Raw genomic sequence first — 144,179 nt, forward strand, 5'->3', positions numbered from 1 at the left:
GGGGCGTGTGGGAAGTTTGGTTTGACTTAATTTAAGTTAAAACCATTTGTTTCAGTACGGTGTGCCTTCAGGGCTTCCATCAGTGTGGCATCGCAGCTTAACGTAGCCCTGGTTGGAACACCAGCTGTTGCTGTCAACAAGGCTATTGAATGATTTTTGGGATATGCCGTCGAAGTATTACTTCATTGTATCACCGGGTAGGTAAACTGTTAGATAATACTTCATTGCATTATCGGGTGGGTAGCTGTAAGATAACCTTGTTAAATTGAGGTCGTAACTTTTTGTTTGCTGTTTTTAAGGTCCTTTTTGGATGTTAAGGCGGGCTGAGTGAGAGCAGTCGCCTTAAAACAGCTCTCTCCCCACCCCTCGCTCTTTGAGCCATGCTGCTGCTTTTGGCGTCCAGTTACGTCTGTGTTAAACATGCCTAAGCGGGCTTGAAGGTTTATTTATTTTTGCTGTTAGTACTTTTTTATTTTTGTTTTCATAGACTTGTTTTGTAGTTATTATTTGATTCTGACTGTCTGGGTCTGACTAAAACGATCTCCAGGTGTATTGCAGTTAGCTTGGTGTTTGGTGTGAGTTTCTGCATTTGTGACAGTGCATTTCTTTATTTTTTCTTTAATTTGTGTTTGCAGTATGCATACTTTGTTTATTTTGAGTATATTGTAAATTACTTTTTTTCATATTGGTTATGTTTAATTTAGTAAATTGACTTTGAATGTGTTCTCTTTATTTGCTTTTGTTTATTTAAATTTGTTTTATTTATTAAGTTTCTGACTCTTTACTTTTTCATTTCTTTTAGGAGCTGAGGGCTTCCTGGAGTGGGCTGGTTGTCTGCTGCATTACTGGCTTTGCTTCACCAAGGGTGTCATTATTGCGGTGTCATTATTGCCGTGTCACTTCTTTTGTGTCATTTGCAGTGAATTTGGTGGGTGTGATTTGGATTGGTGTGGTTTCTACTGTAGACCTGCTTATTTTTTGATTAAAAGTTCCATTTAACATTTGCCGGATACCGCTTTCTTCATCCCTGAGTCTTGAACTTTGTTATAGAGGCGTTAGGAAAGATTGTGGTGTTTAAAATGCAGCAGTGTTGAGTCTCTTGTCATTCTAAACTGAACATTGCAGCATCTCTCCTATATAGAAGAAGGATTGAACAAACGGTCTTTAGGCCTGATAGAGCTGAAATCTACACTCACATGTAGCATGTCTCCAGGGTCATGACTAGAAGCTCAATAGTAATCACACCAGTCGTCCATTCCCATCTGGAACATTTCTCTAGTGGGCATCATTACAGGCCCCACGCTGCCATTCATTTATCCTGTCCTGAGGGAGATCATGTTACTTTAGGTTCAACAAGCTCGAACAAAAAAAACATTTAAATCGCTCTCAAAATCCAGAACTGCAGAGCCAGACAAATGTCGTTTTAGACAGCCAAACGTGCACACAAATAACACTGTAGTTGTTATAACTCTAAGACGTATATTTTTTTTTCTCACGTTTCAGAAGACACCGGATATCTCATTGTGCTCACTTTGAAGATCCTAATATGAAACATATCTATACTATACATTTCCTGTTTGTCAAATTAATTATTTTTTGCCAAATTAACTTGAGAACATAGCATATTTCTTAGAACTCTCGACAGAACTAAAAACACTGAACAAATGGGCATTTGATAATATTAAATAATCTATTTGTGCTATTTATGAGCATCATAAAATGTACATTGGCCAAACCATTAATAATGAATTCTGCATGGTTTTACACTTCTGTCATTAATAGACTAAATATTTCATTAAACATTTTCTCAAATTTATTAAAAAGGCTGCAAGTGTCATTGAGGCAGTGTTCTAATTATCTTCACGGATGGCTCCGGGGACAAGGCCTGGTTGTATGAGAACACAGAGCAACTGAACTTGTAACTTGGCTGCAAATCAAAGCATCAGGGTCCCAAGGTTCAGGCAACAGGAACAGTGTGCATTTCTAAAATTAAAGCTGATAATATAGCAGTCACAAACTGCCCTGAGACTTTGTTTGAAGATCCAAATGCAGCTTTAATAGGGAAATCCAGAATCATAATCCATAAAACAGGTGATTGGTCAAACAAACAGGCAAACAGTCCAAACATAAAACAAGGTCTAAGAAACAGGCAAAGGAAACACGGGAAACCAGGCAGAAAGTCAAAACACGGGCAAACAGAGGGAGAGTGCTCAGATATGCAGTGTGACACTAAACAAATCTTCTCAATGAGTGAATGAACACAAAGGGGCTGAATATGAAATCGCCCCCATACCCTCGATTAGGGCATTATTTGAAGGGACAGCCATTTGTGGAGGTGCCCGGTTGTTGCTCCACCACCCCGTCTCCACACACTCACTTGGTTACTTTCCTAACCAGAAATACGGGTGGAGTACTCTGAGTTCGGGCCAAAATACCGAGCTCGGAGCCCTCTCCTCGGACAGCTCGCCAATACGCGTATGTAAGGACCATCCATTGGCCCAACGACGGAATCCAACGGCCTGGCGAAGGTTTAATACGTGTATGTCTCCAGTGAAGTTCACTTAATTTATTGGAATTTAGTTGTAGTATAACTTTAGCTCTATGCGTAATCTGACTCCAATTTCAAATGATAATCAAATTTAGATCATATTTCTGATTAGAAAATAATCATAAATATTGATTATGAATTAATTTAGATCTTTGATTATTCTGAGTATCCCATACTTTCAGTTATTAATTCATTATGGACCCAATGCCGCATAGAGATCACGTCGGCCAGATTGTGTTTCTCACGGACACAAACTTGTTCATTCTGATTTTAGTCAGTGAATGTAGGGTTTGCTAATACCTCTAAAGTCGGTTGCCTACTGCTCACTCGAACAAGAGAGTGTAGTTTAATTTAGCCATTTCCATACAACTTGCTAAATCAGTGATAGACAGAAATCAAAAGGTCTTCAGATGACGTGCCTACTGCTCCGTTCATACATGCGCCTTTAGTTTGACCTACCTTAACTAAGATTTACGGTAGCACCAGCCTCCTTAATATATTAAAATAATGATTTCAGAATACTTCAGAATAAATCAAGGTAAAAATGTATCATGCCAATTACAGAAGTAAATAATTAAAAGTCAATTCAGAAAATACATGCCATCATTTACTCATAGATGACTCTAAAAGTAAGCAATGTTTTCCTGACAGAGACACACAGTAATGTGTCAGGGCTTTCCAACAGGAAAATACTGACATACATTACTGCATGGGGGATGCCTGGTAAAGAGTCCCAATGACTGCTCTGTTACCTCGCCTTAAGTACCTTACCAGAACAAAAGGGGTTATACAAATGTTGTTTAGAGTTGTTTGGGCCAATCCATGTACCCCAGGGGGGTAGCATCTGGTTTCAGGAGATATTGTAAAGAGATATCAGCCAGAGAGGAGAAACAGGATTATCCAAGTTCTCAATCTTTCTCATTAGACCAATGACTGCAATGAAATTAAGACAATTTTACCAATCACACTGAGACACTTAAAATGATACCAAACATGAAAAGAAAAAAACAACATATTCACAAGATACACCATATGCGATATAGACATTCTTAATGAACTTTCAGTGCCTTGAGGAGGGAGAAGAGGAGGGAGAGGGGGGATGAGTTGAAGTCAAACAAGGGGACAAGGAGATAAGTTTGGGCAGGACAAGGTTCTGTGCTCTGTCTTTGCTATCTGCTGTCCAGGGTGCATTTTATGGCTTTACTGCAGGGTGCATTTTGTTTTCGCAGGAAAATCAGTTCTTACACGTACTACTTTACTCTGATTACATTGGGATAACAAGTTCGGTTTCCCTTATCCAAATGTGTGCTAACATCTGTGGTTATCAAGGATAACAGTGGCCGAACACACTACAAGGAGGAACCTCCTTTATTTTGGCCTGTGAGAGTAAAATAAATTTAATAGCGAAGTCTAAAAGAAATTAATTTTGCCTGTTTCAAAAGATGCATAAGTCTAATAATATGGAAGGTAAATGTAAAGTAAACAAAAACAAACTAGCTGTGGAATCCACTTCACTATTTTCTGTACATCAGCCTTGTTGCTTTGGGGCATTTTGCATCAACGATATGTTAAATGACAACATCACTGAGGAAACGTCAATGCTTTGCATTCTGGTGACTGAAATGAGCTGATTGTGTGAGAGAGAGTCCTGGCCGGGCTCTTGGATGTAAGCCAGGCTATTTGAGATGCACACTGAGCTCTGACTGCTTGTTTTGGCAGGCAGAACTGTTGCAGCCAGCACCAGACAATATATTGCACACACAAGCTCAAAAATAAACATGTGCTTGCTATTTAATCGAGGAAGAGAGCATCAAAATTACCTTGAAATGCAAAATGGAGGTGCATTCTCCAATGCAGTGCACCTCCACAGCAGCTCAATGACGTGAAGCTTCATCAGTGTGTGCTGATACTACTCCCGGCACTAGAGGCATTATGGATAAGCTCACTTGCTTTATTTCACAGAGCCACCGCTGTGTTCCCAGCTGGTCCTCTGAGGGTAGGCAGGAATTTGTGAAGATCATGTGTGAACTAATTTGAGCTGATGTGCTGCCAAAAATAAATGCACTTGATTCCCTAGTACTAGGACAAACTAGCTTTATGTGCTTGCGTGCAAAGCTTGGTACCACAATGTTTGGATGATGTTAGGTTTGTAGGTTGATTAGTTTACCTATACTATATATAGTATATTCTCATATACTGTATATTATGTGTGTGTGTGTGTGTGCGTGCGTGCGTGCGTGCGTGTGTGTGTGTGTGTGTGTGTGTGTGTGTGTGTGTGTGTGTGTGTGTGCATACAGTGGGTTGGTAAGAGTTTTTTTTTTTTATATTTTTGAAAGAAGTATCTTATGCTTACCAAAGGCTGCATTTATGTTATCAAATACACAGTAAAAACAACAATATTAAGAATATTATAAGAGTTTACTGTTTGAATGTATTTTAAAATTTGTAGATAGTATTTTCTATTGTTTGTCTTTTCAATACACTGAAAAGCTTCAGTGTCACATGATCCTTTAGAAATCATTATAATATGATGATTTGATGCTCAAAAACATTTCATATTATTATCAATGTTGAGAACAATTGTGCTGATTAATATTTTTGTGTTAAAGGTATATCGGAGGATGTTTTACTTCCTGGTGGGTAACCTATACTATTGGTCCTCCTAATTGTCAATCATTCTGGTGAATCAATCAAACTTTAAAAAAGTGGAGAGGGCGGGTCTTATCTAAAATTTGGAAAGATCCTCCGCTATACCTTTAAAGAGACTTTTCTTTCTTCAGGTTTTTTCGATGAATAGAAAGTTAAAAATATATATTTTTAACATTATAAATGTTTTCACTGTTATTTGATCAATGTAATACATACTTAAATGCAATACGATAAATAAAAGTATTAATTTCATTAAAAAAAAAAATGGTAGTGCTATATATTTCCCTATTTTAGTCTTCCACTTGTAAATTATAGACATCCAGAGGGGGCAGCACTGAGCTTGGACTAGTCTGCATTTCATTTCATGTAAAATAAATGATGCCATCATTATATGATATATCAGGTCTCTGATGTCATAAATTAACACAATTAGACAAACGGTACACTGGAAGAACACAAAGGGGTCGTAGTGTCTCCACAAGCATTTGCCCCAGCTGCTCTTACTGGCACAGTTCCGCCCCCAGCCCTCCCTATTCATAATGTGAGCATCTGTCCATAAGGCTTACATACTGTGATATTGCTGCCCACTGCTCAAAACTGAGCGAGCTGTTCCTCGACAATTTGTCTCTCAATCTGTTTTATTCAGCAGAGGTTTTCCTGTGGAGTGGGTTAAACATCACATCTAATTACTCAATTGCTTAATTGTTGTTAAACAGCCCATCTTTTTATTACAATTAATTTGTTTGCCTAAAAATCTATTCTTTAAAATCTTATTAATCACACTTAGCAGCTGTTCATTACTAATACAGCAAGAAAACTTTTGAAATCAAATGTGCTTACATGATAGCAAATTGCACCCAAGGGACAATGCAAGATTATTTAAAGGCCTCCTGAAATCAGAATGTAGGTTTTTAGCTTTTAGTATGAATATGTTAGCCTTTAGGTTATGAATAAGCTGGTATGTTCCAAAACAATGACAAAATTCGTATTTAAGAGATATAAGCATTCAAAACTTACAGTCTCTCACTTCTGCGCTATAAATGCTATAAATGCTATAAATCTATGCTATAAATACCACCTGACCAAAGTGACCTTTGACACGTCACGGAGCAATATGGGTTGGAGATGTGTGTTTAGATGCTCGAAGTTGTATTGTTTTAATATGCTCTCGTTTATATATATATATATACATATATATATATATATATATATATATATATATGCAACAAATCTGAATTGTCTTTAAATTGAATAAGTTTAAGTTTAAGTTATATTTTTTTTATTTTTAATGGACATGGGCAATTATCATTAGACGTATCTATCAGACACAAAAAGTATAACGTATCACAATACAATACAATGCAATACAATGCAATACAATACAATACAGTACAATTCAATGAATGAATTGTTTACTAACCAAATACTTTTACAGTTAAGCCTTTATATAATTTAATTTTAAAATGAATAGTCAATAATTACGCCAATTATAAATGAGAATTTCTCAGCATAATCAGACGGTTCTGACTACAGTATCCCAGATACTCAGAAATAAAGTCCCCAAAGGTCTTCCATAGTGCTGCAGAACCTTGTGAACAAGTTGTTTACTCTCTATTTAATTGCAAGGCAAAAATAAACAGTTTTTAATTTACGTCCTTTGAAAGATGTCAACAGTGAAAAATTGAGTTTTTAAATGAAGAATGTACAGCAAGTATAAATGCTGACTGAATCACAATACACTATTGATGTTGCTTTTCCTGTAGTCAACTCTCTCTGTGCCAGTAATTGAGATATTTCTCCTTGACTTTGTCCTTGTGTTGGTTGCAAATGTATGTGAGCAGACATGGCTTAAGATGAGGAACAGATTGTAATGATTGTGAGCGCTAGACAAAACTTCCACTGCTATTCTATTAAATGTCTTTTTTTTTGCAAATCTGCCGTATTTAACTCGATAATTTTCATTTTTTTCCCATTGCTAATATTTGTCATCTCACTTTGCCATCTGCCAGCCCACTGTTTCACTGCAAATTAATGGTTGACATTTGCTGAAGTGAATCCATATGTTTTGGAGGTCTTTGGTAATAGCAGCACTCTGTGTCTTATTCAAATGCCACCAGGAATTTAGCAGAATGCTACAAAAAAGAAGAAGAAGAAAAAAAAAAAGAAAAAAACACACACACACACACACAAGAAGGAGAAACAATGGGCTGTATATGAATCATCAATGACCTTTCAGGCATTTCTTATGCTTTCTCTTGCTGGCCAGCATTGCGGAAATAACATGAGAACAGAGGCAAAGATGAAGGAAGGAGAGCTAATTAAACCAAACCACAGAGCAAGCGATCTCCATGTTCAGTAATTATCTGCAAGTCCTTTTTTTCAGGAGGTCAGGGTGTGGAAGAGGTAGATGGCTAATAGCAGCCTGGAATGAGATAGAGCTTGGTTGCAAAAAAGTGATTTAGATGAATCCGTAAAGCAGTGCAGTAATTAGAACCTGGTAATTAAGGTAAAATGCAAACACAGCTACCCAAGCTATTGTCAATATCTGATTCCTGACAAAATTTGACTGTTTGTCAATTTGAAAATCCTGACTGAGTCCTGATTCTCACAAAACCTGTCAAGAGCTTGTCTGGGCTATATTTCAACCTGAAAAAAGAGACATATGATATGTTATTGTACTGCAAGAAAATGATGCAGATAATAACATGAAATGTTATAATATTGAAATGTGAAGAAAATTATCCATTTGTATTTCTGTGTGCACTCTTAGTCTAAATAGTTTGTTCATTTATTTGATAGGGACAATGTATGTTAATGAATATTCAACAAAAAGTGAGTACATCTAATGGGCAAAAAGCTCAATGAGGATGCTTAACCACAAAAAATTGCAAATAGGAAGGGAAAGCTTGCACAACACAGCTCCAAAAGTAGATTTTTTTAAATTTATTTATTTCATGTTCTCTCCACAGTTAATTGATGTAGATTTTTATTTTTATTTGTGTGATGTGGGTGATCATGTGATGTAGTCGTGGCACAAGCCTATGCCAGAACTTATAAATGAAATATTCAAACTTTGGCCCTTCTCCTTTTCCTCAAGCCTCATCTTTTTGGCTGGGGTCATGGATTCTTGGCGGGGTTCCGATGCTTGAGTAGACTCTAGGCTGGACTCACAGAAATGATGGAAGGGTCCGCAACTTTAGCTGTTAGGTCAGCACTGTTAGAAACTGCCTCCCAAGCCCGAGGGAAGACTGGAGCAACAATAGAGATGGTCCTGGTGATAAGGTATGTAGAGCGCGCAGGCTTAAGGTGAGCTGGAGTGCTCACACACTTTCGGGTAGGGACTGGATGATGATAGTAATTGTCCTCATTAACAGCATCAGCTACAAAATCATCCAGTGGTACACGGCCTTTATCATGAGGAAGATGTGATATAATTCATCATCCAGACCCTCCCAAAAACAGGCATTGAGCATTTGATCACTTGTAATCACAAACCTCACAACGAAGATGATGAATATCTCCACAAATGAATCCACAAGGAAATACTCAGGACACAAGGATAAATCTCAACCACTTCAGCCTAAACATAAACAAGAACTGACAAAGGAATAGACAGAAACTCAAGGTATAAATAGTGTAAGTAACAAGTTTGGTATACAACCAAACTAAACGCTGAACAACTTAACTGAATGAATCAAGCCATGTGCAACCTTGATAACTTGGTAACAAGACTTGAGCCCCCGACCTATGATCTTTGGCCATCCATGAAAATGTTTTTACTGCATTCAGCAAATTAGTAGAATTGTATGTTGTGTTGGCTACTATTTTGAAAACAGTGTGTAATGACATAATGTGTGGGAGAACATAAGTGAAGAGTTGATGAGAAATGAAGTTTGCAACTGTCTCATGTGTTTTAGTGCTGCTTACCAACTACTGACAGACACACAATTCTATCCTTAAGTTGTTATTTCCCTTTTCACATTCACTTTTTATTTTTTCGCATGCATGCATCTGATGCCAGAATGTGAGGTTGTTTCAGAAGTCACAAAAAGTGCAAACTTCAAAACCAAAGAGGATTAGTGTTACAGAGCATGCTGGCCAAGTAAAAATAGAGAGGGAGAAAGAGAGAAGATTACAAGATTTTTTTCTCTTTTTTTCTTTTGGACTGAAGCAACAGGCTATAGCAAAAAGCTCTCAATCACTCAGATATCTTTCCTTACACAACAATACCAGCAAAGAGGTACACCTGCCTCTCAGCAAGCTGGAATTGTCAGATCAGCACCTTGCTTTGATATGTGCCAATCACTCAGTAGGGTTTAAGGTAATCTCTGCTACAGACTACACAACTGGCAATTCAGCACCACAGACAGCGGCTCCATACCTACATTGAGCTGATGCATGAACAAAACGTTCAGCAGCACTGCTATAGTCTGTCTAAAAGGGTCCAGAGAGCTTTATAAGGAAACTACATGGCTGTGTTAACTGTAAATTAACTGTGAATGTCTATCTATCTATCTATCTATCTATCTATCTATCTATCTATCTATCTATCTATCTATCTATCTATCTATCTATCTATCTATCTATCTATCTATCTATCTATCTATCTATCTATCTATCTATCTATCTACAGTATCTATCTATGTGCAAAATATCATTCTGTAAATCTGATGGGTCCAAAATCACACAGACATAAATTAAAGTATTTTATATTTTAAATTATGTTCAACCACTCTGTGTCCCTGTCATTCCTATTGTGGGGGTAAATATGTTCACTTGAATAATGTACAAGGCCCAGAGGACACTACATTACAACTAGTGCTTAAAATCAAACAAACAATCTCTCAGACGTTCCAATTTCAACCACATCACTTCTTTCATTTGCTAACTGCTTGCTGATGAATAAAATATATGGTACCGAATTTAGTCATATGTTGATTTGTTGGTGCATATTACATTTTCTTCTTTTGTTTTAGATGGTAGAATTTCAATTCAGACATGAAAGCTGGCAGTGGCTCAACAATTAAAGATGTAAAAAAAAGTTATATGTTATTCAAATAGAACAAAGGGTTTAAAGTGAGGTGCAAGAAAGTAAATGTTTCTCTTTGTTGCATGTGCAACATGTGCAAGTGTGTGTGTGTGTATATATATATATATATATGGTGGCCAAAAGTGATGTCTGACCTATGAAAATTGTCTTCCCACTTAATCCAACTTTTTATGAAATATTTATTCATTATTGCCTGTAGTGTAAAACCAATGTGTGCATTCCACGTTTCAACTGTATCATTTGCCATGATGCAATGAAACATACCGAATTGTGTTTACTTCATTTTTGGCCAACTGGTCACACTAAGCTCATTATTCCATCTATAATTCAATAAATCACTATGTCAAGTCAAGTCAAGTCAAGTCAAGTGTATTTATATAGCACTTTTCACAATACAGATTGTATCAAAGCAGCTTCACAGTATTAAATTTAAATAATACATCAATGTTTGTTTCTAGTGGAAAGCGTCCACGTTTGGTAATGCTGATCAATAGTATTGTTGATTGATTAAATTAAAATTAAATTAAAGGTGCTGTAAGCGATCCCGGGAGACGTTACTTCTTGTTGACATTCGAATTTTTGTCAAACAAAACGGAGGCTAGCTAGACCCTCCCTCCTCCTCATCCCGTCTCCTCCCTCCTCCCCTCCCTTCCGACATAAAGGAAAGTCAAAATAGTCACTACAAACAAAGAACTGAAATGAACTGATACTTCATTCAATGAGTAATGTCGCCAAGTTAGATAAATGCTTTTGTATATTGCAGAACAGAATGCAGAAAAAGAGAAACATTATCTTAAAATCGTCTCGCCACCTGAGGTTATAAATAGCTCCCATAAAAGGACGCAATAATAGCATGATAACGTTCGCGTTTCCCAGTGAGCATAAACAACGGCGGCGGCGTAAACAAATTTAGTCAAAGTTGTCAATAGCCTATAAATGAACATTCAAATTCATAACAAACAGTGGATGAAAACAATCATTCACACAAATTGTTGCCCTACTGTGAATTTGCTTGATCATTTACAATAGAGATTGATTGCTGCTAGAAACATACATGTTGTATTCACCAAAGTTAACGCTGACTGCATAGATCTAGCTAATTACATCCTTGTGTTGGTTTAGCGAACATGAACGTCAGTTTAGAAAGAAAAATGGATTTACCTGTTCTGCAAAAATAGAGCAACTATGTCGGATTGGAAGCCCTTCTGCCGGCGGAGTTCTCGCCACCTTTTAAAGGTTTTTCCGATGTAAATTCGGGACTTCGTGCGTTCCTTATCCTTGTCCCTTTTCTTTGCAATTTGTTCATCGGAACGTCGTCTCTTTGGTCGTGTGTCGGCCATAATTCAAACTTCCCTCTTCATGCTTCTCTGTTCTCTCTCCTCCACACCCCCTTCAAGTGCACGTGCACTAACCCTCCAAACCCCACCCTCCAATACTTCTTGTCGGTTATTGGCTGGAACTCTGTTTATTATGTTTCGTGGTGCTGGTGAGCCCAGTTTGTTTTTGTTGCCGTTTGTGGAGCCTGTGGTGTCTAGAGAGACCGCGTTTTTTTACAGTGTGTTCAGGGGACACGCGTCGCATCACTTACAGCACCTTTAAATATCCCCAAATATCCCCAACTGAGCAAGCCAAAGGCAACAGTGGCAAGGAACCGAAAAAACTCCATCAGGTGACCTGATGGAGAAAAAAAAAAAAACCTTGGGAGAACCCAGGCTCAGTTGGGGGCCAGTTCTCCTCTGGCGTTTATAAACTAGAGGTCGGATTTAACTGTAAGATTAAAAGTATTATATGAATGCCTGGCTGAAAAAATGCATCTTTAATCTAGTTTTAAACTGGGAGAGCAAATCTGAGCAACAAACAGTATCAGGAAGACTATTCCAGAGTTTCGGAGCTAAATGTGAAAATGCTCTCCCTCCTTTGGTGGACCTAGATATCCTTGGTATGACCAAAAGCCTTGAATTTAGTGATCTTAAAGAGCGCGATGGATTGTAGGGCGATAGAAGATCCGTTAAATAGACTGGAGCTAAGCCATTTAGGGCTTTATAAGTCAGTAGCAATACCTTGTAATTAATACGGAACTTTATAGGTAACCAATGCAGTGATGATAAAATTGGTGTTATATGATCATATTTTCTTGATCTAGTAAGAACTCTAGCCGCGGCATTTTGGACTAACTGTAGCTTGTTTATTAAGGATGCAGGACAACTGGCTAATAAAGCATTACAGTAATCTAGTCTCAAGGTCATGAATGCATGAACTAACTTTTCTGCATCAGAAACTGATAGCATGTTACGTAGCTTAGCAATTTTTCTAAGGTGGAAAAAGACAGTTCTTGTAACATATGAAATATGATTTTCAAAAGACAGGTTGCAGTCTAATATAACACCCAGGTCTTTTACTGTAGAGGATAAAGTAACAGGACATCCTACTATGTTAAAGTTGTAGTGTGAGAGGTTTTGTGGGCGGTTTTTTGAACCAATGATTAGTACCTCTGTCTTGTCTGGATTTAATAAAAGAAAATTGCACGTCATCCAATATTTTATATCTTTAACACACTCTGTCAATTTGGATAGTTTAGCGTTTTCATCTGGCCGTGATGAAATATAGATCTGAGTGTCATCAGCATAACAATGGAAACTAATTCCATGTTTCCTTATAATATTTCCAAGTGGCAACATATATATTGAGAATAATAGAGGGCCTAACACAGATCCTTGCGGCACTCCATAGTTTACTGGAGTTATGATCAATTTTTCTTCATTTAAATAGACAAAATGGTAGTGGTCAGATAAGTATGATTTGAACCAGCTTAATGCTTGTCCTTGAACACCAGTATAATTTTGTAGTCGATCTAAGAGTATTGTGTGATCTATAGTATCGAACGCAGCACTAAGATCAAGTAAAACTAATATTGAGATACAGGCTTGGCCAGAAGCTAATAGTAAATCATTTGTGATTTTAATGAGCGCAGTTTCAGTGCTATGATGCGGTCTGAATCCAGACTGAAACTTTTCATAGATGTCATTTTCTTGCAAGAAAGAGCCCAGTTGGGCGAATACAACTTTTTCTAGTATTTTAGACATAAAAGGAAGATTTGAAATGGGTCTATAATTTGCTAGATTATGTGGGTCTAATTGTGGTTTCTTAATGAGAGGTTTTATAACTGCCAGTTTAAATGTTCTTGGAACATGACCTAAAGATAAAGATGAGTTAATATTATTGAGGAGAGGCTCTTCCACTATAGGTAACACTTCTTTCAGTAGTGTAGTTGGTATAGGATCTAATAAACATGTTGTTGTTTTAGATGAAGTGATAAGTTTATTCAACTCTTTTTGTTCTATAGTTGTAAAGCACTGTAATTGTTCTTGTGGGGTGATAATTGAGGCTGAATTATAAGGCGCGATTGAGGATTAAACGTTTACAATTGTGGTTCTGATGTTTTCTATTTTCTCAGTGAAGAACTTCATGAAATCATTACTACTAAACTGTAACGGAATATTTTGTTCAGGTGACATCTGTTTATTTGTTAGTCTTGCCACAGTGTTAAATAAAAACCTAGGATTGTTTTGGTTGTTTTCTATTAGTTTGTGGAGGTGCTCAGCCCTGGCTGCTTTTAGGGCCTTTTTATAACATGACATACTGTATTTCCATGCGATTCTAAAGACCTCTAAATTAGTTTGTTTCCATTTACGCTCTAAATGACGGGTTTCTCTCTTTAGAACATGCATAGTATTGTTGTACCATGGTGCTTTACTTTTCTCTCTGACCTTTTTTAATCTAGTGGGTGCAACAATATCCAATTTTCCAGAGAGAATGGTGCTCATAGTGCTAGTTAATTCCTCTAGTTCATCTGTTTGTTTGGGTTCACTGAGCAGCTGAGACAGATCAGATAAGCAATTTGAAAAATTATCTATGGTGGATGGAAGGATTGTTCTGCCTGATCGATAACGCGGCGCAGCATGATATATTACAGGAGTACGTAATATGCCACAGCTGGAGCTGTGGCAGCGAACAGGACAGCAGCCTATTGAGGAAGAGATCCTCCAAAGACGCTGGAGATGGGTTGGCCATACCCTTCGCAAGCCTGCATCAAGCACAGCAAGACACGCCCTCTTTTGGAACCCACAAGGGAAAAGGAAGAGAGGCAGGCCAAGGAACAGCTGGCGCCGCGATCTGGATGCAGATGTGAAGAGGTCTGGCCACACATGGGGACAGTTAGAGAAGTTGGCCCAGGACCGGGACGACTGGAGAGCCCTTGTTCGTGGCCTATGCCCAAAGTTGGGCGGTAGGCGTAAGTAAGTAAGGAAGTAAGTACGTAATATGCAAGTTACCATGTAATGGTCAGTGACATCATCACTTTGTGGAATGATATCTATATCGGTTGGATCGGTTCCATGTGATATAATTAAATCGAGTGTATGATTAAAACGATGAGTTGGTCCGGTAACGTTTTGCTTGACCCCAAAGGAGTCTAATAAATCTGTAAACGCCGCCCCTAACGCATCATTTGGATTATCTACGTGTATGTTAAAATCTCCAACAATTAATGCTTTATCGACATTGACTAATAGGTCTGAGAGAAAATCTGCAAACTCTTTTAGGAAATCAGCGTAAGGCCCAGGCGGTCAATATACGGTAGCCAAGGCTAGAGATAATAGGGATGTTTTTCTTACACCTGAGAGCGTAACATTTAGTACAAGTACTTCAAACGAAATAAACTTATAACCCGTTTTCTGAGTAACATTGAGAATATCTCTATAGATTGGTGCAACACCGCCGCCACGACCAATCAGACGGGGCTCATGCTTATAGGAGTAGCTTGATGGAGTAGACTCATTTAGACCGAAATAATCATTTGGTTTAAGCCAGGTTTCAGTAAGGCAAAGTACAACGAAGCTATTATCTGTGACTATTTCATTTACAATAACTGCCTTAGGTGTGAGTGATCTAATGTTTAGAAGACCTAGCTTTAGAAATAGTTTTTGTTTACTAATAGCAACATTTTCTGTTTTAATAACAATTAGATTTTTCCTAGATCCTGCAGTAGATTTATTATTTGATCTCACTAAACAAGGAATAGACACAGTTTCTATGCAATGTTCTACACTAGCATTTATATCAGTTAAATTGGTCCAGCAGAGACTATGATTTGGACTTTTGGTTACTAGTCAAAAGGTATTTAACATTTTGGAGATGTTATCCGACAGAAGATCCGCTCTGAATCTGCTTGGGTGTAAGCCATCAGCACGGAAAAGCCTAGGACGCTCCCAAAACAGATTCCAATTATTTACAAAGAGCAGTTTCTGCTCATTGCACCATGACATTAACCATTCATTTAGCACAAATAATCTACTAAACTTTCCATGACCTAGTCGGTACGTGGGAAGCGGTCCTGACACAATGATCGTTGTTTCAGGCGATGTGCTGCGTACCGTATCGATCAGATTCCTGAAGTCTTTCTTCAGAACCTCCGTCTGGCGCAGCCTGATGTTGTTCACTCCCGCGTGCAGGACCACAGTTCCGACGCGCTCGTCACCGTTCAGAATCTCGGGAACGCGAGCAGCGATTTCAGAAACACGAGCACCAGGAAAGCAGTGACTGTGCACCTCACTTTTACCTAACGTAGCGTGTACGTGCCGGACGATGGAATCGCCGATGATCACAGCATCGCGTTCTGTTTCGCGAAGAGGGGAGAAGCGGTTTTGGGTGGATATCTCGAAAACCGGGAGGGTCGGAGAGAGTCTTAGTCTAGACCTGACTCGCGTCTTCCGCTGCGGAACCATCCAGGCTTCGTGGTGGCGTGTTGGAGACGGAGTGAACGAGACCATGGCTGATCGCGACCTCGGCGCGAGGGGCCGATGCTGAGAAACGCACGGAGTAGACGAGGTCGGAGTCAGCGGGTTAGTAACGTTAACCACTGATTTGTGTGCATCGGCGCGTGATGTTTCAAGAGCTAAACGCCGGTCTCTCAGCTCGGCTTGTCTCACTAAAAGGTCGTGGATCTGTTTCTCAAAAGCTTCCAGCTCAGACTGCAGTGCGTGCAGCTCAAATGTGTCCTCACCTGCACCAAAAGGTAGACTACTTACAGTACTTCTGATATATTCGCCATTTTAAAAGATGGACAGTAAGTTAGCAACGACACTACCAGTGATGCTATCAATATTAATACTAATTTATGACTGAAGTCTTGGATATAATCTGTCTTTTTAGTGGCACGGGTGTAGAGTAGACGCACGATAGGTGAAAAAAATGTTTGTTTGTAAGTGAGTGTGGAGAAGACGCGTTCAGCCGTGATCCACAGGAGTAACCTATAAGAGTATCCGATTTTGGATCACTAATAGGCTTGAGACGCGTCTGCTCAACAGTCCGCATTGTAACTATGAGGTGAGGAAAAGTAGAAAATGTCCATTGTAAGTGAATTTAAAGAGAAAAATCAAGAATTATAAATCAAATCGATGGAGATCTAAAGACAACAACGCGTTCAGACGCAACGCATGCGCATGCGCACTATGGGGCCGTTTACACTTGGCCACTTCATGCGTTTTCTCAGATCGGATACATATCCGATCGTGAAAAGACCAGGTGTAAATGCCCTCCGAAACGCATTCGAGACGGATTTGAATCCGATCGCTCAAACCACTTCAGCAGGTGGTCTGGGCCGCATTCCAGACGAAACTGGACAAGTGTAAATGCATCTGGTTGTTGAAACCACATATGTAAATTGTACTCCTCCCAAAAATGCTAAAAAATAAACGTGTGAGAGCGTGTTATAGGCTATATCTAATGTTATAGCCAGATATGACGACACTACTGGAACACGCATCGCCGCAGATGAGAAGCTGAGCATCTATTCATTAAACCAACGTGCAAACTATCGCAAATCAAAGTGAAAGTAAGTCGCAGACGCTTAATACACAATCATCATCATTAAAGTAGAGAAACCAATGATCTTACCAGGGCTGATTGCCGCTCTCTCTTATTGCGGTCTTTGATTTAGAAATTTTTGCTGATGATCAATAAAATGCAGCTCATATCTGTTGCTTTCGGTGACGTGCATGCAGGAATTTAAGATCGGATTTAAATCCGTTTCGCAAAAACACATTTATGTGACCAGGTGTAAATGGATTCGTTTTGATAAATCAGATAGCTATCCGATCTGAGAAAATGCATGAAGTGGCCAAGTGTAAACAGCCCCTATATGGAAGGTATTAGCTATATTATTTTATGTTATTTTGTGGATTTTAAAAATGGCCAAATGGAAGAATTTGCTCTCTGCAATCAAGGAGGATATTGTAAAAATGGATAAATCTGGTCAATTGGTTTTGGATATCGCTGATGTGAATGGTCACAATGTCCACTGAATTATTTTAAAGCAAAGTGAGAGATAACTACCGCAAAGATTGTAAATTGATGTGGCTGGTCAAGGAAGACTACTGCGCATTTTGACAGGAGGATGAAAATCACCTGAATGTGGGACAACCTCAAAACTGCTTGTAAAGACCTGGATGAAAAACTCCAACCTCCAGTTTCATCTTGAACTTTAGGCCAACAGCTATAAGAGGTTGGATTGAGTACCAGTAAATAAAAAATAAAATAAAAAAGGATTTTAGATAGATTGGAGCCTCATTCTGCAGTCTGACAAGTCAATTTTTAACAACCTAGCATTGGATGGTGTCAAGTATGTTAGTAGGAGACATCTGGAGTGTTTTAATACCAAATGCATATGTGGTGCCACTAAGCACGGCAGAGGAAACATAATGGTATTTGGCAGGGGCGGTTTTAGGGTCAGTATATATTTGGGGATTTATCCCATACTAAAATTGGGTAATTGGGATAAGTAGTTTTATTTCAATTAATTAATTCATTAAAGTTGTCATAAGTCTAGTCTGTGTTTCTGTCTTGTTTCATGTTTTAAAGCTCCCAGTTATGTTTATTAGTCTTCCCAGGTGCTTCCTATTAGTCACACCCCTTGTTATCTTGTTTAGCTTGTTTGCCCTTGTATTTAAGCCTGTGTGTCTTGTTCAGTCTTTGTCAATCCTTAATGTTTGTTTGCTGGTTGTTCTGTTCCCGCGCCTTGTTTCCTGAGTCTGAGTTTATGTTTGTGTAGTTTGAGTAATAAAGAAATACTGCAAATGGATCCTACTTCCTTGTCTGCTTCAACCACCCGTGACAAAAGTATTAAAAGCGATTTAAGGGAATAAATAAATCAAAAGGTCTTATTGCATTTGTGGAGTAATCAATTTAAACCATTTGTAAGTAATGCTTTTTTTTTTGAAGTATGTAACAGTGTCAGAATGTCTGGTAAAATGTAAATAGATAAACAATTAGTATTTGACAACAGTTTACGATAGACATGTTCAACTGCCAACAATATACAGTGATGCAAATTACGCAACTTTTTTTTTTTTCTCTACCAAAATATGCTATAATTTCCATGATTCAAGTTCACAGAATGTGATGATGCAGGAAAGGTTTTGGATTTTTGACATTTAGGTTGCGTCACGATTTCAGACGATTACTTTTGAGGCATTTTTTTCTAGCGAGAAATTGCTATTGAAGTAATTAAATATTTGCTTAGTGATCACCAAAGCTCTCTCTATTTTGATTTAGATCATTAAACTGTTATGATTTTATAATGGCATCAAAAGTGGAAAACTTTGGTCAAAAATATACATTTACACACAAACCGACCACCAACTGCAACTTTCAGGTGGCATCTTTCTTTTCTAGCTTAACTGTCACGGAATGGAACGCACAGGATTGTGGGATATCAAAGGCAGCAAAGGATATATCTATGCTTCCTTCAACAATCGATCAGATTAAGGTATCTCAGGAGGCAGAAAGTGAATCTAACACTGGATTCGGACATGCCTTGATGCCTTCCTACCTTGCAATGCATTCTCCGAAGGCAGCATTTATAAGATTTTGCAAGCAGCCGTAGATTAAGAGTGAAGCCCCGTTTTGACATTGACAAGCACTGTGTTAGACTGCTGAACTTTTAGTCATCCCAATGACAAATGGAGATGCTGCAAAAGCAAGTTATAAGTACCTTTAATGTCAAATGAGAAAATATAAACATATGCTGTAATATGCCCTTATTAACATGTAATATTTGTATTCATAATTATTTTTCTGATTAATTGTTAAGCTCTATGAGAAAGGCAAGGTAACAAAACATGCAGGGCTTTAATAAACACATTCAGGGCTTGAGATTGTGCCGCCCCTGGTATTGGGGACACATGTCTGCAGCAGGTGTTGGAAAGATCTACAAAGTTGCTGGCACTTTGAAAATGGACCAATACTTGGGAATCCTGCTGAACACAATATAGTTGGCTATGGAGGATCTATTTGGAGATCTAGTGTGAATTTAATCCTCAGTCCCCTGTCCCATTGAAAACCCTTTGGGGAATTATTGTGATAATTCATCCAGGTCTTCCAATGAACCTCAGCTTTGGGATAAACTTGAGGATTGTAAAGAAGTTAAGCATGACACATGTGCAAAGTTTAGTGAATCAATGCCCAGGAGAATGGCTGCTGTAATCAAAAACAAGAGAGGGCTGGTTACATTGTAGTCAATGTATGCTTTATTTTGCTGTTGTTTGTTTTTCTATGACTTTTTTGCATAATACAATAAAACCCATATTTTGCCTTTCTTGGAAAATCATTTTGTCATTTTAATAGCTGAGTGTAGTGTAGTCTTCCTCCTAACATAACATACATACTACTCATATTCTGATTATTTAATAGAACCTGAAGTGTCATTAAAATCAAATATTGTGCAAATACTCCCTCTGGACATAACTCTTGGCCACTAATGTATATTTGCTTTTAATGACACGTCAGGTCAGGTTCATATGTACACAGTAGCCTACACACGCCATTTGATAAGCAACGTTTAATTTACATATCAATGTCTCAGTATATAGAGGTCAGATTTGGCCGACTGTACAAGACGAGTAACAGAGATATTTGGGTCAGCTCAGAAAGCTAAACTTAGCCTAAAATTAATAAGAAAGAGCATAGGGTTTTTAATGACCACTGAGATAAATTAACATCTGTTTCATGTGTCCGCTGAACAAAAGCAGTTCTCTGGATTGCACATGACTGTACTATCAAAAGTACATTAGTTATATGTAAAAAAGTTTTCAGCAAATATAAGATCAGATCACCACTGACACAAACATAAGTCATTCATGTTCCAACCTTTTCATCTGATGCATATATTATTAGCAATTGTTCAATCAGAATCCATTTCCCAAATCATATTTACTCCTTCCCTATCACCATAAAGTGTGCAAATAGTTAGATCATACCAAAATGCCACAAAAAGCATGGTAAATCAATGAGAGTGTGGATTTTGTGAGTAATATGCTGCAATTTTAAATTAATCATTCATGATAAGACCATTTGCGCACAATTTGCTTCATAATTCCATACTTCACTCAGTATTTTACTGAGGACAAGGACAAAGGACACAATGTAACATGGATAGTGATATAAAGTTATTGGTAACACTTTACGGTATGGGTACATGAATTATCATGAATTCATGTATAAATTCATGCATGAAATATGCATTCATTCATGCATTAATATCTCATGAATCATCAGGAACTAACACGAGTTCAACGTTTTTCATTCATGACTTCATGGATGAACAACACCTTAATTAAAACATTAACTAAGATGAGTACATCATCGTGAATTATGATTTATTACGCATGATCATGATGTTTTCTTTGTTCACACACACACAAAAATTGGTCTTTACCACCCATTGTGATAAAGCTATGGTTATGGTACATGAATCATCATGAATTCATGCATAAAAAAGTATTAATTCATGCATGCAAAACTACTCTTCGAATTATTAAAGGAATGTACAAAAATCCACATTATTCTATATATGCATACAGGCTAGAACAGTATATCAATTAATGTGAGAACTTTTTTTCTGAATTATGATCAGAGTTTCCAAGCATGTTCATGTCTTCTTCATAGCCTGCAGGTAAATGGACAGACCCCAAAATTGGCCAATCACAGCACATAACATACGAATTCTGTTGGCATTCAAATACAGTATAGTCATCATTAACTAAGCATTATCTATCAATGACTTCATCATGTGTGTGGCCCCTCAACTAAAGTGGTGACTTGGTGCTTTGAAACACTGATGAACAATGTGGCATAACTGTGAAATGACATGAATATGAACATGAAAGTTCAAGCCTTTGCAAACAATGTACTGTGGACACAAATGGACTTTGATCTTAACTTGCAACGTGATCTCATGAGAATACGTGTGTATTTAGGGGGAGTGGGGGAATCATGTGTTTCAGATTAAGTAAAAGAGTATGCATATTTGGTGTGCTGTCCAAGAAAAGGGGTCCAAGCTCGGAATTTGGCCCGAGCCTATAGTACTCCCCCCGTATCCCTGGCTGGGATAGGAACCCAGCCGATAGTGATTTGGGGTGGTGGAGGGATGCAGAAAACTATTGAGGAACATAGGTGAGTCAGCTACGAATACGTATCCTCTGGATGTCTGAATCATCACAATTTCATGAATTCTCAAAGTACTACAGTACATGGAAATGAAAAGTCCAGAGAAAGGAAAATCTAAGAGCAATGCTGTCCTCACAATAAAGCAATCTATTTTTTCAGTGTTTTGGTTTTGAACAACAGGCTGTTGCATATTTTGATAAAACAGATGAATATGTCAGAGCAGATCTAACAAGCACTCTCACTTCTTGTTTGCGTATAGAAAAATTGGCTCTTTGGAGATCTCTGGCCTTTGGCTGATCCAAATACATCTCATATTGATCAAAGCCACAGCTAATTCCATTACCCAATACACTGAGTCATGCATGCCTCGACAGAGCAAATTATTATACTTGCCTAAATGCTCCATTAAATCTGTTGGACTAACACTTCATAAGTATGAAGCTTCCTTCTAATAAATAAATATCATAATGTCATCTAGTCCTTTGTCAGTCCTGCACTACACAGTATGCAACCTTTCTTCATGAAATACCCAGATGAACTATTACATTTGCCAAAATTTCGACAGTATACAATAAGAGCGCAGAATGTAATGTGATAGACTTGGCCTTCCATTTACAGTGTGATGAATTCACAGGAAACAATGTCGTTTGTAAGTTTTACCACATTTTCCAACTCACGGCCACAAAAACTATATTTAATCACCACTTGCTAATTTAGAAGGGTATTCTAGTGCTGCATTCAACTTAGTTAAAAATGTTGGGGTCATTAAGATTTTTTTAATGTTTTTGAAAGAAGTAAAAAATACAGTAAAAACAGTCATATTTAAATTGTGAAGAATTTATGTGTTTTTTTTATTTATTTTTATTTTATTATTCTAGTTTTTAATAAAAAAAGAATGCCAGGATTATTTTCATCACATTCAAGAAGATGTTTAAAATCATATCTAAATACTTCTGGTTTATCTGTTAATCTGTCATCTCAGTCCTCTGGAAGTAGAAGGTCATGTCAAGCCCATTGTAAAAGAGTATGTGAAAAGAGTCTAGACTAAAAACACAATTCTTTGGCCTAGTATACACATGACACATTATAGACTTCTATAATTCAATGTTAGGCTGCATAGATTAGGTCATCCGGAACCCAGGAACACTTCCCATAAATCCTGGTGTACTTGTTACATCACAAGAAGGATGGCGTCTACGCTAACATTAGTCTCTCTGTTTATCCAGAGGTTTACTGCAGTCCGCCAAAATCCAGGGTGTATCCAGATCTGATGAAGGACTTGTGCCTGGACATGACAACAACGCAGTCCTGAAGTGTCTACTAGGCTCTCCCCTGTGAAGGTCTCCTTCCCTTCCCTTTACCTCACCACGTGGCTATGCTAAAAAATTCTGTATTATACATTTTTAAGGCCAGACAAGTAGTTTGTTGAGGGTTGATTTGTAAAGGACTACACGCCAGCGCACATATATATTCAAACGTGCATACCTATGGACTGAACAGGTGATGCGCATGTGCCTGTGTCTGTGTTTGCGCAGAGGTTTGCGCTGAGATAACTGATAACCGTTTGCACCTTGGAACCTATTTCCGGGAGTGCGTTCTCGAGCCACCAGGCACTGTTTTGTGCGGATGGGCGGCCGGGAGCACGTTGAGGGTTTTCTGTTAGAACGGTGTCGTGTTAGCGGCCCCTAAGTTAACAACTAATGCTCTTTGCCTATATATATATATATATATATATATATATATATATATATATATATATATATATATATATATATATATATATATATATAACATTACTGGTGTGCATCTTAAAGGTGGGGTAAGTCATTTTTGAAATATGCTACTTGGAAGTTAGTTGGACCGACACAACAACAAATGTGTAGCCAATCAGCATTCGGGGGCGTATGACGGTGGAAGAGAGAGAATGATCAAGAGGGAGATTTGAACTGAAGAAAGACTGCAGAAATAGAGATAAAAAACACTATACAAAAGAGAAAAACTCTGAAGAAATCACTGGAATATAAAGGGTTATGTCTGGGCAAGAGCTTTGTCTGTGAAACTGGGGGGTAGTGTTCATTTAAATAGGCACATCAAATTTGACAATACATGAAAAAAATTTAAAAAAATGTTTTCCTTTTATCTGAAGAACGTCTAGGTTACTTATGTAACCCCCATTCCCTGAAGGAGGGAACAGAGACGTTACGTCAGTGGATGACAAATTGGGATCTCGTCTGAGATAAAAGGCGACAGGACGTAACGTCTCCATTCCCTCCTTCAGAGAACGGGGGTTACATTAGTAATCTAGATGTTCCCTATCAGACAGTTACATTCAATGTTACGCCAGTGACTGACGAATTGGGATCCCTAATAAAAATGCCACAATCTTCCCAGCACCCCATGTAAGCCGCTTAATCCCCCCACAGCTGCTGGGGTGGAAGAAAGGACAGGGCTTTACCTATAGAATGTCAATCAACGCTGTTCCTCTTACCCCACACAGTGAGACTTTTTGGATAACACTGTGGAAGAATGCCTATTCCAAACGGAAAGGGAAACTACGGAGGCCACATCCTGCTCCTAGGGAAGTAACGTGGAGTTACACATATGGACTGACCATTAGGGCAGTGCTACATATGGAAGGTCTCTGTAGTAGATCCTGGTCTCTATGGTAGCTAGGTTGAAGTACAGAGATGGCAGAGCAGACTCTGCCAAGGGAAAGGCATGGGTTCGCCAACAGGGAAGCCATACTGTGGAAGAACACACATATGGTATCACAACATATGGGCATTTAGTCTAGCATAAGGGCTGACCTACTGGACATACAGACAGGCGCTAGACCTAGAGTCATATGCCTCCACCACGTCTGATTCCTGAAGGGTGCTGGAGGAACTCCATCCAGGTTTCACCAGGCAGGGAACTCACCTGGGGAGCAAGATAGGCGCTTACATCCCATCCTCAGAGGGGAAAGGCACTGCAAGCGAGACACTGAGCCAGTTCCCTTGCCTATTAGATGTTTGTAGATGATGTCACATGCATCACACATGACCAGCGTCAGCCAAAAGTAAGCCTACGTGTGACGTACAACACAGACGTGCTACACAGTTACACTACGTGAAAAAACTCGAGGCCCAGAGAGAAGGAAATGAATAATGGAATAAAGTCATTCTTTTTGTTTGTTTTTGCGCACAAAAAGTATTCTTGTCACTTTATAAACTTAAGATTGAGCCACTGTAGTCACTTGGACTATATTAACAATGTCTTTAATGCATTTTATGGGCCAGCAAGTTATAATGTCTTAGAAGCCTATGGAGGAGTGTGCCAGCTCTCAGATTTAATCAAAAATATCTTAATTTGTGTTCCGAAGATGAACGAAGGTCTTACGGGGTTGGAACAACATAAGGGTGAGTAATTACTGACAGAATTTTCATTTTTGGGTGAACTAACCCTTTAAGCTCAACTGACTGTAGTGGCTCAAAGGGTGCTCTCTGCAAGGCTGACAAGACCAAGGATAGGTTCCAAGAGGGAATGAGGCGAGGGCGGGGAGGGTTCAACCTCCTAACGTCTCTCAGGAACCTGATGATTGGGCCATGCTTTCCCACAGTCTACAGCATTGTTATGTGTGGTGATAGTGGCAACATACACTTTCAGGGTGGAGGGACACTGAGATAGCACTGAGGTGGAGGAAGCACAACTCTGAATGCGCATTTACGAGGGCTTTCTCTGTGAGGAAAACACCACTCAAAGAACAGTAGGCAAGGTCAGTCACAGTGCACAGTTCCTGCATCAACCGCATCTCAGAACTTCTCTTGTGAATAATAAGTGCTTTGGCCTGGTGGATTTGCAGGGTGGCCATCAAATGCAGGGTGAGGCGGCCTGTCCAGCAGCACTGTAAGCCTTAGCAGCCAGAGCTGCTGTTGCCTCACAGGCGCTGGATCAATGTTGCGAATGACCCCACCAGGTGGTAGCATTTTGCGGGCATAAATGCTCTGCATCTGCACACTCAATCTAGGGAATCCCCACAAACCCCCTGACAACCCCACCATTGAGGGTAGTACAGAAAAACTTTTGAAGCAGATTTTGGCACAAATTTGCTCTCCATACTGGAACTAATTTGCCTCCATACTGCCACAGTTCTTCATGCACCTCGGGGAGGAAGGGCACAGGGACTGGGCAAGGCGATTTCCGTGTCGGGCTCCATCCCCCGAAACCAATCATCCAGCCTCAATCACTCAGTCCGATCGAGTCTGAGCTCTCAGCAACCCAGCCAAGCATTGCTGTCAACTTGATTCCAATTCAAGCTCAGCGTCATCTTCCTTTTCAGAGGACAATAGCCCTCTCTCTGCGCTGCACTGGGTTGCCATGATAACCCGTACTGCCACCCAGCAGCTCGACGGCACACAGCACTCTGAGCAGCAAGAGGTCCGCTGGGATTTACCTGGCGGAAGAGCTCCTGCTGTAATCCTCGTTCTCCCAATTTGTTAAGCAGACTCGCGGCTGTGCTTTTACACACACACAGCAGCTGGGCAAAAGCTAAGAGTACTCAAGCCTTTACAAGAAAGGCGAGTCGCGACCAGCGTGCCAACGTGGTAATGTTCTCATGCCGAGAACATGAATCACCCACGAATGCCGTCTCCGCTAGAGTCCTGCACGGGTTCGGGTTCAAATTTTCCTCAAATGGGTGAAAAATATCCAACTGTGTCGGATACGGGTTGGGGTCGGGTTGGACACGGGGGAAACACAGGTCTAAACACGGGTTTAAAACAATCACATGCAAACGTAAAAATATATGCATATTTTTAGAAACACATCTACAAAAATATGCCTGTATTTCAAGTTGATAAAATAATTTAAAATCCACATCAGTTTATTTGTGCCCACGTGCCACGCCCTCCTAGGATCTATAACGTTACCTATAGGCTACTTTAAGTTTTAAAAATTCATTATAACTGCGCGCGCAATCTGCTTGCAGTCGTCGAGATGGATGCTGAGGAGTTGAAGAAAAGAATAGCTAGTGGAGATTGTAAAGTTGTCGACAATATGTCATCAAAAGTCCAGTGTGTGGGAGAAATTTGGAGTTATCTGAAGAAAATATTGTGAAAGGCTTTGCTGCATGCATTTTCGTGTTGGATAGCCGCAAATGTGGAACTTCATCGCTGAGGAAGCAGGCAGGAACTGTGGCAACAAACCAAGCAGTTCTATCTAACAGTATTTTTCAAATTTAACACTGTTAAGTATGTGTGGTGTGCAGGGCGTGTTTGAACCCAAAATTGTCAAATGTAGGCTAAACGAAATTGCGTGTTGTAGCCACGTCTGTTCGATTGGTAAAATGTTAAGGCTACTCAGTTTTGTGGTAACGTTAGCCATGTTCTTCATGTACCGGCCTTTTGACAGCTTCGGCTGAAGTTGTCCTTGTGTTAATTGTCGTGTAATAACTTCTGTAGGACCTGGCAATAAACATTTTTGTAAGTGTGTCTATAATGTGATTGGCTAAACTGATTTTATTTCGGGTGCGGGTCGGGTGTCGGTTCTATTTTAAGTGGGTCGGGTGCGGATTTTAATTAGTGCTGCTGTCGGAAAACGGGTCAGATGCGGTTTTAAGCACTGCGGGTACGGGCGGGTGCGGATTTACAAAATCGGACCCGTGCAGGACTCTGGTCTCTGCATGCTTATGCCCAGGCATGTGAGACAGCGATCGTGGTCGTCAGATGAGGACAGGAAACGATCGCATCCAGAAATGCACGGACAGAGAAACGTCTTTAAAACGTTTTTTAGGAAAAAACTCTTTTAAGTGCTGAAGCACACAGGGGAAAAGTTTATACAAGGCTGCACAGAGTGCACAATGCTCTTTTAGAAAGCTGCACAGTGTGCAAAGCTCTCTCAGGAAGGAGACCACTGCTGACACATTGTCACACTAACATTTTGTGTGAAACTTCTCTCTGGTTTTGTGTACTAAACGAACGATGATTGTAGAGAAGAATCAGTTCAGAAACGCTCGGCTCCGAAGCGAAAGCTTAACCCATTTAATCCCACCGGTCACAATAGTGACCGTAAAAAAATGTTTCCTTTCTAAGGCTATAAAAATGTTACTGAATGATCTATCAATGCATTTCCAGCAGATATTGAAATAATAAAGGGTCTCAATGAAATATGTGCAGTGTCGCATGTTTACTGTAAATTGTCACATGACCAGAGCTGTTTACTTCCTGTTTGCGCCAAGAGAAGAGGATGGCAGCAAGAAAGCTCCCAAAGAAAAGGTTATTAAAGTATGTTAACATAAAGATAGGACATCATGGTACACATCATGTTTAAGGTGTCTAGTATTGATATATGCATTTGCAATTACTCAACTTTGTTTAATGTGGTCATAGAACTCACAAACATGTCAACGGCAACAATAGTGACCGGTGGGATAACCCATTGTATCTACATGCTAATACACATAGGCTAACTGTTCTACCTTACTTTCTGCTGCTACCTAACTTTCTACCTAATTTTACACACAGACACTATCCCGTGGCCTCGAGACACTATACCGTGGCCTCCAGACACTATACCGTGGCCTCGAGACACTATCCCGTGGCCCGAGACACTATCCCGTGGCCCGAGACACTATCCCGTGGCCTCCAGACACTATCCCGTGGCCTCCAGACACTATCCCGAGGCCTCCAGACACTATCCCGTGGCCTCCAGACACTATCCCGTGGCCTCGATACACTATCCTGTGGCCTCGATACACTATCCCGTGGCTTCCAGACACTATCCCGTGGCCTCCAGACACTATCCCGTGGCCTGCAGACACTATCCCGTGGCCTGCAGACACTATCCCGTGGCCTCCAGACACTATCCCGTGGCCTCCAGACACTATCCCGTGGCCTCCAGACACTATCCCGTGGCCTGCAGACGCCTGCAGACACTATCCCGTGGCCTGCAGACACTATCCCGTGGCCTCCAGACACTATCCCGTGGCCTCCAGACACTATCCCGTGGCCTCCAGACACTATCCCGTGGCCTGCAGACGCCTGCAGACACTATCCCGTGGCCTCCAGACACTATCCCGAGGCCTCCAGACACTATCCCGTGGCCTGCAGACACTATCCCGTGGCCTGCAGACACTATCCCGTGGCCTCCAGACACTATCCCGTGGCCTGCAGACGCCTGCAGACACTATCCCATGGCCTCCAGACACTATCCCGTGGCCTCCAGACACTATCCCGTGGCCTGCAGACGCCTGCAGACACTATCCCGTGGCCTCCAGACACTGTCCCGTGGCCTCCAGACACTATCCCGTGGTCTCCAGACACTATCCCGTGGCCTCCAGACACTATCCCGTGGCCTGCAAACGCCTGCAGACACTATCCCGTGGCCTCCAGACACTATCCCGTGGCCTCCAGACACTATCCCGTGGCCTCCAGACACTATCCCCTGGCCTCCAGACACTATCCCGTGGCCTGCAGACACTATCCCGTGGCCTGCAGACACTATCCCGTGGCCTGCAGACGCCTGCAGACACTATCCCGTGGCCTCCAGACACTATCCCGTGGCCTCCAGACACTATCCCGAGGCCTCCAGACACTATCCCGTGGCCTCCAGACACTATCCCGTGGCCTCGATACACTATCCTGTGGCCTCGATACACTATCCCGTGGCTTCCAGACACTATCCCGTGGCCTCCAGACACTATCCCGTGGCCTCGAGACACATCCCGTGGCCTCCAGACACTATCCCGTGGCCTCGAGATACTATCCCGTGGCCTCGAGATACTATCCCGTGGCCTCGAGATACTATCCCGTGGCCTCGAGATACCATCTCGTGACCTCAAGATACAATCCCGTGGCCTCAAGATACTATCCCGTGGCCTCGAGATAGTATCCCGTGGCCTCCAGATAGTATCCCGTGGCCTCAAGATACCATCTCGTGACCTCAAGATACAATCCCGTGGCCTCGAGATACTATCCTGTGGCCTCGAGATAGTATCCCTTGGCCTCCAGATAGTATCCCGTGGCCTCCAGATAGTATCCCGTGGCCTCAAGATACCAACTCGTGACCTCAAGATACTATCCCGTGGCCTCAAGGATTTTATAAAGATTTTATACACTCTTATGCACGCGCGCGCACACACAAACACACACACACACACACACACACACACACACACACACACACACACAAAAACACACACAAAAACACACACACACACACACACACACACACACACACACACACACACACACACAAACACACTGCACAGGTCAAATAGACCTATATTCACTCTGTCCAATGGTTGATACAACACAGTATCCCACCGGTCACAATTGTGACCGATCATAAAACACACTTTTTCACACACTTTTCCATGAAAATTTAAAAAAATTATGATTGATTGTTTCAAAGGGATACTAATGACACATGATTTGGATATTTTTGTGTCTGAGAAAAATTTGGGATTAAATGTTTGAGTGTTTGATGTGCATGCTGCCTTTATACCCGTGAATACAGGGAGTGGTTTGCAATACAAAATCTCACTTGCCAGTGTCCATTGGCTTGTTTTGTTACCACTCAAAGGTGATTAGTCAAACATGATTGACTGATAGGGAACCAATTCAATCCTGATATCAGAAGCACCAGTGCAATTTTAATTTTCTCAATCATGGAACAAAATGTCTCCTATGAATAAAACTATAATCTTAGCCACCTGATACATCAGACTACCATTCATGTCTGGAAAAACATCATCTCCCAGAAGCCGATGACTGGCATGTGGCTGGATGCTGCCAGCACATCTCCATAAGGCAAAGGTGATGTTTTATGAGCAGTCTTTCATTTGCCTCTCTATTCAAAGCCAAATAGTACTTAAACACATGCAAATAACCCAGCGTCAGTGGTAGACTGCATGGCTTTTTGCCAGTTCAGCTGTAGTTAAAGACTCCCCAATGACACCCAAATTACCTTAACCTCACTCACTGGATGGCGTGACCTCCCTTTAACCGCACCGCCAAAATACGGATTGATATTCTGACTCAATTACACCTGAAACAAAATAAACGTGAATGTTTACAGATCCATTAGCTAAACTGAACTCAGCACAAGAAGAGTCAGAAACATTGTTTTCAATAGCTGCACACGTGGTTTCCAAACAGACGTTTGAGTTGGCCAGATTTTGCCAAGTAACACATTTTCCTGGATAAACATATTTGATCGATCCTGAAACAACATTCCTGTCCGAAAATTTTGTCCTAACCCTAAACCTAGGTTTTTTTTAACCAATTTACGAACTTTTTTTTTTAAACAACTTACAAACTATGTTTAAATAATGTTTTTGTGCTAGCGTTTTGAGAACATTATTAAAGACCAGATAACTGAACATACATTCCATTACCGTTACTGGTACAATGCTTGTTCATAAGTTTGAGAGAACCTTTCCAGAACGTCCTGAGAACGTTCCCTGTTAGCTGGGATTAAGATGCTTTGATAGGTAGTAAGAGTAAGAGTAGTGTCTGGAATATGTGCGCCAAAATTTTAGCAGCTATTTTAATGCCAATCTTATGGTCGTGTCTTCAATATTTTATCAATTAAATAGTTTGCTTCAGTATTTACACATTTGCTGTGGCTTGATTTAATTGGGCTAGTCTACTTGTGTGCCTCCACGTTCCCTTTTTAATTTCCTACATATCTAATGAGCAAAGCTGCCGTCATTTACTTTCAGACATCAATGATCCTTTCATTTTTAAACACAAACAATCTCAAACAACAAATCTAATCTATGTTCTGAGAAACATGTTTCATGCAACACTGATAATGGGTAAAAAAAAAAAAAAAAAAAAAAAAAAACAATATCCTATAAAAAAAATTAAACAAACTAAATCCTACAATAGGTAATTGTTTTGTTCACATAGATTACACAATACTAATTCTTCAGATTTTAAAGTCCTGATTTTTTTTTTTATATATATATATTTTCCTAGAGGTTTTAATGTGGACAAGAATTTAAGTGACTGTTTGTTTGTAAAATCAGAACACCGATCCATTCCTCCTCTGGACCTTCAGCTTGAGGTTAGTCCAGCCGAGAACGGACCACCTGGGTGCTAGGAGGAGGTTCACTAGGGGATGCACAGTGTCTCCTTAGACCATTTTGAGGCCCACTCAGGAACCGAAACCCACTCAGGCCCACTCTGAAATCAAATTTGATGATGGATTCAAATTTCACTTCACAGGTCCGAAGCTTAAAAACTGTTTAGACCTGGATAAAGGGGAAAATGAAATAAAGCGAGAATCCGGCAAGAACCTGTCGCTCTATAAATTGTCTTGATTGGCTGTAGAATTCTCCTGATGAATGTTGCCCCATTAAAACATTCATATTTAAAGTTTATGGACATTGCAATCTGCTCAAATGATGGTAACACTGATTGCTCACCTGTGACACACCTTGCGGCTCTATGAGGACAGCAGATGTGCGTGTTAATTAAAACATTTAACATTGGCCTCATGCGTTAGATGCCCATCCACAGTAGCGGTTGACTTTGCACAACACTCTCTTAACTGACACTCTGAGTGCCATTATGTCAGGTGCTGTGCTTCACTTATTAATGAAATGGGTCTCTTGGCATACCCTGTGATTTAAACTGCCAACTGGAATCCCATTCAATCTCAGGGACTGTTGTGGAGCGAAAACAGCCATTTCAGACAAAACTGCATATATCAGTTGGTTGGTCATGGATGGTTGCACTGCGGGAACAGTAGTCTTTCAGCAAAATTATTGTAGAAGGTGTTTGAAGAATGTCATGGAATTTTTACATATATGAGCTATAACCAGGGTTGCACATACCATTTTTGGTCTGGTTCTCAAGGGAGCACCTGGAGATAATGCTTTGTACTCACACTTTACGCGGCACACTTACCCTACAAGCTGTCGTGTCACTTTTCTCCTGACTGCTCTCCTCACCATCTTTTTTTTTTTTTTTTTTTTTTAACATGGTACAGGAATATTAGGCTGCTGTCACTTTAAGACTGCATGCACAAAACACACATCCTTTTGACATAACCGAGAGAATACTTGCAAGATGAGTATTTTGACATAATTTTGTGTGTCCGTTTAAAGGAGAACTCCGGTCAATTTTAACATTGAGCTCATTTTTTTGTACATTTGGAGTGCTGTCAATACAGAGAACAACGACAAAAATCGGTGTTGCCTACACTGAGTTATTCTATTTTTAAAATTTGCACCCTATTGACTTCAATGGGGCAAGTAGTAAGCCTGCTTTTTAGCCTCTTAACATCCTTGATGTGTCATTACAAGTGCACAGAAAATGTGAGTGATTCCTTCCGAGTGAACACGGGTGAATCTGACTGCAGTAGATGTTAGAGATATTAATAAAAATGAAGTTAATTCAGCCAGCGCTCATACCTCTGTTTACATCCTGTTTTCGGTGGAAGGCCATAGTAATCGATTGTCGAGTTCACGCGCGTGATCATAGGCACTAAACCTATGCGCGTGAACTCGACAATCGATTACTATGGCCTTCCACCGAAAACAGGATGTAAACAGAGGTATGAGCGCTGGCTGAATTAACTTCATTTTTATTAATATCTCTAACATCTACTGCAGTCAGATTCACCCGTGTTCACTCGGAAGGAATCACTCACATTTTCTGTGCACTTGTAATGACACATCAAGGATGTTAAGAGGCTAAAAAGCAGGCTTACTACTTGCCCCATTGAAGTCAATAGGGTGCAAATTTTAAAAATAGAATAACTCAGTGTAGGCAACACCGATTTTTGTCGTTGTTCTCTGTATTGACAGCACTCCAAATGTACAAAAAAATGAGCTCAATGTTAAAATTGACCGGAGTTCTCCTTTAAGCGCAAGTAAATGCGAAAGAGGAATCAATTTGGTGTTCTAGTGCTGTCTGAAACACGCACCCCTCTCTCTCTCTCTCTCTCTCTCTCTCTCTCTCTCTCTCTGCGTGCATGTGCTTCGGGTGTGTGTGGCTGTGCGCACATAACAGCGCAAGTCCCTATTGGTGCCTCTTCTTCCACATTTAAAATTGTTTGAATGTATGGAAGCTTGTTTCCGCCACAGAATAAAACATTTTAAGAGATAATTGCAACTTTTCATCTCACAATTGCAAGTTTACATCTCGCAATTCTGAGTTTATTTCTCAGAATTTTTAGATATAAAGTCAGAATTGCGTGAAATAAAGTCGCAATTGCGTGTTATAAAGTCAGAATTGCGTGAAATAAAGTCGCAATTGCATGTTATAAAGTCAGAATTGCGAGATATAAAGTCAGAATTGCGTGAAATAAAGTCGCAATCGCGTCTTGTAAAAAGTCAAGTCAAGTGTATTTGTATAGCGCTTTTCACAATACAGATTGTATCAAAGCAGCTTCACAGTATTAAATTAAAATAATACAACAAGGTTTGTTTCTAATGGAATTTATTGATTGATAAAATTAAAATTAAATATCCCCAAAATGTCCCCAACTGAGCAAGCCAAAGGCAACAGTGGCAAGGAAAAACTCCATCAGGTGACCTAATGGAGAAAAAAAAAAAAAAAACCTTGGGAGAACCCAGGCTCAGTCAAGGGCCAGTTCTCCTCTGGCGTTTATAAACTAGAGGTCGGATTTAACTGTAAGATTAAAAGTATTATATGAATGCCTGGCTGAAGAGATCCGTCTTTAATCTAGTTTTAAACTGGGAGAGCGAGTCTGAGCAACGAACAGTATCAGGAAGGCTATTCCAGAGTTTTGGAGCTAAATGTGAAAATGCTCTCCATCCTTTGGTGGATCTGGATATCCTAGGTATGACCAAACGCCTTGAATTTAGTGATCTTAAAGAGCGCGATGGATTGTAGGGCGATAGAAGATCCGTTAAATAGACTGGAGCTAAGCCGTTTAGGGCTTAATAAGTCAGTAGCAATACCTTGTAGTTAATACGGGACTTTATAGGTAACCAATGTAGTGATATTAAAATCGGTGTTATATGATCATATTTTCTTGATCTAGTAAGAACTCTAGCGGCTGCATTTTGGACTAACTGTAGCTTGTTTATTGAGGATGCAATCAGCATATAAAGCATTACAGTAATCTAGTCTCGAGGTCATGAATGCATGAACTAACTTTTCTGCATCAGAAACTGATAGCATATTACGTAGCTTAGCAATGTTTCTAAGGTGGAAGAATGCTGTTTTTGTAACATATGAAATATGATTTTCAAAAGACAGGTTGCAATCTAATATAACACCCAGGTATTTTACTGTAGAGGATAAAGTAGCAGGACATCTTACTATGTTAAAATTGTATTGTGAGAGGTTTTGTGGGCGGTTTTTTTGAACCGATAAGTAGTACCTCTGTCTTGTCTGGATTTAATAAAAGAAAATTAGTTATGATCGATTTTTCTCCATTTAAATAGACAAAATGTTAACGGTCAGATAAGTACAGTATGATCTCAACCAGCTTAATGCTTGTCCTTGAACACCATTATAGTTTTGTAGTCGATCTAAGAGTATTGTGTGATCTATAGTATCGAACGCAGCACTAAGATCAAGTAAAACTAATATTGAGATACAGCCTTGGTCAGAAGCTAAAAGTAAATCATTTGTGATTTTAACGAGCGCAGTTTCAGTGCTATGGTGCGGCCTAAAACCAGACTGAAACTTTTCATAGATGTCATTTTCTTGCAAGAAAGAGCCCAGTTGAGCGGACACAACTTTTTCTAATATTTTAGACGTAAATGGAAGATTTGAAATTGGTCTATAATTTGCTAGGTTATTATGATCTAATTGTGGTTTCTTAATGAGTGGTTTTATAACTGCCAATTTAAATGTTCTTGGAACATAACCTAAAGATAAAGATGAGTTAATTATATTGAGGAGAGCCTCTTCCACTATAGGTATCACTTCTTTCAGTAATTTAGTTGGTATAGGATCTAATAAACATGTTGTTGTTTTAGAGGAAGTGATAAGTTTATTTAGCTCTTTTTGTTCTATAGTTGTAAAGCACTGTAATTGTTTTTGCGGGGTGATAATTGAGGCTGAATTATAAGGCGCGATTGAAGATTGAACGTTTACAATTGTGGTTCTGATGCTTTCTCTCAGTGAAGAAGTTCATGAAATCATTACTACTAAACTGTAACGGGATATTTTGTTCCGGCGACGCTTGTTTATTTGTTAGTCTAGCCACGGTGTTAAATTAAAACCTTGGATTGTTTTGGTTATTTTCTATTAGTTTGCGGAGGTGCTCAGCCCTGGCCGCTTTTAGGGCCTTTTTATAACGTGACATACTGTCTTTCCACGCGATTCTAAAGACCTCTAAATTAGTTTGTTTCCATTTACGCTCTAAATTATGGGTTTCTCTCTTTAGAACCTGCGTAGTATTGTTGTACCATGGTGCTTTAATTTTCTCTCTGACCTTTTTTAATTTAACGGGTGCAACAATATCCAATGTTCTGGAGAGAATGGTGCTCATAGTGCTGGTTAGTTCTTCTAGTTCATCTGTTTGTTTGGGTTCACTGAGCCTGAGACAGATCAGATAAGCAATTTGAAAAATTATCTATGGTGGACGGAAGGATTGATCTGCCTGGTCGATAACGTGGCGCTGTCATGAAAACTAAAGAAAACTAAGGGAAAGGACTCAATTGCAGAAAAATAATTTATTAACAAACTGAAACAAATCAAAACCAAAACCCACAATGGGGAAAACAAGAACTCAACAAAACAATAACTTTAGAAACAACACATACCAGGGTTACACATGAAGCGGGAGACGTAAACCAGACAACGATCCGACAAAGACTGCAAACACAAAGGAGCTTATAAAAGGGAACCAATCAGGCAGGATAATGAAGGAACAGGTGGGACAAATGAAACCAATAATGAGATAACAAGGAGGGTGGGGTCAAAACAGTGACAGGAACACAAACACCACATGTGCTACACGAGACAGGACAGGCATGTGACATTACCCCCTCCTTAAGGAGCGGCTACCAGACGCTCCACTAGGGCGGGAGGGACAGACCATGGCGGGACGGGAGGGACAGACCATGGCGGGACGGGAGGGACAGACCAGGGCGGGACGGGAGGGACAGACCAGGGCGGGACGGGAGGGACAGACCAGGGTGAAACAGGGGGAACAGGAAGGACAGACCAGGGTGGGGCAGGAAAAAAAAAAAAAAAAAAAAAAAAAAAAAAGGACCGTTCGGGCGGCCAGGGCGGAGACCTTCCCTCGGGCGGCCAGGGCGGAGACCTTCCCTCGGGCGGCCAGGGCGGAGACCTTCCCTCGGGCGGCCAGGGCGGAGACCTTCCCTCGGGCGGCCAGGGCGGAGACCTTCCCTCGGGCGGCCAGGGCGGAGACCTTCCCTCGGGCGGCCAGGGCGGAGACCTTCCCTCGGGCGGCCAGGGCGGAGACCTTCCCTCGGGCGGCCAGGGCGGAGACCTTCCCTCGGGCGGCCAGGGCGGAGACCTTCCCTCGGGCGGCCAGGGCGGAGACCTTCCCTCGGGCGGCCACGGCGGAGACCTTCCCTCGGGCGGCCACGGCGGAGACGACCCCTCAGACGGTGGAACTGGCACCACCGGCTCAGGCACTGGAACTGGCACCAACGGCTCAGGCACTGGAACTGGCACCATCGGCTCAGGCACTGGAACTGGCACCACCGGCTCGGGCACCATCGGCTCAGGCACTGGAACTGGCACCACCGACTCGGGCACCATCGGCTCAGGCACTGGAACTGGCACCACCGACTCGGGCACCATCGGCTCAGGCGCTGGAACTGGCACCACCGGCTCAGGCACTGGAACTGGCACCAACGGCTCAGGCACTGGAACTGGCACCAACGGCTCGGGCACCATCGGCTCAGGCACTGGAACTGGCACCACCGACTCGGGCACCATCGGCTCAGGCACTGGAACTGGCACCAACGGCTCAGGCACTGGAACTGGCACCAACGGCTCAGGCACTGGAACTGGCACCACCGGCTCAGGCACTGGAACTGGCACCACCGACTCGGGCACCATCGGCTCAGGCACTGGAACTGGCACCAACGGCTCAGGCACTGGAACTGGCACCACCAGCTCAGGCACTGGAACTGGCACCACCGACTCGGGCACCAACGGCTCAGGCACTGGAACTGGAACTGGCACCATCGGCTCGGGCTCCGGCTCAGGAACAGGCACTGGAACTGGAACTGGCACCATCGGCTCGGGCTCCGGCTCAGGAACAGGCACTGGAACTGGAACTGGCACCATCGGCTCGGGCTCCGGCTCAGGAACAGGCACTGGAACTGGAACTGGCACCATCGGCTCGGGCTCCGGCTCAGGAACAGGCACTGGAACTGGAACTGGCACCATCGGCTCGGGCTCCGGCTCAGGAACAGGCACTGGAACTGGAACTGGCACCATCGGCTCGGGCTCCGGCTCAGGAACAGGCACTGGAACTGGAACTGGCACCATCGGCTCGGGCTCCGGCTCAGGAACAGGCACTGGAACTGGAACTGGCACCATCGGCTCGGGCTCCGGCTCAGGAACAGGCACTGGAACTGGAACTGGCACCATCGGCTCGGGCTCCGGCTCAGGAACAGACACTGGCTCCGGCTCAGGAACAGACACTGGCTCCGGCTCAGGAACAGACACTGGCTCCGGCTCAGGAACAGACACTGGCTCCGGCTCAGGAACAGACACTGGCTCCGGCTCAGGAACAGACACTGGCTCCGGCTCAGGAACAGACACTGGCTCCGGCTCAGGAACAGACACTGGCTCCGGCTCAGGAACAGACACTGGCTCCGGCTCAGGAACAGACACTGGCTCCGGCTCAGGAACAGACACTGGCTCCGGCTCAGGAACAGACACTGGCTCCGGCTCAGGAACAGACACTGGCTCCGGCTCAGGAACAGACACTGGCTCCGGCTCAGGAACAGACACTGGCTCCGGCTCAGGAACAGACACTGGCTCCGGCTCAGGAACAGACACTGGCTCCGGCTCAGGAACAGACACTGGCTCCGGCTCAGGAACAGACACCTGCTCGACGGCGGCCATCTTGTCAGGGGACACAGGCTCGGCAGGCATGACTTGAAAAGGCTCGGCGGCGGCCATCTTGTCCGAAGACACAGGCTCGGCAGACGTGATGTGAACACTCTCGGCGGCAGCCATCTTGTCCAAAGACCCAGGCTCGGCAGGCGTGACGTGAACAGGCTCGGCGGCAGGCACCTCCGGGATGGTCTCCGTGTTAGGAGCCACCGGATTCAGCATCACCGGACTCGGGACCACCAGACTCAGGACCACCGGAACAGTTACAGAGGGAGCCTTTCTCCTCCTCCTGTGTTTCGAGACCACCGGAACTGGGACCAACGGAACTGGGACCACCGGACTCGGGACCACCCCACTCAGGACCACCGGAACTGGGATCACCGGATTTGGGACCAACGGAACTGGGACCACCGGACTCGGGACCACCCCACTCGGGACCACCGGAACTGGGACCACCGGAACTGGGACCACCTTCCTGGCCTCCCGCTCCTGAAAGCGAGCGAGACCCTCCACCATAGCCTCGAAGGTACACCCATCATACGCCCTCCTGAGAACCCAGTCCATGGGCTCATTAAGAGCGTAAAAAAAAAGGTCCTTAAGAGGCCCATCATTAAGTCTTAAACCCTCCGCCGCTCTAAGGAATTCCCTAGCGAACTTCCTCAGGTCAGTTCCTTGTTGGCGGAGAGCACTTAATGACTGGAAACGTACAATGCGTTGGTAGTGGGGGCACGAGACAGGAGGGCCTGGTGGGTGACGTGACTCTTTCTGCTGAATCCTAGACATGGTCGGATCGTTCTGTCATGAAAACTAAAGAAAACTAAGGGAAAGGACTCAATTGCAGAAAAATAATTTATTAACAAACTGAAACAAAAATCAAAACCAAAACCCACAATGGGGAAAACAAGAACTCAACAAAACAATAACTTTAGAAACAACACATACCAGGGTTACACATGAAGCGGGAGACGTAAACCAGACAACGATCCAACAAAGACTGCAAACACAAAGGAGCTTATAAAAGGGAACCAATCAGGCAGGATAATGAAGGAACAGGTGGGACAAATGAAACCAATAATGAGATAACAAGGAGGGTGGGGTCAAAACAGTGACAGGAACACAAACACCACATGTGCTACACGAGACAGGACAGGCATGTGACAGGCGCAGCATGACATATTACAGCAGTACGTAATATGCAAGTTACCATGTAATGGTCAGTAACATTATCACTTTGCGGTATAATATCTATATCGGTTGGATCGGTTCCATGTGATATAATTAAATCGAGTGTATGATTAAGACGATGAGTGGGACCAGTGACGTTTTGCTTGACCCCAAAGGAGTTTAATAAATCTGTAAACGCAGTACCTAACGCATCATTTGAATTATCTACGTGTATGTTAAAATCTCCAACAATTAATTCTTTATCAACATTGACCAATAGATCTGAGAGAAAATCTGCAAACTCTTTTAGGAAATCAGCGTAAGGCCCTGGCGGTCTATATACGGTAGCCAAAGCTAAAGATAATAGGGTAATTTTTTTCTTACATCTGAGAGCGTAACATTTAGTACAAGTACTTCAAACAAATTAAACTTGTCACCTGTTTTCTGGGTAACATTAAGAATATCTCTATAAATTGTTGCAACACCACCGCCACGACCAATCAGACGGGGATCATGCTTATAACAGTATCCAGGAGGAGTAGACTCATTAAGATCGAAATAATCATTTGGTTTAAGCCAGGTTTCAGTAAGGCAAAGTACATCGATGCTATTGTCTGTGACTATTTAATTTACAATAACTGCCTTAGGTGTGAGTGATCTAATGTTTAGAAGACCTAGCTTTAGAAATTGTTTTTGTTCACTAATAGCGAGATTTTCTGTTTCAACAACAATTAGATTTTTCCTAGATCCTGCAGTAGATTTATTTGATCTCACTAAACGAGGAATAGACACAGTTTCTATGCAATGTTCTACACTAGTATTTATATCAATTAAGTTGGTGCAGCAGAGACTGTAATTTGGACTTTTGGTTACTAGTCAAACGGTATTTAACGACTTGGAGATGTTATCAGACAGAAGATCTGCTCCGATTCTACTTGAGTGTAAGCCATCAGCGCGGAAGAGCCTAGGACGTTCCCAAAACAGATTCCAATTATTTACAAAGAGCAGTTTCTGCGGGTTAGTAACGTTAATCACTGATTTGTGTGCATCGGCGCGTGATGTTTCTAGAGCTAAACGCCGGTCTATCAGCTCGCTTGTCTCACTAAAAGGTCGTGGATCTGTTTCTCAACAGCTTCCAGCTCAGACTGCAGTGCGTGCAGATCAAATGTGTCCTCACCTGCACCAAAAGGTAGACTACTTACGGTACATCTGATATATTCGCCATTTTAACAGATGGACAGTAAGTTAGCAACGACGCTACCAGTGATGCTATCAATATTAATACTAATTTATGACTGAAGTCTTGGATATAATCCGTCTTTTTGTGGCATGGGTGTAGAGTAGACGCACAATAGGCGAGAAAATGTTTGTTTGTAAGTGAGTGTGGAGAAGACGCGTTTATCTGTGATCCACAGGAGTAACCTATAAGAGTATCCGATGTTGGATCACTAATAGGCTTGAGACGCGTCTGCTCAACAGTCCGCGTTGTAACTGAGGTGAGGAAAAGTAGAAAATGTTCGTTGTAAGTGAGTTTAAAGAGAAAATCAAGAATTATAAATCAATCGATGGAGCTCCAAAAGACAGCGCGTTCAGACACGTCCAGAATTCTGACTTGTTTTCTCGCAGTTGCGACTTTATATCTCGCAATTCTGACTTTATAATACGCAATTGGGAGATATAAAGTCAGAATTGCATGATATAAAGTCGCAATTGCGTGTTATAAAGTCAGAATTGTGAGATAAACTATTCTGAGGTAAAAAAAAAAGTCTGTCTTTTCCCCCCCTTAGAATTGGACTTTATATCTCACAATTCTGAGAAAATATGTCAGAATTGCGAGATATAAACTCGCAATTGCGTGTTATAAAGTCAGAATTGCGTGATATAAAGTAGCAATTGCGAGAAAAAAAGTCAGAATTCTGACTTTATAACACGCAATTGCGACTTTATATCTCACAATTCTGACTTTATAACACGCAATTGTGACTTTATTTCACGCAATTCTGACTTTATATCTCGCAATTCTGACTTTATATCTCGCAATTCTGACTTTATAACACGCAATTGTGACTTTATTTCACACAATTCTGACTTTATATCGCGCAATTCTGACTTTATAACATGCAATTGCGACTTTATTTCATGCAATTCTGACTTTGTATCTCGCAATTCTGAGAAAAAAAGTCAGAATTGCGAGATGTAAACTCGCAATTGTGAGATAAAAAATAAATAAATATTTTTTTTTTTTTTTGTGGTGGAAACAAGCTTCCATATGAATGTGTAAATTGCCAGACAAAACACTTCCAAATAATAAACTTTCACTCTTTGATGGTTAAACTTAGCAGTTAATCCGCAAATCACATGCATGCTGAACCAGGGGGCCTGGTCCGTAAGGATCACGGATCAGCTGCGATTCGTTGCACCCTTAAAGGAGAACTCCGGTCAATTTTAACATTGAGCTCATTTTTTTGTCAATTTGGAGTGCTGTCAATACAGAGAACAACGACAAAAATCGGTGTTGCCTACACCGTGTTATCCTCTTTTTAAAATTTGCACCCTATTGACTTCAATGGGGCAATATTTAAACCTGCTTTTAGCCTCTTAACATCCTTGATGTGTCATTACAAGTGCACAGGTCATGTGAGTGATTCCTTCAGAGTGAACACGAGTGAATCTGACTGCAGTAGATGTGAAAGAAATGGAGAAAAATTATGTTATTTAAGCCAGCGCAAATACCTGTGTTTACATCCTGTTTTCGGTTGAAGTCCAAAGTAGTCGATTGCCGAGTTCACGCGCGTGCTCATAGGTACTAAACCAATGCGCGTGAACTCGACAATCGATTACTTTGGACTTCAACCGAAAACAGGATGTAAATACAGGTATTTGCGCTGGTTTAAATAACATCATTTTTATCCATTTCTTTCTCCAAATTGACAAAAAAATGAGCTCAATGTTAAAATTGACCGGAGTTCTCCTTTAATAATTAATGAACACACTTATCATTATGATTTCTATCTTACCAGAGATGGAGAAAAATCCTACTCCAGTAAGTAAGCAGTCCCTGTCCCCAAAAATGTATCCCTCCATGTTTTCTGGTGCATCATTTATTTTTATCACCCATGCGCACCAGCTATGTGCACCCCTGGCAATAACTTCATTATATTTATATAATTATTTAATTTTAGAAATATTTATTATATTTTATTATGATCATTTTTTTTTTCAAAATATTTTTATACATTTTATAAAAAATATAGACGTGCAGAGGGTCATACACACAAAGACAAAATGACATCATTGTAACACGTGCCACTAAAATTATGCAATAAACATTAACTAAATAACAGAAATTGTAACACAATGTATTTTTTTACCATAAATTGTATACAAACATTTTACACAGTGTCGCTGTCTCCAAAATATTGAAAGTTACAACATAATTTTTCTGAGTATCAGAAAGTGGAAAGTTGTTCTTTTGGACATTAAAACCGATTTTAAATAATTACAGATTCAAATCCCTAATCTTGTAAAATATGTAGTTGAAAGCTGCTGTTCATCATTGTGTTTTCAACTCTAGTTTGTTAGTCGTATTTAGTGCACATTTATCTTTTAAAGTGTTCACCCTAATCAAGATTGCCTATTCAATTAATGGCGTGCTACATAAATACTGCTCAAATTCCAGTTATATTATCTGATTATATTAAATTACAAATGTAGCCAAACTAGCGTTTCAAAATAGCTGAAGCATGATTCTTGTAGTCTGAAATAGAGATTAACACTGTGGGGTATCAATGAAGAAATTATAGCAGAACCAACTCTGTAAATGAGTAACATCTGTTTTGAAATGTAAAGGTTCACACAGTGCTATGTCTAAAATAAATAACCTGACTGTGAGCCCATTTATGTGGCCTCAGGAGACCGTCAAAGACATAGAGTTTTCCAAATCAACACTCACCAGGGCAAAATCGAAACTAAAAGCAGATAAAATCACAACAAAATGAATGTGGAGGGTCAAACAGAGATGCCACATCAATACAACGTTTTATCTTTGAGACCTACAGAGAAATACTTATATTTATAAATAACACCCTTTGAAAATGTAGTGAATTCTTTCAATAGTGACAAATGCCTTCATTTCGGAAAGATATTTTAAAGATAGATTGGCAAAATTGTTTATGTATAAAGTGAGAAAAATGTTTTATTTAAAAAAATAATAGGGATGTGCATCTTTGTGCATCTTTTGTGTTCCTATTTTTCAGAACCTCAAGCCATTTGTGCGAAACCGAAATGGTCCAAAATCCCCGTTCCACATAAGTGTACATTAAACAACATATATGTCCCGATTGCCTGTCGGGCAGCATTTTTGCATCAAATTTCTATTTGTCATTGCAAACTACAAATCAGTATGCGAGCAACACAGGTGACTCAAGCACACACAATGTATTTTAAACATTGTTTACCTACTGTACACATTCATACCCAAACAGGAATGAAAGTCAAATCAGACTGAACAGTTTCAGTTAGACTCAACAAACATGCACACGTACACACACCTGTCATAGCCAGTGTGAACTGAAGCATAAGCAGCTGCAATTACCAGGTACCGGCCCCCTCTGCCCCCTGTCGGCAGTGGCCAGCCGTAATTGGCGTACGAGTGAAGGGAAAATTGTGTGGGCGCGCCGCGGTGTCACCAAGTGTCACGTGGTGAAATGACTCGTGAGCAACTGCTCAGACGGCCTGTTATTGGGCCTGTCAGCAATTTAGTGTTGCTTTAAGACTGACAATACAACAGTGTGTGTGTGTGTGTGGTGTGTGCTGACATAAACTGAAATAGAAAAGCGTGCATCTTAAAACATTTGTATTAGCTTCATTGCTATCAAAATAGCATATTGGAAAACTATTAGTCTTGCAGCTTTATTTGACAATGTCTGACTAAAAACAAGCTTCATTATAAGTTTGTTTTATTTTAGGAAACTTTGGGGACAATTTTATTTATTTATTCTATAAATCATATTTGAACATGTCGCCTTTTTACTGTGAGACAATATAATGCCCTGATTTTTTTAATTATTGTTTCAACAAATTAATTGTTAACGCTTGTGCGTCAATTGGGAGCACAGACTTAAGATTTGTCTCATTGTCTCAAGACCCCTTGGCAGATTATTGTCGAAGTAAAAAAATAAATAAATAAATAAAGAAAAAAGTTTAAAAAGTGAAACTTCTTCTTTACTACGTATTTTATTTTAGATAGTTGCCATGGCAACGTTTCTAATTTTCAGTTTTTTTTAAGTTTACGTTTTTCATCAAAAATATCCGTGTTTTATTCTATTTTCAGCTTTACTTCAATTAACAAAAAACTAATGTTAGTACAGTAGGTTTCATTTTAGTTAATGATAACAACACTGTGTGAAACAAACAGTTGTTACATTAACAGATAAAAGCTTATTGTTAATTCATGTTAGCCAATGCGTTAACAACTGTAACCTTATGTAAGTCTCACCACTGGAATTATTGTGCTATTCAACACTACGTTAGGCCACATTTCCAGATTTCTTAAAATTGCATGATTACACTGACCACACATTATTCTTCATCATGATAATGTAGTTATATATATATTTTTTTTTTAATTCCAAGTGAAAACCTCACACCAACTGCCTAACAGTAGGAACCTCTGAGAAAAAACAAAGTTTGAGTATTCTGGTTATTTCAATGTTTTCTTTGTGGTTTTGTCCCCAGTTAATGTTTTCTCTAATGTATTCCAGCATGCAGATACAGCTAACACTCAGAATCACATGTTGATGCTTTGAAGTCACTTGAGTGTACGTTTCATCTTTCATGTTGTATTTTTGTTGTCCTTTTAATACATGAGTACTCTAACAAAACAGGCTTTGTTTGGAGGGTTGGTTAAATCAAGACAACCTTCTCTTGTCTGTTTTTGATTTATCTGAATCAGATTGATTGTTTTAATGCACCTGCATTTTGACTGATGTCTGGTGTGCCTGTATGCAGCAAACAAACAAAAGAAAGCGTGTTCAGAGATTAAAGTAAATATCGCCATAAAATCAACCAGTCAAATAAGTCACAACCCTCCTGAGGTTTAAATCACTTTATTGTGTTTTAAAAATCTTTCTTCATGTTACAGATGTGTGATTATTTCATACGTCTCTTAATGGACGGCAAGGAATTCTACATTTCCTCATGAACGAATACAAAAGGAATGTTGCTATTTTTCTTGTAAAAAAACAACAACAAGAATACAGATACAAAACAGAATACAGGACCGCTGGATAAACACCTTTCACGTAATAGAAAACCCACATAATTACAGTCTCAGTCAGAACGGCTTCATCCTGTTTCACACTTAGATAAAAAAAAAAAAAGTTCTCAATTATCATTGTTTTTAGGCTAGAGTCTAAATATCGAAGGCACACCCTGAACGCCCCCTTCCCCGCGGCGTCCATGTTTCCAGCTCGAGATGATTGCCAATTAGAGCAGAAATCAATTTATAGTCTCCATTGCTTAATTGATATCATTATGTTTACTGTAGAATGAATAATCGAATATTGTATCATTACATCAAAATGAAGTCGTGCATGAAGCGGGCCCGGCAGGTAGCCGCCGCTCAGAGGTTTCTCGTTAAAAAGAAGTGATTGCTGATAATTAAGGGTTATCATTATATTCCCACTTCCCCAAATGCCGGCATTAGAAATTCAGCCTTCCAAGTTCAGCCTAAAAAAACAACAACAACTAAAAACGAATAGTTTTTAACATGAGATCCAAATCAAAACGACATCAACGTATCTTTCAGAACAAAGCATTTATTTGATAAGAAATCATTTCAGATTTGAAATATTTACCACAAAAAGCTCTTAGCGGGAAATGTTAAATAAATTACTCGTTGACTAAACAGTCATAAATAATCATGCGCGCCTGCAGGCTAAAGCCCGTCTCCTTAGACTTGTGTTCATGTCTCATCTTTCCTCCAGGTGATTGTGAAAGACTTTTCAATGGTGTGAGATTGTGGTCCTGCGTTAATCAGCAACTCCTGATTCTGAAGGAGAGAAAGAGAGACTTATTCGAACAGAAAAATGGAACGAAGGAGTTTGTGATGTAACTTTCCAGATGAAATGGTCAAGAGTTACTGCACAAATTCTCTTTAGGAGCTTAAACTCGTGTTTGATTGCAGGCTGGTTCCGTCAGTGACCTCATAATGGCGTGATGAAGAAAAATAAATGGTGTTTCGAGCGAATCGTTGGAAAACGCCACCTCTGATCTGACATACGCTGCTGAGGGCAAACGCACGCATGGAGACAGATGGAGCTGCCTCGCCTCTTTCAGACTTATTATGCAGTCGGGAAATACTAAGAAAGATAAATGATTTGGTGTGGGCTGGAACACTAGTTATTCAGATGCGCACAGTTTCTTTGTCATTTCCCCCCCTTCGATTCTTCTCATGGCTGGTATAAATCTCAGTCTCTGGAGCTCATGCCTGCATTCTTATTAATAGAAACGGTCGATGCGCACACAACTTTTAAAAGGCATCTCTTTTTTTTTGTCAGAATGTAAACTCCTCTCTGTATTTCATCAAGCTCACTGTACAGGGTGAAGATATAGAGGACTAGGAGAGACACTTACAAAATACAAGGAGGAATCAATTTGCTGAATGCATTCAGATGTTTAGCTTTTAAAGTATTCTTATATATTTTAGTGATTCTCATTACTGTCATAATTTTTTTTTTTTTTTATCGATCTCAGCATCATTTAAAGGCGGCAAACACATACTTCCATTATGCATAAAAAAATCATGGATTACAAATAATTTGAATTATTATAAAATTATTATAAACAATATAAATAATTAAATTGTCATGAAAATGATATCACTTATGAATATTAAAATTAAAATCTCTTTAAAAATGTTCAAATATTTTTAAATAAAATATAATTTTGTCTTTCTTTGTATTGATTTTGGGGTGAAATACGATCGGGATCAATAAAAGGCAGCAAAATACTTCCATGACGTACACATAATTTTCAATTTAAATAATATAATCATTTAGAATATCCTCAAAAGTCATGAAAATAATATATCTTGAAATATTAAAACTAAAATATTAATATTTTAAATAAAATATATTTTCATATTTCTTTGTATTGATTTTGGGGTGAATTTTGATTCACCCAATTATGAAAGTAAATTTCAAAATGAAACCTTGAAAATCATTCACTTTATAATTTGGCAAACACAAAGATTATTTATTTTTTTTTTTCATTTTAAAAATTCCATATAAAAATAATTATATGTATTAAATAATTCTTAAATATAATTGTTATACTTAAATTACAGTTTACATTTTTAAACATTGTGATATATATATATATATTTTTAAATGAATAAACAGAATACAAATTAAATAGATTATTTTTTAAGCAGCACCTCTTGCCCTCCTAATTGTATCAGTGATTCTGACTATATGGCTGAAGTATATGTTTGCATGAAGCATCTCACCTCCGTGTTGTAAGTAAAGGCCAAGTTGGCATCAGGCTTCCCAGGTACACTCATGATAACCACAGTGATGTGCTCGTTTACACCCCACACCTTCACATTACCCAGGGTTAACCTATCAACCTCGGCCAAACCATCATTGAGAACCGTGTTAGTAAGAACACCCTATAAATATAAAAACACAGCACAGCTGTTACACAAGATACACACACATGCATATTTAAAGTTAGAGCAAAAATGCTAATGCAAATGATAATTGCTGAAAGTAAAACATCTGGATACACTATATTAATGCATATTTGTGGGGGAAATTATGTACTTAATTATCACAAATAATCGCAAAAACTCTGATAAAAAATAAATATATATATATGACCCGTTACTTGAGATTCACTCATTTCACTGAAATTGTGTTGTTTCAGTATTAATGTAACATCTGTGCCGAGACAACTCAAACTAGCTGAGTTTGACCTCGTTTTTACAAACAGTTCTCAACTCCATAGGGCCTTGTTTTTTCCCAACGCTCAAAAAATCTCCCCACATATGACATCAAACCCACAGAAGGTCCTGAGAGCTCTGACCTGGGCCAAGCGGCCTTGAGCTGCTACAGCATGAAATAGTTTTGGATCTTGATTTTGTTTCTAAATTGAGAGTGGCCACAGATGTTTGGCTTCAAGTGAGATGGACAATCTTGAAGTCCCTAGAGGTTTTTAATGGTAACTGTGCATGACCACAATCCAAATAAATCTGAAAGAACTGCACACATAGCGTTCTGAACATATGAACATACCAAAGACGCGTCGAAATTTATCAAGAGGGAACCGTTGTTCTGAACAGTATCTGTAAGGAGAAAGACGGGAAAAAAAAGAAGACAATTAAGAGAAGTACAGGAAAGGGCCATTTAAAAAAAAAAAAAAAACTGATACAATTATTATGATTTTAGAAAAAAAATACACACACTTATAAAGAAACATGTTAAGAACATTTTATTTTATTGCGTGTAATGCTGATGAGACCTATCCTTAAAATAAAATATGTTATCAGTAATAGTATTAACTATGTGGAAAAAGTTATAAATCTAACATAGGTTAATCGGAAATACATGCATCTACTGTGCTAACATTTCTTGCAAATCTCCAAAAACAAATCTATATTTTGAAATGAACACCTGGGGAAAGCAAAACACCAACTTGTAATCCTTTTCACACAAATTATGATTACAGGGACATATTATCAATTAATAAAAACTTACTTTCGAGTGGTTCCTTGCACACTATTATGTTATGATTACCTCAAAATGCTTTGTGCATGATTTGATATGAGCGTGATATGACTTTTCTGATGTAGTAAACTTGTCTGTTAACTCGCCTTATTGCACTTGCAGTGCAGAGTAAAAATGTGTTTTTTATCTCACGTTTGCTTTTGTTAAAACTATTGTTAGGTTTAAGGCCCTATCATACATCCGGCACAATGCAGCGGCTGGCGCGAGGCAAGTCTTTTGCGCTAGTTTCAGCCTGACGCAGTTATCATTTTCACGTCCTGTGCCATGTTGTTTAAATGGCAAAAGCATTTGCGCTCATTTGTGCTCTCATGGGCGTGCTGGTCTGAAAACGATTTAGCTAATTTGAGGCAACTGAAATAGACTGTGCCTTTGACCAACAAAAACAAAGATATGGTGGAATCCAGCTTGTCCCGTGCTTACGTGCTTTAACCTCACGGCTCACGCACGAAAGATCCATTTCCTCTCTGGAGAAGCGTTCAGTCTTTCCGATTGCAAATTCCGCCATGTAAATAGCGAATCTGACATGGCGCGAGCACAACTTGCTTTTAAAGGGAATGGGAAATGAGACTCTGATTGGTTTATTGCACGTTACGCCCAAAACACACCCATTACTCATTAAGAGAATAGGGACAACCCTTTTAGACCGGGCCTGCAGACCAGTTTTCCCGTCGTTAAACTAGCAAAAGTGGATTCGGACTTGTGCACTAAGTGCACTTGCACCGTGCGCTTTAGACCTTTTGCTTAGATCGTTAAAATGGAGCCCTTAAGGTCGGGTTTAGTATGGATGGTACGTTATTTTCGAACATGATGGAGAATTAACCTTGTAGTACCACTCACTGAACATTACATTTCTGAACTACTGCAATACGTACAACAACCACTGAACTTAATGTGTTTTTAGAGTCACTCACTGGACATTTCAATTTGAAGAGAAACGGTGCAAGAAGCAACGTAATATCGTTTTGTAGAAATGTTGAGTCTGGGTTGAAGAAATCATCAATGGAACTATGGGTGTTTCTCAAAACCAAGAATGCAAAGAACGGACTTGTGTTCTTGGGGAGAACGCTCTTGCTAGTTGTTCTTGGAAGAATGAACTCACAAGGTGACGAGCACACAGAACGCTGCTGACAGTTTGAGACGATGTGTTCTTGCTGGTATTGCGCAATAACACCCCCGCACAGACGCCGTCTGCAGTGCCCAAACATAACGAGAATTATTGATGATAACAGCCAGGCTTTATTGCCCACCCCTCAGCTCAAGGGATTACTCTACAACTGTACACTATGTAATGTATATTCATAACAATAAAGCTACCTACGCTGGAGATTCTCACTTCCGAAAATGTTTGAGCGCATTTTCGAAAAATGCCAATATTTGAAATCTACACAGTTGATTTCTCGCATCAAATGTTCTCAGAAGTGAATTTAGTGATGAAATAGCGTACGAATTTGTAGAAAAACGACTTGCTGTATTGACCTCTCGTTCCTCGAATGCCGAAATGAATGCTGGGATATTTCTGCCGTCAAGTTCACACAAGTTACCAACCTATGCATCCTCGGTAAAATGGGCGTGTCAAGAACACTTCCGGGATTTTTAACCGTTCTTGCCAAAATGCGAACTTGTGTATTGGGACGGTACTTGGGCAGCGACTGATGACGTTTCACAAGTCCACAAGAAAGCAAGTACAGACAAGAACGCATATTGAGAAACGGCCTATAATTACCCCCCCCCCCCCAATACTCACACATACAGTATACACACACACACACACACACACACACACACATAACCAAACAATACCCACCAATTCCCTCTCCATCATCCCAGAACAGGGATCCATGTGCTGAATCTGCATCATCGAGAGCAACAAGCAGACCCAGAGGATTCTTACGACTACAAGAAAAAACACAAAACAAAATTGTGAACACAACATTCATGTTACGACATCACAACCATGAACACCCACATTTACATGTTAATCTTGAATCAGAATCTTGATCATCTTGATAAACAACAGTGTGAAGTCAAGTCACAGAGAGAGGGTGGGAAATGGACAAATAAAAGAAAATTGACTGTTTGTGTTGTACGATACTTTTTGAAAGTGAAAAAAATAAATAAAAAATACTATGAAGCTATAGAAACATGGCCCAATTATACATTAAACAAATCTAAATAAAGATGCAGGGTAGTTTCTTCACCTGTAGTGTGTGTTGTTCTCTGGTTTCTGCCAGGGAAGGATGTAGCCTCCTCTCACGTGCAGGTTAATTTTCTCTAATGGTGTATCCATATCCACAAACTGTCCTCGCACTCCAACATCTTTGCCCTGGATGATAAACCGCAAACAAGCAGATAAGAGACCCCAACATATAGAGGACAAAATACCACAGGTTGAAATTGTTGCTGAAAGCCATTTGCATTATGACTGGTTGTTTCATTCACATGCTAACTAAATCTTGCTAATAAAGATTTGCATGCTTGCTAATAAAATGTTTTCTTGCATGCCGATAGAATGCTTACCGTGTGGTAATCGTAAAAGCGGGCATCTGGCACGTAGCCCTTGACCACAGTGGCGCCCTTCACAAAAAAAAAAAAAAAATCAATGAGAACAAAATAATAAATAACAACAACATCATAATCTCTCTTTACTGATTGAATATAATGCTATGTGACAGTGTGTGACTTGTGATTTGCTTATAGCACGAATATAGCGAAGGTGTTTTTGTGAGGATACCTTGTCCAAAGCAGGTGTGATTAGAAGGGCGGGACCCCAGAGGAACTGCCTGTCGATTTCCCATGTGTTTTCATCATTGACAAACCTACATTACAGGACACAGCGCTGAGAACATTATTTATACAACACAGTGCATGCAGATCGTAATGGAAAAGCAGAAAAAGTGAGGAAAAGAGAAGGAGGATAAAAAAAAAACATGAGATGCAGAAAAAAAAATAGAACAGAACATTCAGTCCAATAGTTCAGGCTGCTAAAAACAGAGTGGAAAGGAAGGTTACACAGGACAACAGGAAAGTGAAAAGCATTGATATCAAAGCAGGCTGAAAAAAAATCATTAGATGGAACATAAGAACATAAGAGTTCTGATTAGTCATCCCTATGATTGAGATGTAATTGATAGAAAGGATGGACTGAAAATAGTGTCTAGAAAATATGGTGTAATGAAGATGTATTTGGAGGGAAATTGAGGAGCAGAAGGTCTTAAAGGGATGGTTCACACAAAAAAATGGAAGTTTTGTCATCATTTCGTCACAGGCACTGTTACATTTACTTGTATTGCATGGAAAAAGAATAGCATGAACATTCTGGTAAACATCATGGTTTTGAAATAGTATGAGGGCGAGCAAATGGAAGACAAAATGATTTTCATTTTTGGGTGAACTACTTAGAAACAGGGATACTGGTAAACACTCACTCGTGCAGCATGGGTCTGACCACAGTTTTTCCGTTAACGTGAGCTTCATACATCAGTGTGTACAAATACGGCAGGAGGGTATAGCGAATATTCAACACATCACGGGACATATTAGCAAACTCTGGGCCCCAGGCCACGGGATCCTGCCTCTGTGAAAGATTACAAAAATCTCATCAGATTAGAAATATCCAACACTACTTCTGAACACAACGTGAATGGATTCTCCCGGCATCACTTCAACAAAAACATTTCTGGAACTTTTCTTTCTTAAGAGTTTTCATTGGAATGTACATGTTTTTGCTTATCTATTGGTGACATCTTTTATAAATGTTTTCCTGACAAGTTTTGTCTTAAGCTTGCTCAGTAATTGTATTGCACTATTTTATGTAAAGCTGCTTAGCAACCATGTTTATTATAACAACATGTTGACACTAAATCTATCTGTACAGACCAAACTTCTACTGCATGTTCACTTCAGAATGAAAATTCAGTTGTTTCAAACCTGTATGAATTTCTTAATTCTGCTGAACACAAAAGAAGATATTTTGAAGAATGTAGGAATAACCAGACAGTTGATGTACCCCATTGACTTCCATAGTATTTTTCCCTACTATGGAAGTCAGTGGGGTCCATCAACTGTCTGGTTACCGACATTCTTCAAAATATCTTCTTTTGTGTTCAGCTGAAGAAAGAAATTCATACAGGTTTCAAACAACTTGAGGGTGAGTAAATGATGACAGAATTTTCATTTTGAAGTGAACTATTCCTTTAATATCAAATTTTCAGTAAAGATTTGTTTTCTCTCTATAATTAATTAATTTATGATCCAGTTCCAAACAAATCAAACTGGAACAACACCACATATCCTGCATTATCCATTATGAGATCATGGGAATAAATACTTTAGCCCAGAACTATATTTGCATGATCCAAATCTGTACAGCTGTGTCCTGCTGAATCCAGATGTAACCGTACACCACAGTGAGCATGTGTGTGTGTGTGTGTGAGAATCTGACTCCATATACAGGCAGAATGTTAATTGTCTGCCAGACAGAGAATCAGTTTGCCCCCTCGGTGGCACAATGAGTGGTGTTAAGAGCGGTGGGTGTGAGTTAATGTGCTCACAGATATAAAGGTGAACCATATCTGATAATTATTTCTCAAGTACCACACGTCTGACCGCTAATGCGTGCATGCTAACACTTAATTTTTTTTTTAACACCGAATTTTCCGTCATTTATATGCAACATTTCCCCGCCATTGACGAAATATGTACCGGTGCTGTAGTCTCCAGTATAGGTAGGTTTAGGATTAGCTGTGGGGTTAGGATTAGGGGGGTGGGGTTTGAATTAGCCAATCAGGTAATGGCTTCATTTAAGGGGGTAATAATTTGGCAGTGAGTCGAAATTTGGCACAACAGTGGAAATCCATGTTTTTCACTAGGGGGCGCTATTACGCATCTTCTGAAATAATACAGAATATCTGGATCCGAAAACAAGTGAAGAAGAAGCAAAAACAAGCTATAGAAGCATTGCTAATGCACATGTAAGACGACGTGATTATCAAATGTATAACGGTATATAAATCAAAACTGCCTAATGTAACCGAATGATTGAAATGTCGAACCCAAGAAGACGTATGACTGTGCAATCTTTAAGTGTGTTAATATTAGACAAAATACTAGGTCTACTAGATCGGTCCGAATCCAATCCGGACAAAGTCTTTGACAAAAACACAATTTTCTCAGCTTTTTGTTCAAAATGTTGCTTTACTTTTTTATTGTTTTATTATTGATTGATTGCTGGCAATAATAACAAAAATTTTATTGCGGGGAAGGAGTTAAACATGAACTAAACACTTTATGAAGTGAGAACTCCTCACAATTTCTGTATGTTATGCCAAGGCTAAAAACGGCTGTTCATGTCTTGTAAACGTCCTTTAAACATGACATATTTATCTGACACGCAAAACTGTGTGAGATATTAAGGCTTGTTTTCAGAGAATGTATATTGAATATTAGTGTAGTTTGTCTTGTTATACTGACAGATTTGTCTTCCAACTGCTCATGTTTAAAATAAGTGAAAAAAAAGCCATTCCATCAAGACAAAAAAACTTTATATTAAAGATAAATTATCTGAAAACGAGCCTTAATATATTATGCAGTTTGACTTTAAGATAAATTTATCTAAGTCTATTTTTAAACAACACAAAATAATATTTAAGGAAATGATTTGTGCATATGAACATGATATTGTCAAGTTGTTTTTCAGGTTGAATATACAATTATAATATAATATATATATATATATATATATATATATATATATATATATATATATATATATATATATATATATATATATATATATATATATATATATATATATATATATATATATATACAGTGAGGAAAATAAGTATTTGAACACCCTGCTATTTTGCAAGTTCTCCCACTTAGAAATCATGGAGGGTTCTGAAATTGTCATCGTAGGTGAAATTGTCATCGTTTGAGCTCCCTCCAAAGATTCTCTATTGGGTTTAGGTCTGGAGACTGGCTAGGCCACGCCAGAACCTTGATATGCTTCTTACAGAGCCACTCCTTGGTTATCCTGGCTGTGTGCTTCGGGTCATTGTCATGTTGGAAGACCCAGCCTCGACCCATCTTCAATGCTCTAACTGAGGGAAGGAGGTTGTTCCCCAAAATCTCGCAATACATGGCCCCAGTCATCCTCTCCTTAATACAGTGCAGTCGCCCTGTCCCATGTGCAGAAAAACACCCCCAAAGCATGATGCTACCACCCCCATGCTTCACAGTAGGGATGGTGTTCTTGGGATGGTACTCATCATTCTTCTTCCTCCAAACACGTTTAGTGGAATTATGACCAAAAAGTTCTATTTTGGTCTCATCTGACCACATGACTTTCTCCCATGACTCCTCTGGATCATCCAAATGGTCATTGGCAAACTTAAGACGGGCCTTGACATGTGCTGGTTTAAGCAGGGGAACCTTCCGTGCCATGCATGATTTCAAACCATGACGTCTTAGTGTATTACCAACAGTAACCTTGGAAACGGTGGTCCCAGCTCTTTTCAGGTCATTGACCAGCTCCTCCCGTGTAGTTCTGGGCTGATTTCTCACCTTTCTTAGGATCATTGAGACCCCACGAGGTGAGATCTTGCATGGAGCCCCAGTCCGAGGGAGATTGACAGTCATGTTTAGCTTCTTCCATTTTCTAATGATTGCTCCAACAGTGGACCTTTTTTCACCAAGCTGCTTGCCAATTTCCCCGTAGCCCTTTCCAGCCTTGTGGAGGTGTACACAATTTTGTCTCTAGTGTCTTTGGACAGCTCTTTGGTCTTGGCCATGTTAGTAGTTGGATTCTCACTGATTGTATGGGGTGGACAGGTGTCTTTATGCAGCTAACAACCTCAAACAGGTGCATCTAATTTAGGATAATAAATGGAGTGGAGGTGGACATTTTAAAGGCAGACTAACAGGTCTTTGAGGATCAGAATTCTAGCTGATAGACAGGTGTTCAAATACTTATTTGCAGCTGTATCATACAAATAAATAGTTAAAAAATCATATTTTGTGATTTCTGGATTTTTTTTTTTAGATTATGTCTCTCACAGTGGACATGCACCTACAATGACAATTTCAGACCCCTCCATGATTTCCAAGTGGGAGAACTTGCAAAATAGCAGGGTGTTCAAATACTTATTTTCCTCACTATATATATGTGACCAGTCACGGAAAGTAGGGACACATGTCGGTTCTGGGGCATTTTGAGTTATTCACAGATTATGAAAGTGTAGTCTCCAAGCTTTCCAACGATGTGTAACACAAGGAAATCTGATAATATTTGGAGAAGTTATGGCCATTTAAAGGTAGGCACTCAAAAACGCACAAAGGGGAGAAAACAGCGTCTGAAGATTCTCACCTTTATCCTGCTGGGAATGACAATAGGGCTCATTTACATCTCATTTAGATAAGCCATACCCCCCTGTAAAGCTGTAAGCATGGGGGGAGCAGAAAGGCCAGGAAAATGTGCCATCAAATAAAAAATAAAAAATAAAGTTTGCAGGTAATATATAAATAAATGTCTCTTAGCATCTACCGATAAAACTGTATAGGCAACTCTTGTGTACACTGAATTAAAAATAAGATAAACTCTAGACAATGTTCAAATCAAAAACAGGATGTGCTATGTGATATATATAGTATGAGTACGCTATTAGTAGGCTATAGCATACATTTCGTTCGTTTTTTAAATAAGATACTAGCTGAAATGTGTTTTTTAAATCAAGTGATCAAAGTGCTCGTTGCCGCGGCGATCAGTGGCGCAGATGCAGTGTTTTCTCGTGTGGCTCGCGCACACACCCCATTGTTTTCACTCGACGCGCGCTTCAATCCGTTGCGTATACTCTCTATTCGTTCTGTTTAATATCACAAAACATAATGCAAACGTTTGCGTGTCCCAGCTTGATATACAACCACTGCTGAACATAATCGTTTTGATGAGAGAAAAAAAACTACGAAAAAAAAAAAAAAAACTATACAAGGGCGGGTTCGAACTTAGACCCTCTGACAAGGCTGGCGAAAGCTCTACCACTGGACCATTAAGATACACATTAGATAAGTTGGCGGATCTATATATTGGCACTGACAACATGTATTTAGGCTACAAATTAAACCCCATGTAACCTACTATTTAAATCGATTGCTGGACATCGTAATGTTATTGGCGTCCATCTTCATTGAATTTTGAAATCAGATAGCGCCGGCCAGAGCGCTGCATAATAAGTAGCCAGTATGGAAATACACACCGACAATGACACGCCCCTACTGCGTGCTAGAATCTCCGAAAAACAAGCCGATTTCAAAATCAAAATGTATGCTTTTAAATATACCAATACTGCTATCTCAAACATGCAGAGGCTTCTTCGTGATCTCAACTAACAGATTCTGCAAAAAAACGAAAATCGCAAATTTTGAAAAAAAAAAGCTTCTTTCTCATTTTGCTCGAAAGTTGAGCTGCCGACTTGTGTCACTGGTTTCCGTGACGGGTCACATATATATATATATATATATATATATATATATATATATATATATATATATATATATATATATATATATATATATATATATATTAGTAAAATTATGTTAAATATAAAAGAATATAAAGTTATTTTTTATTTTTTTAAATATGACTCAATGTCAAAATGTAATTTTTTGATCAAAAAACACAAATGTGGAATTTGTAGGACAGGGGGTTATTGAAACTAAAACAATAAAGAACATTTTTACATTGATATACAACAAATGTTAACTGAAATAAGTAAAAAAAAAAAAATAAGAAATATAATTTATATATAAAACATATATATATATATATATATATATATATATATATATATCATCTAAATTACTGATAAAAGTTACAATAGTATCTCAATTATACAAAAATAACACTGTGTGGGACAACTAAATTTAATTTGTTCAAAAGTTGTTTTTTTTTTTTTTTTACAATTGTAAAATAATAATAGTGATGCCAGCCTTAGTAAACACACTGAATTATTTGGATTTTTAATGTTTCTAATGATTGTAATGCCCTTTTGACCTGTAGAACCTCTAGTATTTTCTCCTCTCTCCCGCACAGAGCGAAAACTCCTTCTCCTAATGTAATGGGAAAAGCTAATATCTCTGTGTTAATGTGTTTGAATGAACTAGACCTTCCTCCTGTTAGAGCTAACTGCTGCTCGCAGACAAAAAAGCCAAATTATTCCAAATGTACTGCCCTCTGACTCCATTAGCATGTGACTCAGCGTGATGGAGAGACAGCCGAACTTGGAAGCCTTGGCAGGAGCCTAAGAATTATGACCCTTGCTGCAGAAGCTGGTCTATCTCTCTCTTTCTCTGGCAGCTGCCATCACAGGGAACATTTGCACAGGCAACTGACTTTGCAAGATATTATGAGTAAATAAGATGGTCTTTTCAAACTTATTTCGGCATCTGTTCATCTGTTAACTCCCTCTTTTGCTTTTTGCCTTATGTGGGATTTATGTTTGCTCCCATTGTGCTTTTTAGGATTAGCCTGAGCAAACAAAGTTTTTAATTTTTTTTAAATAGCTAGTAAGCTTTAGTTTATGTCGTAGCCATGAACAATTTTTGTTATCATCTGACAAATATGTGGTCGTTAATATTAGTCAATTTCCTGCAAAAGAAAAACTTTAAATGATTATGTGTGCTATAAGTGAATTTATTCAGCTTTCAAGAGTAACAACTCCCTTTCAACTCCCTTTTTTTGATTTCATTAAGTGTCTCTGTATCTTATTCAATATCCAACATGTCTTTCTCTCTATCACTTTGTAATTCAGGCCACCTCAACGCCCTCCATCCTTTGCCATTTGTCTCTGGATGACCTTCCATTTGCCTCCGTAGCCACATTAAAGCTAATGACATCTTGGAGGGGTAATTACGGCACCAAGGGGACGTGCAGGGATAAACACGTCCGGGCGCAGGGGTAGAGGCAAGCTGAGGACAGTCTCTTATTGGAACTGTCATTGAGACACGCAGAGGGCACATCCACACCGGTGCAAGTGAATGACTCGGCAGTATAAAAGCGGAAAAAAATATGCAGACATGCTGTCTTGCAAGCGCTACTGTGCACTTTTGTTTTAATAAAGCCCTCTAAATTCCCTGGTCACTGTCAGAGCTTGTCAAACACTGGAATTAATACACATCATGCCATTTTAAAAGTGTTTTTGTTAGCATTTTTACTTTTGTGTTTTTTATTTTTCATTCTCCAGCCAAAATCCCAAAAGACTTTACACATAGAATATTGCACGAATGCTTTTATTTTTCTTATGCCTTTTTGTCATTTTTACTGCATCATTTTTTATTTTCAGTCTCTCTGAAAAGCATGCGTTAAACTGATTCTTGTTTAAAATCGAATCAGCAGTAAAATGAAATGAACAGTGTCTCACTGACGTGATCTGGAACTTTAAATATAAAGTTCATCCACGCTGTCGTAATGTTAGGAGGATCACATGGAAGATAATGTTTTTCCAAAACGCCTTGCAATCCTATATGGTTTAGTTACTGAAAAAACCTTGTGTGTATTTTCTAATACATGGCATGCGAGAATCGCTGGGCAAGGCTAAAGAGGTAAGGATGTAGAAGTAGGTGTTGGTCTTTCATCGCACTATGACATCATAATGAGAGAAAATCTGGAACGAATCATTTTGTCAGCTTGGATTAAAAAAAAAAAAACTATTGGACTAGCGATATCAAAAACATAGGGAGTAGATAGCAAACGCTATGTCTCCAACTCCCCAATTTATATCATAATTTGGAACAAATCCTAAAGGATTCTAATCTGAATTCATATACTGTATGATTCCAGCATAACACAAAGCAAAAACTTGATCTTCAGTTCCCCATATCCTGTTTCCAAAAGGTCTATAATTACCAAAAAGATAAAAAGATGTTGTTTGATAGCACAAGAAAATGTAAAGAAAATACTTTTTAGATTTTAAAAATCCCACAGCTTCCCTACAGATTTCCTTTAATAAAGACATTATTTCAGTAGCAAGACATTATTCCAATAATATATATAATTTTCTGGTTAATAAAAATCGATATATATACAGTATATATAATCGAAATATAACTTAAAATATAATATACAAAATAATAGAACAATATACAGAAAATATTTAACTACAACAATCAAAATAAGATCCACAGGGGTTTTCTATTTAAGTAATAGAATGGTGTTTGATTCCCATTAGGATTACATTTACATTTATTCATTTTGACTGACCATTTGTGTCCCATGTCCTACCACCTGAGCTACAGGATCCTTAGGGCATTATGTGCACAATCCTTTAGGATTGTTAGACTACAATTCCACTCCAAACTCTATTTCTGTTTGTATGTCCTTTGTTTAATCACCCATTCGCAAAGTCATTTTTAAATGATTGAAGCCCAGAAGGGTTCTGGATAACTTTGAGCATTTAATTATATCCCCCAAATGTAGCGGTTAGCAACAAAGCTGCCACGTCCACTCACTGAAGAATTTTCCCCACGCCATATCGATCCCACTCACTCCCCAGGCTTATTGGATTTTTGTGACAGGTCCCAGCACTTGCAAAGGTCACATTTTAAACAAGTACCAGAGTGAATACCTGACAGCCCACCTGTCTACGGATCTCAGATATTAGTCAGCAGCCTGTGCGGGGGGCCCTTTTCAAGTGCCACCGTGTGTTTTGAGGCTTTGTGATGGACTACTGTCTGTCTCAGGGATTCAGAGATCATTTTCATACGTCCTAAGGGTGTCACACAGACAAGCGTTCATGTAGCATGTTGTCATGGCTGTCCGTACAGTAATATTATCTTGTTTCACGCTCTATTTTGATGCCTGTCACTCAGTGTCAGTGATTATCAGGATTAAGACCATACAAGTCTCAATTAAGGGTCCGTTTCACGCTGTCTGCTGAACAATGGTCCCTCACGTCCATTGCCACATGTCCATCAATTTTCTGTCAGACCAAATTTCTAGATGTGCACGATTAATCAAAATAAAACCAAAATCCGGATTGTTGATGGTTAATGACAATTAACAAATAGTAAAGGCTGCAGTTTAATTAAATAAGACAGCCATAAATATTAGTATAATAGTTAGTATAGTAAAAGTTGTACGATAAAAGTATTATTATTATTTCTCTTAAGTAGACTCTTTTAGTAGAAGTAGAAGTAGAAGTCTTTACAGTGAAATATTACGATATTAGCATTTCTTATTTTGTTTAATATAATAATAATAATAATAATAATAATAATAATAATAATAATAATAATAATAATAATAACTAATATTAATAAATATTTAATTTAATTTTATTTATTTTTATTGTCATATTGATATATAACAATTGTTTTGGCCAAAATATGAAGCCCTGCAAACAAGCACAGCAAACCTTGGATTTAAAAAAAAATATATATATGCATTTGTAAACTGCAATTTTGTATCATAAAAATCACAACGATATTTTCCATGAAATTGTGCAGCCTTACAAATATTTGTCCAATGTTCAGATCCCATTCCCATGTTTAGATCCAAACATAGGAATTCCCATGTTAAGACTCAAACATTATTATAACGTGATGAAAAACATGAATGTTTAAAAGGAAAAAGGGGTCTGAAACAATTTGACTGAGTAAACTCATACTAACCTCATATCTAAGCTTAGAATAAGATATTTGCTTTGGTTAACACTGCTTAGAAAATCTTAAATCTGTCCATAAAAAGGTGCTGTGTGTGTTCTTACTGGCATGTTAATGGTGTTGTGGTTTCTGGAGAATGGGTAGAAAGCTCCAAGCTGCATCCAACGCAAGCACATCTCGTATTCGGCAGGGTTAAAGAAGCCACAGATATCAGCACCGGTCTGGAACACAAGCGGAAAGTGAGAACGAGAAGGGAAAAGAGACATAGAGAGAGTAACACAATTATGGATCTCTGTAAAAACAGGGCCAACTCCAAAACATTAATAAATAAACTCTAGAGTCAGTGTAATGGCTGCATGCTAGTGTAATGCACCTAAATGAACTAAAACATTGTTTGATAGGAAATAAAGCACAAATGAAAAATCAATAGCAAGTGCTGCGGTAGGACGAGAGAGGCACTTACGTAAGAGATGCCAAATATGCTGAACTCCATCATGCCTGAAAGACAGAAAGAGAGAGAATGGGAGGAGGGTGTTCAGTTTCAGTACAGTAGACCTTGTTCAAAACTTTCGTCCAACAAAAAACATTGGAGGTTTAATGGAGACAAAACAGATGTTTACATATTAAAATGTAATTTATTCCTGTGATGGCAAAGCTGAATTTTAAGCATCATCACTCCAGTCTTTAGTGTCTCATTATCCATCAGGAACCATTCTATCATGCAGATTTGCTGCTCAAGAAACATTTCGTATTACTGATATCATTGTGATGCTTAAGTTTTAGTAGAAACTGTGATACTTCTGTGATTCTTTGTTGATTAAAAAGTTTAAAAGAACAGCATCTTCCCAAGAACTAGAAATAAATAAACTCATACCAATGATGGACTTCAGAAGCTGGTCCCAGGCAGAGTAGTTGTCTCCAAGCCAATGTCCTGCCCATCGACCACTAGATGGGTACGTTGAACGGGTAATTACTACACCTCTCTTGCCAGTGGTATCAAGCAAAGCTCTGTGACATACACATAAACACACACACGCAGAAGTTAAAAGTCATTTCAGAACAACCAAGAAATAAATGCATTAGTGAATATGGATGAACAGAAAACTCACTTATAAGTGGGTTCCGTGTGAGACCAGCCGTACAAGTTGTGGACATCATAATGTTTGACATGTTTGCCATCAGCAAGGATCTGCTCGCTGTTCATGCATAAAGTCTTATGGTTCAGACCCATATGCATGGACTCCAGTGCTGGGAATAAGTATTAATATGAGCAGATTCATTTCAGATGCACAGTGCTAAATACATGTGTTGACCATCTGTGTTGTAAAATCTGTTTAGCCATGTATACATGTCGGGGCGCACACATTGGAACTTACGGGGCATATATGGTGGATTTTCTAAATTGGGATCCCCTAGACATTTTCCTCCAACGGTGCCATGCACAAAACTGGCTGGCTCATTCATGTCCTTCAGAAAGGAAATAACAATGACAATGAAGGCAAAGGATAAAAACATTGATTATATGCATATGTGCATAGGCAGTGGGTGTGGCTATTCTAAACCTTCACTCATTGCATGCTTACCATGACTTTCTCAAATAGGACGTTTTTTTCTGAATCAACACCCTTGTTTCAACACAATTCTTAAAAATGTAATATTTCACATTTGATTTTATAGGTATTTAATGGTTATGGTTAGGGTTATGTTGTTTCAAGAGCAACAAATGTTGTTGTGTAATGGTACTATATGCATGGGCAGTGAACACAGATGTCCTCAAATAACGTCTTGCACAATTGTAATTATTGAAATTGCTTTACTTTGCATTCCAACATTAAATATGAAAATGACAAAGCACTCACAATCCAAAGTCCGTCAAACTTCATGATGTTGTTGTAAAAGTCTTTAATCTGATCCTGCCACCACTGTGATGTGCTGCTTTTGAAGAAATCAGGGAATGCCACAAAAGATCTGAATAGCTGAAAGTTGATGAAATGAAAAAGACATTTTAATAACTGTGCTTTAATTATTACTACACTTCGGCAAAGTGCTTTAACCATTGCTATAGTCTGTGCTTCAGTAATTGGATATTACAGTAGTGCAACTAAAATATGCTAATTTGTTTAAATAATGTGCTGATTCACTTTTATAGGAGTGGGTCTGTTATGTTCTGAATCTGATTGGCTGCAATGACTTTGTTTACTACATGCTGATTGGCTGATATACTAGTGGGTGATATACTATAATACTAGTAGTCTGGTACAATGTGCTCATTGGCAGATAACGTGTCTTCAACATGCCGATTGGCTGATAGTATTCTTAGATGTCACACTCATCTCTCTTGACTGCATGTGCAATTATAGTCCATTGTACTGATGATTTCAGTATGAATAGAGTTGCATATGCGGGAACAAGAGAAAAATATATCTTATTCTCTGATTAAAGGGAGAAAGGGAGAAAGGGAGAAAGGGAGAAAGGGAGGGAGGGGCAGATACCTCTACTTGAGTATCCCAATCCAAAGAATTGTCCACAGTGACATCGGGAAAGTCAGGCCACACCTATGACAGACACAAACAACAGCTAAAATCCATGTTTCAGGTTAGTCTAAACTAGAAGGATCATTTCTTCTTGCAGTACATGTCATCATACTAGATCATCATACTATGTCTTAAAACATTAAATAAACAGGTTCACTAAAATCAAAATGTTTCAAAGAAATCAATATTTCTTGGGAATATTGTTTTATTCTGTGATTAAGTTATACTTTTTTTCCCTGAAGTGTCTTCATTATCACTTTTTTTATTTTTTTTTTATTTTTTATTTTTATCCTGATAGTCTTCTGTGAAATCCCTTTAAAAAATGTCGCGTTCCAGATGAATTTGGAATTCCCGTTCAGCAACTCTGAACTCCCAATTCTTCCAGCAACACTTGAAAATAATCAACGGAATTCTGCTTCAGTCAACACCATTTTAATGACATTGATTAAAATATATCACTTATGTAGGGGGTTCATTAATTTGAGGTGTTATTCCAGTGGTTATTTCCAATTAGGAGTTTGGAAAAGGAGTTGGGAAAATTAATGTTTAGGCTGGCGAATGCAGCATAACAAAACATAATGACATTGTCCTCTAGAAAGTTACATTTTTGGAAAGAAAACAACAACACAAACATCAGTAAGGAATAGCAATGATTTTTATGAATTTGTTGTGGTATTATGTGGTATGTTTCACTCTAAACATCCATCCTGTTTGAGAAAATTGGTATTATCTAAAAATAATTTTCATGTAAGCTAATTGTCAAACTCTCCCTGAGCAATGGCGAACTTTGGGGTATTGACTCAGAATCAATACATTTTGCTCTTCCTCTTTTCGATTGTCATACCTTTCCCCACACAATGTCTCTGCTGAGCTCAGAAGGCCATTTGATGAAAACGTCTTGTTCCATCCCAAGTCGGAACGCAGGGTAGTCTTGCGTCTCATTGGCCGCTATAGCCGGGTCCTGAAGGACACAAACAAATAAAGCATGTAGTTCTGACAAGGTACAGAATACACCTCACTGCCAGAATAAGACCAGACTCATTTCAAGACTACATAAATTCATATTTATGAACTCGGCTCTCATTACAGTTAAACGTCCATTACCACTTTATGATAACAACTTTGTTTTTCCAGTAATTGAGAACTGTTTGTACCAAAATGAAGATGAAACGCATCCCCTCAGCCCTCATGTTGTCCACCAGAGCAGGCAGTCCATTGAAGTTCTTTTGGTCCAGCGTAAAGTCCATCTGCCTCTCCATGTAGTCAATGTCCGCATATTGCACATCCTTTAAGGTAAAATATTATGATCATTAAACTTGAATGTGAAGTTCCAAGTTAATTATTGAACAATTTTGTGCAAAATTAGCAATGCTTTGATTTGAAACATAACTTGGTATGCAGATGATACTGTAGGTGGCTACTTAATGAAGTTCCAAACATAGGTTTGGGAGGAGCCTAAACATTCAGTCCTGTCAATCATTATTACTAGTGTATATAAACAGCAGTCATTGCACCATCCCAGGGACATTCCTCCTCCTCCCCATCTCAACTTTTATTTATTTTATTCTTCCTCTGCGCAGTAATGTTATAGTAGAGGCTTAGCTCAGAGCGCAAGCCGAGTCTCGGGTTCGAGCCTCCTTCAAGGACAGCAAGCCAAGTTTGTTTACCATTAATTATTAAGACTGAACGGGCAGGCGAACTTGTGAACTGGCCCATGTCAACAATCTATTAGAAAATGTTAACAATTGTATCATATGCCTTGCAAAAATTGCCTTGTAGAAGCAACAGCAGACTTCTAAACAAGCCGGACATTTGAAGTATTATTCATTATCAGTGACACAAATGGAGCAGGAAAAGCTACATGATGAACTTTAATACATGGTGTTAGGAGTTCATTCAAATCCTTCTAGTGATGCTTGTCTTAGAAAGAACTGCCAATAAAAGATTTTTGTGAAACGATGCACTTTTATGAGTCACTAACTCACTCCTGGTACCACTTTTAGGGCCAAAATTTGGAGCAAATTAGCATGAGAGCGCAATTCCACATATGCGCCGATGGGAGTGGCAAGTTTTGCGTGTGATCTACTGCTGACGCACAAACTAAAGAACTCAGACGCAGTCAAATCATTTACATAATTACCATAATTATCTACTAAGAGCAGCGCAAATTAGTGTTGCGACCACTGATAATGCAGGTGAAAATGTGGACTGTAAAATACCAGCTAAAGAAGCAACGGTACGTTGAAAAGAGCCATAGGTAAAAAAATTAAGGGTTGCAAGAAGTTTTGATGCACCAGGTATTGCGTGACTCCTTGTAGTTGACGGTTCCAAGTCGTCTTTTATTTCCTGCAGCTAATTAAAAATAACATGGCTTGACAAACGATATGTTCGAATTATGTCTTCTTCTGGCATTCCAGAGAAAGAAATGAATACGAGTATATATGAGAATACGAACTCTGTTCTCTGCGGGGGCTCCTCTTAGTAGCCACAATTGCAGCCTCTTCGCAAAATGGGTTAGGACATGTTTTTTTTTTTTGGGGGGGGGGGTGTTAAATAATGGCGCAAAAACCAGTAAATTGACTAGCAAACATTAGTAAACTGCATTGTGTGATTCATTTAAATACTCTACTCCCATAAATTTTGCGTCTGAACGGGAAAGTCCTACAAATGCATATGCAATAAGGTCAGCCTCAAAAACAACTCAGTCCACAGCTTTTCAGCGCTAATTTTGCCCTGCATCCAGACAGTCATTTTTTTATGGCCAAAAGAGGGTTTGCGCTGGCGCAAGCTGTTAGTAAATCTGGCCCTAAGTCTTAATATGGTCACAGATTGCTCTGTGTTGCCATTCAAGTTGCACATTACAGCCAAATAACTGGTTGAGATATTTACAGCAAGAAATTTAATATTCCTGAAGTTCTAATGAACGTTTTGAAAGTCGGCGAGAGTTACATAACCATGCTTATTGTTGCGTTCAGGGGGATAAATCAAAGACACACATGCACACACTAAAAGATGAGATTGCTTACATAAGGAATTGCAGCAGCTTTCATGTCATTGTAAAGATCTGCAATCTCCTTATCATTGGCATAGCCATAGCGACAAAGCTGGAATCCAAGTGACCAATAGGCTGGAAGAACCGGGCGGCCAATCATCTGTCAGACAAAATGCACAAAACGAGAGAAAAATGTTTTACATTTTATGCAAATACATTTTAGAACATAAATATGCAAGTGGTTTAAGAGAATCTAATGGCCCCCTCTGTCTATGTGACAAGCAAGCTTCTTTTAGATAAATATTTATGTATTTCATTTATGCATGTGAGTTTTTCGGATGTTATTTTGTGTGTGTGTTTAGATTGAGTACACTGTGGGCAATGAGGCATGGAGACTCCAGCTGCTAAACCTCATAAAGCCAGGAAGAACACACACACACACACACACACACACACACACACACACACACACACACACACACACACACACACACACACACACACACACACACACACACACACACACACCTCAGTGTACTGCTGAACCACATCTTCTGGAGTAGGTCCTATCACCATGTAGAAGTCCAAGATACCTCCAATGGTGCGATAGGTCAGAGCTGGAGTAGACTGGAAGGTCACATCTAAGAGCAAAACAAGCAACACCTTTTTTACCCACCTACACTTGCAATCTCTCAACGGCAATAGTTGGTGGATTCCTTTTAACAGTTTTATACCAGACCAATCACAGTAAATCACAGAACACATTGAAAACAGTATATTATAATGTTTTGTGGTTTTAAAGGCATAGTTCAGCCAAAAAATTACAATTCTATCATCACTCACCCTCAAGTTGTTCCAAACCTATATGAATTTCTTCTCCTGAACACAAAAGACAATATTTTGAAGAATATGGGTAACCAAACAGTTGATGGGCCCCATTGACTTCCATCGTATTTTTTCTTCCATACTATGAAAATTCAATGGGGCTCATTGGCTTTTTGGTTACCCATATTCTTCAAAATATCTGCTTATGTGTTCAGCAGAAGAAAGAAATTCATACAGGTTTGAAACAACTTGAGGGTGAGTAGGTGATGACAGAATTTTCATTTTTGGGTGAACTATCCATATAAGTTCTTGTCAATTTGGGTTGATCTTATTAAAACATGTCTAGGTCACAATTCACCCCCAAATCTAAATATAAAAATATACAATTATATTTTGGTTAAAGAAAAGTAGTAAAGTTTGTAACACATTTCTCCTGTAATGTGTTACAGAAGAAAACTATGTTTAAATTATTTTCTTTCTAACCACAAATTAGTTGTAAATTAACTGGCTTTATGTTATTCATTTTAAAAGTGTTTTCATTGCTTTTGTCCATGCACAAGCTGCTAAGTCAAGTCAAGTCACCTTCATTTATATAGCGCATTTAACAATATGGATTGTTTCAAAGCAGCTTTACAGTGATAATAGGAAATTACCGTAACAGATTGTTTAGGATTTACAACATCTCTAGGATAAAGTTATTGTCCAGCTAAAGTTAGTTTTGATTGACTGATTCACTTCCGTTGCAAAGATCATTAGTTATTAACTTAGGGGCCGCTAACACAACACCGTTCTAACAGGAACACCCTTAACACGCTCCGGCCGCCCATTTGCACAAAACAGTGCCTGATGTCTCGAGAACGCACTCCCTGAAATAGGTTCGAAGATGCAAACGATTATCCGTTATCTCTGCGCAAATCTCAAAAACGCAAACCCGCGAAACGCAGTTGTCGCGCACATGCACATTACATGTCCAGTCCAAAGGTATGCACGTTTGCATATATATGTGCGCAGGCGAGTAGTCCTTCTTTACAAATCAACCCTCAATAAACTTTTTGTCTGGCCTTAAAAATGTAAACAAACTAAACACTATTGGCAATATTAAAAATTATTAAATATGTACATTCCAGATTTCCTTTTCTGGTGAACTTGATTTCACCAAGTACAACATGTTCCTGGATCAACATCTTTTCTGATCCTGGAATAACATTCCAATCAACCAATCAGATCTGAGGGACAACTTTACAGTTTATGTCAAGTTTACTATCCATTTCTGCGTTATTATGTATGCAGTGAGGTATTAAACATCTGCATTCAAATTAAATGGCACTTCTTTGAACTTCTCTGGGTAAAGTGAAAAGCATCAAAGCTATTCTCCTGCTGCGCTTTTCAGGATGCTCATTTACTGCCTGTGCGTGTGCGTTTATGTAAGAATTAAAACATGTGTGTGAGCACTTGTGAGACAGCAGTTGAATGCAGAACACTTTCTGAGAGCACAACTCGGTTAAAAGCCACACTGCAGCACCACCATTTTGTGAAAGCAGCTCAAGAGAAAGTCCTGCAATAAGCATAACTGTTTCTCACACAAAAGCTCTGATAAATAGCACCTGCTCTGCTGAAAAACTCCCGTCAGTGTTGGAGCCAGTGGTGAGCGACAAATTTATTTGCTCCAATACTAAAGATGCAGCTAGTGGTTGACTGGCCAAGTTTAGACTCATAAATAGACAATAAAAACAATGTTCCCAGACATTGTGTAATGCTCTTTACATAAAAATAAATTTGAAGGGCACATAAAATGATAAAATGATGTTTTCTACAATTGCAGTGGTTAATACATTAAGAACAACTTAATTAGGAACTTTGTGATTTTTCTCTCGATTCATCCCAATGCATTGTGGGATTGTCTTCTCAATGAGGTATATTACAGCATCATAATGATGCGGACGATTATTTGAAAGAAATTTGACAAGTTCACATAATAATTAGATCGAGAAAAAGAGTGTGTGTATTTCGCGTGCTGTCCGGGGGAGGGCTCCGAGCTCGGATTGTGGCCCGAACCCAGAATACTCAGAATACCCAGAATACCCAGAATACCCAGAATATGAGGGGTGATATCTATATATAGGCGTCCAGTCGTACTGATTGGTTAGATCATTTAAACATGTTACTCCCGAACTTTGTTAATAAAACATGATTTAGTACTAGGAGCGTGTCTATGATGCCTTAATATTCTGAACACTAGGTGGAGGAACAGAGTTTATATATTTATATATCTATCTATCCATCTTTCTAATTTTAACCTAAAAAAAATATATCTTAAACTTTAAATAGGAACAACTAGTCAACTTTAAACTAGCAAACCATTTTAGGCCATCTTACAAAAAAATTGGTTCCAAGTGGACACAAATGTTTAGTATATGTGGTTGTACTCACCCATGGCATTGCTGTTGAGCAGGAGGACACCATGTGCATGTTTTGATTTCTCCAGACCCATGTAGAAGGGATGGACACCATAACTGTTCAGCTTAAACTACAGATGAGGAGAAAGAGATTAGAGTTTGTGATGAGATTTCAGTTGTTCTCAGTGTTAAACAGACAATTAAGTGTCAATGATAGATTTTTATTTGGCTTAAAGGAATGAACCTTGCAAATCCCATCTCTCTGTTTTCATTAACCTAATTGCATCTCTCTCTCTTCATTCATGTAGCTTTCTCTTTTGCCTGTCTTTCTCTGGGCACTGTGTCATGAAGTGAGTCAGAGAATAAGGCTGTTAGCGTGTCCAGTATGGATTAATGACAACCAATAACTGTCACGTTCTGTAGTGAGGCTTTCCAACACGCTCTACTCAGCCAATGAATACAAATAGCCTTTAATAAACAAGGAGAATACAAATACGAGAACCGACAAACACAACTGAAAACACAGGACTATATATACAAAGTATGCTCACGCCCTGTCGTAATTACCGTAGGATTTAGATGACAACATGTGACATTCTATTCGGAGCTATTCACTTCACATCCTCGGACTGGAAATTATCCATTTCTATGGCGACACTATCAATGGCTAAATTAATCTACAGTGGTCAAGTAGGAGCTCTCAGAAAAGTCCCAATTTACAAGCTGTAATTATGAGCTATACAAGAAGTGAACACTTTTTACAAGTTGAAACCTCGAAATTACGGTAATTTCAACATGGCATGAATGCACCGCAAGAACAAAGGAAAACATCGTGTTCGAAAAACAGCAGGTGAGAAGTCCCCGGATGACCAACTACTTCTGCCAAGATTCTGAAGTACACATTCGATGGACACTTTACTATCCCATGAGGCTACAGGAGAGATTTATGAATGGAAGTGATGCTTCGCAACTGGCGCTGGTAGGTCACATAACGGTAACAACATGGCGGATCTAGTACATCCAAATTTCATTCATACTACCTATATCCATATATAGAGCATACTTTTTTAACAACTGCAAAGTAAACTCAAATTCAAATAAAGCTGGGACCGAGATGGGTCGTGCACATGTTGCCCAGTTGGGTCCCACCTAGTGGCAAGTGGAATCCTATATGAAATCCATATAGACAATTAACATGGAACACGCAGGCAACCCTATATGAGGCCCACATTTCACAGTACGCGATTTCGGACACAGCAAATGAGACAACTAAACCAAACATAACCCTGACAATAACAGGGCGGTTAGTATGACTCAGCCGAGAGATGGAAGAACGTCACTGCAATGGAGTAAATCATTTGTTTGTCACTTTTTAAAACCTACTCATATGAGTCAAATGCAATTCCTTTAAGATCACTCTTGGGAGCAGAGATACTGCTTATCAAAGGGCAGATCCATTTCTTCAGTATAATATAAAATGCAGTCGAAACAGTATATATACACATGTATGTATATAGCTGAAATTTACATTACTCTGGTCTTCAGTGTCACATGATCCTTCAGAAATCATCCTAATATGCTGATTGCAAAATATACACTGCTGATCAAAAGTTAGGGGTCAAATATTTCATTCTAATATGCTGATTTGATGTTCACGAAGCATTTCTTCTTATTATCAATGTTGAAAACAGATGTGCCACTTGAAAAAATTGATAGAAACAGTATTAGGCTTTTTGAAATAGTAACATTATAAATTCACTTTTGATACATCCTTGCAGAATAAAAGTATTTTTACAGGTTAACATTATACACACACATACTGTAAGTACCCTTGACGACATAAAATTTATTTTGTATCAATTGTATTAGTTTACATTTTCCCCCTTTTTTCTCTGCAATGTCACACATTCTATGCAGCAATTAAAGAACAGGTATTAATAATAATTGACACAATCAGTTGTGCAAACAGACAACTAACATACGAATTTAACATGAGTCGTTTCCACTCTAATAATCTCTCAGATCCATTCAGAGCATTTGATCTTGATAAAAGCTTGACCCACATATTAAAACAATTCTGTCTGAGCAAAGTAGATTCCATTACTATATAAATACAATCATCTACATTTATTCTATTGGATACATCTACTGATGCTAACTAACACAGTCACTGACTGTGCATGACTGTAGCTTTCAGCCAGGAGAAGATGTCGTCAGGTGGGTCCAACTTTCACGGGGTGTTTCGACCCTGAACCACAACACCCTCCAGTTGGCGGGTCGGCAGTGGTGGCCAGTCACTGCCCACCTCCTCCTGGCCCCCAGCTCAACTCCTCCCTCCTACTCCAGAGCCAACAAGACGCTCTTTCTGCTGCCTCACCCAACCTACGGACAGCTGCCTTCCTCTCCCTTCCTGCCATACCCAGAGCTGTGAGTGTCTTCCACACAGACTGCGCCGGGAAACCCCTACACCCGACCTCAACCGGGAATAGCCAGGCCTGCCACCCTTTGGCCCTGCACTGCTCAACAAGGTCCTGATACTTGGTGGCTTTCCGCTCATAGGCCTCCTCGCACCCGTCCTCCCACGGGACCGTCAGTTCAATCAAGATTATCTTCCTTGACTCCTCAGACCACAAGACCATGTCCGGCCTCAGCGGTGTTTGCACAACCTGGGGGAAGACTAGTTTCCTTCCCAGGTCCACCCTCATCTCCCAGGATTGTGCTGCTTGCAAGAGGCTCTTTTTTGTCTTCTTGGGGGCTGGTGGTTTCTCCCCTTCTCTGATGAACTGGATGGATATCGCCGGCCTTCTACTGGTCTGGCGCTTTTTCTGCCTCTCCCGCTCCAAGATGTCAGCCAGTGCACTGAGAACCTTGTCATGGCGCCACCTGTATCTTCCTTGGCTAAGAGATGTTTTGCATCCTGCCAGTATGTGCGCCATTGTTCCCCTCCCTCCGCATAGCCTACACAAAGGGTCCTCCCTCATTCCCCATCTGTGGAGGTTTGTTGGTGATGGAAGGGTGTCGTACACTGAACGGAGCAGGAAAGAGATGCGAAAGGGCTCCAGTCTCCAGATCTCAGGCCACGTGATCTTCCGCTTTGGCAGATCCCACTTTGTCCAGGCACCTTGTACTCCAAGTTCGACGGCCCTAGACCTGCGCCTTTCTTCCTCCAGGTGTCGGACCTCGGCTTGAATCATGTCCCTCCTCTGCCTTGGGTCTGCTTTTCCCCACTGCTGGAAGTGGGTGGATCCGAGTCCTTGCCTCCCTACGCATGGGTTTCCGATGATGTCCTTCAACTTCAATGCGCTTTCAGCTTGCGCCACTGATGTGTCAGCCGCCCATTTGCGTCCTGATCTCGTAATGACGCCTGCTCTTCTGACTTTTTCATCAGTGGAGTCTTGGTACATCATCACAACCCGGCACTTTGCCACCTTGAACTCTTCCACCACTGACGATAGGGGTAGTTGTACCTGGCCAGACCTGGTATATAGCCCTACTGACGTGAAGCTTGGTGGGATTCCGAGCCACTTGCGAAGGTGTTTGTTTACTCGCCTCTCGACTCCTTCCACTGCTGTCATAGATACTTCATAAATTGTCAGTAGCCACATGAGTCGTGGTAGCAGGCCGTGCTGGAAGAGCCAGGCCTTAAACTTTCCTGGCAGCCCTGACCCCTCGATCTTACTTAGCCATGCATCTGCCTGTTTCTCTGTCCTGGAAACGTTGCATCTGTCGGTCAGGGATGCGTCGTACCATTTCCCTAGGCACTTAATTGGGTTTTCCTCAATTGATGGTATCGTCTCCCCCTGTACTCGCAACTGGAACTTGCTGGTCACTTTCCCACTTCTGATCACCATACTTCTTGATTTCCTTGATTTGAACTTCATCCGAGCCCATGTTGCCACGTCATCAAGAGCCTTCAGGATCCATCTTGCCTGCACATGGGTTGAAGTTGTTATGGTAAGGTCATCCATAAAGCCTCTTATAGGAGGTTGGCGGGTGCCAGACTCCATTGATGGCCCTCTGGATTCCTTTCCTGCAGCTGTTATGAGCAGGTTCATTCCCATGACAAACAATAGATATATTAATCTATATGCAAATTATATATATTTTTCTTTTATTATTGGGTTTAATATGATTGGCCTTAAACCAGGCCCAAGCTATAAACTCGTGTCAGCTGAGTAAAGTAATGTGTGAAGTGTGGATGACATATCAATGCAGGAAGGCTTGTAAAACATCACCAGTAGTTCTGACACTCACCCCTGGAGGCTGGTCTTTCGCAAACAGGCCATATTTTTGAAAGTTAAGGTCATGTTTGTAGCTGGGGTGCTCTGTTTCACCAAAACCATAGACATAGTTTGAGGGGAGGAGTGTGGAGATCTGAAGGAGCTGGTCGGAGAATATTAACCCTGGCACAGCAGAGTTCCATCTAGCGAGAGAATGAGATTTAACAAAAAATTGAGAACACTCAAGATGATTTCTGCCTTCTGAAAAACAAGTTCCTTTCATTAAGAAAGCAAACTGTGCATTTATAGTCCTAAAACTCCCAGAAAACCATAAAAAAGTGCATCATCAGCACTGCTATTTCTGCACTAAACTCCTGTGCTCATCTACAAAACTGCTTCTTTGTTGCTTTCTCCAATTAATTTGCAGCTGCAATACCTTTGGGAACTTTGACAAGCTAATCTCATTCTAAAATGATTTTAAATAGCATTTAGCTAATATTTTTGTATGCATGATTTTAAAATAAATATAAATAATATAAATATATATTTTGTATCATTCAATGCATTTTATTTAATATATCAAGATATATAAAACCATGTAATTTATTTGACTCAAACAGTGGGCTAGCAAAACCAAGGTTGTGAATTAATTTGATGATATATTGACAAAAAGTATACCCTGAATACTATGCAAGTCATTTTGGATGAAGGTGTCTGCCAAATGCATACATATAAATGCAAAACGTATACATATAAATGTATTACATTTATATGTATACATTAAAGTGACATCCAATCAGATAAAATATAACTTTCCCCTATCTATTTATACATTTTAAACTAAAATGTTGATGTTGATTTACAATTCAGAACCTCTCTGGACTCCATGTTACCATAGTAATTCAGGGATATTACTCACATAGTTTCTCCTGAGCTTTTTCTGATCACTTGGATCCCAAATGGGTTGTTAGAAAGTTGGACCCTATACATTCTCTTGGACTCGTCTGTCTCTGGTGTAGCTGGTAGATTGAGGGGAATAGGGACCTCGTAGCGTGTATTGGCTGGGTCATAGATCTACATGAACAGGACCAAAATCAATCTTAGTCTTTATCTTAATCTTAAATATATGCATTTATTTTCTTAACAGTTAAAAAAAAAAAAAATCCTATAGCTCAAACAATAGAGCGTGGTTACACCAAGTTTATTCGTTCAATACCCGAGGGAACGCATGCACAAAGTACAGTGTATCTTGATTGCAATGTAAGTTGTTTGGATAATAAAGTCTGCCAAATGCATGCATTTAAATAGGATGTTCAGACATTGTCTTTGTCTTAATCTTAAAATTGAAAAATATACCTTCCAACGTAGGCTGTGTTCACTAAGGTATGTGATTTCCACACGGAGCTTGGTGATGTCTCGAGATAGAGAACGCTGACTTGAGAAAGCACCATTGATGTCAAGATCTAGAATGATGCCATTGTCTGACTCAGAAAAAACGTTGGATGTGTAGCCGTGTGTCTCGGCGAAATAACACTTGGGAAAATTTAAAGGCTACAAAAGAGAGTAAAAACATATGGAGTAATTACGTTACAGAAAATGCAGAAAAAGTACAATAACAAGAAATACAATAGCCTTTCTGTATATAGACTTCAGACCAATCAGTCTCTTTGAAAACAATAGGCTTAAATATTAAATATCATCTCTCTCTCTGACCTGCCAGATGCAGTTGCGGGCTTGGCATTTAGACTCATCGACGCCAAATTCGGGGTGGCAGTCGAAATTTCCAGCGGATGTGAACTCCCAGCTGACTGTATAGCTCTTCCCAAGCTCCAGCTCCAGATTCCTCAAATGCATCACCTAGCAGACCACAAACACCCAATGATTTTTATCACACTAAGACAGCAGGAGTATTTACATCAGAACCCTAGTCGGTGCCAATCTCTAGTTAAAGGATGCGAATGACAAATACTGTTTCACTAAGTCTCTTTGTGTTACTTTGTAAATATGCCATAAATTATTATTAATGTGTTATGTAGTTTAAGACTGAAGTCCACACATCCTCGTGTTGTCATTCCAAGACCTAGAGCTCTGGGAGAAAGCAATGCCCTTCATCATAGCCTAATATGTATGTGCTTTTGAGAGCCCTGACAAATTCAATCACTGGTCCGAGAGCATACCTGGACACTCACTTGGAATGACAGGGTCTCTCCTGGTACCCTAGGGAATCCTGCTCCATATTAAACACAAGTCAGTCTCTGTTTTGTGGACATGGTTTGTTGGACTGGCTCACAGTCCAAATTACTGTATGTTATGTCAGCAGTGAATTGTTTTTTAATTTATTTGTTCATTTGCATTTTTTACTTCATTTAGAGATATTTTAAGAATGTCAAATTAGCTAATACATTTCTGAGCATTATGTGATGCCCTTTGAAGGACAGCTATTTTCAGAGGTCTTTTTATTAAGAAAACATTGGCTTTTAATGGAAGTATATATATTGTATATTATATTGAACAGGAAACGCATGGATGTTAAAACTATATGATTACCTGTTTGGTAGAATCATAGTGAACCTGGGACGACAACAGAGGGTTACTAGTGGAACCGTCTGTCACAAGCACGACAACAGGAGCAGTAGTCACTCCCATCACAGTGATGTTCTCAAACTTCAAGTTGTTTGGATCCATGTATCCATTGTGGGCAACGTGCATTGACAAGACATTCTGATCCAGCAGAAAAATATCAGATATTAATACTGATTACAATTTTACAATATGTAATAAAAAAAAGACTTAAATGTTACTGTTTGGACATACTGTACACTATAATGCCATCTAAAAGAACAACAACAACAACAACAAAAGTGACAGTAGGATGACGTACTTTATCCACTGAAAACTGGTAGTGAATGTGGGAGCCGGATGGAACAGTATCTAAGAAAGAGAAGTTATGAGAGACAAATACAAGAGGGTTTTTTTTTTTTTTTTTTTTTTTCAAGAAGCATTAGTGTAGATCTAATAATTTAGCTTAAACAAAAGATTATTATAGGGCTCAACAATAAGGATAAACCTGTGTTCAATTTGAATTCGTTTTAGGCCAGTGTTGCCTTTTCACTACATCTTAAGTTTGTTGCTCATATTCATGTTTTTTTATGCCTTGCAAACTCTAACATTTGTTTTTCTCTGCACTGTTAATTTATTGAACATTTGGATGTTGCAAATTCTGCTTGCAAACCGAGAAGGTTTTCTCAAACGTGCAAGTCTTGGATGAATCCAAGCAAACTGTGTGTTTACTGTATGAATTTATATTTGCCATGGGGTTAAATTGTAACTGTCCTTGCGAAGTAAAAATCTAGCTTTTAATGAAATATAAATACATTTTGTTCTGTTAAAGAAAAAATGTAGCTAAGAATAAAATAATTTTTAAGTGAAAACCCTGGAAGTATAAGTAAAAATCTGAAATTCTGGCTTAACCGGGCTTGCAGAAAATCATCCGTATTATTGAGCCCTCTGTAAGGTAGATTTTTGTTTCTGACGGTGAACTGTCATAGAGAAAAAAACAACAACTTCTAATTAATAGCAAGTCCCTCAAAAATACCTCGAGAGTCTCCGTCATCCCAAAATAGCTCGCCTGACGCAGCCTGGTTGTCATCGAGAGCGATGATCAGTCCCATGGGATGACGTCGGCTGAGGGAACACATAACTTTCATCACACAAACGTACAACTTTTTTTACCAGAAATTGAAAAGCAGATAGAAAACGGATCCTTTGAAGTTCAGATGGGATTCTTGTTTGTGAATAACATGTCACAGACACCGGGCAAAGCGGGATGAATTTTAAATAAGTTGTACTGCACCTTGTATTTGTGAGGCATTTGTGTCACCCCTATTTTTTGTGCAAGCACACCCCCAAAAGAGACTTTGAAAGACAAAGAACATTTCCATGTCTATTGTTGAAGGTGTAATATATTCAGAGGGATAAAAGCACTATAAAATAAAAAGCTATTGAGAGAAATCATTGTACTGCTAATCATATTATGGTGATATTGTGAATCATGTTACAACCAGTGCAAAATGATGATCATATTCACATGCTAAGGTAACTCTAAGAATATTATTGTTGTGTAATGGTAAATGTACAAAACACCATGAAAAAAAAAAACATGGACACTATTGTACTGGGCATCAGATGTGTTTGATGAAAGCGGGCGGGGCTAAAAGACTCCCTGAAAGCCAATTGGCTGTATTTTCATGGATAGAGTTTAGTTACAGTGGTTTAATATGAGTATTTTTTTTTTTTTTTTTAGGTACCCGTCATTACCTGTATGTGGTAGTAACATCTGGTCTTTGAACAGGTAGAATGGCTCCACCTCTCAGGTGTAAACCGAGTTTATCTTCGGGCAGGTGCATGTTAACTTTCACTTTGCGTTCTGTAATCTTTGTCTCCTAAAAAACAAATAAAAACATTACACTGTAAATATAACAGTATATGTAATATTAAATATAATGTGAATACAAAAGTAATACATTTTAAGTTACATCAAGATATATTTATTAATTTCAGGTATCAATTAAAATATGGATTTATTTAGAATCAGCAAATTAGATTTAGGATCAGAGTCATAGTTTATAGATAACTTGGTATTCACCATCACTTTCATAAAAAGACAAAGATAATCTGAAACCATATTTTAATTCATTATCGATTTTACAGTAATAACAATAAATGTAATCACTATAATATTACAGCAGAAACTGAGCTTAAGCTTATTTTCAGCATGGTTTTCATTGTTAATTCGTCTCACACTGGCTGAGTTCCCCATCTCTTGCACAATACCCCTCACCCCTCTCTCCGACTGTGCGACTAGGTCAATGCCGAGACAGACATTGAGTCTCCGCTCTATCCATAAGTCATTTCAGATCCAATCAGATTCTCCGTGTAGCTCCTCTCCATCAAACTTTCTCTTCCTCTGCCAGGGTCATTTAAGACCTGCTTTGCCAATCACGTCTTATGTAATCGACCCGTTCTGGGACGCACAACACATAAACGCAATGGACCAATCCTATCAGTGATCTGATCGCTGGTAGTTTATCTGGATAGAGCACTAACCACACTCTTAAACGAAAACCTCTAGAGGAAGTTTCAAGCACAGATTTTACTGGAATAATTCACACAAACATGTACAATTTTGATGATGGTCTTACCGTCTCAAAGTCATACCAGATGGCATCTGGGATATAGGCCTCCACAGTTGTAACACCCTATAACAGAAGAACCAGCCGTGTTAAAGACATAAAGACGTGTGAAAGCATATGTGCATGTTGAACATAATGACAGAAATTATTTAAATGGTTTAATAATGAGCATGATTCATTAAACTAATGGGCAGGCCCTCAGGGACGGTGGTTTTTTTTGAGAGAGAGAGATTTGGTCCTCCTGTCATGGTTTTTCAAGCTTCAGAAAGAGAGAATACGAGCGATATATTGGAGAGTAAGAAGCTGACAGAAAGAGGAGCAGCAAACGAACCAAAAGATAAGATGATTCATGCCTTTGCCTAAGGGAAACCCAACTGTACATTACTGATGGTGGCACTCTAATATATTCATACCAAGCTGAAAGCAATCTGAACTGAGGAACTGGGTGACTTTAAGACAGGAACAGTGTTTCTTAAAACGAGAGATAGTCCAAATAATGATTAACCTGAGCCACGTTTGACGCCACTGTAAATGTAAACACTTGGGAAACATAAACAGCCTACAGTTAGTAACTAAACTAATCAGCAGAAGGTCCATGGAAATTGTGTTTTATTTTATTTAGTCATTTTTAACTTAATCCTAAACCCTAGGGTTAACTACAAAACAACTCAAACACACAAGCAAGCAAACAAACAAACGAATGAATGAATGAATGAATGAATGAATGAATGAATGAATGAATGAATGAATGAATGAATGAATGAATGAATGAATGAATGAATGAATAAATAAAAAGTTTGGACTGTAAGATTGTTTTATGTTTTTGAAATAAGTCCCTTCTGCTCACCAAGGCTGCATTTATTTGACAAAAAATACAGTAAAAACAGTAATAATGTGAGATATGATTGCAGTTTAAAATAACAGTTCTAGTTGAATATAGTTTAAAATGTAATTTATTCCTGTGATGGCAAAAACTAATTTTGTGAAATATTATGCAATATATTTTAAAATGTAATTTATTCATGCAGTGATGCATATATATATATATATATATATATATATATTTTTTTTTTTTTTTTTTTTTTTTCTGACCCCCACACAGCGGTGGCTTCTCCCTCTTTGAAGCTCACCAACATTCTTGACTCTTTAATTGAGAGCGAAGATGAGCGAGAACATCTTAGCACTTAAAAAAGATGGCTAAGATGACAAAATCTCTGAAGGTGGGAATAGATTTCCCTAGTCAAAACCCATGTTGAGAAGATCAAAGTTCAACTGATCTGCAAGTTAGATGTCGGGTGTCATTAAATTAATGCTTGCGAGAGGAAAAACAACAGCAGTTTTTCTTCCCTGCAACTTGTTTTAGCACCTAACAACTTTTTTTTCAGACCACATGGTCCAGTAATTATCATTTTCATGCATCTGATGCATATGGATTTTGCTGCTGATTGAAGTGTTTACATCACATGCACTCCCTAAAGATTTTGAATAAACCCAACACTCTCGTCTCTTGACGTATGCGCATCAAACTTTCTCAAAACGGGCCTTTTGCCATGTTCTCGTGGGAAGCTCTTTGAACATGAAGGGTTTCAGTCATATTCTTGATAAAATTCACGAAGTCTGTTCAAACAATTCATCACCCATTTTCACATGGCCGCAATCTATATTCAGTTCTAATTTCTTCATAATGAGGTCGACAAACTCATTAGAAAGAGAGAAAAGGAGGAGATGGAAATGAAAAGAGTGAGAAAAAAGTCCCATCTTCCTCGCATTTGTCCCAGAGGAGGTCATCTGCATGAGCACACAGGAAGTCATACAACACAGTGTGTGTGTGTGTGTGTGTGTGTGTGTGTGTGTGTATGTTCACTCACAGGATCCAACACAGGTGTGATGAGAAGGTGTGCTCCCCACAAGAACTGCTTGTGCACCGCCCAGGTTTCACTGTCAGAATAGAACCTGCACAGCGACAAAACTATCTTATAAAGCAGTTTGTAGTTTGTTCCTGGATGCTGTCTGGTTAATACAACTTTACATACATCCATACACACATACATACATAAAGTTGAAGCCCAAAGTAGTCGATTGCCGAGTTCAAGCGCATGAACTCGGCAATCGACTACTTTGGACTTCAACCGAAAACAGGATGTAAACACAGGTATGAGCGCTGGCTTAAATAACATCATTTTTATACAAATCTTTCACATCTACTGCAGTCAGATTCACTCGTGATCACTCTGAAGGAATCACTCACATTTTCTGTGCACTTGTAATGACACATCAAGGATGTTAAGAGGCTAAAAGCAGGTTTAGTACTTGCCCCATTGAAGTCAACAGGGTGCAAATTTTAAAAATAGAATAACTCGGTGTAGGCAACACCGATTTTTGTCGTTGTTCTCTGTATTGACATCACTCCAAATGTACAAAAAAATGAGCTCAATGTTAAAATTGACCGGAGTTCTCCTTTAATAAACACAAAACAAATGTTTGTTGTTGAGGATGACACTGTTTGCACATGCTTACGAACTCACTCATGCATCAAGGGACGCACTACGGTCTCTCCATTAACGTTGGCCTTGTAGAACAGTGTGTAGAGGTACGGTAGAAGGTTGTATCGGATGTTAAGGTAATGCCTGGAGGAGTTCACCAAGAGGGAGTCAAGACCGTATGCTGCAGGGTCCTGGTCCTGTTAGAAAAGGGATATCAAACTAGTCATGGAGAGTAAGCTGAAGAGCAAAGAGAGACCGAGAGGTAAATGGATTTTACTGTGGCTACTGATAATATGTTCATCATGGTGGAGAGCCATCGGTCCCAGAGACAGCCGAGGAATGATTACTCTCTGACTAAAAGGTCAAATCTTATTCATCTAATTTCACCAAGAATATCATTTTCCATTCATCCTCATTCGCCCTCTCAAACTCTCGCTCCGGAGGTCTGATTGCTTCTCTCACGCCAATCTCACAATGATGATTAGAGAAATAAATCTTCTACAAATAGCATTTAAAGAGAGAGGACATGTTTGTAATTCCGTGCATTGCCGTTGGGCTAGTAACACATAGCAGAGATGTTAGAAGAGGAAGACGCTTTGTACACTTAGACTGAATGTTTGTTGGTATTTAGAGGTCGGGACGTACACTGTAACCTTGTGCGTTGTGGTTACGGCAGAAGGGGTAGAACGCGCCGACTTGCATCCAACGTCTGCAAAGCTCCTCTGTTGAGTTGTCGAAGAACCCACAAATGTCCACTCCGTTCTGCCGAATAAAATCATGAGATTCAGTATATTATTATAAAATTTGTGACTTATTTGTGTTTATTTTTGACTGGCTTATGGACTTTTCAGAGAGGCAGATCCTTAAAATAAGTTACTTAACCCCTTCAAGATCACAGATGTTTTTTTTTTTTGTTTAACGATATTATTGTTGTTCAATATTCACTACCCGTTAAAACATCACACTCTTACTTGATCTAGACAAACTGAGCATCATTAGAAAGATTTAAGACTTCGATATTTGACCACTGTTTATGATAAATCTGGTTTGCAGTGACATTAATTTCTTAATTTATGCCAGGAGTGCAAAATTATTCATATGTAACATTGAATATTTTGAATAGGAATCATCACTTCAATCACTTTTTCTCCGGTTTATTTGTGTTCACATACATGCAAAATATCTCCTGATCTTTGAAAGAAAAATTCAATCTCAGTTGAGATTAAGTGGAGAGTTTTGCTGAAGTCTCCTATTTCTTAGATGTGTCTACTGAGAAAAAGACTCATGATTCTTCATAAGATATCTTAACAACTGTGCTCAGATTTGCAAGGGCACCAAAGTCTGATATCAAAAATGAGAAATGTCTCAATATTTGATCAAATATTTATTATCAAGCTCAACTGATCTGAGATGCTCTCCACGTTAATTTTTCAGCTTTAAAAGCTATTAGCAACTCAGATTATACTCTTATACTTTACAATCATACTGTATGTCATTTATGGCTAATTTTAGTAACCAAGTTTAGTTTAGTTGGAATTTGTTGAGAAACATCTGAGACAATGTAGATAATTAAATAAGAATGCAATACTGTAATACACTGCATTTTATTTGAGAACTCACAAGCTATGAAATATCAAACTCTGGCCAATATGGGACAGTTATACAGTATACTGTTATAATGATAATAAAATAAGAAGTTTAAAAACGATATACCTCAAAGTACAAATCACGGTACGTTTGGTGATCAGATAATATTGTGCAAGGCCTGCTTTTAAACGCAGCAATAACAAGAGATGTTTACATCGTCTGTCCAATGATGAATTCATTGGATCTGACTGTTGAGTCAGCCAGTCAATGTTAACTCAATTCAACCTGAACACTGAGTCCAAACGCCCATTCAATTTCTCATTGGGTTTCATGGAAACATAATCAAAACCAAAAGCTTTTTCTAAATGTTTTCCATGTCTCTCAGTGGGGCTGTTGCGTTTTGAAGAAAGACTGGTGTCTACAATCGATTACCAATGTTTTGAAAAGTCATTTTATTTGGACACATAAACTGAATGAAACCACTTACGTAAGGGATTCCGAAAAGGTTAAACTCCAGCATGCCTGGTATGGCCCACTTAATGTCATTCCAGTTGGCACCGTTGTCGCCCAACCAGTGCCCAGCGTATTTGCCCACCCCGGGGAAGGAAGAGCGGGTAAAGACCATGGAACGGCTGTTCCCAAACACTGCTTTCGCCGCCCTGGAAGCAAAAACACAATTTTAGAGCTAACAGGAGTGTTGGCACCAGAATAAAAAGAAATAAAGGAGGGCATTTAAAAGACACAACGCCAAGTAGGGTGGCCCAGGAAACCATAAGAGATGAAAAGACATACAAGCAGGAGTTAAGTGGGAGTTAAGCTGAATGAGAGAGGAGGCGTAAAGGAACGAGAGTGGAACAAATCAATGATGTAGAAATTACAAGATGAGTAGAACAGATTTCCTGCTGAAAATAAAAGGAGCAAGCATGTTACAACTCAACTCTCTTCACCCCCCTTTGAGGAAAACATCCTGCCATATGACAGGAAAACAATGAGTCACGCGTGATGCTACTTGAGTCACTACTGCTGACTCAGAGCTGTCGTGTGCCGTCCTACATTCTTCAAATAAATCATTTCAAAACTGATCCCACCACCACCCCCCCCACACACACACACATGCATTCACTTTTTCTCTTAATTCTCTATTGAAAAAAAAAAACTTACATTTACTTGCATTTGTATACACTATGAACAAAATAAATGGTTCAGTTTTCTTGTCTTAATTGGACATCCTAAAACATTTTTTAGCAAATATTTTGGAAATAAATTAAAGTTTTTGCTGAAAAACACAAAAAATATTATTCCTTTATTATCATTTAACTTTGTCATTTAAATGTAAAGTAAATACTAAAATAGTAGGTAAATATATTTACCAATGAATAATACAATAACAAATAACAACAATATTGCATAACTCTGATATTCTCTATAGCAGGGAACGACAACTGGCGGCCCGCGGGCCAAAAGTGGCCCGCCAACAATATTTTCTGGCCTGCCAGATTATTTTGGAAGTCCTAAATCCTGCACAAAACTCTTCCTACTTGAGAAAAGCCGTAGTCGCGCGGCGATTTCCCCGTGCATACTGTGTGAAACGCCCATAGGGAATCATGCGGTGCGGGATTACATTTAACTGTGCGTTCACACCGGACGCGAATATCGCGTCAAATTCGCGTCTGCCGCGTCTACGCTTGACCACTTTGTGTCCATTTGCGCGTCAAAAGACGGTAGCGGTCAGAACTCTGGTGTAGCCTACTTTGGACGGAGCGGGCGGTCTGACTGACAATAGCCCACTCCCGACATCTTTTGACAGCGTATCCGCACTTAATTCTGACCTACACCTCTGAGGAGCTGTTTGGTAGGCTACTGAAACCATTGTCAGTCAACAACATTCTTTTTTTGCAAGATGTTTGAAATAGTTCGGCAGAAAATAGCCTAGCCTACTTCATTTGTCAGTAGGGCAATATGATTTTCGTTTATGTTGCTTAGAAATTTGAGTGATATGCTTTGTCCTATATAATTTATGTTAGACTATTTCATTTATTTTATCATTTTTTTCTGTGGCATTTTTTTCTCTGCTGACAGTAGGCTACAATGTTAAAATAGCCTAATATTTAGGCTATATTGGTACGAACACAATTTTTGTATAGCATTTATAATTATTATAGGCTACTTAATCTCCTTCTTTCCGTTAGAGACATTTGAATGTGAGATTATGGAAACGAGATCTAAATTTTGCGGACCCGTCAGGTCGGGAAATAAAGCGGGTGAACACCGAGTGTATTTTAAGCGGTTGCTGAATAGAACCTTGTGGGAGCGGGACGGAAAAAAACAGTCCCGCGCAGACCTCCTTAAACCAGGTGTGTATGTGTGTGTCCCGGATAAATAATAAAAAAAGGAATAAAGTTCAAAAGTCGGACTGTAAGCGAATGAGGCATGATTGCTATTCACAAAATGGCTGTAATCTGTTACCACAATAGTAGGCCTACTTGATTTCCTTGATATATAAGGTGTTAAATTAAAAATTAAAAATTAAAAATCTAAATTAAAATTTGTCTAATCCAGTAGGCTAATTATTTTTTTCTATTTTTGATCTGAGCAAAATCAGAAAACCCGTCGTTATTCTTTTTTTTTTTTTTTTTTTAGTTCAGGAAATAAATAATGGAAAAACAAGTCATTTTTCATCTTTTTATTTTTGGTTTTAATAAAAAAAAAAAAAAAAATGATTGAACGAATGATCCACGGACGGTGACGGACCCATCATTTTCCGCGATTATAGGCCTATATAAGAGTATTTAATTTGTATCCATAGGCCTACTCTGTGTAGCTGGCCCGCCGCCATCTACTGGCTAAAAAAAATATTGGCCCGCGGCCAAAGTTACTTGCCGACCCCTGCTCTATAGCATCTGCATTCATTGCATCCATATCCACATAATTCATATCTATTCCACTGTCACACAATTTTTAAGAGAACAAACACATTTAAGCAATTCCCCAAAATGCACAAATAATTTATATGACTCCAGCAGTTTTAAAATGTTTACTCGCAAACAAAAAATATAATCATATTTCTGAAGTCAGTTCTCCAGAGCTGCAAAAATATGCATCCTCCACAATGTCTCATGCCAGAAAAAAAAAAAAAAGATCTTAAAATGACATCAAGGGTATATGATCAAGAAAGTCCCTGCATCTTATTTCCAACTTTAAAAACATGCTTGCAAAATTAAGAAAATTAGTTTGTTATAGAGAGGCAACATTGTGCAATAGATGGTTAAAGTAATTTTGGTAACACTTTAGTTTAGGGTCCAACTCTCTCTATTAAAGTTGCTTATTAGCATATAGAGTGTGGAAAAAAACAAAACTTACTTCTCAGTGGCCAGGACCATAGAGTACCCATAGAGACTGTGGACATCATAGTGGTTCCCCCATTTATGTTTAGCATCCATACATAAGGTCTTACTGTACATCAGGTCATCAAGGACATCTTTAGAGCCGAATGGAAATAAAGAGTACGGATGTTTACAGATGGCGAGGAAATGCTTAGCTGATATGCATCTGCTATGAATAAATCTAACTGTAGATGCATTTCAGACTCACGTGGGGTGAATGGAGGATAGTTGAGTTTGTTTTCAGAGCAGCCTTTAATGCCTCCCTTCACAAAATTGGCCACCTCATTCATGTCCTTAGAAATAAAACAGCAATTAGTTCAGCGCTCCCTAATTCAGGCAGCAAATTATCTCGAGATTAAAGCATCACCCTTTAGGGAGGCTTTAAAGTCAACATGAAATGGCATTCGGAACCATTACTTTCAGAATGCAAGTCAGAATATTTCGGGAGAAAAAAACAAGATGGGCAGAACTTGATTTTATCAACCAGGAATTGATTGGATGGAGTAAGTTTTTAGATTTTAATATTTTAGAAAATGCATTTTCTATAAAGCGGCTTTGAAATGATATGTACAAATAAACTATACAAATAAACATTAATTGAAATTTTGATATCATGTTGACTTTAAAGCTTTTATACTGTTCTGTACAGATCAGATGTAGTTTAAAATCCTACAGCGATGTTTATAGAGCTTTGCTGTGTTCGAATATCATGATTAATACATATTGAGTCAGTGACATATCATATTGATTCGGAGACTGTAGGAAGTTGGAGATACGAATCAGAACATTTTTCATGACCTTTCATGGCCTTTCTACCAAGTCGTAAAATGATCAAGTTCAATATTTGGTCACGGGTAATGATCTCTGTGGGTTACTTACAATCCAGAGAGCATCATGCTTGACTTCTTTGTGGAATCGCGAAATTTCATCAACCCACCAATCAATGCAAGCCTCGTTTGTGTAGTCAGGAAACACGGTTTCCCCTGGCCAGACCTGTGACATGAGAGAGAGGGGAGGAGGAAATATGCTTAACTGTCATTATAGAGTAAATAAATAAATATGCATTTATTAAAAGTAGCCTATATACTATTTCTTTTTATTATTTGGGTAAAATTCCCATGTTTTATGAGATTCAATCACAAACATCACAATCTTTCACAGATAGCACTGTCACTTTCATTTTATTTATGTCTTTATGTTTTTAAGCCATGGGCGTTTCCATTTCCTCTTGTGTTCTTTTCTTTTCCTCATCTCACATGGCTCTGAGGTGCATGAAAGCGTGATATTAAGCTCTAATGTAAAATCAATGCACACACTGACCTGAAATAAAACTATAGAAAAGCAATTAGCATCTGCCTCTGCCTAACCGGCTAAATAATCACAAGTGATATTGTCATGTGATATGTGTCTTGTTGCCTTGAGGGGTGGTTAATAAATGATCTAACTCAAGGTTACAGATGTTAAATTAATGGCCTCTCTCATGGCTATCACATGGCAACTCCACTTTCTCGATGTTTCTTTACTTATTCTACTTCTTTATACATTCCTATTCTAATTTTTACAAGGTTCAATTTTGTTTTTACAGTTTTGCATGACACCACAAGGTTAATTCTCAAACTAAGTCAGTAAATACAATATAATTGTTTCTTAAAATAGAATTATGTTCATGTTTAATGGGTTAAAAGGTGGATGGTAAGTTTTTCCTTTACGTTTATCGCGTACAAACGACAATCAAAATGTTTCCCGTTCACACGGATTAAAAATGTTGTTGGCGATGTCACTTTGTAAAGAAAAACTATGTGCCTAAAGATTAAACATGCATAATACACATGCGCATGACATCAAAGTTTTACAAATTCAAACTTTTGTAGTTTACACAGAGACAATAATGATTTTCAGTCCCCCAAAATGCCATAAAAAGTTTTCAGTTTTTTGTTGAAAACAGTGTTGTGTAAACGGCCCCACATTCAACTTGACGATTACAGGCTTTTAGTTATTTTAACTAAGCACTGTTGTACAATCCTCCACCACACAACTGTAACATAAACAGTTAATAATTATACTTATTAATATATAAAGAGAAAGAAGATAGAAGTCTATTAAGCTCATCAATGCTGCATTTATTTGATTAAAAATACAGTCAAATCAGTCATTTGTGAAACATTATTACAATTAAAAATAATTTAAAATGTCATATATTCCTGTGATGCAAAGCTGAATTTTCAGCATCATTACTCCAGCGTCACATGGTCCTTTAGAAATTATGAATTATATAATATATTTACAATACAAATTGTGAATTGTACTAAAACGAGAGAACAAATTCTTAATTTGTGGGAACGAGTTTCTAATTCATGCATGGTCATGATAATTTTTATTTTATTTTTTAATAGAAAAAAAAAATAATATTTTAATGAAAACATTTTAATCAATACACCAAAATTTAGTCCCAGATCAGACTACTCTGGTTACGCTGTATGTTATCTGTCCCCCCATCTGTAAAAATGCAGATGTCCAACAACAGTTACTAAAACCAAACATTGTGAAAACCATTCAGTTCAGTAAGTTTTATAAATAAGAGCCGGTTTTCAATTCCAACCCTAGTAATTAAGCAACAAAATACCACGATCAGGAGTATCTTTGGAGGATCTTACCTCTCCCAGTAAAGGTGTTTCACCATCTGATTCAGTGACCCAAACTTTAGCAGCATGTCCTCTCTCAAGTGTTTCATAGGGTCCATTTATCTTTGAACTTGTGGACACAGCAGGATCCTACCAAAAGGGTACTTTTAAACACTCTCAAAAAACACTGAAAAAACACTGAAAACACTGAAATATATGACTCAAAACTTGCTATTGCCTACAGTCCAAAAATCTGAAATAACTTGCCAACCTATAAAACTCTAAACCTTAGCATAAATATAACTTCGATATCAATGGCTTACCAGTATGACGATGTATTTCTGCCCTTTATCATGCATGTAGTCAGCAAACTGAGGCAAATCCTTAAATGTATCCATATCATAGGTGAAGATCTTTTTGTTCTCCATGTAGTCAATATCAGTGATCTGGGCGTCCTGAAACACAAAACATGTGGACATAAATAATGGTCTGGCGTTGAGTCCCTTAAAATCAAAGTTTTCTTCTCTCACTGAACATCCTGTTTCACTTCAGCATCAAATCATGGAAGTTAAATAGGTTGTTAATGTTAATATTTGTATCAGGCTATTCTCGCTGAAGTCTCGTCCATAACTAATCCTTTATGCCTCTTTTGCATGCCAACATTGTCCATTTTGATTTTTGAAGGCTTGACTTCCATCGAACATCAGCAGATGGTGAGATTCTCCTGCCAGTAATTTGCTCATGCTAATCAGATGGAGATGCTATCCTGACATGCTAATGCCCTCTTTGTTCGAATTACATCAAACATTGAGCTTCAATACATCTTTCGCCAATTAAAACCCTACCATAAGGTGCTAAACGTTTCTAACTGCGTATACAGGTGAAATTCACATATGTAAAGTTATTATTAATAAAGCTTTGTTCCGTGCTCCCGATCGTGGCTTTGAAGTGCAGGATGGAATCAAATTTTGTAGAACAAAGTGAGGAACCCTCCTTCTGTTCCTGGCACTTACATACGGAAGGCCGGCCTGTCGGTTCCTCTCCACGACTGTCTTCACATTGTCTAGGCTGCCGTAGTCCCAGCGAGAGATCTGGAAGCCCAGAGACCAGTATGGAGGGATGAAAGGCCTGCCAATCAGCTGGAGACACATAAAGCAATGTTAAACACGCAGAACATCACAGGACTCCCTCAGGCGAAAGGTTCATCTGGGCCTATATGATTTTACTTCAACCTTCAGAACGAGATGACATCAGTTAGCAAGGATGAAGTTTTGGTAAGAATTGATGGCGTTCTCCTGATCACCCTGTCAAAGTTTATTTTGCAATAACTTATTATGGCTGCTTACCAAACATTTTTTATAAATAAATGGACAGGTGTTATTTTGGTATAATTCTGTTTTAGTTTTTATTATTATATTTTTCATTTTATTTTAGTTAAAGTTTTAGTGATTTTGTTGTGTGTTTTTATCATTATTATTAGTATTATTATTTATATATATGACTATATAGGTCTTATGCATTTTTATTTCAGATTGAGTCTTGGCAGCTAGCTTAAAAAAAAAAAAAGTAAAAAAAAAAAGTATATATAATGTATAATATATATATATATATATATATATATATATATATATATATATATATATATATATATATATATATATAATATATAATGTATAAAAAATACATTTATATATATATAATGTATAAAAAATGTATGTATATATTAGTGGTGGGCCGTTATCGGCGTTAACGCGCTGCGTTAACGCGAGACTCTTATTGCGCGATAAAAAAAATATCGCCGTTAATCTATTCTCCAAGTTGGGTTGGGAGCTGGCTCAAGCTACAAAAGCTATGATGACGCAATCTACCCGCGGCCGCGAGGTACACCCGGCTGCAACGCATCATATTCGTCGTCATCTTAAGTAAACACGGCTGAAAGTGCTGGTGTAAAAGATCGGTGCAACATCTATTATTTGGACTTGGTTCGGATTTAAGCCGTCCGACGTAGACTGTGTGGTGTAACAGTTCGGTAAGTTAACACACGACTAATCCATTCTACCACCTCAAATTCAAAACGAAACATATCACTGAATACCAGCGCGCGCGTATTATTCCCAATATATCTGAGTGGTGTAGAACATAATCTCTGTCTGCGCCCGATTTAAAGAATCGTTGTTGTGTTTCTTTTTAACTGAAAAGACATCAGTTAAAATATTCTAATTTTAAATTTGGGGTTTTATAAGCTCTAAGCCATAATAAACATTAGACCTACTTAAGTCTCTGCAGCTAGTGTAGGCTACTTAAATTTTATTTATCTGCAAAATTATGTTGTATACTTACAGTTTTGCACAATATATGTTCTCAAAACTACATGCACCCTTTAAAAAAAAAACATTTAGCAGTTGTTTAGCAGGGTCTGTGTAACCTGTTCTGAAATGGTTTTATTATAATATCGTTATCGCAAGAGGCTGCAATGTATATCACAATATGGATTTTAGGCCATATCGCCCATCCCTAATTGATAGCCTATAGTAGCTGATAATAACATAGGCCTACCTAATGTTGCCTACGGACGGTAACAGTACAGTAGTAACCTTTTACAGTGAGTAGAACAGCTTTCTCAAGCAGTTTGTGATGCATTGTGGAAACAGGAGATGAGCCCCTGGTCTAATGCGCCACCTGGCTTGAGAAACCCGTTCTCAAAGACTTACTTTTATAGTCATTATTTGGGTAGCACACATATTCTGAATGCCTTCGGCAGAATTCAAATGAGCCATTTTAATCTAGATTAATCTAGATTAATTTCAAAATTAATCTAGATTAATCTAGATTAAAAAAAATAATCTATGCCCACCTCTAGTATATATATATATATATTTTTAATTTTTTTTAGCTAGCTGCCAAGACATAATTTTTCATTTTCATTTTTCATTTTTTCATATATATATATATATATATATATATATATATATATATTATATTCAATAGTTTTAGTTTATTTTTGTGTTAATGATAACCTTGAAATGGTCATGAAATATCAATGTGATCTTAAATAGCTGTATTGTGTGATCAAAAAGAGAGTGTGGAGAAATAGGGAGGACAACAAATTATAATATTGCTATGTATATTTCAATACATATATACATAAATACATTTTTTTTGTTGTAAATTTAATTGAAAATATTCATAATATGTTTTTATAATGTTTATAATTGATAATATAGTGGTTTAGCTGTCATTTTCTAAAAAGTAAATAAATAAATAATAGACTGCAGAATACTATAACTGACCAATCTGTATTTTTGCATAATACATTTTAGTATTTTGTTTAAAATATTTCCACAGTAAAAATATGTAACAATTCATAAATATGAATGAATAAACAATCTATAAAATGTATTATACAAGATTTGATGCATTCAACTTCTGACTCTGTTACAATATGAAATGTTTCAAATGTAAAGCAACTTTAGACATTTTACTAACTATAAATAACTTTGCAACTGCATCTCAACTAACTCTGATTAGAGTATTAGACAGTTAAGTTAGGGTTAGGCTTAGTAGAATAAGTTGTACTTGCAAAATTTCTAAGTCAGTGTCTGTTAGGGGACCATCAAAATAAAGTGTTAGCAGATACTAAGCATACAGTCTACTAATACCTAATGACTGCTAATTTGCATGCAGTTGCAAAGTTACTTATAGTTAGTAGAATGTTTAAGTGGACTATCAAAATAAAGTTTTACAACTTTCTCTTTTTTGCTTTCAGATCGGACTCGGGTTGCCCACATACTTCCATGTGAAGTGTGTACTGCCCACCTCGCCATGTCTCTATCTAACATGTAAAAGCATTTCTAAAATGCAGACACTTTTGTCAACAAGTGTTGTTAGTGTTTCTATTTATATGCGACAGCAACGCTCACCTTTGTGAACTCGCCCACCACTGCCTCCGGTGTGTCTCCAACCAGGATGTAGAAGTCCAAAACTCCTCCAATAGTTCGGAAGGTTACAGCCGGAGCAGGCTGGATAGTCACCTCTGCACACAGACATTAAAAAAATGAAATTACCCTAATTTGCTAACCTTAAGCAAAAGCAGCCATTCCAAACAAACAAGCACATCAAGACGCACTATATATGCTGTGCACAGACATTACAAATCATGTTGTTAAAGATTATGACTTTAGCCCACGGCAAAGCTCATTTTTGTTACTGTGAATGCAAAAAAAAAATGGCAATGACAAAATAAAACAACTGTTTACCCATAGCATTGCTGTTCATGAGGAAAACTCCAATGGATTGACCGCTCTCATCTTCCAGACATGTGAAATAGGGGTAGTGTCCGTACAGGTTGTGTGTGCCCTGGGGTAGGGAAAGGCATTAATGTTTGTGATGGCAAATTTCAGCCTTTTATCAATTAATGAGACAATTTAGAACATTTATGTTGCATTGTCTTGAACACAAATGCCAGGGCTAATCCCACACAGAAGTTTTGTTAAGTAACCTAAACAATGTGCTTCATGGTAAATATTTAAATTAATTGTTTTATTCATGTTAATATGGCAAAATTAACCTGATTACATTGGGTTATTCCAACAAAAGTAATTTATATATAGAGTAAGATAAGTTATAAATAGCTCATTAAGGGTAAAGTTAACCAAAAAAAACGACAATTCTGCCATCATTTAGTCATCCTCATTTCTTCTCTGGAACACAATATATAACTAATGCAGTATATTTTAAGTCCTCTGATATCATGCAATAATTTGTAAGTTGTAACTAACTGAAAATCTTGATATCTGCCTTAGATCTCGGAAAAATAGCTATGTTGTTCAGACTGATTCATTTCTTACATTCAACGCTGACTCACTGATCCGATTGCAGCAATTATCAGTGAACAATGAAAATTTTATTTCAGTCATATGACTTCAGAATATTTGGAATATGTTGCATGATGTGTATGAACTACTTCTATGATTATTTTATGATGCTTTTGCATCCTTTTTGAAGCTTGACATCCTTTAGTCCTTCATTCCAGAATGGCCAGGATATCCCTCAAAAACTTGCCTAAAACGTTGTATTCCAGTGAATAAAGTAAGTCATACTGGTTTGGAATAGTGAAAATATTGTGACTCACGCCATTGGGAAAAGCATCTCTTGTGAAGATAGGCCAGGTCCTCCAGTTGGTGTCATGGCGGAAGGTCTGATGGACATGCTCTCCAAGTCCATAAATATTGTGAGAGGGGAGTTTAGCTGAGAGCTGAAGGTACTGATCAGCAAAAACCAGCGGCCCAAGGGTTGTGTCAAACCTGATGGAGCAAGAGGTTTAGAAATGTTGTAAATAGTAAGTTTATAATTCATTTTGTGGGTGAATGTCATGAAACCCTTAAATAACATGTGTACAGATTCACCGTTCCAGCATGTCATCAAGAGGGGTCCGAAAACACTGAAACTGCACATCCAAACTACATAAAAACACAACTATCGACATAGGATCAGAAGGATCATCTTCTGTAACGTAAGGAAAATGACTGCCTATTCCCAAAACCAAATCTAAACTGACTGCTAAGAATCTTTCTGTGACAAACACATCTTCTTATCTAAACTTTTACTTGGAGTATAAAAAATAATATCACCAAAGATAAGGTAATCAGCATATTACGCAACTACACTTCTTATGAAATACCAAATATGCTGAAACCTCTATATGAACCATGCATTTCTATGATTAAAGCCATTATTGTTAGGCTTTAAAGTAATACAATTCAGGAGATAAAAGATTACTGATCCATTTATTGTTTTGCAACATGCATACAGACAACATGAAAATGGTCACGTAAAGGGAAATGTGGCTTTTATTGACTGTGGTTCCCTATTCTTTGGAAATAAGGCCCATTTCTCAATGGGCAATCCTGCTATTGAAAGTTTTAATACAGAAAGACGCATTTAATTTGGATCATTTGATGTACGTATAAAGTCTGTTTCACACTTATTGCATCTGCAGTGTTTGAGCATTGCAACAGCGGTCACAGATTGAGCTTTCACAGCTTAAAACAGAAATGTAGCTTTGTAATGGAAATAAATTATGTCTTGCTTGCTACACTGATAATGTCCTTAATTAATGCCACAAATTATGAAATGGTTGTCAGTTTGAAAACTAATACACTTTGTTTGTAAACTTTAATTTTTAAATGTTTAAATTGCTTAAGCATCATGTATTGAATGTCTGTACTGCAGAAATATATTGACAACAAAGTTTAAATGGCATTCTCACTCAGTTTTAGTATACAGTGTGCACTAAAAGTTTGCCCATGCCTTGCTGCTTCTGCTATGCTCTCTTATTTAATATGAATGAGTTCTGTTTTAAAAAGGCCCCCAAACTGAATGTAGATTGCTTATGTGACAGATGCAACATCCATAAAGCTGGCCTGATACAATCAAACAATCAAATTCGACTTGAACATGTGTAAGAACTAGGAATCAGAACTGGCCATTTTCCTGCCTTTCATTTTCAACAGTGTAAAAAAAAAATAAAAAAAAATGCACAGATGGCGGCAGACAATAACAAAAGGAAACAAAACAATTTCCATCTACAGCATGTAGACAGCGAGACGAAGACCAGCTCCTTTACAAAAAGCTTGTTTGCATTGCTTCAGGCTTCTTTCAGACCTATTCGGATTCCCTCATTCTATTCATGCTTCTAGTTTCTGTCTTTTTTGGTGTTATTGTGATTGCTCTTTATATAGTCAAAGAAACATTTTAAAATGATTATGTGCTGTATAGTTAACGATGCACTGAGCTCACAAAGAGTCAACATATAATCCATCTGTGAAAATGAAGAGAAAAGAAAAAAAGCTCCCAAGTGGACGCCACTTACAGGAGTTTTTCGGGAGATGTTCTCCAAACTTTCAGTCCAAAGGGCTTATGGATCAGCTCCATTCTGTATTTTAGGGTGCCGGTGGGAGGACTGGAAGGGAGATTCTGCACATGCTCGTGAGGAACCTCATACCTGGTTTGCTTTGGATCAGTGATCTGGTAACAAAGAGAACATTGCACGCCATTATAAACATGTTTACACTGACATGATGTCGTGGATATTTGTGTCAGTTCATCAACAGACCTTAAATCGAAAGCGGTTTTCTGTCTGCATTTCAGCGTAGAAGGTCAACTCTTTAATATCAGCTCCAAATAGAGATGGAGCATCCATCCTTGTCAGCTTGGCCTCAATATCTACAGCAAAACATTTTCCAAAGAGGTCTTGGTGAATTGTCTGCTTTACTTACTACATGGTTAAATACAAACTTTTCAAAGTTCACACTGATTGTTTGGTAATGGGAAAGAAACACATTAAACCATTACAATTTTGAAGTAGAAAAACTGAAATAATATTTTCGATAACACTTGTGACCCTGGATCACAAAAAACAGTCATAAGTTGCACGGGTATATTTGTGGCAATAGCCAAAAATACATTGTATGGGTCAAAATTATCGATTTTTCTTTTATGCCAAAAACCATTAGGATATTAAGTAAAGATCATGTTCCATGAAGATATTTTGTAAATTTCCTACCGTAAGTATATAAAATTTATTTTTGTGAGTGAATGCAGCACAATCACAAACATAAATGGACAACTTTAAAGGCGATTTTCTCAATGTTTAGATTTTTTGCACCCTCAGATTCCAGATTTTCAAATAGTTGTATATCGGCCAAATATTGTCCTATCCTAACACACCATACATCAATGGAAAGCTTATTTGTTCAGCTTCCAGATGATGTATAAATCTCAATAATAAAAAAATGTGACTGGTTTTGTGGATGTAAGGTCTCATTTGTTAGCATTAGTTAATGTATTAACTAACATGAACTAACAGTGAGCATTATTATTATTCTTTTTTTTTTTTTTACAATTTAAAAAAGAAAAAAGAAAGAAATCTGTGAGCAATGGAAATTTTGTACATTTTTTTGAAGGAAATGTAAGTTGTGTGGCTCAAGTCCTTCTTTCAATGTCAATGTAATTTTATATGAGGTATCACTTATGTCCATAGTACAAATGTTTACAAGTTGTATAACGTTTATCTTAAACCCATATTATGATCAACAGTCATGGTAAGCAAACACTGCTAATTAAAAAAGACTTCTTTTAAGCCTTGAAATATCTCAATAATCTTTATTTATCACCACAAGACCATGGGTCAGTTGAATTTGATTCACACGATATCGGCAATTATAGAATAATAAAAAGAGACTGTTCCACCTGATATAACCTTGATCAAGGGTACGATGGTGATATCTCATGGTGACATCCACTATTCCACACCACTCCAAAGTTTTAAATATTCTCTGTATAATTGGTTTGTGATAAAAGAGGTATTACAAAGACTTATCTTAAACCCAATGATACGTGTAATATTGTTTTATTACAGCAAGTACGTCTCGTTTCAGGCTGAACTCACGTGTGCTGTCAGGCTTGTTTTCACTGACCACGCTGTAGCCGTGGTTTTTGGAGAAGAAGCACCAGGGGACGTTAGTCTCATTCAGGGGGCTCCAACAGCATGCTCTTTCTGAACATTTTAGCTGTAAGGACACACAGGAAGATTCAGAAAAGCATGCTGGAAGTTTTTACGGAATGTAGTAGGCCATGTCCACTGCAGTTTTACCTGGGAAGCACCGCCATCTGGAAAACAGTCCACTCTCTCTCCATCTGGAATTTTGGGACATTCCGGGACAATGTCTGATCCTGAATCTGAATCTGAAATAGCAATTAACCATCATGATATACTTTAACAGATTTTAAGCAACATACAGTGAAAACAGTAATATCGTGCAATATTATTACAATTTAAAATAACTGTTTTCTATTTTAGTTTATTTTAAAATGTAATTTATTCCTGTGATGCAAAATTCAACATCAGTTGAATTTGATGTTAATTCCACAAAACAACATCCTTTATCTGTTTTAACACAAATGTCTTTTAACCCCTTCCTTAAAACGTAACTGTTGCAAAATCACTAGTAACCAAACTCTGGCTTATTGCCGTACAACATAAATTTACAAGGTCAGAATTCTTCAAACGTGCATAGTACATAACCCAACAGATGTTATTTTGTAATCATTGACCAGTATGCAATCTGATATAATCATAAATCAAACACCACATTTATCTAAATTACCTGCTACATGTGATGTTTTCCAAAAATATGTGTGTGCGTGTGTATATATATATATATATATATATATATATATACTGTATATATTGCTTTTGTAACCTGATCTCCATCAGTACCCTGTACCCCTAAAACAAGGTCATATGCATGAAACCATAGAGACTCCCCCCACCCATCCATCTGTCTGAGGCTCAATTTGTTCCCTTTAAATATAAACCACTTGACCAACATCAGGGCGGTAAATTGAAATTGAGAGTGACAGCTGTCATAATAACCCTGTCTGTGCGTGCTTGAGTCCTCGTCCCCATGTGAGCCATTCCCCAATGTCTCTGTATAGTCTCTGCTTTTTGTTTTTTCACTGCTGGGTGTCCTTGATAACAATCAGGGTTGACATGTGTTTGCCCTCAGTCCACAATGCTTTTTTGTGGTAATAATTTGTGTCTAATATCTCTGTTAAACATCACAGTACTACACTGAATTAAATATTCAACTTGTAAACAAGGAAATCATATTGGTTATTTATTTTGTCACAATAGCACAAATAATTGAACATAGGGTGAACTTATTTTTTTATTTTTTTTACATCCAGTTTATACACGTGCGCTCATGTCTCTGCATGTCGTCATTCAAAGAGATAATACTGGCATCTCATCACCTACCTTCTCTCATCGACCCTGGTTCCCCAGTGGCCAGTAAAACAACCAATGCGACAGCGACCACCAGCACCAATGAAAACAACACCATCAGGGTCACCTCCAACCCTGAGAAGTGGCGCTTTCCCATCTGATTAACACACACACACAAAGTATAATCAAACAGCATCCTGTAATTCATCTTCCTGCACGTCTTTGACATATGCAGTACATGTCCTTGAGTCTGTGTATGAAATGCAGAGAATAATATTCAAAAGGTTTTTCACTGTCTTTTGCCATATTTTGTTTCTTTGTCACTAAGTTTAAAGTTACTGCTTTTTGAGATGTATTCTTGTACATGAAAGGGTTAAAGATGTGAAACATCCAACAATAACAACAGGACAAAACATTCAGAAACATCTGGAACACACACACTGTTTTTTTCTGTCAATTCTGTATTAAGTCTGTTAATGTTGTCCAAATGGTGTTTAGCATGTTTAGTTTCTTCTCTATTTTCTGCTTTGTTTCGTTCAAGAAGATAAACTTCATGCTGCATCAGTAACAATCTATTTTCAGTTTGATACTGTACCATCTACACTTTGTATTGTCTTCCATCTTTTATTTGAACCCAACTCAATTTTTCAGTATTTAAAAAAATATTGTTGACTTGAATCGATTCACATGTCAAAAAATAATAGTGACCTAATTGTTCTTATGGATCAAACAGTCTCGATTTAATTTCAGTACTTCAAAGTTGAATTGATTGTGTTTTTCATTTTCACAGCAGCTTGTGGTTTGAAACAATCCTATCAAGATAACATTTTTGGAAAGCATTCTTGTCTAGCTAAACAACTGAACATTTGTGCATGCAGCAAATGGCCTATAAAGCGTCATAAACGTCAAGATAACAAAAATCATCTTTCGACAGCTATGTATTTCAGCTGAATTTATACATGGACGTCTTATATTAGTTGATAATTTTTACAAATCATTTCATTTAAATATATTCTATTTACCTTCACTGTTCACCGTTGTTAATTCCTTCTTTTCCAGTCTTGTGTGTAGTTGAAGTCGGAGCACACTAAAGAAGAGCAGAGCTGGAATGTCTGCTTTATGTTGCAAAAGAATGAAATTAAAATCCTGGGTGGGTGTGTTTGTGTTTTACAGCTTTACAACCATGATTTGTTTTGCAAGATGGGTCTCTACCAAAGGTCGTGGTTATAAAGTAGTGCCCCTTGAGACAAAGTGTATTTGTATCCATTCTAGAATCATTCACAGACAATGGCTTAACCATTTGTTCCTCACGTTGTGCTGTTAGTTTATGTAAGCATAACAAAACATTTCTTCTTTATTGCTGATGTTTATGTTATCTCATTCACCTGAAATTATATTAATGGGTACTTTATCATTATAGTATTGTTTATCAGTACATTTTACAAATCCCCATGCTGAATTCAGCTGTCAAATGAACGAGCTGTTACGGAAAGTCTTTAGCACCACATCTGTGTTGAATAAAAATCATTTTGCAAGATATTTTCCGTTCCAAAAATATTACATGATCTCTTTCAAACTGCTTCAAAGAAGCAATTAGACAAGACTGGCTTCATGAGACATTCAGATTTAAGCTCGAAATGTGCGATTTCCTTTCAGTGATGTGTTGAATGAGAGCTTAGAGACATACAATTATTCTCAGACTAATAAGTATATTTTAATGAAGCAATTACATGTGGCGTTTATGGGCTTCTTTTAGACTTTATTAATACTAGAAGTGCCAGAATTCCATAACTACTAGAACTGCCGCAAGTGGTCATTTTGACCGCTAGATTCCAAACTCTATATCTTTAACGATAAATACCCAATTGAGAGATGAATGCATTTATTGTATTAGGATCTTTTAAAAACAAAACAACACCAAACTGTACATTTAAACAAGTTTAATTATACATTTAGAAACAATAATATCATTAGTAGCCTACCGTAATTATCGCATATTCACAACAGATAGGCTATATTTCCATATCCATTCAACATAACTCAAAACAAAATAATAACAACTAAAAGTATCTTATTTAATTATAAAACATTTTATTTTAATATAGTAACAGAGAAAATAGGCTAATAGAAAAAGCTAGAAACGAGCTGATCTAAAACAAAACAAAGAAGAACCAAGAAGAAAGCGTAGGCTACAGAAACATAAAAATACTAGCCTATTACAAATTGTATGTTAACTATTTACATCAATATAGTGCTTGGCTATTTAAGCTTCACAGTCAAGGCAAGTGACCTCTCTTCTCGCACAATTTCCACACACGGGTTTGCGGCATTTGCAGCAGGTGTCGTGGGTTTTGTTTGACTGCAGCTTCTCCGAACCTGGCACTGCCTTCGCTTTGGTGTCTGCTGCAGTGGTTGCTTCTGCTGCTGACTGCAACCTTGTGCCAACTGCCATACTGCTCTTTTCTCCTCCATGAACTGTGCTCTCAGCTCATCTGCAAGTTGCTGAGAGACAAAGGTCAACCGCGGGAAATATAACAAAAGACTGCCGCGAAATTCAGTGCGGTCTATATGACCGTCTATGGCCGAAATAGGTAAATATCTTCATTTGGGGTTTTTTGCCTTGTGTAATTTATATGAAAAACATTTTAAATGAAAATACAGACACTTTTAGGAAAAGTCAGGTACCAACAGGATTTTATTTATTTTTTCAACAAAGTTATTGCAGATATAAAATTCAAAACGGTCAAAATAACCGTCATGACACTTCTAGTGTTAAGTTGGATTGTTTTATGATCTGAGGATTGACCTTTGAGCTGAAAGAGATGAGACGTGCATTGTTGCCTGTCTGTTTTTTGATAGATAGATAGATAGATAGATAGATAGATAGATAGATAGATAGATACAGTATATATATATATATAGATAGATAGATAGATAGATAGATAGATAGATAGATAGATAGATAGATAGATAGATAGATAGATAGATAGATAGATAGATCTAGTCGCCAAAATCACATCCCGTTGTTTACCTACTATTTCAGACCATGGGTCATCAGTTCTACAGAAAAGCATTGTGTGACGGACTCTGCTTAACCTGACCCGTAGATTATATTGTGTGATGTACACTCAACACTGCAGCAAACTGTCAGGTATAATAGCTCTCCTTCACTTCACTGAAAACTACTTGGTGGTGATGATACCATTAGAGTCAGAGCTAGTGCTGACTGCATCATGCTTTCTCTAGCGCTAGCACAATGAGCCACAATGAGCTAGCATAGCGATTTCTCCAGATGTGCCTATACGCCCGCAGTCAAGCTTTGATGGCCATATCAGGTTAAGAGCAACGCAAGCAGCTATCAGAGCTGAAAGCTGGTTCCAACTGAAGGAATCAATACCTTGGGATTGAATTGCCAGCTCTACTTTGAGGTACTAGAATTGGATTGGAGCTGCAGGTCCAATGTGTGAGAGAATAGATTTGGAGTCGGCTGTGGGAAAATGGATGCGGAACAAAACTGAAACAGATTCACAATTCACAAATCCAGCCAAATTGCATTGAGTGAGGAGACTACAGTGGATAATAATGGAAGACGACGAGACAACATCCCAGAATATAAGAAATATAATCAATATATAACTGATTACATATTATTAATCAGACACATTTAGCAAATGTGCAGATAAATTATTTAATAATAATAATAATAATGATAATATCACAAAAAAAAAAAATCTAATGAAAGGATGCCAGTTCTCATCTTGCAATATAAATTAAAACGAGATTCCTACACATTTATTTTTTAATTCTTAGTTTATTTTTTTGTATATTTTTTTTTATCTTAATTGATATGAAAAGCCTTTCTTTTGTGCATTGTGTAATAGGGGTGTAATGATACAATCATGTCACGATCCGATACATATCACTATACTGAACTTTCGATGATATATTATTGTGATTATATATTGATTATTATTATACTCCAAGACACATGTGAAAAGGTTAACAAGGTGACTTGGTGCTGGTAACCCAATGCACAGGACAATGATGACACCAGAATAAAAATATTCATGATTCTAAAGCTGAAAATACCAAATTATTTTAGATGAATATGCTTCTACACTGTCACGGACTAGAAATATTCAAAATAATGTAGACCACTTTTTACTGGTAACATCAGACATTTGGCATTATCAGGACCCACAAATATTCACCCATTGCATTAGTATACATTATATTTAACAGTTTAAGTTTAATGTAGTACAGGCACTAAACTCTGTATACTTTATTTTTTCTCTAACACAGTAATTATCATTTTGGGTGAACTATACACAATACATATTGTCACTATCCACGATACATATTGTTGTATTTTTGTATTGCGATATATTGTGACAAATTGTTACACCCCTATTGTGTAATCTCAGTAAAAATAATAACAATAACAACGATATAATCATCTTGAGGAAACACAATGGCAATCATATTGTAACGATGTGATAAGCACGCAAGAAGCAGAACCAACTAGATAGTCTTTATTTCAAAATATATGAGAACTCAGTCAGGGATAACCGCTAACCACATTAAAATCATAAATGAAAACCGGCAAGGGACTGAACATAACAGCCATAGAAACAAACGTACTCGGTTACCTAATGTAACCTCGGTTCTCTCTAGAAGAGGGAACGAGTATTGCGTAAGTTGCTTACGCTACGGGAAAGTCTTCTTTCTTCGAGATTTGAAGCCAAAAATTATCCTTAATTTTGTATTCATTGTCAACGCAGTGCGGCAGCCGGCAGACCAAGGCAGGCTGTATAAGCGTGCTCATTGGCTGCTTGGCGGCAACTGCTTAAGCCTATCAGTGAGCCTCGTGAAACTTCTAACCGTCAAGATGGGTGTGGCCAGTGTGTATATAACGAGGGCTCACAGGCTGAATATCTGGTTTTCGTAGTCTGAAGCGCAAAAAGCTAGTGGCGCGACACAGCAGGTTACGCAATACTCGTTCCCTCTTCTAGAGAGAACCGAGGTTACATTAGGTAACCGAGTACGTTCTCTTACGAGAGGTTCTCTCGTATTGCGTAAGTTGCTTACGCTACGGGAACCCCTTGTCAACGCCGTGCGCGCCGAGCATCCAGCACATGAATCCCAGGGAGACCGGGGAAAAACATTCTGCTGGAACAGGTGGCCGGTCGGAGAGATGGGCCAACACAAAGCACTTCACTCAGTGTATAAAATAGAGCGGTGCGGCCGGTCTATAAGTATATATCAGTGCAAAACAGTGGGGCCGGCAGCGCGAGCCCACACAGTACATAAGCACACATTAGGGTAAGAAAAGAGCGACATCATCGGTCTTTTACGAAGAGAATAACCCCCCGCGCAACAGAGTGGAAGACGGGCGGCCAGCAGTGCGGGCCAGCACCGGTAAACAGCGCGTAACGGGGAATGAGAAACAGAGCGGCCCAGCCGGTCTGAGTATAAAACACTTCACTCTAAGTACCATACCAGAAATATCGCCAGCATGTGAACGTAGTCTGCACATAAGCGACTGGGCAGAGCATACATGTCACTTATACTGACAGCAATTTAGCCTGTAAGGCGGGAACTTCCAGGTTATAAAACCTCACGGATGTCGATGGGGAGGCCCAGCCCGCCGCCATACAAATATCGTGGATAGAAATTCCACTGGACCAGGCCCACGAAGAGGCCATGCCTCTAGTAGAGTGGGCTCTGATACCCAGAGGGCACTGCAGGTGTTTGGAGGCATAAGCTGCTGCAATCGCGTCCACTATCCACCTGGACAGGCTCTGTTTCGAGGCGGCGAGACCCTTGGTGCGTCCGCCGAAGGAAACAAAAAGCTGCTCGGAATGCCTGAAAGCAGCGGAGCGCGTGATGTAAACTCTCAGTGCCCTGACAGGGCATAGGAGGTTATCACTGTCCCCATTATCGGATGCTGGCAGAGCCGAAAGGGAAATGATTTGTGCCCTAAAAGGGGTTCCAATCGCTTTGGGGATGTAACCGTGTCTTGGTCTGACAATGACTTTCGAGTCGTTCGGTCCGAACTCAAGACATGCAGGGCTAACAGATAGCGTGTGCAAATCCCCCACGCGTTTTACTGAAGACAGAGCTATCAGAAAAACGGTTTTGAGCGACAGGTACTTTAAATCCACGGATTCAAGCGGTTCAAAGGGAAAAGCCTTCAGGGCCTCCAGGACCAAGGACAGATCCCAAATAGGAACCAAGGGGGGCCGCGGGGGATTCATCCGTCTAGCTCCTCTGAGGAAGCGGATAATAAGCTCGTTCCTTCCTATTGCCTGGCCGCGCGTCGTCTCAGCGAACGCTACAATAGCCGCCACATACACTTTGAGCGTGGAAGGGGACCTGCCCTTGTCCAACAGCTCTTGTAGGTTGGAGAGCACCCGTGGGACCCCACATGCACGTGGATCCAAGCTCTTAGTAGTGCACCATTTAGAAAACACCGACCATTTAGACGCGTAGAGCCGTCTCGTGGAGGGCGCTCTAGACTGCGGGATCGTGTTCACGACCCCTTCTGGCAGGTCAACGGGTATCCGTTGATTACCCATGCATGCAGAGACCATCGTTCTGGATAGGGATGCCAGATCCACCGGCTTGAGAGAGGAGATCCTTTCTCACCGGGATCGGCCATGGGGATGAGTGCGACAGCCTCACTTGCTCTGGGTACCAGGTTTGGTTCTCCCAACGCGGGGCTATAAGAAGCACTGGGTGGTGCGTTTCCCTGATCCTCGTAATGACCTGTGGTAACAGGGAGATCGGGGGAAAAGCGTACAGCGGGAGGCTGGGCCATGTCTGGGACAGCGCGTCCTCGCTTTTCGAGAAAAATTTCGGGCAGTGAGCGTTGTCTCTCGACGCAAAGAGGTCGACCTCCGCTCTGCCGAATAGGCGCCAGAGAAACTGGACTGTCTGGGGGTGCAGGGACCATTCTCACGGGGGAATGATGTCTCTGGACAGTCTGTCTGGACTGACATTCAGGTGGCCCGGCACGTGCGCGGCTCTCAGCGAGCGCAACGAGCGGTGAGCCCACACGAGAAGGCGTTCTGTCAGCTTGCACAGGTTCCTGGATCTGACACCGCCCTGTCGGTTCACATAGGATACCACGGACATGTTGTCCGAGCGGACTAGCACATGGTGATCCTGTATGAATGGGAGGAAGCGCTTGAGCGCGTTCTCGACCGCTATCATCTCCAAACAGTTTATGTGGAGGCATTTCTCCTGGTCTGACCACAGGCCAAATACCGGTTTGCCCTCGAAAAGAACGCCCCAACCTGAGGTGGAAGCGTCCGTCGAGATAACTTTGCGGTGTGAGATGGCTCGCATTGTCACTCCCCGCTGGTACCAGTCAGCCGCTAACCAGGGCTTCAGTGCTGAAACGCAGCTCTGAGTCACTCTGATTCGAATGCCGCTGGAAGCCCAGGCTCTGAGAGGCACTCGGGCATTCAGCCAGCATTGTAGCGGGCGCATACGTAACAGACCCAGCTAAAGCACTGCTGCAGCTGAAGCCATACAACCCAGCATCCTCTGAAATGTCTTGAGAGGTGCGGTGCTGCCCGGCTGGAAGGACGCGGCCAGGTGTCGACAGGCGGGCCGTCATTGCCACAGTGTCCAGATCCAAACCCAGAAAAGAGGTTGATTGACTGGGCACTAATGAGCTCTTGGTCCAGTTGACCGTGAGCCCCAGGCTGTCCAGGTGGCTTAGAAGCACTGTTCTGTGGGCGATGAGTTCGGCCTCTGACTGTGCTAGAATTAGCCAATCGTCCAAGTAGTTCAGAATTCGCATTCCCCGACCCCTCAGGGGAGCGAGAACCGTGTCCATGCACTTCGTAAATGTACGGGGTGCCAACGACAGGCCGAAAGTGAACTGCAGAGTATAGCCCTTTTTTACTGTGCTTTTTAATGGCCTCCGGGCTCTGATCGCCGCGCGTCGCGGGCTAGAGAGCTCGAAACAGAGGGGTGGGCGCAACGCGCGCGCTCTTGGTGCTCGCAGGGCGAACACACACAGCAGTAATAAAAGGATATGTCGCCGGATAGCATAGCAGGCACGGATGGCTGAAGGCGGCGAAGGCGGCCGGCTTCTTCAGGCGCTGTCCTAAGCTTGCTGGTCGCTGGTTTCAACGGCGGCGGCTCTCAAGATCCAGCGATGCGTAGAGCTTCGCTGAAGACTAGAAAATCAGATATTCAGCCTGTGAGCCCTCGTTATATACACACTGGCCACACCCATCTTGACGGTTAGAAGGGTGTGGAGGGCGCGAAGCGCCCTCATTGGAGGCCACGTTTCACGAGGCTCACTGATAGGCTTAAGCAGTTGCCGCCGAGCAGCCAATGAGCACGCTTACACAGCCTGCCTTGGTCTGCCGGCTGCCGCACTGCGTTGACAATGAATACAAAATTAAGGATCATTTTTGGCTTCAGATCTCGAAGAAAGAAGACTTTCCCGTAGCGTAAGTAACTTACGCAATACGAGAGAACCTCTCGTAAGAGAACGAGGATAAAATCAGTAACCCAGAAAACCAAATCTAAACAGAGCAGGGAAACAGGAACTAAAGGAAACAAAAGAGAATTTCACAATAAGAGCTGTGACACATATGAGATTCCTTATTATTATTATTTGATTATTTAATCAGAGCTCTAACTGTATAAGATTGAAAAACTGTAGTAAATTGAAAAACTGAGTTTTCAAATCCTAAAAGATTTTCTTTACTTTCCTTTTAATGCCCTAAACATATTAATAATACAAGATTTATTTGTATAAGTTTTTATGTTGAGTTATGTTAGCATCCAATAAGAAAATCTGATTAGAAATCAAATTTAGATAATTAATTTCCAACAAGAAAATCCTGGACATATTGGATTTTCTAACCTGAACTTGACTGATGTTTATATCACCTCCTAATCTTTATTGTACCTGCATAAACACATAAAACCTTCCTTATTAGTTCATGATAGAACAATAATGCAAGTTGCTATAATAGTTCAATGTGTTTGATATAACACAATAAAATCACATGCAAGCCACCGGTCAAAGTTTACCTTGGATTCTATCCTCTAACGCAGTGGTTATCAACTGGTTTGTACATGGGACCACGACTCTGCTTATATATATATATATATATATATATATTAGGGGTGTGCAAAGCAGCCGGTATTTGTATCTGTATTTGTATCTGTTGAGAGGGGAAAAGTATTTGTATTTGTATTTGTATTTGTATTTGTATTTGAGTAAAATTCAAAATAGGTGTAAAAATCCAGTTTTTTTGCGTTGCACTTCTAATTTACGTTATAGTGTAAGTATTCTTTAATTATATCCATTATAATAATTATGGATATGCAATATTGGTTGATGTTTTTCCATAAATCCAGCAATGAACATGTAACAAGGAACGTCATTGAAAAGAAAATAACATAACAGCCATTACATATGTTAACGTTACTCTGTCAACAGCCTATTGTCTAAATTACCGAGCTAACAGAGCTACTAGTGTTGTCACGGTACCAAAATTTCAGTATTTGGTACCAATACCTGTGAAAATCCACGGTTCTCGGTAACAATTTCGGTACCAAAGCTTAATTTAGATTAAATTTACATATATATTAGCGCGTATATCACGGTTACAAAGATGGAAACTGTAGTATTAAAAAAACTTTACAATAATATTCCATTTGTTAGATAACATTAGATAAAATGACCTAACAATAAACAATAGTTAGGCTATATACTGTCGCAATTATTCTCCTTGGGGTTAATTTAAAAATACATTTTTAAAATCAAAAGTTAACATTATTTATGTTAACATTATTTAATGCACAAAAAAATGAAGTGAACAAACATGACCAATCAAGTATTTGTATTAAATAACATTCACAAACATTAATTAATGTTGTAAAAATATATTGTTCACTCAATGTGTTGATGTTAGATAACGCATTAAGTAACGTTAATGAATGGTATCTTATTGTAGTGTTACCAAACAGGAGATAAAACATGTTTTATTTGACTTGACTGTACTTTTATTTAATCCAAAACTGCATTCATATTTAATTTTAAAAGAGCTTTTTAAACCTGCTAAGAGTTATCCAGCCAAGAATAAGCCTAGAACTGCTTTTCTGACGGACTGATATTAATGACATAATGACGGCTTTTTATTTCATTTCTCATCTCCATAAATATATCTAAAGCTAATGCAAGGGCTAGAAATCAATTAATTCTTTGCTGATACTTCCTCGTCATCATGAAGAGCGCAGTTCGCACCGTTTTCTCCTTTCCACAAGCGTTTGCCCTCCTGTGGCGTCTGTCGTTGCTATGCAGCGCGCCGCTCGCTTCTATTATAAGCGCGCTTGCCGCGCGCCTACATTTGAAATCTGCACGCGCAAAAAACACGCTATGTGAACTACCCCTTATGACAACGTGACATTAGCCTAATCCAAAATATTTCAGCCACCACATCAGCAGCACCGCCGGTCGCCATGTCTCATGAGGAAACGCTGCTTTTTGATATAGAGTTTTTCTTGTTCCCGAATACAAATATTTTTAAAAGTATTTGTTTGAAATAAGTATTCGTAAAAAACACATTATTTGTGCCTTTCCGAATACCGTATTCGGGTTCGGCTCCACCCCTAATATATATATATATATATATATATATATATATATATATATGTATGTATGTATATATATAAATATATATATATATATATGAAAGCCAGAGCCCACTATTATGGGGGGGATATCCCTCTATATACTGCGGGCATTCTGTCCTAGGAACTCAGGTCAATTTGACTGAAGCAACAAATGGCGAGTCGTGCATCATGATAGCACGGCAAGTTATGCAGTTCTCGTTCCCGTTATCTCTGGGAACCGAGGTTACGTTAGTAACCGAGGATGTTCCCTATTGATATGGTTCACTTGTACTGCATCACTAGACGCATTGGAAATCCAATCACACAGTGCTTATAACTGCGGAACGTCAATCTTTCTAAGGCCTTGACCCAGGACGCTTGAACAAGGGCCCAGGGGGCACCAAGACTAGGTAGGGTGAGGTAAACGCCCGACATTAAGAGACTCAGACAGTATGTCGGTTGAGCTCATGTAGAGGTCAAAGCCCAGCTACACAGATAGGACCCGTGCTTGAAGAGCAGGGACGTTCAAGCTACAAAATCTGGCAAAGGTGGACGGCGAGGACCAGCCAGTCGCCGCACAGAACGCCTTAGGTGCATAGCCATGTCTTGGTTTGAGGATGACTTTGCAGTCGTTAGGCCCAAATTTAAGGCAATTCAGAAGCACTCATAGAGAGCACTTGCAAGTCGCACACTCACTTGACCAATGCTAGGGCTAGAAGGAGGGCGGTCTTTAGCGAAAGGGGGCGCAGTTCAGCCATAGACATGTCCCATATAGGAACCGTGAGGGGGCGAGGCAGGTTTAGCCTTCTGGACCCCTTTAGAAAGCGAACAACCAGGTTGCTCCTGCCTACGGACTGGCCGGCCACAGGAGTGTGGAATGCTGCTATGGCCACCACACAGACCTTGAGCGTGGAAGGGGTGCGACCCTTGTCTACCAGATCATTCCTTTTGAATGGGAAAGGAGGTCCTTCCTCAAGGGAATTGGCCACAGGGCTGCTGTGAGCAGCTGCATCAATTCTGGGAACCATTACTGGTTTCGTCAGAAGGGGGCCACCTGAAGGACTGCGCTGTCCTCCCTGATCCGTCTCAAGACCTGAGAGAGCAGCGCGAGTATAGGGGAAGGCTGGGCCATTTGTATAGGGGATAGGGGAAGGCTATAGAGTGTAGGGGAAGGCTGGGCCATTTGTTGGCCAGCCCGTCCCTGTCCTTTGAAAAATATATTGGGCAGTGAGCATTGTCTTCTGAGGCGAAGAGGTCTACCTCTGCCCTCTCGAAGATGCTCCAGATCATGTGAACCATCTGGGGATGGGGTGTCCATTCTTCTGAGGACACATTGTCCCGGGACAGCATGTCTGCCCCTTGGTTCAGTCTGCCCAGCACGTGTTGGCACAGGTTGATTTATGCCCATACGAGGAGGTGTCTGGCTTGCTGGAGTCCACCTTGGTGGTTTATGTAGGACACCACTGTCATGTTGTCCGAGTAGATTAAGACATGGTATCCTCTCAGGTCTGAATGGAAGGTTCTGAGGGCCATAAAGACTGCAAGCATTTCCAGGCAGTTGATGTGCAGCAGCTTCACCGCGCTCAACCAGGAGCCGGAAGTCGGCCTGTCCTCGCATAGTGGGGCCAAGACCATGATGAAGGAGTGGTTCACCATGATACGGAGGCATCCGTGACGCCAAGCTCCAGTTTCAGATTCAGCCAGTACTGTGGCCCGCATGTGTAGGAGGCCTAGCTGAAGTACTACTGATGCGGAGGCCATAAGGCCCAGCATCACCTGAAACATTCTGAGGGGGTGCGAAACCCTGACCTTGAAAGACACCTTGAGCTTGTTGGATCCCTAGAGCTTGCTCTGGCGTGAGCATGACCCACATTTGGGCCAAATCGAGAACTGCTCCCAGGGACGAGATCCGCTGAATGGAAGACAGTGAACTCTTGGCATCGTTGATCCTGAGTTAAGGCATTCTAACTGGCTGAGGAGTAAGGATCTGTGAGCATCTAACTCGGCCTCTGACTGGGCTAATAAGAGGTAATTCAGGATTCGCACTCCCTTCTGTCTCAGGGAAGAGAGGGCCGCATCCATGCTTTTCTGAAAAGTATGCGGTGACAGAGATAGTCTGAATGGAAGGACAGTATAGTGGTAAGCCACCACTTCCAACGTGAATCCCAAGAACGGTCTGTAATGGGGGGCGATCTGGATATGAAAGTAGGCATCTTTCAGATCCACTGAGGAAAAACCAATCCCCCGGGCACACTAACATCTCGAACGGCCGTTTTTATAAGGGCACAGTTTAGATGCCTGAGATACAGGATGGGCCTGAGGCCGCCATCCTTGTTTGGCATGAGTAAGTGGCAGCTGTAAAAGCCTGACTCGCTGTGGGCCGGAAGAACAGCTTCTACAGCCCCTTTCGCCAGTAAATTCACACATTTTCCCATTGCGTCTAACGACGCACTATGAGTGAACCATATCGATAGGGAACAGCATATTAGAATGATTTCTGAAGGATTATGGGACATTGAAGACTGGAGTAATAATCTTCTTTCGAAAAAATAAAATACAAAATCTTACTCACCCCATACTTTAAATAAATGCAACTTAATTTATCATGAACTTATTTACTATTACTCTATATTTAATATCTGTGAAAATATACCAGACCATTAAAAAGTCTCACTATAGTCTTAGAAATGTCTTCTCTGTTTTTCTTAAACATTATTGGGTTGTTAACTTAAAAACCTGGCTCTTACACTGCAATTTAAACCATAAAAAGTTTCTGGCCAACTGGTGATGTTATATTTACTTGCCAACAACAAATTTTACTCGCAGTTGGCACTTGGCAAGTGTTAATTCTGGATGCTCTGTGTGTACAGTATGAAAACAGAGTATGGTTGTGTAGGTGAGAGCCATTCTCCTGTGTTTATCAGCTCCAGCTGAGAGCAGTAATACACTCTGACAGCTAATTATCTCCTGTACTAGTCTCACAATACAGGGATACAATCTCTCTCTCTCTCTCTCTCTCTCTCTCTCTCTCTCTCTCTCTCTCTCTCTCTCTCTCTCTCTCTCACACACACACACACACACACACACACACACACACACACACACACACACACACACACACTGTTCTCAGCACTCCAGGAAGTAATTGAAAGTCTATTTTTCTTTAAATGTTTGTCTCGAGTCATTAATCAATTATTTAGTGTTTGCATTTGCCTCAAACATTTTCTGACATGTGGACCATTAGATACCCCTGAACACCTATAAATCACATTGTTTTACACTGAAATCCAGGTGGCACTTAGAGTTGGACATTTAAGAAATATGACAGACACTCTTTTTTAAAAAAATGCGAGTTCACTTATAATGGTGATCAATGATTACGTGGCCAAAATTCTCAATTATAATTTGATAATTTAGTTTTTCACAATCATATTCAACCTTTCTTACTCTTAAAATTCAACTTCCTTCCTTTCTTTCAAATATGGGATATTGTAAGAAAAAAAAAAGCGGTGAGGAAAAACAAAACAATTAAAATGAGTAATAATAAAACAAAAAATAAACTTTATCTGCATTAGAGTGGGCTCAAGGTTAATCATATCTGCAAGTGCAGAAGTGATAGAGCCTTATATGAAATATTTACACAATTAGACCTTGGCCTCTCTAAACACACCTACATATAAATGCATACACACCTACATATAAATGCATAGTTCAACACATACATACAGTATTAAACATTACTATGGATCCTAAACATACTTTATACTGCTCACAGATCCTTTTATAAATACTAAATAATCACACTCAATGTCTCATTACCCTGTTAAAAAAAATAGTTCATGTCATGTTCATTTTGACATAACCTTGTGTGTATTTGACAGTTTAAGCGCAATAAGACGTGAAAGAGAACTTAGTTTAATAGACAATGTGAAGCTGACGTCACACTTCTGGGTAATTGCTTTGTTTATACGCCATACTGGGAGGATCGCATTGCCTTTCTGCTATTGAGTTTAGGACAGTATTTTGATTTTCGATTTGTGAGTTGTGATTGTGAAAAATGTCGGCATTGTGGGTCATTCATGCGGCATCATAGTAACTCACATCATCGTTCAGAGAGAAAACTCTTTAATAACTAACATTTGTGAGTATGATTCTCACTCGGCTTGTGAATTAGTAGAACTTGCACGCAACCAGTGCAAAACTGTTCACAGGCTTCTATGGATTTGATTTTGGTTGTCATTTGTTGAAATAAATACCAAAAAAATACAGTGTGACCCACAATCTCTGATTCCCCTCTGTGGCCATATGGGAAAGTGATTTTTTACAATGACAACAATAAAACTTCAGTTACATTTATACGTTTCCAACAAAGAAATGAATCGACTTCTATCAGCTTGTTGATGGTGTTATCATTTCTACCATATGATGGATGAAGCAGCAGCGAGCGCCCCAGCCTGTGACACTGTTCTCATTATAACCAGATCAACATTGTGAAAGGAATTCAGTGAAAACATCAAATGATCATGCGATGTGATAAAATAGCTTCTCTTCCCTGCAAAGATGCCATGAAGAATGTGAATATTTAACTTCAAGTCAAAAACAAAAGGTAAGCAGGTATTCGTATTAATTTCAGTACAAGTAGCAGAGAGTGACCCTCCCATAATGATGGCACCGCCAGCATGCAATGCAGCGTGACGCAGCTTCACATTCATTCACGCGCCGTCTGACATCCAGATTTCTGTTTGCATGCTTCGGATGTGTGCGCTCAGAAAACCATATATCAGAAGTTTAGACTGATATGGCTTCAAAAAGCATGCAGATAATACACTTTAATGATGATGATGAACTGCAAACTGTGGGGTATTTTGAGCTGAAACTTCACAGACACAATTTGGGGACACCTGAGACTATCTTGTAAAAAGGGGCATAATAGTAATAATATAATAATAATAATAATAATAAAAGTACTAGAGGTCTCAGACTTCTGAACCCAGTGATCATCTCTGGCTAGATTTTATCAAGGGTTTTGTAGAAGGTTCATACCGGTCTCAAAGTCTACTGGATCAATATCTTCATATCTCCACTCACCCCGGGACACACAAACGGTTGTGCCACACGTACGAGCTGAAAGATGATGCAGCAGTTATTAATTATGGTGCTAATAAATTATGGTGTGGCGTCTGTTGTTTGTCATTGAGATGTGACACACTGCGTTGAGAAAGGTTTGTTCTGATGTCCTCAGTGTTTATGGTGACCCACTTCAGCGCAGCCCATCTGACACTGAATGGGACACTGAAGTATTACGCACAAAGGACAGGAAGAGAGGAGAACCGGAAGAAGTCGGAGGAACTGAAGGATGAATTCAAATGAATAACCTGAAGGCAATATAATGAGCAAGAAATAAAGGGCAGGTCAATGTATTTTAAGCATGACAACTTATTTTAGACTGAATGAATATGAGTAACTGGAAATGATGACCCACTCTGGTAACACTTAAACATACAGTTATAAAGTACTTACAAATCATTAATAAAACTATTATAGTTTATTCATAGTTTATATATTGTAGTCTCTACTTTGGGGTAAATATAAGATATATATATATATATTTTTTTTTTTTTTCATTTTAATTCACACAGTTATTATTGTTTATTGAGATAAAGAGTTCCGATAATGGTTTATTAGAAGTAAAAAGTTCTCACTTTAAATTAGGTCACAGAAAATGGGACTAAACCTGGTTTAGACAGGTTAAAGTTTTTTTGAAAATTACAACTTTTTGTGTAGAACATAATTTTAGTCTCAAATGTTCAACACCAACTTGTGAGTGTAAAATATATTCAAACATTTCTGAAGACTTCAATTATAGCATCATATTCCTGACACTATATTTCTGGTCATGGACCTCTTGTAATTGTATACCTTATTGTCATTTCTGAAGCTTGCATTATGAGTCAACATTCACTTTTATTGGATGTAAAAGAGCAGCTTGGACTATGTGCTAAGCTTATTTTTTGTTTCATGTAAGATTTTATACCTTAAATTATTAAATTATTATCCTTTAAGGGATGATTTTTAATCAAAATTTTGCCAATTCTTGTATCATTATGGTGGATCATGATAGACTCACTCTGAGCTTCCAATGGTTGTTGCCTTATTGATGTGCATTTGCATTGTATTTGTCACTTCGCCAATGGTTGCTGTCACCTCATGTCATCTCAAATCGCCAACTCTCTTTGAAGCTGAATGACTTCTGGTCACTTTGAAGCTATAAATCACCCCTTTAGAAGGTCAAGCAGCCTCCAGTTCCAGAGGGTAGCCCACCCCGGGCTGCTTTCAGTGCAGATGTCACCATCCATACAGGCCTTTAACAGTAGGATAAAACATTAGTTTCACACATTGTAAATATATACACACAGACATGCATGCAGACTATAAACAGCCACAAACCAGTAGGATGGAGGTGGATCAAAGTGCAACATTTCTTTGCTCTTCTGGAGCAAGAGAGAAAGAGTGAAACAGCCTCCACTCCACAGCAGCCACACACACAGTCAGGAAGCAACAAGTGTATGTTTTTTTTTTTTTTTTTGTATGACGTCATGGATCGCGTTAGCTGAGAAAATCTTGTTTTTGTCAAAGATTACCGGTACATCTGGATGAGATTCAGAACGACCATCAAGACTTAGATCACACCCCCAAAGTACAGTTTGTAACAATGTAATGTTACATTTCATTCAGTAACATTAGGCAGTTTTGATCTATAGGCTGTTTAATGGTGATGATCGCATTATATTACATGCTTACATATGATATCGCTTGTTTCTGCTTCTTCTTTGCCTGTGTTTTGATCAGGAGATTCAGTACTCTTTCAGAAGCTGAATAATAGTGCACCCTACCATATAACAGTGAAAACACAGCATTGGGCTCTATCAAACACCCGGCGCGATGCGGTGCCAGGCGCGATGCAAGTGTTTTTTTGCTAGTTTCGGTGTGATGTACATGTGATGAAATAAACTAAAAGTCAAAACTGTGACAGAATGCCTCCTCCCGGAAGGTGTGTCCTCGCACCGTAGAGAGAAGGAGGCGTAGAGTATGAGGAGATGATGAAATAGGCAGAGGATACTGGAGGCGGTTCTGGAGGTGGACGGCTGACTGGAAGGAGGCAGGACAGAAGAACCCAGTGGCGGTGATGATGGTGATGGAGTCCAGGGAGGAGCCTTAAGCCGGAAGCGGCAGATGGTGACCCAGGCCACAGCCAGGATGGTGGACCACGGCCGTGGTGCTGGAGGGAGGAGCCATGGTGGTGAAGGCCTCAACGCCACCTTGGGGACGAGCGAAGGCGACGAGACGAGGGTGGTGGAGCCCATGGCGCAGACAGAGCGCTGATGAAGAGGAGTGACGCAGAAGACAGGTGGCCGCGACGGAGCCGCAGTGACGACCCCCGGAGGTGGACGCAGGGATCTGAAGGGCTGAGGCTGAGTTAGAGCAACTGAGGGTGGATGTGAAGCACGAGGGATGGCAGAGCTAGCCGGAGCTGTAGGGGTGGAGGGCCTGAGGGCATTTGACGGCCCGCAGGTAAGTGGCGAAGGTGACGTGATGTCTGACTCGGGTGAAGTCGACGGTCTGAGGGATCTCAGCGAAACCGAATGCTCGACACTCACAGCAGACATCGAGGAAGGGAGGAGCGCAGGTGGAGGAGTCAGGGCGACGGGTCAAGGTAGAATTATCATGATCTGAAGTAGGAGGTGGAGCCACGGGATCCCCATGCCCTGGGGGAGGTGGCTTACAGCAGGCCTGTGGTGTAACCAAGTCACTGAGAGGAGGCAACAGAGAAACATCGGGACTGGTGGGAGACAACTCGGACAGGGCAGCAGACGTGGCTGAGGTCTGGGAAGAAGGCTGAGATGATGAACTGACAAGGACATTTAGAAGAGGAGGTGGGAGAGGGAGGCTGGGTGGGGCCAGTGAGTCCAATATAGAATAATCAGACAGATGAAGGGTTAACTCTAAATTATAGGTCCAGAAACTCACTCTCAGTAACGGGCAGGTGGACGGGGCTCCTAACCAAATCCTCAACTTCCACACATACTCCCTCAGCGCAGGATGGGACAGCTACCTCACACACCTTTTTTGATGGGCTCCCCTCCGGTGTGATGTCAGGCTCAATCGCTCCGTCTAGCGTGGGCTCCAACATCACGGTGAGCTCGTTTCCAAGATAATTTAATAATCCACAAGGTAATACAGACAGCTAGTGCAGACACAACCAAACACATACGAGACCGGACAATGAACAACAGACAAGCAGGAACTTAAGTTGCGTAGATAACGAGGTGCTAATTAAACACAGCTGAACTAAACTAACTCATAATGCTTGTGACCATGGAGACGGGATACATGTGATGAAACAAACTAAATGTCCAAACTTACAGAACTGTGACACTATTGCGCTCTTTAAATAACAAAAAAAATATTGCACTATTGACCAACTGAAACCTGGTCTAAAGTCAATGGCGCAATATTTTTTTTGTTATTTAAAGAGCGTGTTAGTAATATGCGTCTATAGGCGGGTCCACAACGCACGTACACTTTGTCCTGTAGATGGTCTGCTCGTGTGCTTTAACCTTGCACATGAGCAGATCCGTTTCCACACTAGAGAGAAGCATTCAGTTTTTTCCGCTTGCAAATTCCGCCATGTAAATAGCAATCCGCCATGGTGCGAGCGCAACTAGCTTTTAAAGGGAATGGGAGATGAGACTCTTATTGGTTTATTGCATGTTACACCCAAAACACACCCATTACTCATTAAGAGAATAGGGACAACCTTTTTAGAACATGCGTCATGCGCGCCGACCATTTTTCCCGTCGTTAAAGTAGCAAAAGTGGATTCGGACACGACCTAAGTGCACTTGCGGCATTCGCTTAGATCGTTAAAATAGGGGCCCATAGTCTCACAAATTACGAAAATTTTCTTCAATGGCGGGGAAAGAGTTAGGAGTGAAGATCTTTATATAATATTTGTAATAAATATAAATATTTGTAGAGAGATGTCATTGATAAATAAATAAATGCTTGCTATCCGTGCATCCCGTGAAGTCTTAAATCAACCAACTCAACATTGAGGTGTGCTGAGACATGCACACACACACACACACACACACACACACACACACACACACACACACACGCAAACACAGCAAAGTTTTCAGCTGTCTGTGGCCTCAAGAGTAAAAAAACAACAACAACCTTGTGCTGACACAGAATTGTGCAAACACACACATCAAAGGATCCCACACTAAAACGCTGTGAAAAAAAAGAAAAGTTTTTCCTGAAATGAAAGGCAAGTGAGTCAACTAGAGAAAAAGAAAAACAGATGGTGAATGAAACACACTTAAACACACACCTCGTGCACACACAAACCATTGTGGCCGAAAGAAGCGGATCAGTCAGGCAGATCACGGCGGGATCGGTGGGTGCCTGGCTGACCCCACGGCCACAGGCGGCAATGGAAATGTCGGTACGCTGCGTCCAAGTATGCTCAGAAAAGCCTACTGTCAAGATAGAGAGAGAGAGAGAGAGAGAGAGAGAGAGAGAGAGAGAGAGAGAGAGAGAGAGAGAGAGAGAGAGAGAGAGAGAGAGAGAGATGGCAGCGGAAGGCTGTCATAGGGAAGGCCTGGAGTCATGAATCACCCCAAACAGATACACCCACTGTCCACATCCTTTAAACAGAGCCAGAGTGGCAGAGGATGTGAACTAGATCTGTATGACTTACAAGCATGTACTGAATAGGTCACCAAAATGTGAAAAAAGACTGACCTAATGCATTAGCATCGATGAATAGAAAATTTGGGAAAACGTAATAAATGTTTGCATGCTCTCTGCAAATAATTCACCACACAAACAAGTCACACAACCTGTGTATGTTGTCATCTGTATTATTCAATGCATGAATTTGTACTAAAATATGGAAGAGTTTGAAGTAAAGGTTCTCTGTAGGGCAGGGCTTTTAAAACTCTTTCTGAATCAAGGACCCCTTTCATACCCCCAAACTGCTAGAATCCCAAAAGTGACATCCTACAATCAGAGAAGTAATTGTTACCATGGAAATGGCTGTAATGCCAGTGACTTCCCCTTTTGTGGAACTTTTGGCATGACGTTGCAAAATTTATGAAAGGTCATCATTGTGAGTTATTGCAGAAATGACTCAAGAGTCATTGGCCCAATCCTAGTGTACGGGGGGCAAATTCAGTCATACATGATACAACCTGACAGACGGCTGCAGTCTAATGCCTGATCTCTGCTCCCATTTCCACATATTGTGTTGTGAAAACAACATCCTATGAATAAGAGCAACACTCGCTAATTAAAATTAAATAAAATTATAAGGTAATCTCTCATGCTGTCAAAGGAAGTCAGTCATTCAGCCAATAAATAAAACAATAAATAATACACTTACACGACCTAAAAACGAAAACGTTTTTCCTTTGCGTTATATGTGTACAAACAGCAATGTTGTCAAACGATTCCTGTTCAGACGGATCCGCAAAAAACACTGTATTACACCGTGTCCTAACAACACGCGATGCCGCGACACGCGATAAAAGGTATCTTTTCCATGTTAAGGCCCGTTCACACCACCAGCGACACGCAGCGACGTGATCCCATTCATTTCAATGGAGCACTGCCGACTTCCGGCGACACGAGCGACAGTGACCGTTGGCGACAGGGCGTGTCAAGCGACACGAGACGCGTGACAAAAGTTCAGAAATTTCAACTTTATGCAAATGAGAAGCGGTTTTCGCGAGCGACAACCGATAGGAAAGAAGACTTTCAGTGGAGCTCAGCTCACGTCACCGTCTCGAGTGCAGGCAAGACAGAAGAGTTCGAGGGCGATTTCACTGTTTTATATGATTTGACTGTAACCTCAAACATGGATATAATAAAATGATGCATGGAAAAGAAACTGTCGACAGTCTCAGTGCAGTCTACCAATAACATTAGACTAGAGCGACAGCACTACGAATGCCCACAAGCGACTTCACAGTACAGAGACTAGCGACATACAGCGACAAAGTCGCTGGCGGTGTGAACGGGGCTTTAATCAGAGTTTTTGTCCTAACCAGGCGCGACGGCGACACACAACGATTCTATTTTAGAAACGGTTTCTATTTTTTTGTGACGTCGCGGCCGGAACAACAAACACAAAGTGTGGCAATGATAATCTCAGGTACTGTTTATGTGCTTTATTTAATGTTAAAAGCGTGTAATGTGACTTTGAATATCATTTAGTGCTCCAGCTTTGTAGCTGTAAAAGCAACAATGGATATAATTCACCTCAGATCTTAAAGTGAAACAAATGGAAACAAGAATGTTAAAACTTTGAAAAAATAAGTGTATTATATGACAAAGATTGTTTTAGTAACTCAGCAGCCTATGTATTTTTAAAATGGTGTAATATTTGTAAATTTGATTATGTAGTTACTTATCCATTTTCTTGCGAGTGACGTCAAGATTACTCTCTGGTGCTGTGCACTTGCCGCGAGACTCCGCCCACACACTGTTCTGATTGGCTGTGATTTTTGATTGACGTTGTGGGTCTCACAGTCGCGTCGCATCTAGTGTGGGCAGACACACTGCCTGTCGCTGGAATCTTACCGCCGCGTATAGTTAGGACACGGTGTTATGCATGCCAGGCCATTAGGTGGCGATGCAATTTTGTAAATAAACACTATGTGCCTAGACTGAAACTGTCCGTTTTCACAAATTTGCATTTTTGTAGTTTACATGGAGACGATAACAGTATCGCAACACGCACTTTGAAACACGTATCAAATGATCACATTTTGAGGCGCCTAAAACGCAGTTGTCGTGTAAATGAACAGGCAAAATGCATAAAAAGTTTTAAATTTTTAGCTGAAAACGGTGTCATGTAAATGGCCCCTAAAACTTAACCTAAACAATGCTACAATATAAAGCAGTCCCAACAAGTGTTTGGACATTCAGGCCACTAAATGTATGAATTTCATTGCATTAGATAAATCAAGCGTAGCGTTAGTTCTGGCAAGTCACGTTAGTCAAGCTCACATCAGCTGACTCTCAGCTGATCCACATCTACCTATAGGAAAAGACGCCTATCACCGTATACATATATAAGCTCCTTCAGTATTATCAGCAGCTATCTCGTTTCTCAGGAGCTAATTACCCTCCTCTATCCCCAGCTCCTCCTCTCGCCCAGTCAGTATGGCATTCTGATTCCCCTTGAATCAGAATAAATTCTTGAATTATGTTGTACTTTAAAATCTTGAATTAAATATATTTGCAAACATTCATGTTGGTTCTGTTGTGTTTACCCCAAGGGGGGTTATTGCTGCTCTCCCTGCTCTTATCCATGCTAGGCTGCATGGATGCACAAGGAGTTCTCGCCCAGGACGGAACCATACCGCCAATCCAAACTGTATGCTAATTGTCAATCGTAATTGACGGTAGTGGTCCTGACAGAAATGCAATAAAATACGAAAGCAAGTTGCACATGAAAATTCCACTTGCTTTGATTATCTAATGAAATGTCATCCATACTTTAAGCGTGGCTAAAATGACAAATATTTTTTGGGGTCACTGTACATCTCATGTGCACATAAATAGACAACACCATATCATATTCTCATTGTATCTAGTTAAACAAATAAAAGTGTCTCAAGTGTTCTCATTTTGCAAAGAATGACCTAAACTCCAAAATGGCAGCAAATTCATTTATGAATTCAGTTTAGAGCCTGTTGTTTTTGCATTATGAGAAAGAACATCTATTTATCTCAGTACGAGCCACCTTCAATTTGACTGTTGGATCTGCAATAACAGAGCTTTCCTGAAAGTGCTTCAAAACCAGAGAGCTTTGGAAACACTCGACTGTAAGTGCATAACATCCATTTACAGAATTCTTTTGCTTGTACACTTCACATGGTTGAAGTCCACGCTGAAAATTGAGGAGAATGTTTTAGAGCTCGAAAACAGAAAAGCCATTTCAACCAATAACAATTCAGTTGCTTGTTTGCATAGTGTTTTTCAATGGTGTGTAAAACTCTCACTGAAAATACCACAATGTACGCTCAGTGTAGTGGTACTCAAACCCTCATGATCTTAGTTTTGGGAGAAAAAAATAAACAAAAACAAATAACAGCTTTGACGTCACTGTAGTGGCAGCTGGAAAATCCTCATATTCACAAAAGAGAAGCCATTTACATACTATAAGTCATTTGAGATCAGCCTGTGGGAAAGAAAAAGCACAAATGAGAATATTTCTTTAATATCTCTACTGTCCTATTCATCAGTGAGATTAAATGTTAATTTGAAGTCATCTGCTCCTCGGATTTTTTGAGAAAGACCCCTTTAAATTAAACATAATTGACATCTGCATCCAGCTCTCTATTTTAGGTACCTCCCTATTTTAGGTACCTATTTTTAACACACACACACCCCTCTGGGTGAATCTGACAGATCCTGTCAAGACTATGTCTGTGTCATATTTCACCCCAAAATAATAATAATAATAATAATAAATCATAATGAAAATATAACCTATTTTTGGGGGTATTATAAATTATTAAAGCTATATATATATATATATATATATATATATATATATATATATATATATATATATATATATATATATATAGTTTAAATGATAAAATATGTATGTACGATGGCAGTATTTACAAAATGTTTGAAGAAACAATCTTTACACAGTATATTACATTATTTCAGTACATTAAGAAACTGAAAATCCTCCCAATAAATAAGAATTACAAAAACGAAAAAAGACCCTAAAAAAGAAGAAAAAAAGATATAAATGAAAAAAATAATAATGATTCATTTTAGGTTGAAATATTGCCATATGTATTAGGCTGCTCACAGTAAAATTTCCGTCTTCTTAAGCGTGTCAAAACTCTAAGAATGCAATTTTAGTCGTATTCCTAACCTTAAGCATAAGTGTGATTCATAAAGGTTCCTATGTGTTAAGACGAGGTCTCAACTCGAGTAACAAGATGGCAGCAGAGAGGAGGAGACCACACCCTTTCTGAAAAAGTCAATGTATTGGAGTTATACAGTATAATGACAGGGGTTTGATAAAAATGTATTATTATTTTTAAGGAGACATATATCAATAGAAAAGGATTCCACATCATCAGTACTTATCTGTGATAATTTTGCACAATGCAAAGCAATTAATTAAAATAAATTTAAATATGAAATGTTTCGGTGTCTTACTTAAATTATTTCTTTATAATTACATCAAATGACTGGTGTCGTGCTGCCGTGACTACCCTTCCAGGCTTTTTGGGTTGACATCATTGTAGCCCTGAGTGCCACCTCATTTAGCACCAAGAGTCAGTTTCTTATAAAGTTTCTTATAGCTTCTTTATAAATAGCTCTCTTAATCAAGTCCTACTTGTTACTAAGATTTTTTTTTGACACTTAATTCAAAGCTTTAACCTATTCGTAAGAGCCTAAGACGGAGCCTCCTGTTTCTGTAGAATAACTTAAGCGTGTGCACAAAAAAAACAAAAACAAAACAAAAACACATGTATACAAAACGCACAAGCACACAACACTTCCTCTTGTGCATCCGCTGCATGCTAACCGTCTAGAGGAAGTCAACAGTGCCAGATTGAGGAGTAAATGTCAGCGTTACAGTTATTAATGATGCGGCTACGTGCAGCTGTCGCACGCAAATGCAAACAAACAATGCTCTGATTTGCATTAAGCAGGTACGAAAGGGTTTGCTGAAAAACTGATTGATGTGGGTTTCATCATCACCTAATGACAGATGACGCAAGTGACCTTGCTTATGTAAAACTTCCACCATTTACCCACTCGCGAATAAACCGCACAACTCTGGCTCAGTGTTGCACAGATGCAATGAGTTTGAAACCTCCCTCCCCCCTCCCACCACAAGAACTTACATCACAAGAAAGTGCACTCACACACACAGTCACGATCAAGTGCTTGAATAGATATTTCTATTGAGCGGTGGCAGGCGCTGCCAGCTTGGATCGATACACTCAGCTGTGTCTGTACCGTTCTGAGGTGCATTCTAATGGCTCCGAGAGCCAAAGGAAGTTAACTGCCTGCTACAATACAGTACACAACACCCTCTTTCCAGCATTCGCACAAACCTCTCTGATGCATTATAGCATAAGAACGCCTGGTAATGTGATCAGAACATTTCCAGGAATATTCACCACCTCGTCTCTTATAAATGAGCGTCTGTCTGTCTGTCTGTCGATCAATCGATCTGTTGATCTATTAGCCTACTAATTTATCCATCTTCGTACCTACAATCCATCCATTCATCCATCCATCCATTTAAGCTGTATTGACATGGAAAAAAATTGACATTGGCAAAGTGTCAGTAACATCATAGGCTGCCCTGTAACAAGAGCAGAATCCAGAAAAGTAAGTGCGAATGCTTTTACACTGCTGCCACCGCAGATACACGCGGATGACACCCCCGACTTCTCTCCATTTATCTATCTGCTCTCATTCTTTGTCCTACATGAACGAGCTGCAAAAAAAAAAAAAAAAAAAACAGGAGACAAAAGAAGAAAAAGAAAACTGCTTTCTGCTCACACCTAAATATCAGCCAGAACACAATGCTGTCTAACACAATACTTGCAATTGCAACGAAAATCAGGGAGAGACTTTTTTCACAAGCACAGTATTCAATTCTCTGCCTCCCTCCTACTGTCTCTCTCCTCTTTTAAACTAAACTATCACATGCGTAGACATGACATGTGAATGGCTGCTCACATGGGGAGGTTTGATATCTATCAGCTCTGACTTATTGCACCTCAGCTCAGAATTTTTTTTGTAATTAATACATTGACATTACACAAACACAGTTTTCATATACAGTAAATGACACTGTATTTTCATTAATTAACTTTGCACTGAAGTAATGTGCATTATTAATACTGTGAATGTATAATGGGATTTGAAACATTTCAGCTCTCAGTTCATAATTCAGAAGAATATAAATGTTGTTTGGTAATGGGAAATGAAAGACTTCACAAAGAATTTTAGCAGATGCAAATCAAACTTTGAAAGAGTACAATCCTAGGGATAGAGCTGGAGTTAATTTCTATTCCGTTTGCATGCAAATTAATTTCAGCACCTTGGACAGCAACCTTCAGCACTGCCACGAGTCATTACATTCTCTATTCCCTCTGGCTCTGAAGCCATCTTCACTATTCTGACAAAATCTGTAAAAATGCTAGCAAATAATGAAAAGCATCCATGTAACTCACACAATAACATACACATGTTTACAATGACCCCCAGAAAGGACACTTAAGCCCCACTTAAAATTTCTGAATGCCATTGTATTAGATAACTAAATATCAAAGCAAATGGCATTCATTTTAAAGCCAGCAGGCATACACACACTTTAAGTAAAGTAAAACAGGAAAATAAATCATAAAACAAGTGTGTTAGGAATATGAAATAGATACTGTTGATAATGGAGACAAAAAGTATGTTGACACTTTGTATGTGTTATTAATGTAACGCTCATACAGTAGGTAATGTGACTACACCTGTGGTTACATTGCCGTATGAAAGGGATACTTCACCGATTAGCATTAAGCTTTGTATCAGTAGAAACCCGGTAGTATTTTAAAATGGCCGTGCTTCCCTCCCTCATGTCCCCCTGAGACGAGAGATTTCTGTATTGTGTGTCTGGAAAAAGAAAACTCAGATGACGCAAACATAGTCATTTTGCGTCATCAGAGGCTTTTTTGGCCAGAGGTTAGAGACTACAGCCAGTAGTAGGAGCTACCGGTAGGCGTGGCTTGGGAGTGGGCTCGTAGGGCAGCGAAGCAAGTGCATTCTGGGAGATGTTGTCTTTCATCCACATGAGCCAAAAATAAGTCTAGAAGGCACCAACTTCTAAAATAATTTCACATTTCTACTACATAAATGACCTGATTTAAATACACATTCATCTTCCCAGCGGTGAAATATCCATTTAAACCGAAATTATTTCAAATCTCCAATAAAAATCATCAAAACACTAGCTTATTAAAAGACATTGAGCAATGAATGTTATGAAGAAAAGTAAGAAATATGTCATACAGAGTAATAGTAACCAGAAATGCTTGCATATTGCATATTGATTGCATATTGATCTTCATTCAATTGCACTCCAACAAATATATTTTCAATTTTGGGTACATTCCAGAAGATCTGATACTATCTGATTCTACATGCTTGGCCTGTTTAAATTCAATTTTATATTCCTCCCCCGTTTCCTTTTTAATTTTCCCCCTCAATCCATCTCCCTGGGTTTTGATCATTTTTAGCTAATTAGGCCCTTTGAAAAGCCCAAGAACAAACCATCAAGAGGAGGAAGAAAGTAAGTGAAATTAGAATGAATCACAACAAACCCCCACAGCAAAGACCACATAAAAAAATAAGCAAGGCAAAGACGGCAGCCATGTCGATGGTTCGCCAGGACCAAGCCACAAAACAAAACAATGACATTGATGTAGGAAATCGCTCGATACTACAAATGAGCTACAATGTGTTGACATAAGTCAAGTATAGATTACATAAACCCTAACCAACCAAATTATAATTTGCCCTGGTATAAATCTAACAAGCAAAGACTAAACTCAGGGGAATGTATTAATGGGGGGGTGGGGGGGGGGTGGGGGGGTGGAGGGGGGGATGGGGGGTAAAGCAATGAAGGTCAATAACATGGCATAACAAAATAAAAAAAAAAACCTATAGCACTACCTTTTTCAGCAAAAGACGGCAAGGACAAAGTAGCAAAAAGCTAATTTGTTCTGGGTAGTATATGTAACTACGGTCATAACATGGTCCGGACTCCCCTTGAGTCTCTAAAACAGTGCATTTTGTTATTTTGAGGTAATATCCTTAATTTGTTTGTATATTTGTATATTAGTTGTATATTATATAGATTACTGCAACCAATGGGGAGGCAAATTAAAAAATACAATAACAACTATTTGTTGCTAAGACAAAAATGACAGTTCTAATTACATATTTAACCCAGGTCAACTCTAAGGAAAATTGTTCATTCAAAAAAGAACTCTGTTGACACCACCGTCATCCATCATTAGCTTCTCTACCCTTTAGCAAAAAATAAAGATCATTACATTGAAATATAGAGACAAGGACAACCTAGATGTAATCCACAGCAAGGTGACATTGTCCCTATGACCATTACTGTCCCCTAAGCAGTTCTTCATCACAGTGAAGAATCCAGACAGCAGCTGAACACATCTTTAGTTAACACTACACAATCTATAAGTGACACATTCACTTACAACAGTTACACCTCACATTCTACAGAAGAATAATTCACAGTTCTAAAAAAGAATGCAGAGAAGAAACAAACCCAGTAAAGACACTGAGAAATGGCATTTGCATGCACTTTAGGGCACCAAACTAACAACCATTTATGAATATTTCTGACAGAAAATGTGCTCTGTTTGAACATATTATTGATGTGAAACAGATTTCCACAAAAAGGGAGTGCTGTTAAATATGGACCAAGCAAAATTTATTGAAATATTGACAAAACAGTCTGGGTAAAAGATGAATGTAGGGGCAAAATATAAATAAAATTATTGTTGGGTATTGAACAGAGGAAACAGAAGCTACACTTGTCAACTGAATAATAAGAACAAATGAATAACTACTGTTCTGCATCCTTGACAGCCCCATGAAAAATAATCATACTTAAATGAATTGTATTTCAAAGTTTGTATTAAATGGTTATGGATAGAACTTCAAGGTAACTGTCACTGGCAAACAGACATATAATATTTGGTTTTAAAAAATAGCCATTTTGTTGTCGAATGGGGAGTAGAAATCCTTTTTTGTCGAATAGATCACTTTCTAGTTTGTAATCATGTCACTTAAGTGATGCATCAACAGAAAATATAAAATACCCCCAACACAAACAAGCAGAATTTATAATCTAATGTCATGTTTCACAAAGTTGTATATCATACCTGATAAATAAGTGGCGTTCCTCAAATAATCAAACATCAATTTTGTCCATCCACAGACATGATGAGAGCGTGTCTCTCTATCTCACTCTTGTGGACACATGTAAAAGTGACATTGCATTAAATATTCATCTCAAATGTTGTGTAATTTAGTAAGCAGTGGACAGGTATAAAAACATACCTTACAGAAAGACTCAAATCTAATCCAAGGTCTTCTTTTCTTGTCCAAACCCATCGATGACACATGCATACAGGCAGGACCATCAGACTGTCTCAACCTGACTTCTAGCAGCAATGAGACCTTGATAGGTTAATGTGCATTTTATAATTTGTCATTTGAAGCGCCATACCAATACGTCCAGTCTATTTCTCACAAGCAGTATGCATTGGTACCCTTTTTATTTAAGACTTTGTATTTTTATTAAGAAGGCTATACCAGACGCATAATCACTATACATTGATTTAACATTACCTTTACAATTAAATCTTTCACTGAAATTACAGAATAAATATATGCACATTTTTAACTTTGTCAAATCTTTGTGAGAGAGAGAAAACATTAAAAGTGCTTCCTAAAAAGCTGTTAGTGATAGTATCCAGAAGCATTTTTCTTAAGAAAGTGCATTGAACTCCATAAAATCTTGAAGTGTCATTATATATTCACAAATATTGATCCTCTGGTGCGTCCTTGAGATAGAACTCAGTCTTTTGCTGTATAGAAAATTAAATAGACCACTCAATGGGTAATACGTCGCTGTATCTCTATAGCAGGTGAGTTTTTTGATCAATGACCTCCATCTGCAGTCGAATGCATGCAGCAAACTGCAAATATTCTACAAACTGTGCCAGGCGCTCCGGAGGTTCAACAACAAATCTGTTCCGTACAAAAATAATGGGTGGTAACATTGCTGGCTACTCTGAAAAAAAGGCACTTCATTGAAAAATCTGAGTATGGCCTTTCCTCCAAAAGCGACTTGGGGGAAATGTGTGTGTGAGTGTATATGTGTACGTGTGTGAAACATATAATTTTGCCATGCTTCTTTTTTGATACGTATTATTTTGGGGCGAGAAGGGGTTGTGAAAGTGAGTTTACTCTTTTATTTTTCTACTCAATTAAAATCTATACGATTTCTCTAAGACTTCGAGGTAATCCGGCTTGGTTTGGAGTTTCGCCCTTAACTCGAGGTATTCACTTTGGGTTTGCTCAGGGAATCCTTTCCCCGCAGTGAAAAGTAATGTTTCTTTTAATCTGGCGTCTTGCTGTAAATCAGGGTATTGCATTCCAGGGGGATGTGCATGTGCAACGTGCATGTCCTTTAATTTGGGAACGGTGCCGTACAGGCAGTCTACAAAACCGACCGTAGGGGTTGGCCTCTGGCTGTCAATCACGGTAGGGCAAAGCACTCCGTTCTCGTGAAAGCCAGTCATGTCACCGGACTGATTGATGGTGACAATGGTGTTGAGCTGGGAATTGGACACCGCCATCGTCCATTCCTTCTCTTTCTCCAGAAGAGTTCGATAATTACTGTTATTTTCCTTGGTTTCTGCAAACTGCTCGCCCTCAATCTCTCCTTCTCGTGGTTTGTAAATGGGATTGTTACACATTTGAGTAACGGGATGGGGTATGTAGTCGTAGACGTGACGGGGTGGCTTCTCAGGCGAGGCAGTCTGTCTTTCTTCAAAGATCTTGCACTGCATTTGAATGCCCGTTAGGTCCACCTCCTGTCGCTTCCTGAAGGGAAGTTTCTTTCGCCTCCGTAGGACGAATGCGAAGAGACCGGCGGCCACAAACACAGAAGAGATGAAGAGAATAAGCAGGCTGAGAATCAGCACAGAGAGTGGGACAGCTCCCGTTACCGGCGCTTGTCCTAATTCAGAGCCGCTGGTGGCCGTCATGTCATTGGGGAGAACTGGAGAAGAAGCGGTGAATTTCAACTCAGGACAGATGACCTCAGCCTCCAGGGTGCGCAGATCCTTGCCAAGGGCGAAGTCTGGGGTCTTGCAGGTCACTTCTCCAACGACAATGACGGAGCTGAGCTTCTCAATCCATTGCTTGAGTGGGATGATGTCACAAGAGCAGTCCCAGGGATTCTGGTGAAGGTCGATTTGAACGATGGAGTGGAGATGCTCCAGTACTCCGTTCACAGGAAGGTACAGAAAGTAGTTGTTGCGCAGGTTGAGTCTAGCTAGGGAAGTGCCGGCAAAAGCATCCACAGGCAGGGTGCGCAGCAGGTTGTCATTGAGAAAAACCAACTGCAGGTTTGGCATGAGGCTGAAGGCAGCCGGTTGGATCTCTCGAATGACATTGTACTCAAAATACAGGTAACTAAGTGCCTGCAGACCACGAAACATGCCTGGAGTGAGCCTTTCAATGTCGTTGCCATTCAAATATAAACTTTTTAAATTAGGTAGGTTCATAAATGCACCCTCTTGAACATATGATATCCGATTGTTACCCAAGTGCAATAAATCCAAGCTAGAGAAGTTCCAAAAGTCCGACCTATAAATTTTCTGAATCAAATTCCCACTTAAATAGAGTTTCTTGGCGTTAAGTGGTCGTGGCAGCAGCTCAGAAATGTTGTGGAAGCTTTTCTCTTTACAATTGACGGTGAGGCCCAAGTCATTGATGTGTAAATTGCACGTGCACCCTGTTGGGCAAATGATTGGTATAGGGGGTCTGGTCTGGTAGGCAGCGATTGGAGGTTGATTCAACCCTGGGTAAATGCTACGAGGAGTGGGTGGTGTTTTTGTGGGTCTGGGCCGTTTAGTCGGCTTTACGTGTCTCTCTCTGTACTCTACTGAGGAAGCTGTGTTATGAAAGGATGACAACATAGACGAAGGCTTGGTGGGCCAGACATTGTCGTTATTAAATGGTAATCTGGGAATGCCATGTTTGGCCTCCAGCTCGGCTTCGGAGAGTAAAGGACAAAGTTCACTTCTCTTGATCTCACGAAGGTCCTTACCATGTAAATGAAATGGGTATTCACAAGTAATGTCACCCACCAAAGCTGTATAGGGTATGCGCTCCAGCCAGGTTTTGAGCTGCACAATGTCACACACACAGTTCCATTGATTTTCCTCTAGCTGAATCTCCATCAAGCTGCGACCAATGTATTCCAAAGTCCCTTTATAGGGTAGAATTTTTAAGCGGTTGCCACGTAAGTCAAGGTGCGTGAGTGATACGGACCTGAATAATAAATTGGGTAGCACAGGTATCAAATTGTCATTCAAAATAAGTACTCTGAGTTTGTGCAGGTTCCGAAACGCCCCGCTCTCTATTCTCTTGATGACGTTGTAATCCGCCTGAAGATACTCAAGGCTCTCCAGCCCCATAAAAGTGTCATTCCTGAACACCTCCAGTTTGTTTTCATGCAAAAACAGCTTTTTCAAGATGCTCAGGCCATTGAATGCGCCCACATGTATGTCCTGCAGAGCATTATTCCCCAGATTGAGTGACACAGCATTGTTGAGATGCAAAAAGCTGTTAAAATACAGCTTGCGCATGGAGTTCCTTTGCAGATTGAGTATAAAGGGTCTCGTCCATGTCTGGGAGATCTGACTGACATTTGTAAATCCTTTGCTGTCGCAGTGGACGTGGAAAATGCCCTCCCTGACTTCACAGTAGCAAGGGTCAAAGCAAGGCTCATCTATTTCTTCCGACTCGTCCAACAGAGGGATCGGCGTAGTCCATCCTAAAGCTATTGTGCTTAGCAGGGTAAACCACAGCATCCTTCCGCCGAGTCCTGATGAAGTTAAGGCTGAGAGCCACTTCACAGCACTGCAATAAAACACAGAAAAAAAGAGAAGCGTGTGAGATGAGAAGGCTCAGACAGCGAGTGACAGTAGCAATGCTTTGAGCGTTCCACACAATAAAAAAACACCTCCTCCTTCCACATCATTGCATGTTTACGATAAAGATCATGCATTATCATGGGTTGGACTGGACATCTGTCACTCGATGATAGCTTACACTACACCCAAAAGCAGGACTCAATGGCATAATCACCACTAATGTTTTCAAGCATGACATGAAAGAAAGCACATTTAACCTGTTCAATGCACTTCAACATTAAAAACAGTCTGTTTCGAGTCTCACTACAGCTGTCACACACATACAAACAGTGCAGAACAAGAAACATTTGGCAAAATATTACTTTTGTTACTTCCGAATAATCAGCCTTTTCCATGTTCTTGGAAAGCTCAAGTGCATTGAATCAATAAAAACATGAAATAAAAATAAATACATACTTAAATTAAATCAACCACTGCATCCACTTAACATTTCAAAAAAAAAAACAATGACAGGTGCATCCTAAGACTGTCGCCAAAACACCAATTAGACCTTCAATGCATAACGGAGGTTATTTGCTTTCCACAGTCTGAACGCACTTAATTAGCACAGATGTTATCAGAAGATCAGTGAAGAAACTCAGAGTCAAATGCTGCTGAGAGTACCACACTCTGCGGATCTCTTGGCTCTCGAAAGGGAAAAAAAACAACCAAAAGCTCTCGAAAGATCCGTGTTTTCCGTCCAGAAAAGACTGCAATTTTCCATGAATAGCGCACTTTGTATTTTCTTCCCACCCTTCTCTGGTGTCCTGGCTTTAGCAATCAATTCTAGTGCCCTTCCATTCCCAAGTGATAACATAGAGGATACCTACTCGGTTTCAGCGGTGTCCAACTTTACATCTCCAGGGTTTGGAGACGGGTGGTCCCAGGTTGCCTTCGATGGGTGGCTAAAAAAAAAAAAAAAAAAAGGAAAAAAAATCATGCAATGGAATGAAACAGTTGAAAATCTCCCTACTTTACGCATAAATAAATAAATTCCAATGTTTAACGAAATTTAGATTTTTTTTAGAAGTATTTAGTAAAAAAAATAAAAAAAATAAATATATATATATATTAATGTTATTATTTTTACTATTATTCGTTTCCAAAAGTACCATTTGAAGCTGGGTGATATGTAAAGCAGTCTGCGCAGTTACATCAGAAACAAGTCAATGCATCATTTTATTAAATACAGAGATTATTGCTGTGGATCACCCAGGTCATTCTCTCGTCTCCAAAAGTATGTGAACATCTGAAACGACAAAATTCACCTTTTTTTTAACGGAGAATCCGAAAACGGCGAGTTTAAAGATTTCCTGTGCTTTCCCTCTATCTCTCTCGCTCTCTCTAAGACCAAGAAGAGAGAAGATGAAGACGTGATTTGAATAAAATCTCCTTTTTTGGTTGTGTTTTGTGATGCCGGTTCGTTCAGTTCTGGAGCTCAGTTCCGTTTGAAGCGGCTCGGTTCGATTTGTCCCACTGCTGCGCTGCTCGCGTCTCTCATCGTGTCGGTGAAAAGCTTCGGATCGTCACGGAAATAAGCTTTAAGAAAAGCGAACAGGGAGGGAGAGGGCAGAGATTGGAGAGACGGCGTTGGCGGAGAGGGTTGGGATGGAGGAGGCACGAGCTGTTGAGCGCGCTGAGTGCCGCACCGGGAGCGCGCGCGCATCAGTGTGTTCTCTCTCTCTTGCTCTCTCTCTTTTTCTTCGTCAGCGATGTAACATTATGTTTAAGGGCGATCTCATCTCCGATTCGTGTTCTGAGATAAAAGCCACAGCTTATTTAGCACCGAGCTTCATCGGTGAACTCTTCTGAGGCTTTGAGCGTCCATTCTGTTCCGTTTTGCACAATATCATATTTCTTTCCTTGGGAAAATACTTAATTCGTTGGAATAAGTGTCCAGGTTTTCTATTTAACAAAGAAAATTAAGAAACAAAACTAAGCAATAAGTATTTTTTCCCCTCTTGATACATTTAGTTTGGATTCATCTGCAGTGAAGGCAGCTGAGGTAAATTATTCCATAGCGTCCTGCTGTGTGAATCTCCGCGCGCTTCCCGCGCCCTGTCTTCCCGCGCTCTGCCTGCAGCGGGCAATCTAGCTCTGCACGTGGGCAGTGGCGATGACAGGATGCCTTTATTCTGCAAATGTACATGGAAATGAAGGTGAGGTTATGAGGTAACACGCTATAATGTGATTTATTAATATTATAAAAATAATTATTACTTTAAATAATGCTAAATATATAATTGACGTACTGTAGATTAAAATAGATTTGCAATCAAACTTTAGTGTATAGGGGAAACTGGAGCTAGTTGTTGCACTTTTACTGTGAATATTTCAAAGGATATATTTATTGCTGAAATTAAATTTCTATAGATAGACAGCCTATACAGTAAAGCCCAATGATAGCCCAACTTACCTTAAATGATATTTATGGAAAACTTTGACCTTTGGAAACAACAAAGAAAACAGGCATTTGTGTAATTTGCTTTTTGACTTATAGTTACTGATATAGTTGTGACAACTTTCCTGTGCAAATATGGTCTGGGTCTCCCTTGTATTTTGCACTTATAAATGCACTTGAACTACTGGTCTGTATATATTTAACATCTTATCTAACAGGTACTTAATACTGTATAAGTTATTATAAATTGTTAGTAGCAGATTAAACACATTTACGCAGGATGTCATAATGAGATGTTTCTGTAATGTTCATGAGTAAGCTTAATTAGATTGTTCAAGGATGATAAAAAAATATAAGGGTGATGGTTATGATAATGATGACGACTACAACTATAATTATCATGACAATCATTTTTGGTTATTACAGATAAAATCTGTGATGCTAATCAAAACAGCTTTATGCATTACGCAGGCATAAGGCTGCTAAACTCTATGAGATTGTGTTTTTCAATTTTATTCCCCTGTAGTGTTCTCACCAACATCTGTCCTTCTGAATAGATAACTTCCCCAAATGGGTGTCCCCAAATCCTTTAAACTGACAAAATGTTACACAAGAATACATAATCAACATAATTTATATAGCCTAATGAAATTTAACTGGGCTGAGATTTAGGAATAATGTTCAACACATATTCACTGTTTTGCTGAAATTGGTGGACTCCAGGTTTCCATCTCCTATCGTTAACAGAGCCGGATTAACGCAAAGGCAAACTAGGCACGTGCCTAGGGCCCGATTGGCGGGATGGGGCCCAGACAGAGGGACAAAAAAAAAAAAAAAAAAAAAAATTAAATGTCCTATCTACAATTTATTTCAAAATGTAGCCTATTAATCAACTAAAAATAGTGACGATGTTTATCTTAACCATAGACTGTTACATTACGTCACATTAACGCCAGCCCATGACTGTAGAGGCGCCAGCCAGTTTAGTCCGAGGGGACGTCAGAGGCGATCAGAGGCGGTCAACGAACGCATCCATCAGGTGCTGAGTGCGAAGCAAAAGCAGAAATAGGCACGCAAAGAAGCACAGCTCGTAATGCAGGTCATCGATTTTGGTGTGATTGCAATGTATTTTAAATATAAACTTGTGGGCTACTGTAGATCAGCGTCATTTCTGGAAAAACCATTCACCGCTTTATGAGTTTAAAAGAGCGCGCGAGCGTCATTAACGTGCCCAGACTCGACGCTTTGAATTTGCGCGTACAATCAATGAATAACATCGCGTCCAGAGCTGACTAGTAAAAAAGCTACAAAAGTAAAAGACAAGACGTTTGTATTCAAAGTTAAAAAACCAACACACTGCAACATTTTTAAATGTTTCAAATAAAGGATCTCATATCTATGGGTCTATCTTCTATATTCTGATGCTGATGATTAGATAATACCCTGACATCATAGCCTATAGGAATATTAGTTTAGATTTTTTTTCCTGCTCAGTAGCGATCGTGTCTTTCTCTTCCACTTGATTTGTGTATAGCATATTTAAGGTAGCAATGCAATACATAATAACATATTACTGATATTAATAATATGACAATATCTGCAGTCAATATTGATTAAATGGGAGGGAAAAATCCTGCCCATAACGCAGAAAAATGATAAAAGCACGTTCATGATGTTCATCTACTGAAGTGGTATTCTGGAACTGTGAATAAACTGAATAAAACAGCAAAATAACAACAATAACAATAACATCTTCATTAAACAAAAAAAGAGATTAGCTTAGATAAAGTTTGATAGGCTACCAGTAAAAAGTCTGGACCCATTACTATTTTTAATGTTTTTGAAAGAAGTTTATTATTATGCTACAAGCCTGCATTTATTTGATCAAAAATACAGAAAAAAAAACAGGAATATTCAGCAAGGATGTGTTAAATTTATAAAAGTGATATTGAAGACTTTTTTAAAACAACTTTTTAATAATCAAAGAATCATGAAAAAAAGTATCACATGTTATAAAATAAATATTAAGCACCATTTCTAACATTTGATAATAAATCAGAATATTATAAAGTTTTCTGAAGGATCACGTGACACTAAATTCAGCTTTGCATCACAGAAATATATTTTAAAGTATAGCCTAGTAAAATAGAAAACCATTATTTTAAATTGTAATAATATTTCACTATATTATTTTTCTGTATTTTTGATCAAATAAATCCAGGCTTGATGAGCATAAGAGACTTCTTTCAAAAACATTACAAATAGTAATTTGTCCAAACTTATGTACTGTGTAAGTAAAAATATACTAAATTTAAAATTAAATGTTGTATAAATAAAAAGGTTAGGAATCATATTTGTTTCAAGTGTGTTTTATTGGGGGTGGGGGGCCTCCAACATGAATTTTGCCTAGGGCCTCCAAATGTCTAGATCCGGCCCTGATCGTTAATATTTGTGCTCCTGTTTAACCAGGATTATAACTTGAAATCAACTCATGTAATCTGTTCCATTATATAAATTATTAATTATAATATTTGAAATAATGAAGTGAAATGGATTGTAAAAAAAAAACAAAAAAAAAAAAACCGCATTGGTTACAAAATTGCTGTTTACTCATAGCACAGCCACCAGTGAACTTTTTTTTTTTTTAATATTGCATAATCATTCAGAATGATTGTGCTATTCCATGTGTTGCCCTTAGATGTTTCACATGAAGTACTTTAGATTGTGATGTGCATTTCTCTGTTCTTGGGTTTCTCCACCCCCTGTCCAAGGCCTCAATTACTCAAAGGTAATAAGCTGCAGCCGCCTAAGTGCTTTGTACCTTTGTACTGCTCAGTCACTCCAGAGACCCGAGGTCTGGCATCCACGTGTGTCACTTCCTTTATATATATGTATCACACAAGTAGCCATGCGATGCCACTCTATATCTGCATGCTGTCACAGCCATACTGATAAAGAGCCATATTGCAGTGTGATAATGTGTATATAACAGTTCAACAGCACAAGTGTTTAAATGAATAAGAAACAAAAACGTGGTGTCTTTAAAAACCCTTTTGCAGTGTGATAATGTGTTTATAACAGTTCAACAGCACAAGTGTTTAAATGAATAAGAAACAAAAACGGGGTGTCTTTAAAAACCCTCTTTTGAGTGGAACTAGTTTACTTCTGCCATGGATTCAAATCTCAATTTGACAGTTTAACATTTGAGCCCAAGGCTTAGAGCTAGTAACAAAGGAACGCTGCATTGTTTTATTGCAGCTTATTGTATTATGTGGAGTATTATGAGAGAGATCAATTAAGCGAGTGCATTACCTGCATCTAGCTGATATTTTCTTCATGTCAATCTTATATTCATAATCACAAAATCAGATTGAATGTCTGCTGAGGAAAGCGATATCTTTGTATTTGTCCTTTAGCCTTAAAATGCTAGTCAATGCATTTGTAAGTTACATCTTATTGTTGACAACCTTGTTTCAGCCCCTTTCAATATAAAAGTCTATGCTACTGACTTGCTCATAAAGACAGACTTTGCTGCCATCTAATGGAAATCACAATCACTAACAGACCCTTTCTCAATACCAAATATGGCATATTATTTGTATAAAATATTTATAAAAAAATAAAATAAAAAAAATAAAAAATATTTGCTATTATAAAATTATGAGAAGTTTGTACATTAATAGGAAATAAACAAGCAAACGGTCCAGTCAAAAGTACAAAAGCAGTGCTGGTTATAGTACAGGATTTCATTTAAATAAAAATATAAAGTTATAAAACTTAACTTTACCATTAGCCAAATCTTTTTGCTCTGGAACAAGTAATAGATTAATAAGAACACAGATTTGCCCGTTTGATATACCAAAAATGAATTATACTTTGTTTAAACACTATCTTGATTCTTGAGATAAGAGACAAAACATGTCCTACACACAAAAACCCTCTTTATGTTAAAAATAAAGAAATTCATCAAAATTCATTAAATAAAGTTACATGGCCAGACGCCATCGAATGTGAGCATTTGCCCACTCAAGTCGGTTACGACGACGAACTGCAGTCAGGTCGAGACCCCGATGAGGAAGACAAGCATGCAGATGAGCTTCCCTGAGACGGTTTCTGACTGTTTGTGCAGAAATTCTTTGGTTATGCAAACCGATTGTTGCAGCAGCTGTCCGGGTGGCTGGTCTCAGACGATCTTGGAGGTGAAGATGCTGGATGTGGAGGTCCTGGGCTGATGTGGTTACACATGGTCTGCGGTTGTGAGGACAGTTGGATGTACTGTCAAATTCTCTGAAACGCCTTTGGAGACGGCTTATGGTAGAGAAATGAACATTCAATTCACGGGCAACAGCTCTGGTGGACATTCCTGCAGTCAGCATGCCAATTGCACACTCCCTCAAAACTTGCGACATCTGTGGCATTGTGCTGTGTGATAAAACTGCACAATTTAGAGTGGCCTTTTATTGTGGCCAGCCTAAGGCACACCTGTGCAATAATCATGCTGTCTAATCAGCATCTTGATATGCCACAACTGTGAGGTGGATGGATTATCTCGGCAAAGGAAAAGTGCTCACTAACACAGATTTAGACAGATTTGTGAACAATATTTGAGAAAAATAGGCCTTTTGTGTACATAGAAAAAGTCTTAGATCTTTGAGTTCAGCGCATGAAAAATGGGGGCAAAAACAAAAGTGTTGCGTTTATAATTTTGTTCAGTGTAAAAGTCATGAAAGAGTTCAACACAAAATATGCTTCAAAATGGGATTCAAAATAAAATTTGGAAATGATTACAGTTCTACTGTAGGAAAATGTAAAACATTATATAAAATGAATACGATTCCACTGAAGCACTCTTGAAGATGCTTTTTGGAACATTATTAAATTGTTGCAGCACATTATCATCTGGTTTTGTTCATGTCAGCTCCACAATTCCTCACAGTATAGCCATTTGGAAATGCACATATTCAATTCAACATTTCACAAGCTGTTATGCTGATTGTAGAAGAGGAAGTCAGATGCGCCGTCTGTTGGACACCACTATCCATTCAACAAACATACAGGACAAGCTTAAAGGTGCTCTAAGCGATGTTGGGTGACGTCTCTCCTCTAGCTAACTTCCCTCTTCATGCTTCTCTCTCCTCCACTCCCCACACCCCCCTTCATCTGCATGCGCACTAACCCCCCAACCCCCAAATCATTATTGTCAGTTATTGGCTGGAACTCTGTTTGTTACGTTTCGTGGTGCAAGTTGGCCCAGTTTGTTTTTGTTGCCGTTTGTGGAGCCTGGGCTGTCTAGGGTTTTCCGCGGGCTGTCCACGTTTTTTTTTACAGTGTGTTCAGGGGACATGCAGCTAGCGGATAGTGAGGAGATGTTTGCTGTATGTGACAAAAAATGTTTCAGCCTAAAAAACGTGTGACATCGCTTAGAGCACCTTTAAGTAGTGATCATGCCACGATCATGCGAACGGACAGCCAATCAAACCACAGCATTGGTTGGGTGACTGTGTGCAGAAGTTTTTAGTTTTGTTTTCACTCGATCAGAGAGAGTTGGTTTGTGTGTTGTTTTTTTCCTAATTCCTGCCGGAGTTGTGTGTCATTAATTAAAAGTAAGAGTTTATTTATCTTTTATATAGCTGTTTCTACTGATTACAATAATTTGCTGAGTTGTTCATATGTAAGATAAAACAGATTCACGGAAGACCCACAGCTCTGCTCTAGCAAAGGTTTGAATCACTAGCAAAGGTTTTAGAATCGTCTTATGTGAATCTGTTAATGTCATTGTGATATATATCCACCTAATTCAAATATTAGTTAGTTTATAAGTGTGATTAATCTGTCAAATGTGCACTTGATGTATATTTACCTATGCATATTTATATTTGGTTCATAAAGCTTACAAGTTTCAGTATGCACATTATTCATAGTATTACAGTGATGTGTGCAGCTTTACATCTGTTATGTTATCTGGTTAACTGGTATATCTGGTATATCTGGTAATGTTATCCTGTTTATTCTAGACTCACTTAATTTATGCAATTTATTTCTCCTTTCCTTTGTTTAGACCACACACACACACACACACACACACACACACACACACACACACACACACAAACGTGCATATACTAATGACCACCCATACCAATGTAACCAGTAAACTTGATGGACAATAAAGTCATTTAAATGGGGTTCCTGTCTCTGTGTCCTTACCGACACACCATGGTGATGACCAAATCTACCTAAGAACCAGACCACTTTCATTGCATTATTGGTCCTTCGAGCCGGCGCCAGGTTGTTACCATGGTAACCCCAGAGTCTGAACTGTCAAAGTCTGCCCCTGCCTCATCCTGACATCCACACAGAGCAATTCAGAGGCCTGTCTACCTAGATGATTACAGTATGTGGTCGACTATGAGGGGAACCCATCAGGGCAGGCTGTTAGACCTAAAGAGAAAGCAATGGTGACTTCAACCCCCATCTCTCAACACCCAATGCAGAACAGCTGGTTCAACAGAGGACTTTATGCTGCAAATAATGTAAATTACCAAGCAACAGAGCAAGACTGCTAGTCGTAAAATATAACTCTTGGAGAAAGTCCTGCTACACAGAACTCCTCAAGCATCCACCCACTCCTCACAAGCACCATCCCAGCATCAGACACTTAGGACCCAGATTCTTACATCAATGGAGAAAGGACAGCTGATATCCGATGCTAGCCCTGATGATGTCAGCTCAGATCGTCATTCTTGGCCACAGCCTGCCAAACCCCAACCCCCCTTTTTTGAGAAGCTTTCACAAGTACTGAGGAAAACCCAAATCAGAGACACTCATTTCCAGTCACCACCTCCTGTGAGCAGAGAGATTGCCCTGTCGGCACACCATTATGCCTCACTATGCGGCAGTCCCCCGTCAAACCCAACCAGAACCTAGTGCACAATAGAGAAGAGCCCTGAATTAAACATTTGGCTCCTCTCCCTGAACCAAGCCAAACCGCCCCACTTCTTTTCAATTAAATATCCCCCTGGAGACTTTTCCAGCACACAGTCAGTTTGTTTCAGAGACTGAGCCAATGCCAATAACTGTGTACCCAGTTACACATCTCAGCTTAGGAATGAGGCTGTACCCTACATCCCTCATCATACTGGCTTCCAACAGTAGAAGGCCCAACCTTCCCAGCTTTCATTAAAGAGGACAGAGCCCAGTATGTGGAACTTAGGATCGCTCTGGACCACCTGCTCCACTCAGCATTATAAGTACTCCGTCCTTCTTAAGCATGTGAAGGTGCCTAATGCTCACATGAAGGTGCACATGCAGAGTCAGTCATGCCTTACACTAATGCCCTGCAAGCCCTTGACAGAAGGTATGGTCGACCCTACCAGTTCGTACTGATAGAAATAGAGACTTTGGAGAGCCATGCTCAAAGCCCTAAACGGGGATGGGATTGAAGAACTGCACAGTGGGTCAAATGTGAAACTGTCACGGTTCATGAATTCACTGCCTCCTTCTCGCGCTGTGTTTGTGTTGTGTGTGTGTGTGTGGGCATGGTCGCTGATCAGCCGCTGATTGTCATCAGCGCCAGCTGATTCTGATCAGCGATCTCTATTTAAGCTCATGGTCTTTCGTCTTGTGTTTGTCAGATCGTTGTGGGATTTTCCCTTGTGTAGTGAGTCTTCGTTTGGTGTTCCTGATTCCCGGTGTGGTGTTCCTGTTGAGTTCGTTCTGCCTGTCGTCTTCTGTGGATCCTGTTTCGTCTCTTTACTCTGCGGACTCGTTTGGTGTTCCCGTCATCTGCTTCAAGGATTTCATCTCACCTGTTCACACCACGGGATCTGGGTTGCCCATCTGCCATCCTGCGCTACCAGGGACCATCTACTGTGTGATTTATATCCCT

The 144,179-nt window shown here is 39.3% G+C and overlaps 2 protein-coding genes across 2 annotated transcripts; both read right to left on the reverse strand.

Annotated features, from left to right (window-relative positions):
• Positions 1–46,013: 46,013 nt before the first annotated feature.
• si (sucrase-isomaltase) lies at positions 46,014–101,551 on the reverse strand. The gene is made up of 48 exons (XM_081372352.1): positions 101,407–101,551; positions 100,418–100,541; positions 99,251–99,342; positions 99,047–99,167; positions 97,712–97,821; positions 97,469–97,623; positions 95,729–95,900; positions 94,854–94,953; positions 94,518–94,630; positions 91,611–91,736; positions 90,921–91,052; positions 90,631–90,747; positions 88,856–88,969; positions 88,185–88,269; positions 87,954–88,071; positions 85,081–85,252; positions 83,652–83,768; positions 83,049–83,203; positions 82,392–82,476; positions 80,533–80,589; positions 79,649–79,773; positions 78,927–79,015; positions 78,213–78,262; positions 77,879–78,052; positions 77,045–77,188; positions 76,688–76,882; positions 76,251–76,405; positions 75,366–75,534; positions 71,146–71,242; positions 68,419–68,531; positions 67,925–68,050; positions 66,053–66,184; positions 65,743–65,859; positions 64,857–64,919; positions 64,224–64,340; positions 63,741–63,831; positions 63,474–63,612; positions 63,239–63,372; positions 62,828–62,862; positions 62,469–62,585; positions 53,136–53,284; positions 52,442–52,526; positions 52,228–52,284; positions 51,909–52,033; positions 51,515–51,603; positions 49,219–49,268; positions 48,432–48,593; positions 46,014–46,973 (listed from the first exon to the last, which is right to left on the reverse strand). The coding sequence occupies exons 2-48, from the start codon at positions 100,539–100,541 to the stop codon at positions 46,887–46,889; spliced, it is 5,451 nt and encodes a 1,816-aa protein (XP_081228478.1). The 5' UTR covers positions 101,407–101,551; the 3' UTR covers positions 46,014–46,886.
• Positions 101,552–129,582: 28,031 nt separating this feature from the next.
• On the reverse strand, positions 129,583–135,950 carry slitrk3a (SLIT and NTRK-like family, member 3a). Its single transcript, XM_081372126.1, has 3 exons — positions 135,159–135,950; positions 134,721–134,795; positions 129,583–133,837 (listed from the first exon to the last, which is right to left on the reverse strand). Exon 3 carries the CDS (start codon positions 133,786–133,788, stop codon positions 131,173–131,175), a length of 2,616 nt encoding a protein of 871 aa, XP_081228252.1. The 5' UTR covers positions 133,789–133,837; positions 134,721–134,795; positions 135,159–135,950; the 3' UTR covers positions 129,583–131,172.
• Between the last annotated feature and the right edge of the window lie 8,229 nt (positions 135,951–144,179).

Source organism: Scardinius erythrophthalmus (genome assembly GCF_964197995.2).
Source record: "Scardinius erythrophthalmus genome assembly, chromosome: 8".
NCBI lineage: Eukaryota > Metazoa > Chordata > Actinopteri > Cypriniformes > Leuciscidae > Scardinius > Scardinius erythrophthalmus.

Coding starts and splice junctions, on each gene's coding strand:
- slitrk3a (XM_081372126.1), bottom strand. CDS start 133,788: ATGCTGTGGTTTACCCTGCTAAGCACAATAGCTTTAGGATGGACTACG.
- si (XM_081372352.1), bottom strand. CDS start 100,541: ATGGGAAAGCGCCACTTCTCAGGGTTGGAGGTGACCCTGATGGTGTTG. Junction 91,737..94,517: donor TGGTGGGCGAGTTCACAAAG/GTGAGCGTTGCT, acceptor ATGTGTCTCCAG/CTGATTGGCAGGCCTTTCAT. Junction 49,269..51,514: donor GGATGATGGAGAGGGAATTG/GTGGGTATTGTT, acceptor TTCTCCTTACAG/ATACTGTTCAGAACAACGGT.